At 32.8% G+C, this 144,179-nt stretch overlaps 1 protein-coding gene across 1 annotated transcript; it reads right to left on the bottom strand.

Moving 5' to 3' along the window:
• Positions 1-44,074: 44,074 nt before the first annotated feature.
• On the bottom strand, positions 44,075-91,384 carry LOC127700018 (neuronal acetylcholine receptor subunit alpha-7-like). Its single transcript, XM_052203456.1, has 7 exons — positions 91,252-91,384; positions 61,333-61,547; positions 56,171-56,280; positions 52,895-53,352; positions 51,056-51,142; positions 46,089-46,207; positions 44,075-45,024 (listed from the first exon to the last, which is right to left on the bottom strand). Exons 1-7 carry the CDS (start codon positions 91,301-91,303, stop codon positions 44,581-44,583), a joined length of 1,485 nt encoding a protein of 494 aa, XP_052059416.1. The 5' UTR covers positions 91,304-91,384; the 3' UTR covers positions 44,075-44,580.
• Between the last annotated feature and the right edge of the window lie 52,795 nt (positions 91,385-144,179).

Here is a 144,179-nt window from a genome sequence, read left to right as displayed (position 1 = left end):
GTAACGTCAACCTTAACCTTAACCTTAACCTTAACCCTAACCTTAACCGTAACTTTGAATTATAGCCAACATATCCTTCAATAAAACATAAGGTTAAACTAAAAATTAGAATTAAAATTGACCTCAACCATAAGCCTAACATCTAACTCCTACATGTACCTATCTCAATAACGATCAGTGATACCGTCACCTTAGACAACCTTGAGTAAACCCCACGGCTACCACTGTTATGATATAATCAACGTATCTTTAAATAATGCTTAAGGTTAAACGAAAAATTAACCTTAACCTTAACCTTAACCTTAACCTTATCCATAACCTTAACCGTAACCTTAAATAATAGCCAACATATGCTTGAATAAAGCTTAAGGTTAAACGAAACCTTAACCTTAACCTTTACCTTTACCTTAACCTTAACCTTAACCTTAACCCTAACCTTAACCGTAACCTTAAATAATAGCCAACATTTGCTTGAATAAACGTTAAGGTTACACGAAAAGTTAACCTCAACCTTAACTTTAATCTTAACCTTAAATAATAGCCAACATATGCTTGAATAAACCTTAAGGTTAAACGAATAAGTAACCTCAACCTTAGCCTTAACCTTAACCTTAATCTTAACCTCAACCTTAACCGTAACCTTAAATAATAGCCAATAAATGCTTAAATAAACCTTAAGGTTACACGAAAAGTTAACCTTAACTTTAACCTTAACCTTACATTATAGCCAACATATGCTTGAATAAAGCTTAAGGTAAAACGAAAAAGGTACCTTAACCTTAACCTTAACCTTAACCGTAACCTTAAATAATAACCAACATATGGTTAAATAAACCTTAAGGTTACACGAAAAGTTAACCTTAACTTTAACCGTAACCTTAGCCTTAAATAATAGCCAACATATGCTTGAATAAAGCTTAAGGTTAAACGAAAAAGTAACCTTAACCTTAACCCTAACCTTAATCCTAACCTTAACCGTAACTTTAAATAATAGCCAACATATCCTTCAATAAAACATAAGGTTAAACTAAAAATTAGAATGAAAATTGACCTCAACCATAAGCCTAACATCTAACTCCTACATGTACCTATCTCGATAACGATCAGTGATACCGTCATCTTAGACAACCTTGAGTATTCCCCACGGCTACAACTGTTATGATATAGCCGACGTATCTTTAAATAATGCTTAAGGTTAAACGAAAAATTAACCTTAACCTTAACCTTAACCTTAACCTTAACCATAACCTTAACCGTAACCTTGAATAATAGCCAACATTTGCTTGAATAAAGCTTAAGGTTAAACGAAACCTTAACCTTAACCTTTACCTTTACCTTAACCTTCACCTTAACCATAACCCTAACCTCAACCGTAACCTTAAATAATAGCCAACATTTGCTTGAATAAACGTTAAGGTTACACGAAAAGTTAACCTCAACCTTAACTTTAATCTTAACCTTAAATAATAGCCAACATATGCTTGAATAAACCTTAAGGTTAAACGAATAAGTAACCTCAACCTTAGCCTTAACCTTAACCTTAATCTTAACCTCAACCTTAACCGTAACCTTAAATAATAGCCAATAAATGCTTAAATAAACCTTAAGGTTACACGAAAAGTTAACCTTAACTTTAACCTTAACCTTACATTATAGCCAACATATGCTTGAATAAAGCTTAAGGTTAAACGAAAAAGGTACCTTAACCTTAACCTTAACCTTAACCGTTACCTTAAATAATAGCCAACATATGCTTGAATAAACCTTAAGGTTACACGAAAAGTTAACCTTAACTTTAACCGTAACCTTAGCCTTAAATAATAGCCAACATATGCTTGAATAAAGCTTAAGGTTAAACGAAAAAGTAACCTTAACCTTAACCTTAACCTTAATCCTAACCTTAACCGTAACTTTCAATAATAGCCAACATATCCTTCAATAAAACATAAGGTTAAACTAAAAATTAGAATGAAAATTGACCTCAACCATAAGCCTAACATCTAACTCCTACATGTACCTATCTCGATAACGATCAGTGATACCGTCATCTTAGACAACCTTGAGTATTCCCCACGGCTACCACTGTTATGATATAGCCAACGTATCTTTAAATAATGCTTAAGGATAAACGAAAAATTAACCTAAACCTTCACTTTCTTTAACCTTGAATTAACCTGAAGGCTACCTCAACCTTCAATCTGAATTTTCGACTACCGATTAACCATCCATGAACATTAGGGTTAAAACTACTTTCACTTTAAACTTAAGCTTAAGCTTAACATTAACATTAACGTTTACCTAAACTTTAAATCTTTTTAATCTTTAATTAACCTTAAAAAAGAGAGGCGAAAGATATCAGAGGGAAAGTCAAACTCATAGATCTAAAATAAACTGATAACGCCATGGCTAAATAAGAAAAATACAAATAGACAAATAATAGTTCACGTAAGGCTTCCTCAATCGTTAATTTGAATTTTCAACTATCAATGAACCATCCATAAATCTTTAGGTTAAAACATACCTTAACCTTAACTTAAACCATAACCTTAACTGAAACCTTGACTTTTTGAACCTTCAATTAACCTAAAGGCTACCTCAATCTTTAATCTGAATTTCAATCTTTAATCTAAATTTTCAACTTCCAATTACCCTTCCATGACCCTGAGGGTTACGACATACCTTCGCTTTAACCTTTAACTTATTTTAACTTCAACTTTAACCTTACCTTTTACATTAACTTTAACCCAAACCTACACCTTAACCTTATTTAACATTGAATTAACCTTGAGGCTATCGCAATCTTTAATCTGAATTTTCGACTACCAATTAACCATCCATGAACATTAAGGTTAAAAGATACCTTCAGTCAAACCTTAATCTTAACCTTAACCGAAACTTTAACTTTTTAACCTTGAATTTACCCGTATGCAACTTCAATCTTTAATTTGAATTGTCAACAAACTAACTAACCATCCATTAACCTTAAGGTTAAACAATAACTTCACCTTAACTTGAACAGTAAGCCTACCCTAACATTATCCCTTACCTTTACCCTTACCACAACTTAACCGAGCCTGCTGTAGGTCCATACGAGGTGCAAATGAAATTGCAAAAGCCATGATTAAGTATTCAAAGGCTTTCCTAAAGTACTTCGACCAATTCTAAGGCAGAATATACGATAAACCAACTCCAATAGCCAGAAAATCACCCTATGGCAAATTACCAAAAAGGGTTTGATATTCTCCGAGCATCACGCAGGGATGCCAAGAAGGTATGCTATCGCTTATTACAAAGCTAAGGTACCCTGTTACCTTCCTGCATTAGTTATCATTATTTGGACGATCGTAAGGCAAAACACTATAATTTTTTTACTGCTACTCTTAGATCAGGGAGCCAAACATTAATATTGACCATATTGACCCAGGATCTTTTTACCCTACAGACTAAGTTAATTCTGTTATAGGTTCATACAAGGTGTCAATATCATGGCAAATGCCTTTCTAGCTAGTAAAAGCAGTTTCCGAAGTCCTTCGTCTCGTGTTTAGACAGAAAAATACGATGAATCAATACCAAAGACCAGGAAAGTATTCTATAAACAACAACCAATAAGGGGTATGACATTCCTCGAGCATCCCGCGGACATGCCATATTAGTATATTATGTATTATTACAACGCCAACGGTCCCAACTACCTGCCTGATTCCTTACTAACCGTTAGTTTAACAATCGTAAAGCAAAACATTATTTTATTCTACACCAAAAACTAAATCAGGTAACCAGCCGCAAACAATCACCATACCGACCCCGAATCTATTCACTGTATAGACCACGTGAACCATTTCATATGGGTATATAATAGCTCATACGAACGCCGCTTAGGTTCCTGTTGCCTACATGCTTCCTTAGTTGTCAATATTTGTACGAACCTAAGACAATAAAGCTATTGATTCGACCCATTCCCGGATATCTGCTAGCCAACCGCAAATATTGTCATAACCGACCCAGGATCTATATTCTACAAAACAAGCTGAGCCTATTTTAGATCATACAAGGTGCAAATACAGCCCCACGGACATTGGCTTACTATATACAGTTTTTACAGAAGTTTCACTTCCCATCACAAGGCAGGAAAACACGATGAACTAACCCCAAAGTCCTCTAAACAGCAGCATATACTGGGAATAATATTCCCAGTGCACCACTTGTCCTGTATGTTCTACCATTTATTTGTATTGTAGTCCTGTCATGTAATCTTGTCATTTTAATGTTATATTTGACATTGCCATAAAAGCGAGAGGTTTGGCTAGCCACATACAAAGTTCAACCCACCATTTTTTTCTTAAAATGTCCTGTACCAAGTCAGGAAAATGGCCATTGTTATATTATTGTTTGTGTCTGTGTCTGTTGCATTTTAGTGTTGAGTTTCTAGTGTGTCGTTGTTCTCTTATATTTGAAGTTTTTCCCTCAGTTTTAGTTTGCAACCCGGATTTGTTTTTTTCTCGATCAATTTATGAATTTCGAATAGCGGTATACAATGTTGCCTTTATTTATGAACACATCAATAAAAAAGTAAAAATTTCGATCCCCTGTTAATACCTGGCTTAAATGTGTTTTACAGCATATATACACCTCATATTAACCAAATGATATGAGTGCACATAAGCTGCCTCTGCGTAACTCCACCCTTACACAATGGCCTCCAGACCTAAAGAGTATAAATATACAGTTTAAAAACGGTGCCTCTGTGCATCCCATTTCTTAATCACTGCATCTGTGTATGCGCAAGTTGCTTTGCACGTACCATCACCCCACCATATGTCCTCCAGACCTCAGAAATATATAGTGCACATACATCCTATAAACCATTTTAAAATGTAGCTCTGCATTTTGTTTACATATATATATACCATATATTATTCAAATAAAATGATTGCGCATTATTAGCGCCTCTGTATATGCGCTGGTCGCTCTGCGCATATCACTCTGCGCATATCGCTCTGTGCATATCCTCTCCATGTATGTATGTATAAAATTGAGAATCGAATGTCTGTATGTCTGAATGTATGTATGTATGTATGTACGTATGTATGTATGAAAGTTCCAACAATTATGTTACGTCCTATGACGTCATGCAGCTTACAAATCATGTCGCCGTTATTCCACTTAAATTTATGCACATGCACAAATACAACATAGTCACTTGAATTATATTTTCTGTATACATTTCATATCAGCTATGTCTGTACTCAAAACAAATTATCTCCCTTAGTGCAACTCAGTTGCAGTCTAGTAAAAACCCCCTATCCCTAACCCTAACCCTAACCCTAACCCTAAGACTGTACTGATTTTTCTTTCAAGGGTTGGGAATATATTGCTGTTTTTCTGTCCTAGATTTTTTCTCCCTTGTTCAATTTTGTGAGAACAAGGCTTATGCTTTTGTAAAATTTGTTTGTTTGTAAATTAGCGAGATTAGTAACTAATATTTTGTTTATTTTGTTAAATCTTTTTTTTTATTTTATACAGTTGGCAACAAATTCGCAGAAGTCGGAAATATTAAAGACTAGCTGAAGGTATGTCAATTAAATAAAATAAATCCGTTGTGTTTTCTGAGTGTATATGGTATACTGGGTAATGGTATACTAGGTATTGGTTAATTGGTAACGGTATAATGGATAATGGGTAACGATATAGTAGACAACAGGTAAGGGGTAATAGGTTACGGTATACTAGGTAATGGGTAATAAGTAACGGTGTACGGGGTAATTTGTAGTGGGTAACGCTATACTTTACAATAGGTAGTGGGTAACAGTATACTAGGTTATGGTTATAGAGTAACGGTATACTGGGTAACGGGTAATGAGTAACGATATACTTGATAATGGGTCATGGTAAACAAGGTAATGGGTAACGGTTTACTAGGTAATGGGTAATGGGTAATAATATAATACACAATGGGTAATGGGTAACGGTATACTAGGTAATGGGTATTTTAAAATGGTGTAATGGGTAATAGGTAACGACATAATAGACAATAGGTAATGGGTAATGGTACACTAGGTAATGGGAAATTGGTAACGGTATAATAGGGGATGGGTTATTGGTATAGAGATACAAGATAATTGGTAATGGATAATGGGTACCGATTTAATAGAAAATGGGTGATGGTATACTGGGTAATGGATAACGGAATACTGGATAATTGGTAACGATACACTAGGTTATGGGTAATTGGTTACGGTAACCTGGGTAATGGGTAATGGATAACGGTATACTAAGGTAATTGGTAACGATATTCTAGGTAATGGGTAATTGGTAACGGTATACTGGGTTATGGGAAATGGGTAATGGTAAACTATGTAATTGGTAATTAGTAACGATTTAATTGGGTTAGAGTAATGGGTAACGATATACTTGATAATGGGTAATGGTAAACTAGGTAATGGGTAATGGTTTACTAGGTTATGGGTAATGGGTAACAATATAATAGACAATGGGTTATGGGTAACGGTATACTGGGTAATGGGTATTTTGAAATGGAAAACTGGGTAATGAGTAATGGGTAACGATAAAATAGACAATAGTAATGGGTAATGGTATACTAGACACTGGGTAATCGGTAATGGTTTACTTGGTTATTGGTAACGATATACTATACTGAGTAATGGTAATGGGTAACGGTATACTGGGTTATGGGTAATGGGTAACGATATACTAGGTAATGAGTAATAAGTAACGGTATACTGGATAATGGTTTATGGGTAATGGGTACTATGGCCAATGCAAAGTTAATTATATGTTCTTTGGTAACAGAAAACAATGAGTGAATACGGAGCAGCCATAGAAGAGGCTGTGTCAGGCGTCGAGCATTTTGTGGCTGATCAGGTGGTTAAGATAAGGGTGGAAGCTGAAAAAAAGCATTTAACACAAAAGAGATGATTGGGAAATTTAAAGCTGCAATAAAAGACAAATTGAAGGATTTACAAAGTGGAACATTAACACTTGACCAAAAATACCAGATCATAAATGATATGAAAGTTTTGCAAAATGATATGGAATACGTAAAGTCTGTCCAAAATAACTTACATACAAATACAGTGTCCGAGGCAGAAAGAAAAGAAATCCATGATCACATACAAGAGTTGCAGGAGCGCCATCAAACCCTCGAAGTCAGGCAAGAAAAAATAGAGGCCAAAATTAATGATCTGTCACACAACTTCCACAAATTCAGGGAAGAAGTGATGGAAGAATTAAATCATCTAACCATGGCAGATCCTGCTGTCATTTTTCAAAGAGCATTAAAGGCAGCAATAGAAAGTTTATCAAACCGAAGAAATATAATGTCATCAACACCAAACGTGTCTACAGTCAACCCTAATCCGCCTCCTGAAATACCAGAAAGGGTATCCTTAAAACAACCAACCTCTCAAATGGCTACACCATAAACTTCATAAACACCTAGAATTTCATCCAAATCGATTACCATACAAAAATTCTACGGGTTAGTACTTATTATTTAATTCAGATCTGTAGTTAAGTTTACAATTTCAAAACAAAAGTCAGTGAGATATTTTTCAAAATGCAAAGAAAATATTATTATTCGTGGGACATTTAATTTCATTGATTTCGTGGGTAAAGGTAAATTGCGAGTTTAGGTACCAAATGAACGACAATTAACCATTGACTTGTCACTACGAAATTATGTATCCTCGAAACCACTTATTTTTCTGCAAACATAAAAATCGGCACCCACGAAAATAAATGCATCCTCATATTTTTCTATCATACTTTTTATGTCATTTATGGTCACGACTTTACTTTTTTTACCAGGAAAGTACTGTGTCTGAAGAACTTAGACAGAAACTCGAACCATTTGTAGGTCTTCCAACTACAAATGACAAATTAAATCCATTCCACAGAGCATTTATAAAATACTTTTTACATACGCATCCAAATGAACAACTAAATGAAGTCATAATTCAAAAATGTCTTCGAGATTGCATTGAAGGTAAAGTGTGGCCGACAGATTTCAGCCCAGCAGACTCCGACATATCAAACTACCTTAAAAACACTTTAAGGAACCAATGTAAGAATGACAGAAAAAATGAACTTAAAAAATCGCAAAAAAACAGACTAAGTAACTTCGTACTTGAAAGTATTGACAAGCTACATGAAACCCTGAGTCAATCAAGAGAGGAAGAAAATATGGATGAGCAAGAATTTACTTGAAGAAGTTATAAACGCAGACAAACGATTATGTTTTAAACTTTGATTGTTGTTTTCATAATTTTTTGTTTACTTATTGCTGATAGCTTGCAAGGTTTTTTTTTCTTTTATTTGATTGAGTTATTTAAAGGTAGGTGAAATCCTGCTTTTATTCTGTCATCTGATCAAAAAGACCATGCAATCTTTTACAATGATGTCATCATTCCGAATCCGTCGTCTGTTGGCTGTCCATCCATTCACATTTAAAAAATGATCTCCTTCTCTGAAACTGTTGTATATACCAAAATTTTGCGGAATGGTCCTTGGGTAGTCTCCTTTCAAGATCATTGTTTTCCATCATTGAAATAAGCTTTAAAAGGGTCATCTTAAAGAAAAACTAAAAATCAACGTAAACGCATGTACTACTAGTAAATAGTTTTGTTATATTACAAATTCTATAAGATTTTATGTCTTTTGTTCAATTCAACTTAATTACAAGCCAGGTGAACAATACGTTCTCAGGGGATGTTCTTGTTTAAGAATATATATATAGAGCGATATTGATTGATACTTTTTATTGATTACTTACTTATACAGAGAGAGAGAGAGAGAGATATTGATTTATAATTTTTATTGATTACTTACTTACATAGAAAGAGATATTGATTGATAATTTTTATTGATTTCTTACTTATAGAGAGAGAGAGATATTGATTTATAATTTTTATTGATTACTTACTTACATAGAGAGAGTTATTGATTTATAATTTTTATTGATGACTTACTTGAAAGATATGAATAAACAAGGATCTATTTTGGTTATTTGGAGCTTTGTATACAATTGTGAATGGAAATGAGGATGTGTCAGAGACAATAACCCGAGCAAAGAGCAGAAAACAGTCGAAGTCCACCAATGGGGCTTCAACACAGCGAGAAAAAACCCGCACCCGGAATGACTAAATTAGAAACAACCTGTATTGATTGTTTAATGATTTATTAAAGCCTGCTTAGCTTAGCTTTGAACGCCTTAAATGTCCTGTCAGGTATGCAAGAAGAAAAGCAAAGTTTTTGATAATGTTCATATTTCCCTCGTAGATTAGGGTTTTCGGCATCTTTCACGCAATGCATAATTTCTAATTCTCTTGCTGTCCATGTGGGCTTTGTGCAAGCAGATTGTCGTCGTGCAGAAACTCTACAGACAGAGTTTTCAGACTCGTCTTCGACTACCTGGGGTAAATTCTTGAGAGTGTAATCCTCGTGTTCGTCAGACTGAGCAATGTCTATTTCTACCTGTAATCCCACGTTGTTTGTTTCTGGTAAAACAAGTTTTATCGGCAGGCTTTCGTGTAGTCGCCATATTTTTGGTCTACTAATCACTCCCAAAAGCAATCGGGATTGAATCTCCATTCCTTGAAGATGCTACTGTGTTAGAGTAAGCTTCATCAAAAGACTTGATATTTTATTGTAGTTCACATACCAGTTATTTGCAAGAAGTCCTACACAAGTACAAAACAACAGTATGTTTTCTTTTCCTTGCTCAGTTAGTGTTGCATGTATGAGTTTCAAAAGGATATGTTTGATCCAGGGAAACTGAAAAACACCTTTCTGCAAAACAAGCAGTATGCTAGCGTGTACAAAACCATTGATACCCAAACTCTGAATAATAATTTGTGAATAGGCTTGGCATGATGCGTTATCAATATCAGAAATACCTGTTTCGGCAATAATTTTCCATTAATTAAAATTATTCCAGCTAAGGTTTAAATGACGTGATGAGTCATTTATTTTTACTACAATAAAAACAGCTTCAATCCCATACCTATCATACCTGCATTCAACACATCCATTATGTTTTGTTCATTGGCTTCAAGAAGGGTAAACATTCTTCTAGAAGCAAGTCAATTAGCAACTCTCTTTGCTCGCACTAACTGAGATAGCTTGATCATGCCACAACAGTGATAATAAGGTGGAATTTTTGTGGATTTTAGGTTGCAGAGAAAATTGTTGAATTGTCTATCATTAGAGTGAATATAATCATGATAACTAAACAGATTTGAAATTTCGGATATCAGTTTCGGAGAACTAACCCAGTTTTCCAATGCCGGTGGAGACTCATTAAAACATGCAGATGTATAATCATCTAATGCTAAAAAACCAAGCCAGTCTGTCTTGCTTCTACTTGGAGCTAGGCAACCGGGTCCTAAATTAATTGAAATCTGCGCGCTTCTAGGATTGAAAGGCTTTTCCCATAACATTTTTTCAATACTAAGTTCATATTGGAAGGCCATCCACGTTTCCTTAAAACAACCCAATCGTCTTCTCCTTTCAGGCATTTGTCAAGTTCATGAACGATGTGAAATCAAACTGCTTGCAATGCAGCACACAGTGTTCCATCCAAAAGATCAAAAGGAATAACTAACGGTTCTTGGATTAATAATTTACAAAGTTTCTCATGTAAGAACAAGGAACTTGCGTCGATTTCTGATCCAGTTTTGTTGGCGAAATGACAAATTCAATTCTACACCTTAGTTCATTGAAAAGACGTATATTGTCTTTGAGGACTGTAATATATTTGATAGCATCCTTTCCAATGCTATTTAAAGTGTTTCCGTTTGGAATACCGCAATTTACAATACTTCCAGACACAGGATGGAACCTTGTGTTTGGTAAAACATGGGCAAAGTCACCATAGAACTGCAAAAAAATTATTTCTAAAGGACAGTTTACTAATCTCCGTAATATTGGTGAAATATCAACTAAGTGTCCATCCAAATATGATTGAAATTTAGCAGCATCCATAAATGATAAGCACCTCGATAACGATCCACGTTCACCCACCAATTTCTGAAATCCATCACGTGACCATAAAAAACCCAAGTCCCCTTTTCCTGATATCGTTGCAGCCACATTGATACTGTGGTCAATTATTTCATGCATATGAAAGCCATTTTTAATATTGATTGGACCAGTTGCTCTTTCACCAAATCGAAAAACAAATACATATATTTTAACTATGTTTTGAAAATTCAGTTTGTTAAGTGCGATGTCTAAAGCGTTAAAAATTTCATATAAGTCATTGTGCAAAATATGCAGTTTGTTTGATGAAGAAAGCGTTTTTTTTTTTTGCAAGGTATTTTTGCATAGATTCTTTTCATCTAATTTCCATAGTTCTGCTTTGAACGCTCCAGTTATTGTATCAAACTGATAAAAATATTCTTTATCACTTATATTTAAGTGTTTTTTTTTCCATTTGGAATCAAACTAATATGACACTCCAAGCCATTTTCATAGAAAAGTTGGAAACCGCGTGCCTTTTGTAATGAGGAAATATGATAATTTTGCAGGCATAAATCCTTCTTCAAAATATAAAAAACAGGTTTCAAGGCATAACCATTTTTTTCAAAGAAGGAAATGTGTCGTACTTGGAATTTAATCGCATTGAATGTATTAAGTCCAAGAACTATACCATCAGTATCAAATTTAACGTTAAATTGAGTGTGCAGCTCAGCACGATTTAAGTTTGACGATCTTAAGACCAATGCACTATCACGATGTAAAAAATTGTCTATTGTTTCTTCCCTTGTCATACAATTAATTATTTCGTTTGTGTTTTCCCATCCTGTTTCCAATTAGTCTTGCCGTTCATAATCCATTTTTTATTATTGTAACAGGAATATATCTGAAATATAAAAAAAAAATGAGTTTAAAAATGCATAACTTCAAAACTTCTAGGGTTACTAGTCTTCAACCTCTGCCCTTCCACTAAATATTTAATAAGAAATTTTTGAAATGTTTTTTAATTTTCAAAAAATAATACCTGACAACCGACTATACAATAATTTTAATTTGACTGAATGCAGAAAAGTACATTAAATAATGCTCAATAGCTAGTAGATACATTTGGCTTTTAAAATACAACTGGTATTATTTTATGTCAAGAATCGTTTTGGTTCAAATTGAAAAAAATTAACGATTTTCAAGAGCTAAATATCCACATGAAATTAACACTAAGGAATGGGTAATGGGTAAAAGTTAAATGGATAATGGGTAATGGTATACCAGGTAATGGGTAATGGGTAATTGGTAACGATGTACTAGGTTATGTCTAATGGGTTACGGTACACTGGTTAATGTGTAAATGGATACGGTACACTGTGTAATAGGTAGGGTAAACTGAGTAATTGGTTACGGTATACTGGGTAATGGGTAATGGGTAACGGTATACTGGGTAAAGAGTAATGGGTAAAGGGTAACGGTATACTGGGTAATTGGTAATGGGTAAAAGTAAACTGGGTAATGGGTAAAGGGTAACGCTATACTGGGTAATGGGTAATGGGTAACGGTATACTGGCTAATGGGAAATGGATAAATGGTAACAGTATACTGGATGATAGGTAATGGGTAAAGGATAACGGTTTACTGGGTAATGGGTAACGGTTTACTGGGTTATAAGTAATGGGTAACGTTATACTTGGTAATGGGTAATGGGTAATAGGTAAAGGGTAATAGGTAATTGGTAACGGCATAGTAGTAGGTAACATGACACATAATGTCTTATTAAAAAGATGCTTGTCAGGAGCCTGTTATTCAGTGGTTGTTGTTTGTTGATGTGTTACATATTTGTTTTTCGCTCATGTTTTTGTTTGTACATAAATTAGGCCGTTAGTTTTCTCGTTTGAATAGTTTTACATTTGTCATTTCGGGGCCTTTTATAGCTGACTATGCGGTATGGGCTTTGCTAATTGTTGATGGCCGTACGGTGACCTATAGTTGTTAATTTCTGTGTCATTTGGTCTCTTGTGGAGAGTTGTCTCATTGGCAGTCATACCACATCTTCTTTTTTATATTGACCTTTAATGCAGATTACATATTCACATTAAAACAATGCATTACACGTTTTGATTGATCACATTACACTTGTTTATTGATTACAATACAATCCATAAACCGGTACAGTTCTAAAAACTCCAGGATCCTCCTAATAAGTTTTGAATCGGCAGAATGAATTTCTAACCTCGGAAAATTAATCACAAATGTCCCCATCCCTTCTATCTCTGTTTTAATCCAGTCTAGATGTAGCCTTTTTTGGAATTTAAAGCAGACATGCATATTTCCAATGGCAAAAAAATCTGAAAAATTTAATCTTCTTTCAATATTTCACTGAATAGTGATTAAAGAGTTTACTAAATAACAGTCACATTTTTTTCCCGACATCCATGACACGTGATTCCATTTTTCGAAATTTATGAAACAGCAAGTTAATATAATCTAAAAATAGATCATTAACAGTTGCTGATATCTCAATAAAAATAGTCAAATCAATATAATGATAGCAATTATAAAGCCGATTTAATAATCATTGCATTAAATGAAGTAGTTTAAAGTGAACATCTGCCAATTATTTTCTTGATCCTTTTTCAAAATATTTTTAAAGAATATCTTATTTCGTCATTTATTCTACATATACTATAAAACAAATGAGATAGATAAACCGAAATAAAACAACATTATATATACAGGCAATATAAGATGTACACAAATATACCTTCAAACAATTTTGTTAGTCAAAATTAATGAATTGTCTCCCTTTAACACCTGGCTCATCTCAAATCGGCTCATGTCGCAAAATGCTTATACCCTAACCCTAACCCTAACCCATAATCCATGTATACCCATAACCCGTAACCCATCACTTAGATATACCCATAACTCATAACCCAGGTTAACCCATAACCCATAACCTAGGTATACCCATAACCAATAATCGAGGTATACCCATAAACCCTAATCTAGGTATACACATAACCCACATTATTAAATGTTATCAAAGGTACAAGGTACCATCTGTTGTTATGTGGGCCGATTTATAAACTGTTTACCGTTTTTGAAAGGGGATTTAATTGCGCAAATAGTTGATGCCTTGATATTGAAAAGGAATGGGGGCATTATTACTCCTTGGTACAACATTTTCAAGTGCTCAGTGTGTAAATAGCAAGCTGTGTTCAGGAATGGGAGTTTATTTTTTTTGGTGATTTATGACAGGTGTTAAAAAGGAATGATTTCCACCTTAACATGATCATATTGAATCAGCAGTTATTGGGTATAAAACGACGGTACTGACTTCCGTGTCAGGAGTTGCTGGTACAACAATCCAATGTGCTCCACCGAAATATTTATGAAATGATAGCCTTCCATGAAGGATTTTATGTGTCAAGTTGCTATATTTGTTGTATTCATCAATGTATGGGTCAAATATTTACCTTCTTGGATATTCCCTACCAGCATAATCATTTTATTCTTTATGTACCTCAGTATGATTTGTTTTTTTCTTTCTAAAATCAAGAGCTTTGAAAATTTACTGTTACTAACACTTTTGACGGCAAGAATACAAATTGCCAATATTTATTCTTTTTAATATTCTGTTACTGACCTTATAAGTGAGTACTTTTAAATACATCCTGATGGGTTATTTGCCATTAAAGGGAATGAAAATAAGTTTTAAATAACCACATTTGTTGTCGGTATCAACAAAAGGTGCCAATATCTTCCCTTCAATCTGATTTCTCTGGTCCGGCATCATTATTTTATTCTAAGAATGAACAGTGTTACACAAATTGAGAGATTTATAAGTCTACGGTTACTAATATTCATGTCGAAAACAATTCAACGCGACACTATTCCTTCTTTTTTTATAATATTCTTGTACTGGTCTGATAATGGAGGACTGTTGATATCATAACTCATAACCTAGGTATACCCATAAACCAGATGTACACATGACCCATTATCAAATGTTATCAAAGGTACCGGGCTTCACATTTTTATTACTAACGATATGATATGAACAGGTGTAAAGTGGTTTATACATCAAACACGAAAGTAGACAGATCATGAATGTATAGTGCATTCATTAAAAAGGTACAGAAATACTACATATACTGTACTTAGAAATTATTCTGAAAAAAATAAAAACACAAAAAAACCGCTTCTTCACTGAGGTCGGAAAGTGCGGCCCTACACTTTAGTGATCCCGGAGAGGTAGCCGCCTCTGGACAATCCTCCAAGCATTTCAGAACAGTCAACTTGACGAACCTATCTCTATTCAAACCCATTCTACATCTGTTTCAATATTGGAGTTACTTTCTGCATACTTCAATATTTTTAAAGTCCACACGCATGCGCACAAGCAAAAGGCCCATCTTAAAAGGCTCATCTTCGTTTAACGCCTATACCCTAACCCTAACCCTATCCTAACCCTAACCCTAAACCCTAACCCTAACCCTAACCCTTGACCCAAACATTTTTCACTATTCAAAACTTCTCTGAGTATAATGGTTTCTGAGATTATCCCATAACAAGGTGTAACGTCAAGTGTCAAGGCCAACATACAAATTTGACCTTGAGGTATTTTCAAAGTCACATAAATTGATGATCATTTCTGAGTTTTAGTGGCCAATCGACATCAGTTAATTTTCATAGGGGCATAACCCTACCAATGAGTCGTTGAATCTTTTCGATCAAAATGTAACGAAGAACCAGGGTCTGGTCCTGAACAAATTTCACCCTTCGTTTTTTATTGTACCTATTACGGTTACGGTGTTTGCATGATAACAAGGTTTTTAGGTTTTGGAGAGGTAACTCCGGACCGACAAAATATTACGACTCACAGGGTGAGTTCCGGATAGGTATTAATGAAGCCGATACAAAGTGTTAACATGAAAGCGAAACGTCTTACGGTTAAGGCTGCTAACTTCGTCAAAGTTTGGCGGAAAAAAGAATAATAATAATAATTAAAATGTCAATTGTTCTTGAACAATTGAGAGGTCTTTCCTTTTCGTAATGTATAATACATGTTCTAATAGGCGTAGAATGCATTAAAAAGCTCTCAAACACACATAAAACCGTTAAAATATGACAAAAAACAACAAATTCGCTATTAAGGACATGACCTTGACTTTTGACCTTGTGACATTTGTGAAGGTCATTGGTCCACAATGTCATTATAAAAGACCCCATGGGTCTAGGACCTTTGGTTCAAGAGTTAAAGTTAATATTTTGTCTTTTCAGAAACCGTTAACGGGAGTTATGCCCCTTAAGGATACTGTGGATTCATTTATTTTCGTGGGTATCAATTTTCGTGGATTGAGGAAAACTTGCACTTTCGTGGATATTTGATTTCGTGGTTTGCCAATCACTGCTTACAAAGCCTATAGAAAAATTGACCTTGAGGAATTTTTCAAAGTCACATGAAATGATGTTGATTGGTGAAGTTCTTAGGTGTCTACGACTTACGGTTTCTGAGTTTTGGTGGCCAACCGACACTGGTTAATTTTCAAAGGGGTATAACCCTACCAATGAGTCGTTGAATCTTTTCGAACCAAATGTAACGAAGAACCAGGGTCTGGTCCTGAACAAATATCACCCTGCGCTTTTTTCTACCTCTAACGGTTACGGTGTTTGAATGATAACAAGGTTTTTAGGTTGCGGAGGGATTACTCCGAACCGACAAAATGTTTCTACTCACAGGGTGAGTTCCGGATAGGTATTTATGACACCGATACAAAGTGTAAACATGAAAGCGACACGTTCTCCGGTTAAGTCTGCTAACTTCGTCAAAGTTTGGCAGAAAAAGAATAAAAATCAGAAGAAATACAGTAAGGTCTTTCCCTTTTGAAAAAGGAAAGACCTTAATAATCAGAAGAAATACAGTAAGTTCTTTCCGTTTTGGAAAAGGAAAGACCTTAATAATAATTAAAAGGTCTTTCCTTTTCGTAATGTAAAATATATGTTTCAATAGGCGTAGAATGCATTGAAAAGCTATTTAACACACTTAAAACCCTTAAAATACGGAAAAAAAACAACATAATCCGCTATTTGGGACATGACCTTGACTTTGGTCCAGGATGTCATCACAAAAGACCCCGTGGGTCTAGGACCTTTGGTTCAAGAGTAAAAGCTAATTTTGTCTTTTCAGAAACAGTTAATTGGGGTTATGCCTCTTACAGATAGGTCAAATCTCAATCGTCGTAATGTAAAAAAGATTTGCAACTATGACTCAAACATTTTTTCACTATTTACGATTTCTGTAAGTAAAATCGTTTTTGAGATATCCAATAAAAAGTGGTTAGGTCAAAGGTCAAGGTCAACCTTAAAAAGCTTTAAAACACACTTTATCAACATACAAATTTGACCTTGAGGCATTTTCAAAGTCACATAAATTGATGATCATGGGTGAAGATCCTAGGTGGCTACGACTTACGGTTTCTGAGTTTTAGTGGCCAACCGACATCGGTTCATTTTCATAGGGGCATAACCCTACCAATGAGTCGTTGAATCCAAATGTAACGAAGAACCAGGGTATGATTCTAAACAAATTTCACCCTTCAGTTTTTTATACCTATTACGGTTACGGTGTTTGAACGATAACAAGGTTTCGGAGGGATAACTCCGGACCGACAAAATTTTACGACTCACCGGGTGAGTTCCGGATAGGTATTAATGACATCGATACAAAGTGTGAACATGAAAGCGACACGTCTTACGGTTAAGGCTGCTAAGTTCGTCAAAGTTTGGCGGAAAAAGAATAATAATAATAATAATAATAATAATAATAATAATAATAATAATAATAATAATCAGAAGAAGAAATACAGTAAGGACTTTCCCTCTCGGACCTTTCGTTCAAGAGCTAAAGCTAATTTTGACCTTTCAAAAACCGTTAACGGGGGTTATGCCTCTTACGGCAAGGTCAAATCTCTTTGGTCTAAATGTAAAAAAGTTGCGCCTTAATGACCCAAACATTTTTCACTGATCACGATTTCTGTAAGTATAATGGTTTTTTAAGATATCCCATAAAAGTTGTAATGTCATTTGTCAAGTTCAACCTTAAAAAACCTTTAAAACACACTAAAATCCTTCAAATAAGGTCAAAAACTCATAATTCGCTATCTGGGACATGTCCTTGACATTTGACCTTGTGACATTTATCAAGTTCATTGGTCCTCGGTGTCATTGCAAAAGACCCTATGGGTCTAGGACTTAAGGTTTAATAGTAAAAATTAATTTTGTCTTTTTAGAAACTGTTAACAGGGGTTATGTCCCTTACAGTAAGTTAAAATCTTGTTCAAACTCTAACAAAGTGGCGCCTTAATGAACCAAACATTTTCCACTATTCAAGACTTCTGTAAGTATAAGGGTTTCTGAGATTATCCGATAACAAAGTGTTAGGTCAAAGTTCAAGGCCAACTTAACCTGAAGAAATAATCAAGTTCACATGAATTGATGATCATTGGTGAAGATCCTAAGTGGCTACGACTTACAGTTTCTGAGTTTTGGTGGCCAACCGACATCGGTTAATTTTCAAAGGGGCATAACCCTACCAGTGAGTCGTTGAATCTTTTCGATCAAATGTAACGAAGAACCAGGTTCTGGTCCTGAACAAATCCCACTCTGGTTTTTCTACCTATTACGGTTACTATGTTTTTGAATGCTAACAAGATTTTTAAGTTTTGGGCAGATAACTACAGACCGATAAATTTTACGACTCACAGGGTGAGTAGGTATTTGTGACACCGACACAAAGGGTGAACCTGAAAGCGACATGTCTTACGGTAACAGAGGGAAATTTTGTCAAAATTTGGCGGAAAAAAGGGTTATAATAATAATTAAAATGTCAAAAACACATAATTCACAATTTGGGACATGACCTTGACTTTTGAACTTATGACCTTTGTTAAGGTCATTGGTTCACCTTGTCATTACAAAAGACTCCATGGGTCTAAGACCTTTTGGTCAGGAGTTAAAGTTAATTCAGGTTATGCCCCTTACGGATAGGTCAAATCTCTTCGGTCAAATGAAAAATAGTTGCGCCTCATCAACGCAAATATTTTTCACTATTTACTATTTCTGTACGTATAATTGTTTTTGAGATATCCCATAAAAAGCTGTAAAGTCAAAGGTCAAGGTCAACCTTAAAAAATCTTTCAAACACACTTAAAGTCATTGAAATAAGGTCAAAAACACACAACTCGCTATTTAAAACATAACCTTGACCTTTGACCTTGTGACATTTGTCAAAGTCATTGGTCCACGATGTCATTGCAAAAGACCCTATGGGTCTAGGACTTAAGGTTTAATAGTAAAAATTAATTTTGTCGTTTTAGAAACTGTTAACAGGGGTTATGTCCCTTACAGTAAGTTAAAATCTTGTTCAAACCCTAACAAAGTGGCGCCTTAATGACCCAAACATTTTCCAATATTCAAGACTTCTGTAAGTATAAGGGTTTCTGAGATTATCCTATAACAGAGTGTTAGGTCAAAGTTCAAGGCCAACTTAACCTGAAGAAATAATCAAGTTCACATGAATTGATGATCATTGGTGAAGATCCTAAGTGGCTACGACTTACAGTTTCTGAGTTTTGGTGGCCAACCGACATCGGTTAATTTTCAAAGGGGCATAACCCTACCAGTGAGTCGTTGAATCTTTTCGATCAAATGTAACGAAGAACCAGGTTCTTGTCCTGAACAAATCCCACTCTGGTTTTTTTCTACCTATTACGGTTACTATGTTTTTGAATGCTAACAAGATTTTTAAGTTTTGGGCAGATAACTACAGACCGACAAATTTTACGACTCACAGGGTGAGTAGGTATTTGTGACACCGACACAAAGGGTGAACCTGAAAGCGACATGTCTTACGGTAACAGAGGGAAATGTTGTAAAAATTCGGCGGAAAAAAGGGTTATAATAATAATTAAAATGTCAAAAACACATAATTCACAATTTGGGACATAACCTTGACTTTTGAACTTATGACCTTTGTTAAGGTCATTGGTTCTCCTTGTCATTACAAAATACCCCATGGGTCTAGAACCTTTTGGTCAGCAGTTAAAGTTAATTCAGGTTATGCCCCTTACGGATAGGTCAAATCTCTTCGGTCAAATGAAAAAAAGTTGCGCCTCAAAAACGCAAATATTTTTCACTATTTACTATTTCTGTACGTATAATTGTTTTTGAGATATCCCATAAAAAGCTGTAAAGTCAAAGGTCAAGGTCAACCTTAAAAAATCTTTCAAACACACTTAAAGTCATTGATATAAGGTCAAAAACACACAACTCGCTATTTAAAACATAACCTTGACCTTTGACCTTGTGACATTTGTCAAGGTCATTGGTCCACGATGTCATTGCAAAAGACCCCATGGGTCTAGGACCTTTTGTTTAATTATAAAAGCTAATTTTGTGATTTCAGAAACTGTTAACGAGGATTATGCCCCTTACGGGAAGGTCAAATCTCTTCGGTCAATATGCAACAAAGTTGCGCCTTAATGACACAAACATTTTCCACTATTCAAGACTTCTGTAATCATAATGGTTTGTGAGATTATTCCATAACAAGGTGTAAGATCAAAGATCAAGGACAACGTAAAAATTTGACCTTGAGGCATTTTCAAGGCATTTGTGACACAGACACAAAGTGTGAACATGAAAGCGACATGTCTTACGGTTACGGAGGGAAATTTTGTCAAAGTTTGGAGGAAAAAAAGAATAATAATAATAATGATAATAATAATAATAATCAGAAGAAATACAGTAAGGTCTTTCCCTTTTGAAAAAGGAAAGACCCTAATAATGATAATAATAATAATAAAAAGAAGAAATACAGTAATGTCTTTCCCTTTTGAAAAGGAAAGACCTTAATAATCAGAAGAAGAAATACAGTAAGGTCTTTCCCTTTTGAAAAAGGAAAGACCTTAATAATTAAAGAGAGCTCTGAACAATTGAAGGTCTTTCCACCTCAACTTTCGATGATAAAAGATTAGATTTAAAAACGTTGTTAGAATATGTCACTTTGGGTTCATATGATTGGTGACTTCAAACTGATTCTAAAAATATAAGGTCTCTAGGTATTTGTTCATTAAAAGAAGTGTGAAAATGGTAACTTCCGTTTAAATATTTTTTTTGAAGGTCATATGTCTACTAACCTAATGCAAAAGACCTAATGATTTCAAAATGAACTAGTATGAATTTTTAGCATGTTAATGTAATGTTAAAATCTGTAACAACAAGTTGACCTTTGACCTTGACCTTAATTTCAAGGTCATAGGTCAGTGATCTTAAATCGAAAGATCCCAGGTCATTCACTTGTATGGTTTGGGAGTAATACTGATTTCAAATACATAAGGAGAGAAAACTTCCATAAAGGGTGACCGAAACACTTCGACTTCAACGGTTTGAAATTGCGCCATGTCTTGAACAATATTTTGGCAAAATCATCTTATCATAAACTGTCACGGTTTCTTTGGAATAAAGATAACAAGCAAAGTACAAAAATAAGAACATGACCTTGACCTCAATTTTTTCCAAATGAAACGAGGTCTTCATATCAAAAGTTTTTAGGTCTCTATGACTTATGGTGTATGAAGTTATTCAACATATCACCTATGTTAAATTTGAAAAAGGAAATAACTCCCATAAGATGCCATTCGATCACCTCGGCAAAACTTAACCAAAACATTCTTAAGAGTAGTCGAACAATTTGGAAAAATATTTGTGTCGATATCATTTACGGATACAGAGAAATAAAGATAACAAGAAAAAAGGGTCGCGGGGAGATAACTCCTATAAGAAAAGTGTTCGGTCGCGCAAGGTGAATTTGGAAATCGTAATCACTGTACAATATCATGTGCCAAAAATCCCTTCGATATGTCAAACAACATACGGCATCAGACGGCAGAAAAAAAAATAATCAGAACAAAAGCAAAAGGTCTTTCCACCGAATCAGAAGACATACAGTAAGGTCTTTCTTTTTTGGAAAAGGAAATACAGTAAGTGTTTCCTTTTGGAAAAGGAAAGACATTAATCATAATCAGAAGAAATATAGTAAGGTCTTTCCCTTTTCGAAAAGGAAAGACCTTAATTAAATTACATTGTATATAAACTGTTCATCCTGAGGTACCAACAAATAAAATTTTAATGCTGTTACAAAATATTCTCACAAATGGGTGAATATTGCTACCTTATAATGATGCCGACAACAAGTTTTGCAATTTTAAATTGAAATTCCCTATCAAGCCAGTACAATAATATTAATAAATAAAAGAAATATTGTCAATTTTTTTTGTGATCGACAGAAATATGAGTAACCGTAGACTAATACAGGTCGCATTTGGTGTAAAATTTACCATCCTAAGAATAAAATGTATATGCCGGGACAGAGTAATCATAAAAAGGAAAAATGTTGGCACCATTTATAGATGCCGACAACAAATACAGCAACCTGAAACCTTAATTCCTTCACTTTCGCGTCTGACAATCCATCTCAATCTATAAAAAGTGCGGTATTATGAGGCCAGTACAAGAATATCATATAAAAAAAAATATTGGCACTTTTTATTGTTGTCGACAAAAGTTTTAGTAACCGTAGACTTAAAAAAAAATTGAGAATAGAAACGGGGAATATGTCAAAGAGACAACAACTCGGCCAAAGAGCAGACAACAGCCGAAGGCCACTAATGGTCTTCAACTCAGCGAGAAAATCCCGCACCCGGAGGTGGTCCTCAGCTGGCCCCTAAATAAAAATGTGTACTAGTTCAGTGAAAATACTAAACTCCAAAACATATAAATGAACTAAAATTAAAAAGAATACAAGACTAACAAAGGCCAGAGGCTCCTGACTTGTGCGCAAAAATGCGGCGGGGTTAAACATGTTTTGTGCTATCTCAACCCTCCCCCTATACCTCTAGCAAATGTAGAATAAAGAAACACACAGCATTTCACACAGTAAAACTCAGTTTAAAAGAAGTCCGAGTCCGATGTCAGAATAGGTAACATAAGAAACTAAGCAAAATGACAATGATACATAAATTAACATAAATTAACAAAGGACTCCTAGCAGTTACTGACATGCCACCTCCAGACCTCAATTAAACTGATGGAAAGATCATGTCTTCATCATATAAAAATCAAGTACAATCACTCCCGTTAGAGATTAAGTATCATACCATCATAAAATATATGAGAAGAATATAATCCGTATCATGTTTTGACTAGTTTGTGTAAGGCTGCGAGGTCGTTGATACAAATCAGAATTAAAAAACTGAATGGATCTATAAACACAAATGCTACATTAATCTTTAAAGACCCAAATGTTGCAAAACACGTGTCCTACCTCCATGATAAATATGTTGTTGTCCCCACAGATAAAACCCCAAACAACATCGTTTTTGTGTGTAAATCACATTACATAAACTGCTTGATAAAATGAATAAGGTATTGACAATTTACGTGGAAACTAAACATATATCCCCATAACACTTACCAAGGAGGAAATCCTGGATAATTATAGGTCTGTTCTCTGTTCCTTTTGGAATTTCAACCAAAGATGAAGATTTAGATCTTCCTTCACTGTATTGGATACCTAAACTACATAAGTGTCCATTCAAAAAAGTTATATTACTGATCTTCCACGTGCTCAACAAAACCTCTTTCTAAATTTTTTAACATCTATTTTATCAGCAATCAAAACTGGGCTTAAAAGTTATTGTTAGGACCAAAGTTGGTTATCTTATTTTATTAGAAATGAACACTTTCATGTAAGTTAGCATTTTTGAGATATTACTATCCCCACTAGGGAAGAACCCTTATTTTCGGTTTCATCGCATGTGGTTGAAGCTAATTTTGAAGTCATACATTTTTGAAGCTATATTAGAATACCATGGTCAACAAATACGGTATGTTTATTATATATGAGTCAAAGAATATGTATATTCAATGGAAGTTTCTGTGTAAACTATGATAAAGAGTATTTTTGACCGTTTATTAATGTCATTGGAGATACCATAAAATGTGAAAAAAACAAAACATAAACATGTTTGATATGGATACATATAAGCCTGGTATATGACAATTATGTTGTTGTCTGCGTTAAATAATTGATAAATAATTACTTAGAAACTATGAAAAAGTATTATTTAAAGACAGTTTAGAGATTATTTATATTCATATGTATTTGCTGAAAATGTGTGTATTTCGTTATGGTAAAGTGTTTGATTTTCTGTTTATTTTTGTATTTTCAGTCAATCCTTTCATGTGTATTAAAGAAAATAAAGAACATATGAACAAATATTCGTATCTGAAGGTATATTGGGGCCCACAACCCTACATTACATTGACGTATTAACTTTAAAATATGGATAAAGAAGCAAATGATGAAACCAGTGAAGAACATCTGATAGAAATGGAGGAAGCTATAGACACAGCATCTGTAGAAATGGAAAATGTTGTGAGAAAAAGAACTTTTACAGAAAAAGAAAGCGACACAAAAGCTTCTGAAGATGAAGAAAGTGCAAATATAATAGACACGAATGTGAAAGAGAAACAACCAGTACACCACGTTCGGAATCAGAACATACAGATGGTGCCAGAGCAAGAACATAATCGGAAAATGGACAACAATACGATTTTATGAGCTATACCAGAGTTACTGCGGCTTAAATCGTCTCTCTGAAAACATAATTGATCTAATATTGGACAAAGCACCATATGACACCATCAAAGGGAAGTATTCAATGTAGATGGACAAATATCAGATGTTCATTGAAGAACACCAAAACATTATGCCTAAGATAGGCCATTAGGCTGACAAAGAATCGTATATGATGGTTTTCCAAGAAAGAGATGAATCTTTACGCGAGATCAAGAGATCAATAGAAAATTATTTCAATGCTATTGGCGAAGAAAATAAACAAACACAGTGGTCAAAAAGCGTAATTAGTAAACGATCATTGTTACTATCAAGATCGAGTTTATCATCTGAAAGGTTAAAAGAAGAACAAAAACGAGTTGAATTAGAGACAAAATTGGTAGCACTAAAACGAAAGAAGGACATTGAGTTAACTAAGTTAAAAATGAAATAAGACGAAGAAGAACTGCAATTAGACACAGATATAGCAATAGAAGATGCGAAAACAAAGTTATTGGACAAATATGAAAACCTTGAATTAGAATCAAATAGTACCCACGTTTCCAAAGTAGAATCAAAACCGAAGAAATCTGACATTGTACAAAAACCAACAGTGAATTATAATGTAAAGGCAAAACCATTTGTACCTCAGAACGAGATGAAAGAAGTTCTCGATATTAGACCTGTTAAACCAGTTACGGTCAATAAAACTGTTACTACCGCAAACAACACACATTTGCAAGAACCTAAAAATAAGCTAATATGACTATGATATCCAGCATAAAACATGATGAAAATATGAACAATATACAGGCTAATACAGTGGAAAATAGTATGTCTGCAGTAATGAAACACTTACGAAACCATATACCTGATATTAAGAAATTTGGAGGAAATCCTTTAGAATACAGAAAGTTTTATGACAATTTCAGGCAAGAATAGTTGCAAATACAGATAATGAGGAAGAGAAAATTACTTATTTGGAACAATCTACATATGGCGAAGCAAGCAAATTAGTAAGTGGATTCAGTCATTTTATAGGCGAACATGCATAAAGTGCAGCAATCAAACAACTTGAAGAAAGGTATGGCAACAGTGAAGAAATAGCTAACGCCTTCATTAAGAAAGCCCTTGATTTGCCAATACTGAAAGCTGGTGATTCGAAAGGTTTAGATGAATTTTCACTTTTTCTAATACCGCACATAGTATTAACGCTTTGCGTATCCTAGAGTACTCAGAAAATATTAAACGACTCATCTGTAAGTTGCCATCTTGATGATAGATGGAGAAGTGTTGTTCTAGGAATAAAGACAAACAATCAGACAGTTCAATTTAGTAATTTTGTTAAGTTCATAAAAGACGAAGCTAAAAAAGTAAATGACTTAACATATGGTAGTACAGCAATAGGGGCAAAAGCCAAAACTGAACCTGCGAAGAAAGATAACTCTAGACGAAACTTTTAACAAAAAAACAATGCATTTGCAAACGATGTAAATAAAGACGTAAGAAAACAACAGTACACTAGTGAATGTTCATACTGCAAATCTAAGTCACATAAATTGGAACAGTGTACCTCATTTAAAAGGTTACACACTCAACACAAATACAAAAAAATTAGGCACTTTGTTTGGATGTCTAAAAAAGGGACACATGTCAAAAGAGTGTAAATACAGATTAACATGTTCCGTATATCGTAGAAGGTACCCAACAATATTACATGACGAATCGAAATGTGTCAATAGAGAGAATACAGAGACACAGTCTTTAGATCAGGAAAGTCCTACTAGTGCGTGTCATATCCCAGATATTGTTAATCAATTAGGGGCCGGTGACTCATATGCTTCCTGTGCGATGGCTATTGTTCCTGTTAAAGTGAAGCTAAAAAACAGACCGCATACTGCTGATACATATGCATTTTTTGACACCGAAAGTCGTATATCTTTTTGTACTGATGAGAGTATGCACCAGTTAGGTGGTAGTGGAAAAAAAGATGGAAATCTCATTGAATACTATGAGCACTCCGCATATTATGCATACATACGCATTGAATGGACTACAAGTATGTGATATAGACATGAACTCTATTATAGACTTACCTACTGTGTATACCTAGGATAAAATGCCTGTAGCCAAAACGCATATTCCTACAAATGAAGAACTTGTAAAGTGGTCTCACCTGAACAACATAGTACTTACCGATATTAGTGGTACTATCGTCCTGATGATTGGTAATAATGTACCTGATTGCATACACGCCATATGACATTGCAACCGGTCCAGCAGGCTCTCCTCTTGCAACAAGGAGCAGATTAGGTTGGATAATATGGAACTTAATTAGAAACGAAACAAATGTAGAAACGAATGCCGTGGTAAATTGGGCACAGCTGACAGCAATCCACCAAGCACAGGATCAAAATAACCTTGACTATCTTGTGGGAAAATATATCAATCTGAATTTTCCGGAACTACTGACTGACGACAAAAAAAAATCCATTAAAGACAATAACTTTTTGAAATAAATAAGTGAGTCTATTAAATTCGAGGATGGACGTTATCATGTTGAGTTACCATTTCGAAACAATGAGGTGAAGTTTCCGAACAATGTGTCTCTGGGATTAAATCGACTTAAAAGACTTAAAACTAAGATGACAAAAAATCAGAAGTTTAAGGATGACTACGTTTCTTTCATGAACAATCTTTTATCGAAAAGATATGCCGAAAAGGTTCCTATAAATGAGTTAAACGAAGATGATGGAAGAGTGTGGTACATTCCTCACCACGGAATTTATCACACCAAAAAACCTAACAAGATAAGAGTAGAATTCGATTGTTCTGCATCATACATGGGCGTCTCATTAAATTCACTGTTATTTCAAGGCCCAGACCTTGCTAACAACTTATTAGGAGTACTCTGAAGATTCCTTTCTGAAAAGGCAGCTTGACAAAGTGACATAGAAAGTATGTTTTACCAAGTGAATATTCCATTGCAAGATAGAAACTTATTGCGATTTTTGTGGTGGCCAAACAGAAACATGAACAGTGAGCCGGATGACGGTTCATATTTTTGGAACTACATTTTCTCCAAGTGTTTGTAACTTTGCACAAACTGCACAGGAATACGGAAACCAATTTGATCCACAAGTTGCAGAAACAATATTGAACAATATGTATGTAGACGATTGTTTAGTATCAACTGAAAAAGACGAAAAAGCAATATTGTTAGTTGATGGCGTTAGATCGCTTTGCAACAAAGGTGGCTTTAATTTGACAAAATGGGTAAGCACAAGTTCAACTGTAGTAGAATCAATACCAGATGAAAATCGTGCAAAAGACACAAATCAGCTTAATTTTGAGAATGAAACATCTTTGGAACGGGCGTTAGGAGTATCTTGGTACATCGATAGAGACGTTTTTGGATTTCAAATAAATACCAATGATCATCCTCATACTAAGCGAGGAATATTATCAGTCGTTAGTTCCGTGTATGATCCGTTAGGAATTGCATCACCTTTTGTACTTATAGGTAGATTAATTCTACAAAACTTATGTAAACAATAAGTAGATTAGGACGAAAACGATGAGAAAAAATGGAACAATTGGTTAAGTCAGTTAAACGAGTTAGACAATGTGAAGATTAACAAATGTTACAAGCCGCTAGATTTCGAAAATGTAATATCATCACAGATTCATTGTTTCTCGGATGCCACTGACATCGGTTATGGCATGGTTTTCTATCTTCGTTTAATCGACGAAACAGGAAGAATACACTGCTCATTTGTACTAGGGAAATCACGAGTTGCACCTCCGAAGACAATCATAGTGCCTAGAATGGAATTAACTGCCGGGCCAAGAGCAGTGCGATTGAGCAAAGATATTCTGCACGAATTGAATTACGAAATCGACAAAGTATTCTATTGGATCGATAGCATGACAGTGTTGCGATATATTTTTGATAAAAATGCACGCTATTATACGTTTGTAGCGAATCGCCTTGCTTTGATACATGAGGCTACCGACAATGCACAGTGGAATTATGTGAATACGAAGCAAAACCCAGCTGACGTTTCTTCTTGTGGAATGACAATTTCGAAATTCCAACTAAATCCTCAATGGATCAGGGGACCAGATTATTTGTGGTTACCAGAAGATGAACGGCCTCAAGTACCTATAGGCCTGAAAATTCCAGATGACTCAGAAATCAAACGAGTGGTAAATGTATCAATAATGATCAATGCTTCTCACAGCTTCGAAACCTTGATTTCTAAATGTTCTGACTTTGATAAGTTGAAAAGCATCGTAGCTTGGTTGTTGAAGGCCGCTAGCAATTTTAAGAACATTATCAAAAGAAATCACAACTTAATCAGTGAGAATGACGTTGACGATGAATTGAAGCAAGTAGTTAAAACCTCGTATCTTAAAGTACAGGATATACTAAATAGAGAAAAGACTGTCATACGTTTTGTTCAAAACCAACACTTTAATGATGAAGTACAGAAATTAAAAGCTAAGTTGAATGTTAAACGAACATCCAAATTGTTTAAGCTTGATCCGTTTATTGATGAAGAAGGGATCCTACGAGTTGGTGGGAGATTAGCGAGGTCAAATCTAACTGACACGATGAAACATCCAATATTACTGCCAAAACAATCCCGAATATTGTATCTTATTATTCAAGGAATTCATAAATCTATCGGACACATAGGAAAAATGCTATCTTGACTGAACTTAAGCAAAAGTACTGGATTATAGGTGCCAATGGTATTATAAAAATATTGTCTCTAAGTGTGTTATTTGTAGAAAATATCAAGCACCCATCATGCAACAGAAAAATGGCGAATTTGCCCAGCGAAAGGGAAACTCAAGATACTGCACCATTTACAATATTTGGTATGGATTACTTTGGACCTTTTGAAATTAAACAGAGAAGGTGTACTGTAAAACGCTATGGTGTGATATTTACATGTCTGAAAATTAGAGCGGTACATTTGGAAGTAGCAAATTCTCTAGACATCAATGCAATCGGACGATTTATTGCACGCAGAGAAGTACCCAAATTCATTCGTTCAGACAATGGAACTAATCTTGTAGGTGCTCAAAGATAACTTTAAGACGAAATTGTTAAATGGAAACTAAATCAGATTAACAATTTTATACTCCAAAAGAGCATCGACTGGAAATTGAATCCTCCAGCAGCGGCTAATTTTGGTGGAGTATAGGAGAGACTCATTCGGTCTGTGCGAAAGGTTTTGTATTTTATTTTGCAGGAACAAAAGTTGTGTTTGGATGAAGAAAACTTTCAAACATTCTTTTGTGAATTTGAAGCGATATTAAATGGTCGTCCTATCACCGAAGTTCCCAACAGTGTGAATGACTTGAAAGTTTTAACGCCGAATGATATTCTGCTTCATCGTTCAGGAGAATGTACTCCTCCATGAATATTCGTTAAATCTGACAATTATGTTCGAAGAAGGTGGCGTCAAGTACAATATTTATCAGACTTGTTCTGGAATCGATGGACTAAAGAATACTTACCTTTATTACAACAAAAAGCTAAATTGAAGAAGAAGGAAAGAAATCTTAAAATCAATGATCTTGTTCTTATTGTTAAAAACACTCCGAGAAATTCATGGACAATGGCACGAGTTTTGGGAGTCATTACGGACAAATTAGGAACAGTGCGAGTCGCGAAGGTTAAAACTGCGTCTACTGTATTGACCAGATCGATTGGAAAACTGTGTCAAATTCTGGAAGCTGATATGGACAATGACTAATAATTGATTCATAACATTGATGAGAGAGACTTTAAATTGTGTAGATATATATTTTTGACATTTAAGTAACAAATAGACTTTGATATGTGTCTTTATGTATGAAATATTTTTGAAATTTTGGAAATTTTGGAAATCACGTAGGTCTTCTGTGGTTATTTTATAAGATAATTGTTTTCTTGCATGACCACAATTAAGGGGCCGGTATGTTAGGACCAAAACTAGTTATCTTATTTTATTTGAAATGAACACTTTCATGTAAGTTAGCTTTTTTGAGATATTACTATCCCACTAGGGAAGAGCCCTTATTTTGTTTTCATCGCATGTGGTTGAAGCTAATTTTGAAGTCATACATTTTTGAAGCTATATTAGAATACTATGGTCAACCAATACGGTATGTTTATTGTATATGATTCAAAGAATATGTATATCTAATAGAAGTTTCTGCGTAAACTATGATAAAGAGAATTTTTTACCATTTATTTATGTCATTTGAGATACCGTAAAATGTAAAAAGAGAAAACATAGAAATGTTTAATATGGATACATATAGACCTGGTATAAGATAACTATGTTGTTGTCTGCGTTGAATAATTGATAAATAATTACTTAGAAACTACGAGAAAGTATTGTTTAAAGAAAGTTTAAAGATTATTTATATTCATATGTATTTGCTGAAAATGTGTGTATTTTGTTATGGCAAAGTGTTGATTTTCAGTTTATTTTTGTATTTTCAGTCAATCTTTTCATGTGTATTAAAGAAAATAAACTGATATTCGTATCTGATGGTATATTTGGGCCCACAACCCTACAGTTATTTGTGAAACTACCTATTTGTGGCGTGAATCAGATGAAGATACTTCCAAAGATCTTTTAGTGTGCATACAATCTTAGACTCTTTCATCGTGCAATAGTATTAACACATGTGACTTTTCTACACCTTACACAAGTATTCCCCATTTCAAACTAAAGACAAACTGAAAGAGTTGGTCATGCTTTCTTTCATTTAAAAGAATGGCTTACGTAGATACAAGTTTCTTGTCTTAAGGAGGGATATATCTTTTTTTGTTTTGTAAAACATCACTCTGATTCAATCAAAAAATTCTCTTAATCTGACTTTATCAAGATGCTTGATTTCTTGATTGACAACATATTTGTGACGTTTGAAGGACATGTTTTTCAACAAAAAAATCGGTATTCCCATTGGAACAACTGTGCTCTACTTCTTGCCGACGTGTTCCTTTATTCATATGAGGCTGACTACATACAGAAACTTCTTTGGACGTAAGAAATGAAGTTAGCAGTATCCTTTAATTTCACATTCCCGCTATATAGATTATGTTCTCTCACTAAATATTTCACAATTTGGTGACTACTTTGAACGCATCTATCCCATCGAACTTGAGATAAAAGATACAACAGATTCAGTTAAGTCTGTCTCCTATCTTGAATTACAACTGGAAATTGACAATGAGGGTTGGTTGAAAACAACAAAAAACATCGACCAGGCACTGAAATCATATGCCAGTTTAGAAACTCAAATAAAACATAAAATAAAAATGACAAGCGGCACCACTTCTAATGTGGGTTATATGTGTATGACTGGACAATATTTTATTGTTAATCCCTTCAACATGTTTTCAGTAATAATTCATAAAATAAGTGTGTCCTTATGACATTGTGTAATACAATGTTAAAGCAGAAGCAGTGATTTAGCTATTTTTATCAAGAAAATTTCATACTTCTTATTTTGATGCTGGGAGTAAATAATTATATGATGGATGAAATCAAATATACACTCTATTCATTTTCACCATCCCTTACCACTGATGATCTTACAACAAAGATCGATACCTTTTGTAGGTTGGAGAGGTAGATGACATAATTAAGGAGGCAACTGAGGATTGGGGTATGTATTTGTCTAAAAAAAAAAGTCATGTCAGATTGCACATGATTAGGCCATTACTCTGGGATCACTGTTTTAACATTTGTAGCCATTGTCTAATTGATTGATTATTTTCTCATTCTTGTCCAATGATTTTGCCCATCCGATTGCTTGATTTTTCTATTCAGGTACATTACATAAGCCTCATATTTTTATGAATAACGATTTTTGTGGTTTGTTTTCTACGCGAATTTTCATTTGCAATAGTAGCATGAGCCTCAGCTGTTCATACTTTATTTCAGGGTAAAATTTATAAAGTGGTCACATAATTTCTACAAGCTTTGATACAAGTTCATGCAATAATTTTATATGCAGCAATAAATGACTCTATTTATTTACGAAACACATAAGAAAATTTACTTGATACAAATCTACATGAATGAAGTCTAACAATTTTACATACGTTTTTCCTTTTATTATAGAACAATGGAAAGATTCGGTCGTTCAGATGATAGGAGACAAGGTTGGTGGTAATATATACTATCTAACACCATTTATAATATCAATTACATTTTGTAATAAGTTTTCATTAATACTGTTATGATATAGACAGGTCTCAGTGAGGAAGCGGTCTCAATACGTTGCAGATACTGTATGAGACTACAGGTCTTCTAACCAGAGAACACGAATTATGAATTTTTTGGCATTACATGTCCCTTTATAGTTAAAATTTCTGTTAAATTTAATTGACTTACGTGAACTGTTAATATGTTTGTAGTGTTATACGACTGCTGTGTTATCAGAAAAGTAAGGTCGGAACGACTCATAACTTTCTAAGTTGTTGTATGATGAAGCATTAAGTATTATATAAAGATTACTGTATACGATTTATGTCTACTTCATTATATACTGACCATCATAAGCTACGCACCGCTATTTCACAGTCAAAGATAAGACGTGTTTAGTTTAAACAGTATTTTTTATTCAAATAAATTGAATTGGATTGGGCAACAATCATAGCCAATGTAAGCCCTCTCCCTAAAACAAGGTACAATATATTACATCCAAACAAAGCAACACGTACACACACATAATGGCAACACAGAATTAATTTTCTAAAAATACCTCATAGCTGACTGGAATGATGCTTCAAATAGTTTACTCAGATAAACAGTATGAATATTCTAAGAATGCTTCAAATACATGTAGTTAACTCAGAAAAAAAATTATTAATGTTCTAGGTAATAAACTCCAACATTGATTTAGAGGCCTTACATTTAATAAAACAGTCTCCAGTCAGCTGTTCAATATTATAATTTTAAAGGAAAAATCCGCAAAAAAATGTAAAATTGATATTATGTTCATTGTGTATAAAAAAGCACAAATTCATAAAAATTAAAGCTTTATTCTCCTACATAAGATATCACCATCGATTTTAAATTGAGAATTTCAATTCTCTACATGTAGCCATCTTGCCGGCATCCCGGTTAATAAAACCATGTGATAACTTTAAACCACAAAGTACCCAAACAAGCAGGGAAAACGTAGTCGTAATTAAGTGTCAAAATCTCTTGTCAATCGTACGGTTGTTTTACCCGACAAGATAATGACAAACGCATACACAGTTTTATAGATCCTAAAAAAAAGAATTACTGTAAATTCAGAAATTATTGCGATGTTTTTATTATTGCGAAAAATGCGACAAGGTTATAATCGCAATAATTTAAACTCGCATTTTGAAATTTTTTATATAAATTAAACAGGATTTTTCTCAATATCGCAAAAATTTAAATCGCATTTTAGTCTAAAATGACAAAATCGCAATAATAAATGCACGTGATAATTTCTGAATTTACAGTATACCAGACATAGTTTCTACCTATCGGCAAACTATTTTTATAATTAACTTCATAAGTTTATGAAACAAATAAATGTAGGGGAATTATAGATAAGATTACTTTTATAAATTTTCTCATAATTCAAAGTCAAACTAGCAAAGTTCCGTGTAAAAAAGGTTTCAAATCTGATTTTTCTGAGTAATTTGATCATCAGCACGGTTAACGGAATTATTTACAATAGATATTTTCCAATGGTAAATAAAATATGGAAAATGTAAGTATGTACTCGTTGTCAACAATTATGGACATTTTGAAAAATATAAATATTTCTAGTATTTCACAAAAAATGCACACAAATATCGATCATTGCTTAATACAGATAGAACGTTACGGAACAATATATAGTCACACTTTAAAATATGTATATTAAAAAAAAGAAACCTCCATAACAAATCTGATCTAAATTCAGATCAATCTCTAACTTGCTTTACTTCTTCGAAGTTATGGACATAAGCATAGTATAATCACAGATTTATATTTCAATTCGATTGTTCTAGAACAGATTAAGAAATTCGTCATCACAATTGTTAGTTATAGTGAATGATAATGTGAACCTAGTGAAATAGCAATTGAAATTCCAACTATGCGTGACTACCTGTATATGTCTCTGCTTCGGCGGTTCATTTGTGAAATAGAAGAAAAGAAAACAGTTGGTATCTAAGCGGATCTACGTTTCGATCAAGCTTCATAAATTGATTAAAAAATATTCAAGATTTACGATTTATATTTAATAAAAAGATGTGGGATATTATTGCCAATGACAGATACCAAATTAGCCCAATTAATGTTTGTGCGTACTATAACAACTAAAGCCGTAATTCCGCTGTAGTGCACGGATCACATCTGTTTTAACATGTAGTTGCAAGAAAAATTCAACTTAAAAAAAAAATCTAAAAGTACACAACAACCATATTTTTTGTGCATTATACCTAAAACTACTATAACACAGTATAGTAGTCTCAGATTATACGCTCGGGAAGAATATACGTTTTACTATATTTGATTTTCAGCAAATGCCATTTTTCAACTCTAGTCCTCAGCAAAAGCGCTGCTTTTTTTATGTGACAAGCTTAATTTCGGAATAAATTAAGTTAGAAGGCTCTGATTTGTAATTCGGGTAAGTTTTGGCAGACTTGGTGTCATACCACCCGCCCCGTACTCGGTGTTTTTTTTACATAAATCATATCAATTTCAGATCCTTCAGTTTGCATAAAAATATCATTTTATTCAAATTTCGTTTACAACTTACATACCTAAGACGAATTGTAACGTGTGGCTTAGTACAGCATGCAGGCATTAACCTATCGTTGACAGAGATACGACCACGAGACATTGACATTAGTCTTCGGTCTGCATACAAAAGTATATCAATATTTGAAAACCATGTTGAATTTACAACACATAACTAAGTATACCATGCAGTCATTTAGATATATTGAGGGACCACTTACAACACCTCATATAAAAACAAACACGCTCTATTCATTAAAAAATTGTGTGACTAAAAGTTTATTTGATGAGAAAAATTAGTCTCCTTTGAACTCGATTTAACTTGTTCAACAGCTAATTAATTAGCCTAAATTTCTACTGAATGCTTATCCTTTTATGAAAGAAATGATAATCGGCATTTTCTTTAAAAAAATAATTCCCCCGAGAAATAATCTCCAGGTGATTGCTATTTGAATTCTATTACGTATTCATCGAAATACAAGTTAAAGAATTCTGGTAAACTAAATTAAACACATTAATTTTATTCCTTTATTCTTCATATTTGAATCTATATATGTTAATTGCAGAGAACGCAACTGAAATGTTTTTTCTTTTTTAGTTTATTCTCTGCTAGAATTAAAAATTTGAATTTTATTTACAAGGAAATCATTCAATTATTATTTTTTCTCATTGTCATCGTATATATAATCTCGGTGTAATAAACTCGCCATTCCGGATATTTCTGTTAATCTGTTGGTTCAAAATGACAACATATACACACCTGTAAAAGCGTACGTTTAAGGCTTAATTGCCCTCAGGTAAGATAAACGAATTGTTTTACAAAATGCTCATCTATTCGAGAAATAAACAATGCCTTTTCGAAATAACAGAGGCATTCTATCCACACAGACTTTGTGTTGAAATGAAATTATTATTATAAGGTAAATAAAAATGAAAAATATTTTCAGTTCAATATCAGTAAATCATTTGTCTTCAATAAATATTTCCGGAATGATTCACAACAGTTTATTTTAATAGATAAAATCAAATCGCAAATATGAACCATAATATTTTTTATTTAATCAATGCAAAACGTTACACGTGTGTTCATTTTCTTTCATTCTTCTTTTGTGGTTATAAGCTACTAGAAACGGTCATCTGCGCGCTTTTAATTACGGAAAAATTCGATACACGATTTAGACTTTAACTGATTTTATTATTTCCCAGCATTCACTAAATCGGGTTAAAACGTCACAACCCAATGACGTATGTCAACCAAAAAAGTTACAAATACTTGATTTTCTCCGTTATTAGAGGCAATATAAATCTACAACTTTGTGAATGTGTTTTTTATGTTATGAGGAACATATTTGGATAATAAGTAAATAATTGCGGATTTTCCCTTTAACCACTCATTTTTTAAAACAACATGTTTGATATCATGTACTTACCTTTACTTGTTTATCGCACTTGAAGAATAACGACGGTGAGTAAATAACCATATTGATACATTAAAGAATCATAATAACATAAAAAAGAATTTAGAATGTTAATAAGAAAAAAAAAATAAGAAAAAAATAGATTTAAGAAACTAAAGATATACAAAAGATGGTTTGAATGATATAGAAAAATAGAGGTGCATTTATTAGTTTTTTAATTAATAAGACGTGTTGAAGATAAAATCAAAAAAATCTCGGCGCATGTGCAGTAATACTTCCGGATATATTGGGGCATGTCAGTCATACTTCCGAGGAAGGGTTTTATTTAGGCAAAATGCAGCCACAAAGTGGAAATGAACTTTAAGATCTTTATTTTGAAGCTTTATTGAATGTTCCATGATATTTGTTACCGTTTTTTTTTCCTTTTCTCTTTTGTACTTTTTTTTTAAAAGTTGAATGTTTTGATTTCATACTAAGTTTGACCACGTTTAAAGCTATTGTTTTAATTTCATTTCTACTTAAAACAATAGCAATATTTTTGTGCAAACGTAGACTGGTAATAATTCTTCGTTGTAATTTGTTAGATACAGTTAGATAGTTTTTATTATGATTAAAATGGTCAGATGAACCTTGTATTTTCTATTCAGTCTGTCGTTTATCCACTTCCAGTCAGTTTTTGTTTGCCTTTTTTCTTTTTTTTTTTTTTTTTTTTTTTGTTCTCTAACTTTAATATGCTTTTTAACTTGTGTTATTTTGTTCAGTTTTTCTTTGCTTTGATATGTGAAAAAGTAGGAATAAGTTATTATCAAGTAGCCAACATCCAATCTATGATTCGACCTTTTTTTATTGATCATGCACAGACAAATAAACATAGGGTTTTATTGTCGGCCAGAAAGAAGAAGACCTAATGACTATATTTTGTTTTTAAATCGGAAATAGGAAAAATTAAGTGATTGTATAAATAATTCTTAGTTTGCGACTAGAACAACTGCCAAATTTATTTGAAAATATTCCCCTGATCGTCTTGAAAGTACGTTCAACGTGTAGAACATGAAATTTCCGTCAAAATGAGTCAAAAGTTTATTAAAATGCATAAGAAATAAGGACACTACGACATGTATGTCAACTGTGAAGTATCTCTGCGCACTACGACCCATTACTATTTGAAATTTCTAATACTCTAACCCTAACCCTAACCCTGAACACTAACCCTAACCCTAACCCTAATTTCACATGTTAGCATGCCGAAGCGTGAAATCAATAATGTTAGATTAAATGTTTAGCAATTTTTATTGTTGGTGGCATATACAATTTAACACTTATCATAAAAAAAATGTATATATGTTTAGCAAATAAAATCATTTTTAGAACAATAAGTTGTTCCACATATTTTTTTTGTTTTTTTTTTTTTTTTGTTGAATAAAACGTTTGACTTTAAACGGATGTAAAGCGTTTTTTTTTACTGTATACTGCATACATTATGTGTTTGTCAGAGCTACAATTTTTTTATTTATACATATTTATACATGATGCATATTGTTAACTAGAAAGGAATGTAATGACACTTAGGGGCCTCGGTGGCCGAATGGTCTAAGTAGTCGAACTACTGTATCACTAGCCAGTCAACCATGAGGTTGTGAATTCGAATCCCGCACGTAGCAGGTGCACTCGACTACAATGTTAATTGACTAGGATTGTTAGTTTTCCTACCGAAGGTCGGTGGTTCTCTCCGGGCACTCGGGTTCCTCCACCAATAAAACTGACCCCCACCAAATAGCACAATAGTGCTGAAAGTGGCGTTAAACACCAATCAATCAAATCAAATCAATAACATTTAGTTCATTACTAAAATGCCGCCCATTAGGTTTTTTTTCAAAAGCTGCATTTCTTCTGAAATTGTTACAGAAGATTTATATTGAAAATGAAGATGTTTGACTGCAAATGAATATAAAACATTTTGTTTGTTTTGACATACTGACAATTGATTTAGGTTGAAAATGTGAATAGTTGACAGGAGATACATTTGAATCATATATCCATGTAAAATATATTTTGTTGTATATTGCAAATATGTTTTAGTGTACTGAATTGTAACTATTTCATCATAAATCATTTTACTGCTGGAAAGACGCTTTAACCTATTTTGTCTATTTCAACTTAAGATACTACCATTCAAAATTCTAGCAACTTGATGCAATAACATAAACTGTACAAATTTCTTTGGAAATTAAAACCTGTGTCAATTGTCACATGAAACACAGTTATACGTGTAAATGTAACAACTGTTCACCATCAATGCTGGTTATAATCATAGTCTTATGGCATGACAAACCGCATATTGTTTCATTAAAATTTGCTGTTATAAAATTTTGAAAATTGTTTAAGATTAAAGAAATATCTCTCTCATGCAAAGCTCTGATTCCATGTTCGGATTTGGCTATACGTAATGTCCTTTTTAATTGTATTTGATCTTCAACGTGTGTTAGTGTATTGGTTTTCAAATAGTTTTGACCTCGTGCATCATTGAAAACACATCAATTATCGGAACGCGCATATGATGCAATAAAATTTGTACTTCTTATGTTATTGCTTCCGCTACTTTGATGTCTCTACTTGGGGGACTGAGGGTATCACCAGCCCATTAGCCAGTACCATATCGAAATACGGATATTATTGGATTGACATTTGGACATAGCTTTGGAATGTATTTATGATAAAGAAATATATATCCCTCATGCAAAGCTCTGATTCTTTGTTCGGATTTGACTGTAACCTAAGTCTTTTTCATTATTTGATTTGCTCTTCAAGGTTTGTAGTAGTTAATTAGTTTTTAAAAAAAATATTTTGGCTTCCATCATTACTGAAGAGACATTGTTCGTTGTAATGCACATCTGGTGCAATAAAATTGGTACTGTTTATTTTATTCTTATTACACAAACAAAATAAACAAAACCAAATGTGGTATGATTGTCTATGAGACAACTCTCGATCGATATCTACTTACATCTTAAATTTGACAACGAGGGTCAGTTGAGAACAAAACTTTATGAAAAAGTAATGATTGCAGCTTCCCAATTGTAAACAAATTTCTATGTAGCAATATTCCAGCAGCGCCTGCATATGGAGTATATATCTCTCCCCGTATATACGCTATTCTAGTGCTTGCTTTTACTTTCATGATTTCCTTGATAGAGGGTTGCCTTTAACAAGGAAGCTATTAACTAAGAGTTCCAAGTGGTGAAGTTGAAATTATCCCGTCGAATATTTTACAGACGCCATCAGGAGTTGGCTGACCGTAACGGAATATCTGTTTCACAGATGACGACGGATATGTTCCAATCGTCGTAACAACAATCTCGTCCTCAGATGGTTTGTATGTATATGAGCAACACGACGGGTGCCACGTGTGTAATAGGATCTACTAACCGTTACGCAGAACCTGAGATCAACCCCGGTTCGGGTGGGGGATCGTGTTGTTCATTCTTTAGTTTTCTATGTTGTGTTTTGAATACTGTTGTTTGTCTTCTGGTCGTTTTTTCTTTTTTCCACAGGGCATTTTTAGTTTATTTTCGACTTATGAGTTTGAATGTCCCTTTTGTATCTTTCTCCTTTCTTTTACACAGACCTTTTTGGTAGAATAGGGTTCGGGTTAGTATTTTCGTGTAGACAGCTCCTCTTCAATTACTGTGCATGTTGGTTTCTTTATTTGTGATAAACATTATATCCTTTATTAATAGTATGAAGCAATTATTGAATCATTTCTTTTAATTCTCTGTAGTTATTGTTCTGAGCATGCCATTAGTGTGTTGTTATGCACTGTGTTATGACGAAGCTGAATGAAAGTCCTCTATGAAGTACAATGGCCGTTATTAGCTCTATATATTGTATAGACACTCGTTTATAGTTGAAAATTATATGTTGCCCTCTTAATGTCTGTTGCTTATTTTTGCCGTTTGGTGGCTGTTTGGTTGACGTCTATCCATCCCTGCATATTTTTTTTTAATCATAACAAATATCAAATTTGACTAAATTTGTAGTTTTAATTTTTAGTGCGCAACTCAATTATTTTAGGATGTATCTGTGTACTGAAAAGTTTATAAATTATCTGTATGTAACCTTGAATTGTTCGAAAAAGAAATGAGTTTCTTCCCTAGGAACAGATTACTTTACATGTGTTTGGGAAAACCTTTCTAAGTTTTGGGTCCTCAGTACTCTACAATTTTGTACTTTATGCGTCTGGCGTTCAAAATTATCAGCCTGGTTTTTTTATGAGGTTTTTTATACATCTGTATTGAATTATATTGAAAAGTATTTGCACCAAAGTATTTAAAGTTATCTTATCTTTATTCAAAAATTTAATAACAATTAAACACTCAAAATAATAAAAAAGGAAACAGTAAAGATGAATCCACATAAATTTTTATGTGAATAATATGATACTATAATTTAAAAGGAAAAATTCTATAATTTATATGCAAAGTGTTGAGGCTTAAATATGGCACCACATATTCCTTTTACTTACTTAATAGGTTTTGTGCTAGATACTTTCATATATCTTGTATAATTATTAGGTCTTTCCACTTTTCTGTGGAAAGACCTATTGTATTTGTTCTGATTATTATTTTTTTCTTCCGCTAAATTTTGTTATCGCGTAAAATTTTTGTTTCGCAATATGTCGCTAAGATATTTCTTATATAGTCTCATACAGTTTGTGCGCTTTTTATCTTCACCAATTCTAAGCAGAACAATTTTCTTTGTAAGATTTATCTCCCTATTCACTGTTTATCAAGTGTGTGCATCTCCTTCGTAACAAAAAAAGATATCGACAAAATTCTTTTCTAAATTGTTCGTTACATCCTCGGAAATTTTTGGCTAATTTGGATCAAAGCGATTCGATGATATTTTAAAGGAGTTATCTACCTTTGCAAAATAAATTTGTCGGTATGTTTTTTTAACTCATAAACCGTTAACCGTATAACCCTGGAATCTTTTCATTTGAGGTCCCGAGGTCCTAACTTACAAAATTAGGTCAAGGTCAAAGGTCAAGGTCAAGTTCTCAATATTGACTTTTCCTTGTTTTTGCATTTTCTCAAACACTTTTAAAGATACATATATAACAACAAGTGCAAAATGTTTGCTTTATTGAAATGAAGATATGTTACATTTGGTCTGAAACAATCTAATGGCATCTTATAGGAGTAAGTGCCACTGAAATGTCCAATTATAAGGTTAATTCATTATAACTTCAACTTGGTTCATTATATAGCCATATGACCTTTATCAAAAGGTTGGATGACATATGACCTTGAAAAATGACAACCGGAAGTGACATTGAGAAAACCGGAAGTAGCCATTTTTGCACAGTCTTCATGGAAAAGTAATCGGAATCCATATATTTTGTAATTTTAATACATTAACCTATCACTGAAGACAAAAACTGACTTTCGATAAACCGGAAGTGGCCAATTATCTCCTGGTTTACAAGCAAAAGTATATAGAAACTATATATTTTTGGAATCAGTGTGAAAGAAACTATTATATAGACCGAAAGTGACTTTTACCTCACCAGAAGTAGCTAATTATCTCCCTTATTTCACTCATATAGTATATAGAAACCACATATTTATCGCATCAGTATGAAGAAACTGATGATAAGATGCCAATTTTAACTTTGAGTAAACACGAACTAGCATCTTTTCAATTTAAAAATTGCTGTGGAAAGACCTTCAATTGTTCCCTGAACAATTGGTTTTTTATTAATTTTTTTTTCTTCTTCCGCCAATCCCTTTTCTTGCGACATAAAGTTGTTTCGCAAGATGTCGCTTAAATATTTCGGATATTGTATCGAACAGTTATTGCGCTTTTCAAACTTATCTTGTTAAGCTGAAGACTTTTTTATTGTAAGAGTTATCTCCCCAAACACTGTTTTTCTTGTGAGTGTATCTCCTCCGTAACCAAAAAAGGTAACGACAAAATTCTTTTTCTTATTTGCTCGTTACATCCTCAGAAATTTTTGGCTGAAGCTGAAGACTTTTTTATTGTAAGAGTTATCTCCCCAAACACTGTTTTTCTTGTGAGTGTATCTCCTCCGTAACCAAAAAAGGTAACGACAAAATTCTTTTTCTTATTGCTCGTTACATCCTCAGAAATTTTTGGCTGAATTGGATCGAAGCGATCCGGTGAAATTTTATAAGAGTTATCTACCTTTACCAAATTAACTTGTCGCTATGTTTTTGTAACTCATGAACTGTAAGCCGTATAAACTTAGAGTCTTTTTATTTGAGGTCCTTAGGTCCTAACTTAGAAAATGAGGTCAAGGTCAAAAGTCAAGGTCATGTTCTCAATTTTGAATTTTGCTTGTTTTTGCATTTTCTCTGACACTTTTAAAGTTAAATGTAAAAGAACTAGTGCAAAAAGTTTGCTTTATTGTGATGAAGATATGATATATTTGGTATGAAACAATCCAATGACATCTTATACGAGTTATTGCCCCTGAAATGTTTTTTTTTTAAGGTAAGTTGATTATTTCTTCAGATTGGTACGCGATAAAGCCATAAGGTCTTTTGCAAAATGTTGGATGACATATGACCTTGAAAAATGTCAACCGGAAGTGACCTTGTGTAAACCGGAAGTAGTCATTTTTGCACTTATTTCATGAAAAAGTACCTAGAAACCATATATGTTTTGAATGGACATACATAAACCAATCAATTGAGACCGGAAGTGACATTCCATAAACCGGAAGTAGCAAATTATCTCCTTTTTACAGGCAAAAGTATATATAAACCATATATTTTTAGAATCAGTGTAAATACAGCTATCATATGAGACCAGAAGTGACATTTTCTGAACCGGAAGTTGGAAATTATCTCCCTTATTTCAGGCAAAAGTATGCAGAAATCATACATTTATTGAATCAGTATAAAGAAACCTATGATTGAACGCCAAAAGTAACTTAATGTAAACCGGAAATAGCTTATTATCACTTATTTAGAAAATTGATGTGGAAAGACCTTTAATTGTTCTCTGAACGATTGGTTTTTAATTTTCCATATAATCTTTCACTTAAATCATACAAATTATTATGCTCAAAATACCTTTTACGGCATGTCTACCTCATTTTTGTTGCCTCATTATATTTGCTAGAATGTATAAAGAAATATCTGTTCAAATACTGAATTTATTTAAGAGACCAAGAATTAATAAATAAAAAAACACACTTAAAATAGATTGAAAGATACATGTATATCGATTAAAACAGAAAGAAGAAAATCAAGGTGACAGAAATACAGAAATGGTAATCAAAACAGAAAATCAACGAATGGAAGTTTTAGACATCCAAAATAGAGAAAATATAGCAAAAAGAAAAATACTCGTGGTTGTGATTTTTGTCTAATTTATATCGAAGACTTGGTTTAGGTTAAGGGTAAAAGATATCTTATTTCAAATCTTTTAAAGATAAACAACTGAAAAAATGAATATGCTCCCAAATTGCCATTTCTTATTTCTGTCCTCTACTCATATCTGGTTTTGCAATATGAAAGATAATAATTTATTGGGATATATTGCCGATAACATAAAAAATTCAATAAAATTTAGACATATACTTGAAAGTCTACAAAAAATTGACTGGTACATTATCATTATTTGTGTTATATATAATAGAATCTCGTTGTTGTCATCGTTGTATCATCCTGCATAGATTGTAGTTAATGATTCATTCTAGGAAAAAAATTATAATAACACCTACAATATTGATTATTAAATACAACAGAAAAAACAAACGGTCAGTTATACAGCAGATCACTTTCCATTCCCGGATGTGTTTTTCTTTTATTTCATTTCTTTTCTTCTGATCTTGATACTTCTCTACAATTTCTCGTATGACCCGTATGTCCTCTGCCAATCCTGAACGAATTGGAATTGAAAAATCAATGTCTCCATTTGATTGACCATTTTCATATAAATCAGCGCGATAAAACTCTTCTTTTTTCTCGGCAAGTAATCGTACTCTTACACCTTTATCTTCAGCAGCATTACAGTTTTTGTCTGATGCCATTTTCATGCTCCATAGATTCCGAACGGTTTCATCGTTACGTTCCTCATTCTCGATCAATTTGTCGCGAATAAAGAAAAGTCTTGCTACGACATCGATCATCAACTGAAATGGAAAAATATTAGAATTATGTGAGGTTTACTTGAGGGTAAGCATATTCAAAAACCTCTCTTTAACCAAAAACAATGTGAATTCCATAATAACAATGAATATTGACTAGATATATTGGTTAATCAGTTTTCTATTAACAATGTGACAATTCGTAAGTCATTAGATATTTCAATTCTTTTACAAAACGATGGAAACGGAAAACTGAATACCGCCAATTTCATTTGTTTTTTTTTTTTATTTCAGAAGAAAATATTTTTACAACATCATTCAAATAGCATAACAATAATATTCACTTTAATGCAGGAATAAGGAGATGTGATATAAGTGCCAAGGAGACAATTTTCCTGTTGATTCATCTACTATTTTCGTTCAGTAGCATTTCTATTGTGTTTTTACATCCATTAGTTCACCCATGTTTGCAAGAATTAAAACAAATTCAGCCTTTAAAGTTTGTTTTTTTCTACCTTAGTTTTCTTCGATTTTTATTTAATTTTTTTTTCTCTTATTCTGTTTGTATGTCTTAATATTATTTTTAATATTATAATTAATAGTACTATTATTATTATAAGATATTCCGATCGGCAGTGAAACCTTTGCAAAAGTGTGGCGTCCGTTTGGCTGAGCTGGATGTACAAGTACGCATCCACGTTACATCTGATTCCTCGTGTAAAGAGAGTGCCATACTCTTTACATGTTACGAACCCTATCAACAACTCTCTGAGAGTCCATAGGTGGCCTGTAGCAAGATAAAATCCCTGTCTCTATCCATTTTTTCATAAAATGTCGTGTGCCAAGTCAGGAATATGACAGTTGTTATCACATAGTCCGTTTCTATGTATGTTGGCGTTTGTTTTTGTAGCAGTTCAGTGTTTCTGTTGTTCCGTTTTGTTTCCTCTTATAGTTGATGTGTTTCCCTCAGTTTTGGCTTGTGACCCGGATTTGTTTCAGTTAAATCGATTTATGACTTTTGAACAGCGGTATACTACTATTGCCTTTATATATACCCTTATGTTCCAAGTACTTCTAGTAAAGCTTTTTTTAAATGCAATCATATATACCTTTCGTAGCCATGATGGTGCTCGATTAATCCTAACTCCTCGGAAAAACATATTAGCAACTATAGTTGATAACACTGTAGAAACAGTAATTAGTATCATACTCAAGCAGAAGTAAGTGCCTAAAAAGTAGAAAAAATGTAAAATGTAAAATAAAAAATCTACCGTACTCCAAGGAAAATTCAAAACGGAAAGTATTTAATAAAATGGCAAAATCAAAAGCTCAAACACATTTAACAAATGGAAAACAACTGTCGTATTCCTAACTAAGTACAGGCATTTCCTTATGTAGAAAAATTAACTCATCATAGATACCAGGATTGAAATTTTGTATTTACGCCAGACGCGTGTTTCGTCTATAAAAGTCTATAAAATGGTAGATTAAACCTGGTTTTATAGATATATTACAATAGTATATAGAAAAAAGTAAAATCACAAAAATACTGAACTCCGAGGAAAATTCAAAAAGGAAAGTCCCTAATCAAAAGGTCAAACACATCAAACGAATGGATCACAACTGTCATATTCCTGACTAATAAAGGAATGAATGAACTTACGACTTATAAATCAGATGTATCAAAGGAGTTTTTTAATTTGACGTTGAATCTTTTTAAAAATTCAATTGTAAATGAAAAGAAAGCAGTGTATATATTTCGTTCGTCTGAAACGCTATTCTGTGCGAACCTTCGAAAAAGCAAAGAGTGTATAATAAAATGTGAAGAGCAATATGACCAAATGGAACATTACAGGAATAGTTTAATTTCTGTAAGGTCACATTGCTGAGGGGTTTGAAGCTTCTTGATAATTACGCAATTTAACAATGGTGAAAAGTTATGTTTATGTAATACGATTAAACCAAATCGATTCATTAAGGTAAATCATCAATATACTTTTTTTATATGCTGAACGAAGAAATATTTTTACTTTTTTGTGCTGTTATCAGGTAATATATATTTTTATAAGGTGCTAGACATCAGTCACAATATTATTTTTTCTGTATTATTTCATTTTGATCTCTATAAGGCACTTTGACTAAGTGTGTCTTATCTACAGAACAGGAGAAGGCCAGTCAACAGAAACTATATACAAAATAACAGCGAAAACACTTTTATATTCATCCGATTTTTTCGAGTACATGTAAGCTAATAATACTGGATTGTGTCCTCAACCTTCATTACATGGAATTCCTTTCACTCTATTCCATCTATCGGATTGCTTTATTTGATCAGCCAAATTTCACATCAGCGATATTAAAAAGCAAACGGTGGAAATAATAGTTTAATATCTTGCCGGAATAGACTTGGGAGATAATATCTTAATCAAATGTGTTAGAGTAAAACAAAGAATTGTCGTCTAGGGATATAGACGGGCACTTTTAATAATATTTAGCTCTGCTTTGATAGACAAAGATTAAAGTTATATCATTTAATACACAAAATCTGTCACTGATAAATCAAAGAATCTAGTTTCTTTAGAGATATTAATCACAATGGAAATAGCTCTTCTACGATCACTAGTACAATAGACAATTTAAAAAATCTCATTAGCAGTGAAAGCAAAAACAAGGATGAAATATTGTAAGCACTGTTGAAATTCATTGAAGTTCAATTAATTTGAAAAAGGATACTACTGTTCATGGTTTATCCTAAATGTTAAAGTAGAAATTGATATTAAAAACAGGAAATCTAAAAAATTCTCAAAAAATTCTGGAATAAATTGAAGTACTTATTTGTTTTATTTTAGTTCGTTAAGGATTCATATAGCATATTTGATCTCATATTACAAATATTTTATATGTGTTGGCTCTCTTACATATTGTAGATTAGATCTCATATAACAAATAATTTGTATTTATTTGTTTTCTAACATATTATAAATTAGTTCACGTATTAGCTATTTCTTGAATTTTTCGGCTTTTTATTATATCATAAATTAGATCTCTTTTAACATTTTTTTGTATTTTGTGGCCAGCTAACACATTGTTAATAAAACTGCGTCACGTCAGATCTCAATGATATTTTTTTTTGTATTTACTGATTTTTTTACGGTTTTCCACCTATTATATTATTGAATAATCACTTTACATTCAAACAATTTGCTTTAACATATAAAAATATGTTACCTTTCACACGGTAGCGATAGTGCATACACTTTACTGATAAAGCTTGTTCATCTTCCATAGAATCATGCTTATCTGCATTTTTGAGTTCGCCATCTTTACGTTTAATTTTTTTCTTAATGCAAGTTTTGTCCGTTATTTGATTCAAAATCATTTTTCGTAAAGACTATCAGTTTTCCCAAAATGTGTATTTGTCTTAATTGAATTTGTATTTTTTTTTTATCAATTCTCATTATAGTCTTTATATTCAAGTTAACTCTGAGAAGGAATTGTTCACTTGAAACTTCTATTTCTAAATTTTAGTTTTTAGTGAACTGTATAAACAACCTCAGGAAAAATGTGTTTACTACTGTTCTTCTTCTCGATTGTTTCCTTGATTTATTTTTATGAGAAATGAGAACAGACGGTAAAACCGATATTGCAAGCACTAATTTCGCTAGAACAGATCCTGGTTATTACAGAATTTTCTTACATTTGTATGTTTTACGACATATGATAGGCAAAATTGTGAGCATGTAAAACTTGTTTAACCCACCAAAATACTTTGTGTACATTTTTTCCTAAATTCAAATTCTCAACTATTTGTATTGAAATATCAATTTTCCTCTTCAATTTATATCTTTTTAATTTTTTCATACAATGATCATTTCAAATTTCATGAATGTGCTGATAGTTTGCGTGTTTGAAAGTTTGAATTATCAACAAAAAAATTAGTATATATACGTCTTCTTTTAGAGAGCAACTCATCTTCAGAAGTTCAGAAGAACAGGACGATTATATTTCTGTACATGGTAGCCAATAAAATGTGCTATTCTCAAAGGTATATTAGGGGACGACCATTTAGTTTTCTTAGTGAGAGGGTACAGGAGGAAATTTTGCGGACCGAATGTTCATTTTCAACTATTGCTAGTCCGGTTTATTTCCATTTATATACACAATTATCTTGCATTTTTTGTGGTAAGAATTTTTATTTTCATCCTTTCTTGGGCAAGGTATTTTTTTTTTTCATTTGACATTAAATTTTGAAGTAAATTCTATTTTACTGAATATCAGAGGAACAAAAGACAATTGACTTAATTTTACTGAATATAAGAGGAACAATATACAATAGACGTAAGTTCTATCTTACTGAATATCAGAGGAACAAAAAACAATTAACGTAAATTTTATTTTACTGAATATCAGTTGAACTATAGACATTTGATGCAAATCATATTTTACTGAATATCAAAGGAACAATAGACATTTGACGTAAACTATATTTTAATGAATATCACAGGAACAATAGACATTTGACGTAAATTATATCTTAATGAAAATCAGACGAACAATTGACATTTGATGTAGAATATCTTAAATGGAAATCAATGAGCAATTTTTGATTGTCGTAGAATATCTTTAATGTAACGCGGAGAAACCATTGCTGATTGACGTAGAATATCTTTAATGGAAATCAGTAAAACATTTGCCGTTTGACGTAGGATATATTAAATGGAAATAAGTTAAACAATTTCCGACTGACATAGAATATCTTAAATGGAAATCAGTGAGCAATTGCTGATTGTCATAGAATATCGTTAGCAGAACTCGGAGAAACAATTGCTGATTGTCGTAAAATATCTTTAATGGAGCTCGGAGAAACAATTGCTGATTGTCGTAAAATATCTTTAATGGAACTCGGAGAAACAATTGTTAATTGACGTAGAATAGCTTTAATGGAAATCAGTAAAATATTTGACGATTGACGTAGAATTAACTTTAATGGAAATGTGTGAAACAATTGCCAATTGACGTAGGATATATTTAAGTGAGATAAGTTAAACAATTGCCGATTGACATAGAATATCTTAAATGGAAATAAGTTAAACAATTGCCAATTGACGTAGAATTAACTTAAATGAAAATCAGTGAAACAGTTGCCAATTGACGTAGAATATTTTTAATGGAAATCAGTGAACTATTGCTGATTGACGTTGTATGTCTTAAATGGAAGTCAGTTAAATGGTTGCCGATTGACATAGAATATATTTAATGTAAATCAGTGAAAAATTAACGATTGACGTAGAATATGTTTAATGGAAATCAGTGAAACAATTGCTGATTGACGTAATATCTATGCACACATTCTGTTGTCCAATTGCCAATTGACGTAGGATATCTTTACAAAAAATCAGTGAAACTTTTTTCAATTGACGTAGAATATGTTAAATGGAAATCAGTGAAAATTGACGATTGATGTTAAATTCATTTTAAAAGATATCTATAGAATATTTGATGATGGACATAAACTATCTTTTGGTGGATATTTGTTTAACAATTGACGATTGACTCTTATAAAACCGACATGGTTTGCAAACTAAATCTGCTCATTTCTATCACGCATTAAAACGTGCTAAATGCTGGCACACGAACAACTCTTAACATAAATTTATCGATTTAATTAATAACAAATAATATAGGAGACCGATTTGTAAAACCAAATTTGTTTGTTTCTGAATCCTAATATTTATTTCAATGGTATTATATCGTTATTTGTTTGTTTCTGAATCCTAATATTTATTTCAATGGTATTATATCGTTATGTGATGATTTATCTTAATAAATATTGTTTAAACTAAAAAATAATGTTATTTTTGTATATCTGTTTTACCTGAAGGAGAATTTATTGGAAATGTGACATCGCAAATTACTTAATGTTTACAAAGCATAACTTATTATCATATAGCTGATCCGTTTCCTACCAAAGAATTTATGCTTTAGGTTTTAATTCAGCCCATTTTTTTTAATTATTTATTAAATATCAACTAAGTTATAAAATATAATTTTTCAACTTTTCATTTGATATACATACCTATTAATGGCACCGAATCTGCTGCTTTCGGTGTAGACTCTGCTAATAACAATAGTAAAACAAAAAAAGCAACAAATATATTCATTCCTGAAAAACAAAAATATTAGGTCAATTTTGTATAATGTCGAGTTGATATCGCACATTCTATTGAAGAGCATGAATGCTGCAAGGTGCTTTATTAGTCTACTGTTAACTAATGTAAATCTAATTTGAATCATATAGTAATATCATTTTTGTATAAGCTTATATCATATATAGCACTGTATAGTAAGGATTACAAATATGTTGAGTATGGTGATTGGATAATATAAGACGGATTTTTCCCAAAATGAGCCTAATAACGTCAATCATTACGAATGTTACTATGTGGCGCAGTCTATATCTACATAACAGTAAAAGAATGTAAGAAAAAAAGAGAGGCGAAAGATACCAAAGGGACATTCAAACTCATAAGTAGAAGATAAACTGACAATGCCATGACTAAAAAAAGAAAAAGACCAACAGAAAAACAGACAAACAACAGTACACAAAACACAGAGATTAAAAATGGGTACAAAATAATGCGTATCCTTCAATGTACATTTTCAATTTAAAATCACGCTAGTTACACATTAAATACTAAATTGGTCGATAAAAGTATTAATAATAAGTATTTTGTAAACGAGATAATTATTTTCACAACAAATTAAAAAATCTTTCACGTATGCAGAAAAATGTCAGGTTAGGTTTATTGAAATTTCTAATAGTAAAATATATAAAGTCACTTACAAACAAAAGTGCAAAAGAAAGCTTGATACTTTATTACAAAAATATTTCTAACGTAAAAAAAATATTTTTGTCAACATAAAAAAAAATGCTTATAAGTAAAGCACACAAAAAATACATTAACTTGTCTATATTGCAGGATGAATATCCAACAAATACTTGGTACTCCAAAATACATTAAGGCAGAGGTAATCGATAATATATGTGTTATTCATATTTAAGACAGGGATATAATGAGTCCTGAATAATATATAATATATTTTGTTCACAATTGTCTATATAACGAGTTTGTTTGTTTATTTTTATTTTCTAAAAAATGTCTTTTTATATAGTTTACCTTTTGACATTTCGGAGATAATTATCGGATAAACAAATTCATTAGAATAGCGTGTTGGGTACATTGTAGGATTTGGTTAGAATAATTCAATCCGTTTTGATGAGGATAACAGTTTGGTTATTTTCTAACAGTCCTTAAGGTTTTTATGTAAGCTTGTCTACATGAAGTGCTTTAAATCAAATCTGGTTCAATCTAAATCATGGTGGAAGAAATTTGTAATTGTGATGAAACAAATTCAGTAAATGCATAACAAATTGCATATTTGATCAACTTTATACAAGCATATATGCACAAATAGCACTGATATTGTGTACGACTTACTCAAAATTATACTTATGTTTACAAAAACAATCCAAGCACTTTCCGCTAACACTAACAGCATTTAAGATTTCTTAATAAGTACTGAAGTAAAGGCAAAACGGGTACAAAAGGTTGTCCAGGAATATTGGGTTTTTTTGGTCATTAGAGAGATTGTATAGATGTCAAATTGACATCCGAATCAAACAAAACACATTAACACAAACTTCGAAATGCTGTTAGGATATTTAGTTTACTTGTTCTATTAATAAACAGTTTATTGATTTTTGTGGTTAGTTTCGAATAAATGATATTAAAAATTTGTTTTTGTTTTTCAAAATACCGTCAAGTATAATCCATAATATTACCTATTTGTCGTGTTTAATTGTAGAGTAAAACCAATTAAGAGTTGGTTTTATTACAGTCTGGTAGATACATACCCAGTACAAGTTTTGCTGGAGATTCTGGTGGTACCCAGAATATTACTAATGTCAGAAGAGACAGCAATGAACAAGGAAGTATCAGTATAAAGCTGTAAAAAGCTACTTTGCGCTTGATTCGTAAGTAGAATTTTAAATCTGGATATGGAGTGTTAGGACAGCAGTCGTAAAATTTCTCTGACTTCTTAGCAACGTTTTCTATTATATCCCATTCAGTGGCAGCTATATAATCTGACAAGGAAAACATAGTCAGATTCTGATAGAAAAATATATCTAGTTTTGTGCCATCGTAAGTCCAGGATCCAAATTTCAAATGACAATACTGTTCATCAAATGGAAAATATGTTGTATCGAAACTACAAGAACTCCTTAGAATAGCTTGTGGCATCCAAAATATATGTCCGTTTGGTTCTACAAGTACCAACGCATCTCTTTTTTCTTCTAGCCTAGGGTCCGCACTGAAAACATAAACAGGACAACAAAGCTTGATCAATAGCAATGTTGTTTGTAAAGATCACACTATCGTGTTAGTTTGAACAAACATTTGCCATGGTCGTATTATTTAATTTTGTTTATAAAGTATGAAATATTCTCTGGAATAACTTTCATCAGGTACGCATGGGACAATTAAAAAAGACATCAACAGAATAGCGAATCCGTGTTATATGAATTTTGCCAAAGGGGGTGCCACCCTTTGGTTTTATAAATTATTAAACGTTCATGAGTTTGAAATATACGGACAAAATGTATTATTTCTATCATTGCTTAAACAAAAATACAAAATATTGGGAGAATATATCTAAATTTCACATACAGTTTACCTATCAGTGAAACAAACCACGTACATTTATCACAAATAAGTCGTTGGTTAACTGTATGCACCCTAGACGGCTATTTACATCAATTTGCATGTCGTAAAATTTTCTTAATTTCAGGTTTAAACAAGCTACATATTCATATTGTGCTAAACTCGGCTTATTTCATTTTATCAACCGAAGTGTTTACCTTTCCGTGGCTTTTCATATATTTTCTAACTCTACTCTCTTGTTTGGGTCAAACTGACTTTTAAACAAAAGAATAACTTAAAAATCCACATGTTTTACAAGAACAAATTTCTTTTGTAAAAGAGGGACGAAAGATACTGGAGGGACAGTCAAACTCACAGATCGAAAACAAACTGACAACGCCATGGCCAAAAATAAAAGGACAAACAGACAAATAATAGTACAGATGACACAACATAGAAAACTAAAAACTAAGCAACACGAACCCCACCAAAAACTGTTGGTGATCTCAGGTGCTCCGGAAGGGTAAGCAGATCCTGCTCCACATGTGGCACCCGTCGTGTTGCTTATGTTATTACAAATCCGGTAAAAAGTCTAATTCGGTATGTCACTTTCGTGAAAAGGGAAGGGTATTGTAGTTACGATATAAGGAACATATCCGATATCATCTGTGAAACGGTTATTTTATAACGGTCAACCAACTCGTGATGGCGTCCGTAAAATTTACGAAGGGATGATTTCAACTTTACCATTTGGAACTCTTGGTTTAATAGCTTCCTTGTGAGCAGCAATCCTCTATCAAGGAAATCATGATAGGAAATACAAGCCCGGGAATATCGTATCAATTGGGAGATATATACTCCGTATGCAGGCGCTGCTGGAATATTGCTACATAGAAATGGAAAGTTCACAATTGGGAAGCTGAAATCATCTCTTTTGTCGTAAAGTTTTGTATTCAACCGACCCTCATTGTCAATTTCTAGATTTAAGTCAAGATATGAGGCTGACTTAATTGTATCTGTAGTATCCTTTATCTCTAGTTCGATGGGATAGATTCGTTCAACATAGTCACCAAATTTTGTATTATTCAGTGACAGAACATCATCTATATAGCGGAACGTAAAGTTAAAAGATATTGCTAACTTCTTATCTTTCTTCCTAAGAAGTTCCTGTATGAAGTCATGATAATAAAGAAACAAGTCGGCAAGAAGAGGGTCACAATTGGTTCCCATTGGAATTCCGACAGTCTGTTGAAAAACACGTCCTCCAAACGTAACAAATATGTTGTCAATCAAGAAATCAAGCATCTTAATAATGTCAATTTCAGAGAATTTTTTGTTTGAATCAGAGTGATTCTTTACAAAGTAGGATTTATCCCTCCCCAAGACAAGATACTTGTATATACGTTCGCCATTCTTTTTAATGAAACAAAATTATACCAACTCGTTCATTTTGTCTTCTAAAAATTAGATATTTGATACCTTGAAAGTGTTTATCTTATTTATTTTTTTTTTGTTTTCCGATACTGTAGGTTATTGTTTCCATCAATAATGACCTTTTTCTAATGTTATACAAGACAGTTCAAATGTGTAATTAGTAAAGATAATACGTTTCTATACATTACATATGATAAATGGCAATTTGTGGAATTAGTTCAATGGCCTCCAGGGTTGTGGGATAATTATTTGAAAGTGAAATCTGAACTTAAGCGATCATCAAAACTAAAGAAATTATCTATAACTCTTTCTTGAAACAAGATGATAAGTTGGGTTTTCGGGGCTGTTGGACTAAAAGGCTAACGGACAAATCGATTGTCAAATTTTCTTTTAATAGACTAGTTCAGACTGTAGCTGTAGATTGTAGTCAAGAAGCCAAAACTTTAAGGATATATATTTATTCATATCTTTTTCCCTTATTTTTCATAAAAGATAAGACATTTTATAGGCAGTAAAATAATTTGAATTTTGAGTGACGGTGGTGAAACTTGCATGTGTGTCGAATTCTGATGGATACTTCAGCCAGAAGAAAACTCGTAAAACTAAAAGTGTAGCAAAGCTTAGAACTCCAAATTGTCAGTTTTAGCTGAAGTAATGTTTAACTCATATTGTCTATATACATCTATGACAAATATTTTACAATGAATTATCGATGAAAATTATCTTTTTATATATATTTATTTAAATTTCATATAGTATTGCAAAAAGAATGTCTTCATCTAATTTTTTTTAATGTAATACAATTATAGCCTTATACATGATTTGGTATATATTTTTATTGTCAGTATGCCTGAAATGAAGCAGAAATTAAATTGATTGGTTGGTATGATAATGTGTCGTAAAGTATCGAGGTTTTTAGATTTCTATTTTTAGATCTTTTAGAAAAGTACTGCCGTTTTCAGTCTACCGTTGAAAATACAGTTGAACATGTGACTCGTTCTAAACGAATCCAATCAGTTAGATTATACAAATAATGATATCTAACAATAACTTACAAATTATACAAAACTATATCTGGAATCCAAATCAAATCTGAAGGAACCCGAACAATACTAATGTCATCATGCTCTGAAGCATTCCATACAAGAAGTACGTCTGTCCAACTCTGAAATTAAAACCATCACTGTTTCGTAAAACTTAAGTTGGTAATAAAATAGTAGTGTTAGTTATCTTTGTATGTTTAATAATCTAGATTAAAAGTGATATTAAAATTTTAAATATTTATGATAGTTGGTTTAAGGGCTCAGTAGGGTTAATGCTGTGGTTGTAAGTGTACATATTTGCATATTCACTAGCATTTAACTGACTAATTCGGTGAAGATTCTGATGTATGCTCATCCAATTCTGATAAGAGATTAAGAGATTAAGAGGTTTAGGAGAAGATGCGAATACAAATGTTTCCTGCAGTGTTCGGATATTACAAAGTTCATGTCGTGCGGAAATAAATTCACAAAATTATTAGGATGACGACAATTAAGATTAAGAGTTGCTAATCTTCTTAAAAGTAAGATATTGTAAATTTTTACAACATTTTGTCATGCGGATACGAAAGCATTACGACATGACAAACAGGCATATTGTTTCAAATGGTGGTGTATTATGATAATCATATAAAATGTTGGTCTATTATGATAATCATATAAAATAGTGGTGTATTATGATAATATTATGGTGGTGTATTATGATAATCATATAAAATGGTGGTGTATTATGATAATATTATGGTGGTGTATTATGATAATCATATAAATTGGTGGTGTATTATGATAATCATATAAATTGGTGGTATATTATGATAATCATTTAAAATGGTGTTGTATTATGATAATTATATAAAATGGTGGTGTATTATGACAATCATATAAAATGGTGGTGTATTATGATAATTATATAAAATGGTGGTGTATTATGATAATTATATAAAATGGTGGTGTATTATGACAATCATATAAAATGGTGGTGTATTATGATAATCATTTAAAATGGTGGTGTATTATGATAATAATATAAAATGGTGTTGTATTATGATAATCATATAAAATGGTGGTGTATTATGATAATTATATAAAATGGTGGTGTATTATGATAATTATATAAAATGGTGTTGTATTATGATAATCATATAAAATGGTGGTGTATTATGATAATATTATGGTGGTGTATTATGATAATTATATAAAATGGTGTTGTATTATGATAATTATATAAAATGGTGTTGTATTATGATAATCATATAAAATGGTGGTGTATTATGATAATATTATGGTGGTGTATTATGATAATTATATAAAATGGTGTTGTATTATGATAATCATATAAAATGGTGGTGTATTATGATAATAATATAAAATGGTGTTGTATTATGATAATCATATAAAATGGTGGTGTATTATGATAATAATATAAAATGGTGTTGTATTATGATAATCATATAAAATGGTGGTGTATTATGATAATTATATAAAATGGTGGTGTATTATGATAATTATATAAAATGGTGGTGTATTATGATAATCATATAAAATGGTGGTGTATTATGATAATTATATAAAATGTTGGTCTATTATGATAATTATATAAAATGTTGGTCTATTATGATAATTATATAAAATGGTGGTGTATTATGATAATCATATAAAATGTTGGTCTATTATGATAATCATATATAATGGTGGTGTATTATGATAATTATATAAAATGTTGGTCTATTATGATAATTATATAAAATGGTGGTGTATAATGACAATCATATAAAATGGTGGTGTATTATGATAATTATATAAAATGGTGTTGTATTATAATAATTATATAAAATGGTGGTGTATTATGATAATCATATAGTGGTGTATTATGATAATCATATAAAATGGTGGTGTATTATGATAATCATATAAAATGGTGTTGTATTATGATAATTATATAAAATGGTGGTGTATTATGATAATCATATAGTGGTGTATTATGATAATCATATAAAATGGTGGTGTATTATGATAATCATATAAAATGGTGGTGTATTATGATAATCATATAAAATGGTGGTGTATTATGATAATCATATAAAATGGTGGTGTATTATGATAATCATATATGTTTCTAGTTATAAAAAGCAAGTTCAGTATTTTATCAACCGATATAGATATCATTTTTTAAACATGTGTCTCAAAATTGCATCAGGTTGAACGCGATTCAGAAATTTGATTTAATATTTGCCTTTTCGCTGAACTAGTATACATTTTTGTTTAGGGTCCAGCTGAAGCCCGCCTCCGGGTGCGGGATTTTCTCGCTGTGTTTTAGACCAATTTTAGGCCTTGGGCTGTTTTCTACTCTTTGGTAGGATTGTTGGCTTTTTGACACATTCCCCGTTTCCATTATCAATTCTATTAGAATACCTTATAAAAAATGAGTTTGTAAGTCGACTGCCTTGTAACATGCTTGATGGTATCTTTTATTCATGAATATATAATTCAAGCTAAAATGTTTAGCTAAGATTGTATGTCTGGTTAATTTCGCACTGTGCAAACTAGGAATTTGTGTTCGAATATGATTGGAACTGATTCTGTCTCTTATTAGACACGCGCATGATTTACGATGACTCTTTTTCGTATAAAATGCATTTAACCTTACGACATGTACTCAAAAGCTTCACACAGAATCCGATCATCAGTGTCATTTGTTTAATGTTATACGCTCGTTGATAAGATTTATAACGTTGTAATTGATATTTACACAATTTTAGTAATGGTGTGATGCGTTTTCTTGCTTCAACGGCTTGAAACATTTGATTCTATCTATAAAAAGGCTTAAAACTGACAAAATGTTGTTTTCAATCGATGAAAATCCATGAAGTACATTTGAGAAATTTATTTATTACTGCTGTCTTTCACTAACACAAAATGAAGTCATTATACATTTATGGCGTCCGGTTACCGTGAATCTGTTTAATGGACAAGCTATGTAAAACAATTCCATCTTCATCCAAATATATATGGTTACGATAGCGCAATTACTAGCACTGCATATCCATACTTAGCTGTGGTGTTTAAAATTGTATTGAAGAATAAAGAAACTAGAAAATTTGGAAGTGTTTCTTTGACTTCAAATGTCAGCAACTTATTCAAGCAAAAGCAAAGTATATGTCAAATTATTAAATCTGATTTAAATCGCAGATATTAGGAGACTCTAAATTCTTAACTTACTTAAAAATATTAAGTTGGAATAGTTCCTTAATTTATCAAATAAATAGCTATCTTTAGGCATCTTTAAGTCGATGATCTGATTAAAAATAAGCTATTATATTGTTAGAACCTCACAACACATACATGGAATTATTATATTGTTGATTGAAGTAATAAATATATAGTTGTTGAAAACTAATCTAGTGTAGTATTTTTTGCCTTACAACAGACCACATACAGATCCTTCAAACAGTTGGTTCTTTCATAAACAAAGGGCGTGGCCTTTTCAACTGAACTTTGCTAATTTTTATACAATCCTCTTACAAAAATGTACGGGACTAATTTTTATAAGTAAAAACGTTAGTACAAGCTTTAGGTTTAATATGAATAATTAATAAACTTGGAATCTATAATTGTCTAAAGGTAGACGATCGATGTATCTAATTAGAAAGCTCAAGCTTCATGTTCACATGTTGTAATGTTTTATCCTTAATTCAAATTTAATAATATTAAAGCAGCGGTTGAAACATATTTCTAATATTTCAAAACTTAATTCATTCAAACATCATAGACTTCTTGGAAAGACAATGATACAGTAAAAAGATCATTTTGGGTTTTTTATAACAGTGAAATTTTTTGGAAAACACAAAGACCATATCTTTTCCTTGTAAGTTTTTTCATACATAAGTTTTCATGATTTAACAATAATAGATAAAAGCAATCTAATTTCATGATACATTTGTGTTTTAGTATTATTAATTAAATTTGGTAAATGGTAGAAAAAAAACGTTCATCAAGATACTCAAAATATAAATATTACTATTTAAAACATAAACAATATAAATTCATCACAAATAGTAACACATGAAATTGGATCATCGGTTCACTATTGTTGCTTAAATGTGTGCTTTATTTTCATCAAACATGAGTTATCAGTGTAAAAGTATGTAGATTGTTTAATGTATGCTTTGTTTGTTTTCATCATACATGAGTTATCAGTGTAAAAGTATGTAGATTGTTTGTTCTTAACGTTTTTATGCAAAATTTGAGTTCTATCCCTTGACATTTAATTTTGTATGCCGCATTTTTTTCTGATTACCTGTTTTAGTTTTCATCTGCGCAAATCATTAACTTTTTGCTGCAGAGAGAATCTATGCAAAACACCTATGAAGTCTCTGAATCTGTAGATACATTCTACGTTTGTAAGGGGTGAAATGAAGATCTAGGACATTCAAAAGTTGAAAAGAAACTGACAACGCAATGGCAAAAATCGAAAACGATGACCAGACAAGCTAGTTCACAAAACAATACATAAAGGCTGATCATTATGAACCTACTCTGTTCACAAGGTGAAGGTCACAAGAAAAATGATTTTCATTTAATATGTCAGTTTTTTAATATTAATTTCTGTAGTTGTGTGTATATCTAGGTTTTAAGCATAAACATCATTTTTTCAAATGATATTCAATGTTTCTAAATACCAATTAACTGCAATTACAATTTGCGTTTCTAAGAAACACTTTAATGTTGCATGTTTATTTCTAGCTGTGCAACCTTTTAACTCATTTGAAAAAATCCGATTGGTATATTCAAAAATCAATGAAAAATAAATGAAACAGATCGTTTTTTAAGGATTCACTGTTTTATCTCTATAATTTTCCCAATTTTTATTTCTTTTTAGAGTTTACTGACAACATAGTATGAAACTTTTTTCCTTGTATTATCCGACGAGATATGCAGTGTTAAATCCTTATCAATGAATCTCTATCAAACTGCTAATTTGTCAGAAAATGAAAATATTTTTGGGTTTGAGTTACTAAATCATTTATTTTCTTGTGGTTTTATAGACTATTTTGTGTTTTCATATTGTCTGTCTTTTTACAACGGTATTGTCTCTTTTCCTAGACATGTGATTTTTGTCGCCTTCATGTATCTTCTCCTCTTCTTTAATTAAACTCTATTATTTACTATATACTTACGTATGTCAACCAAACATTAGTTTCTAATACTTGATTTTTTTCATCCACATCGAGTATTTGTATAAGAGACATACCAAACTCTACATCTATACTCTCGTCTGTCTTCATTACCGGTCGTCCTATTCTACCAAACTTTGCATACCGATCCAGGAGTGCTTTAATCAACTGCTTTTCTGTAGATGCGAATGTATTGTTATCTAATGAAGTAGTCAAATCTACAAAATTCAACAACATTTTTACCATTGCATGTCATGTTTTTTTTTGTATGTATTGTTAATTTATAAGCTATGAAATCTACAAATATAATAATATCATCCTTACATTCAGTGGTTTATGTAAAGTGTCATCTGATGCAGCTGTCATATCTACACTACGGAACGCCACAGCTGCCTTAAGGTGACGATAATCATATCATTAAGGGTAGAGACATAACATCTTTTTTTTTAGAAACATTTGAAACTTAAGATTTTAACAAGAGTGTTAAAGGAAATCTTCAAACGTGTAGCATTTTTTTATATGCCATCATTAATAATTGGCTTAATAATTTTCTAAAGAGGCATTAAAATGCACTTTCCCAACAACAACAAAAATAAAAATAAATAACTTTTTCTTATCCAAATTGGTGTTCATTCTTCATTAAGGAAAAATACATTCCCTGTATTCAAATATACATGTACAAAACCTAATACTGAGTTAAATCCAATTACTGTCAAATAGCAGCATAATAGGGAATATATAAATAAATGTATTGCAGAAAATGTTCATGGTAGAGTTATGCAATAGTGTTTAATGTTTCAACCAAATTACTGATAATTGTAACTTAAATAGACTTTAATCATTAACGTATGTCAGATGATTATGACACTGATTTCACAATTGAAATAAAATCGGGTTGTATTCTTTATACATATTTTATTTTAGTCTTTTCTAAAAACCCAAATCATATCAATCAGTCACCTTTCACACAAAAAATTAACAGAATGATTTAATGTAGTGTTGATCAAAATAAATAATAGGTGCATTATTGAGGTAAAGATTTTGTATATCCAGTCAGATGTGTAATAAATTGAATACACACAATCTTGACCTCAATACCAGTATGATTGATAATTGTCATGATATATTCTATAGTATACTACATTCAATAGTATAATTATAATATTCCTTACATATCGCCTATAAAATATGTAGTGTTATCCAACGTAGCTGTAAAGCCTACACAATCTAACGATCATAACATGATTTTCCTTACATGTTATATATTGATGTCGTATGAAGAGAATAAAACCTTTTCTGAATTTCTTTTATTTTGTTTGAAAAAACATAAACACATTTACAATTTGGATATACATTTCGCTTTTCAAACATGTAGATCTTGACAGAAGTGTTGTAATTTTAATAACCAAAATCAGTGAAAAATGACATATATTAACTACACGTTTAAGACTTTTAAGTATTGGCTTAAATTCCAAAGTAGAAAATGCTAAGCTAGGTAAGATATTTTGAATTTAAGGTAAAAGGACAGTGAACGGGTTATGTCACAGATTTGAGTAAACTTTAGCATACAACTTTGCTCGTTGAACTTTGACTGAAAATCGAAAAAAATTAATGCAATTTTATCTTTTATTTGCCGATATATTACTGAAAGATTTTTTCGAAATAGGTGTATAGAATGCAAATAAATTCTGCAATAAGCGTCCTTAATTTTGTCTTAAAATCATTAAATCTGTAATTACAAATCGATACATTTTTTGTAACGAATGATATATTAATGATACATAAATTTTTCGTTTTAATAATGAAAAAAATATTAGATTCACGGACTTCTTTTTTACGGTATACATCCATTCAAATTTGTGTTATATGTGAAAAGTACCACAAAAGGTGGACGATATACGTCGAATAAAATGTAAAGTCTTCAAATTGTTAGCCGTAAAACGTCTTTTTTCTACTAACTTTGTAAAAGATTGATTAATACACTAAAATAAAACGAAGCCGTTGACCACATAAATATTTTATATCAATCAAACAGAAATTTCAAGCAAACGAACATTTATGTATCAGCAAAATATATATATTACAGAAAAATCTGTTTTCTAAATGGAAATTTGGTTATTTGAAGACAAATTTAAGAACGTTTTACACCAGTTTTGTGCGTTTTCTATACAAGTCTTCAACTATCTTGAAAGAATTCATTCAGTTATATTTCAGAATATAAAAAGATTAACCATAATCTGTGACATAGCCCATTTACTGTAGCTTTACCTTAAAAAAAGACGGTGTTAAATGCTAAAATACAAATATTTCTACGTTTCTAATATTTTGAAATGATATAGTTTGTTTCATGCGTTTTGAAGTAGTGTTCCAAATTTCATCGGAGCATTAACATTTTGGATCGGTTTTGTAGAAATGTAATCATTGTCTTTTATCTTTAAAAAATCATGGAAGTGAGTAGACAGGATATTCTGTTCCTAATGATCAGTACAACAAAAATGTCTAGAAATAGGGGGAGGGGGGGGATATTCTATTTTTAGATTGGGTTTCATAAATTTTGAGTGTAATGAGAGAACATTCAAATGTTGGTACATTAGTGCCATATATGCTTGTACCTTTATTGCACCATGAAGTGCTTGATTTTAGAAAATATCAAATACCCAAATATGCTACAATGATCAATTAGGTAACATGGAAGTAGTCATTGAAGAGTATATGATATTCATAATTGATATTATGGCTTATCATGATTGGTTGTAGTGTGCATTCGATATTTATTATTACTAGACACCTCATGAACTCTTTCAATAATTAAAAGACAAAATGATAACAGTTCTTTTTTTCTAAAGAAAATAAGCAGTTTTTTTCTAGATTGTCTTTCCCTGTTGGTTGCTCTACATGGTTTAGATCGTAAACGATTTCTTTTGTTGTTGTTTCTATATATTAGGACAACACGGGATTTGCATTTTCTTGGTGATGTCTTTATATAGTTCAGATTTATTCTGTATTTCCCTGGTAGTGTCTCTAAATGATACAAATGGGTTCTGTTTTTTTCCCTTTAGTTGTCTTTATATGGTACAGATATGCTATGTATTCCTTGTAAGTGTCGTCTCTATTAGGTAATGAAGGACTCCTTATTTCCTTGGTGGCGTTTTTATTGCAAAGATTGTGTTTCTCTTATACTTATTTTATATGGTACAAATTGGTTCTGAATTTTCCTGTTGGTGTCTCTATGTGGTAAAGTTCGGTTCTTGAAAAAAATATGGTGTATTTCTATGGTGCAGAATACTTTTGAACTTTCCTGTAAGTGTCTCTATGTGGGTTCTGTATTTCCCTGATAGTCTGTGTGTATGATAAAAAAAAAGGTTTTATAATTCTCTGTATTTCTGTATTTCCGTGATGATGTCCTTATATGGTACGGATTGCTTTTGAATTTGCTTGTTATTATGTCTATCTTGTACAGACGGGTTCTGTATTTCCCTGTTTGTGTCTCTAAATGGGAAGGAAGGGTTGATAACTCACGATTATTGTCCTTAAAAGGTGAAGATGGGTTATGCTTTCCCCTTATGTCTTTATATAGTACAGATTAGTTATGAATTGTCTTGTTTGTGTCTCTCTGTGGTATAGATGGGTTAAGTATTTATTTTTTGGAGTCTGTTTATGGGAAAGGTAGGTTTTGTTTTCCTGGTGGTGCATTTGTATGTCACAGATGGGTAATGTGTTTTAATGTTGGTGTCTCTATTTATTGTAAATATAAGTTCTGTATTTCCTGATAGAATCTTTGTGTTGTTATGATAGATTTTAAATTTCCTTATTGGCGTTTTATATTGTACAGAAGGATTCTTTATTTTCTTTTTGGTGCTCTGTTTATTTGAAAAACTATCTCCCCTTGGATATTTCTGTGTGCTAAAACATACATTCTGTAAATAGCTGATGGTGTCTATGTGTGGTAAATGGTGCGTTCTGCATTTTCCTGGTGGTGTTTCTTTATGATACATATCTGATGGTGGTTTTTGTATCTTAGACATAAATATTTGGAACAGTTTTTATAAATTTAGTACAATGATACTAAATAGAATATTAAGTTGTTTGGAACAATGTTTGGGAAAAAAATATGGAACGCTGAAATAACCTTCATATATCTATGCTTTGGACAATCGGGGGTCGAATCGTTAATTTTTAAGTGAAATGTATATAAACATCAAATACGCATATGGTTAATTTGATTTGAAGTATATTTTGTAATTGTCTTTTATTTAGAACTGTAGGACTTAGTGTTTGTATTTTTGTAGGATGAAACGATAGAAATAAATAGTTGCAACCTGACAATTAGTTATATGCTCAAGTTATACAGTTTTTATGGTAAAGACTGGTTATGAATTTATCTGATATTGTCTGTAGGTGATACAGATTGGATCTGGATAGTCTCAGGTATTGTCTCTGTGTTACTTTGGTATTTATCTCTATGAGATACAGATTGGTTCTGTATTTCTCTGTTGGTGGTTGTTTTGTTGCGTGTAAGTTTAAATGTTATAGTGTTGTCTGTATTTGGCAAAGATGGGTTCCGTATTTCCCTGATGAGTTTCTTGATATTGATACGATTGGTCCTGTATTTTTTGGTGAATATATAGTTAAAGGTAAACTATTTTATTGGTGTCCCTTAATAGTTCTAATTGGTTCCATATTTCCCTGGTCATGACTCTACGGTACAAATTGGTTCAATATTTCCCTTTTTTATGTATCTGCAATGTAATGAAAGGGTCTGTATTTTCCTGATGGGTGTTTCTTGGTGGTAAAGATTAGTTTTGTATTTCCCTGGTAGTGTCTTTATGTGATAAAAGTGCGTTTTGTTTTTTCCTGGTAGTATCTCAATTTAAAACAGAAAGTTTATATATTTCCATATTGCTGTTTCTCTGTTGTTAAGATGGGTTCTGTGTTTCCTGTTGGGGGTTTCTATGGTTCAGATTCTTTGTCTCTACTTTTAGTTGAGTTTATATGGTACAAAAGGTTAATACATATCAGTATAAACTCTACTAAATTATTCTTGGGGCATTTCGAAAAAATACTACAATCTATATATAGCCGATAGCCCAACAAAAATAAGTCAGCTTCGTCATTATTTTGACTTTAAGTCTGTATTGGTTTTTGTTTCCTTTCTGCTGGAATGTACAGTTGTCTGAATACGTTTCTTTAATATTCGACATCTTGGATTGACTCATATCACGTTGAGACTGCTGGATATTTCCTTGAAATGTTGATATTCTGTTATACATTTAAACTCTGATTTGAATAAGCGTATCTTGCTGCGAAGCAGATACTGCGTTCTGTACTTCTTGGACGATATCCTGTTTAACGAAATTATATAATACCGTGTCCGCCATATCTCACTAATGTCTAATCTGAAGTTTGGCTAGAGGTGACCAACAAGGGAAAATATCCCGTCTAATCATAATATCACGTGATATTAGATACATGTACATGTTTAAAGTATTCGTGTTAATAGTTTTCACTCATACAGTTAGTTAAGTAAATTCCCACTATACTATCGAATCGTGATAGCTCTAGTCATTGCTGTTTGGTAAAGATTGGTGATGTATTTTTTCTGACGGTATCTTTATATTGTTAAGAAGTGCGTTGGGCATTTACAAAGTAAAGATAACAAAAATACCGAACTCCAAGGAAAATTCAAAACGGAAAGTCCCTTATACAATGGCAAAAGCCAAAACACATCAAATGAGGTGAACAAAACTGTCATATTCCTGACTTAGTACAGGATTCCATTTTACTAACTACAATGAGTGAGCAAAATATATAATAGGTAGAAATTTTAAAATTTCAGTACAGCAGTCAACATTGTGTTCTAATCTTAATCAATATAAGAACAAACAACTATGTCAACAAAGAAAACCAAATGGCATATAGACCACTCTATAGACAAAAAATGAAACACAAGAATACAAAAAATTACTATAGTACAATAACACAATGGAGGGATGTATAAATACCGGGCCACGCCAAAAGCATATTACCAAAAATGGACTAAACAGTAAAGGTTTAAAATATACACAACAACAAAAAAACACTATAACACGTAATTATGATAATAATTGTTTAGATCTCTAAATGGTACACATTGTTAATTCATTCACCTGTTAGTGTACCAGTGTTGTAAATATTTGTTCTGTATTTCCCTGATGGTGGGATTTATGTTGCAGATGGATTTTGTATTTCCCTGATGGTGTCTTTATCTTGTAAAAATTGGTTCCGTGTTTCAAAGGTGGTATTTTTGAAATTGTTAAGATTGGTAGATTGGTTCTGTACTTATTTGGTGTCATTTTAAGGTAATTAAGGGTAGCGTATTTCCATGAGTGTGTCTCAAAATAATACAGATAGGTTATGCATTTACTTGGTTGTGTCTCTATATATTATAAATATTCGTTCCATTTTTTTCCATGTTGGATTCTTTATGTGATCGGATAGGTTCTAAATTTCCTGATGTTACAGAAAAAAGTAAAATAACAAAAATACCGAACTCCAAGGAAAATTCAAAACGGAAAGTTCCTTATCACAGATGTGTTCTTTATATCTTTTTTGCTTTCACTGCGTATATAGTACAGATGGTTTATATATTTACCCTTTGGTGTTTCTGTGCTGTAAATCGTGAATCTGTATTTACCTGGTGGTGTCTCTAAGTGGTCAATAGGTGTATCTTGCATTTTCATGGGTGTGTATCTATACGATATACATTGTTGATATATTCATGTTGTTTTATTTATGTGGTAAAGATGGGTTCTGTATTTTATGTAATGATGGTTTTAATTATGCAATTGTGTTTTGCATTTTCCTGGTATTGCGTCTTTGTCGTTTAAATGGGTTCTGTATTTACCTGGTGGTGTCTCTATATGCTGCAGATGGTTCAGTATTTCAATTTTGATGTCTCTATATTTTACAGATCGATTCTGTATTACCCTAATGATGGTTTAATATAGTGCAAATGAGTTTATTATTTCCCTTGTGGTATTTCTTTATGGTGCAGATGGGTTTCGTATGTCCTTGATGATAGTTTTGTATGGTAGAATGAGTTTATTATTTTCGTTGGGTTTTTTATTTCCCTTGTGGAGTCTCTATATGCTGCATATGGGTTTAGTATTTCCATGTTGGTTTCTCTGTATTGTACAAATGGGTTTCCCTGATTATGGTTTTCTATGGTGCAAATGAGTTTATTAATGAAAGGGAAACAACTGTCATATTCCTAACTTGGTAGAGGCGTTTCCTTGTGTAGAAAATGGTGGATTAAACCTGGTTTTATAGATAGCTAAACCTCTCACTTGTTTCTTAAGATTGCGTCTGTTTTCTTTTTGTGAATCTTTCAGATAATGAAATGTATCATATTTCCATCTCTAAATTGTATACATGGGTCCTTTAATTCAATGGTGGAGTGTTTAGTAAGTGATTAAGGGTACTGTATTCCGTTGAAGGTGGTTTATATGATGCAGAGTGGTTATGTTTTTCCCTGATAACATCCCTATATGGTAATAGAATTGAGAATGGAAATGGGGAATGTGTCAAAGAGACAACAACCCGACCATAGAGCAGACAACAGCCGAAGGCCTCCAATGGGTCTTCAATGCAGCGAGAAACTCCCGCACCCGGAGGTGTCCTTCAGTTGGCCCCTAAACAAATATGTATACTAGTTCAGTGATAATGGACGTCATACTAAACTCCAAATTATATGATTACTTTTGTTTTTTCCTGTTTTTGTCTGTATATAGTGCAGATTGGTTTAAAATTTTCCTGTTGGCCTTTCTTTGTGGTACAGATGGGTTTTGTATTTTAACTTTTGGGTTTATATATTGTACAGATTGGTTCTGTATATTCCTTGTGTCTATATTTTTGTATCCAATTGCTCATTATTTGTCATTTAATTTTATTCAATCTATTGGATTAGATAGTGCAGTAAGGTGTAAATCAGAGTTACTGTGTTGATAAAAGATTACAATGATCATTAGAAGCTGGAATAATGAATAAGATATACATGTTTTTCTAGTTATAGGTCTGAATCAAACATTCCAAGATGATGTGTATTCAGACGGAAAGCAAAATGTATGTAGACCTTGTGAAATATTCGCCAGATTACAAAGTTTATAACTTTCGACGTAATAAAATGTATTTTCCTGGTACAGCGAACATGTGATAGCCATTCGTTTACCGGTTCGGACAGAATGCAATAAAACTTCGCAGGATCGATTCCTAGTTTGGTAAATGGTGTTTTATTGTCCCATGTTAATCTGATCCGATCTGTATCCACGTTCTTATAATCTATTTATTTCTTTACAATCTGCCAATTACCTTTACCATACCACTTCAAATTGCTTTTTAGGGAAGCTCGATTATGACGCCGATATGGCTTTCGTATACCATTAGCGATTTATTACTTCTAAATTGTCTTGTTTTCTCTGTATCTTTTCGACTCATTTACTTCTGTAATTGGACAATATCATTTTTCATAAGATTTTGATGTTACAAAATAATGAAGGAGGCTCATTGAGATGCGAGGAACGAAAATGCACAATTCATCTGATTAATCTGCGTCAATTACGTTCGCTTAAATAGTGAATAAGTTTCTCGACTTGTAATTGATCATACTTGACAGATTCTTTAAACGGTTTTCATCTTGAAGTTAAATGTCTGCTCTTATAAAGAATTAAATTTTCATTATCAAGTAGTGTTTGTTTTGTAAGACATATCAAGGTAAATATAAACTTTAAAAAGTACGTATCAGTGTAACTCAACGGTAAGAATTGAATTCCAATTAATGTTACGGTATAACATTGTACGTTTCCAATAAACTGTGATAAATATATCTTTCATTATTCCAACTTGTAATCAAAACACTAAAAGGTTTTCAACATTTGTTGGAGAATACACCAATGACAATGAACCTTGAATTTCCAATAACAGGAGGATTGACAGGGTTAATTTTGTCTCACTGTGTATAAGTTTATCAAATGATGAAAATGCAATTACAACCATTACAAAATAGGTTAAAAAGGTTAAATACAGGAAGACAGTAAATACATCTGTAGAAATAATATAATAGGTTTATAGAAACAGTAATACGTCTGTAGAAATAATATAATACGTTTTTAGACAGTAATACATCTGTAGAAATAATTAACAAGTTTAATGACCTTTGCAGAAAGTAAAATATGTTTTTAGAATTCTTACATGAGTAGACAGTTAAACATATGACAATATAAATATATGTGAAAATGTGTGGAAAGTAAAATATACTTGTATTTAAGAAGTAGTACATTTGTACACAGTATTGTAAAAAAAATGTGTAAAATGTAATTTAAGTTGGATGTTGGTCTATGGCGAAATTTGTGAATACTTTGCCAAAATGCAGTCTTTATAATGCTATTTTTAAAACTATGATTAAAAGTATAGGGCACCTAGCATTTTTTATGCACAGGTTGTGAAGAATTGACAGATTTTGTAAAGATTAAACATATAAAATGCATTAAAGGAAACAGAATATTAAGATTTCAAAATGAAATAGCACATACAATGTGAGTTCAGGAAATAAAAAGAAAAGTTGGATCACCTTACACGGTTTCTTGCTATATGACAAATAAGGTAAATTTACCTTACATCTCTTAATAAAAATAAGTTATATCCTCTTGATATGATAAAGATCAAAATTTTGAATTGGTGCATATTAAGAAAATGTTACCATCATGAATTTTGTTTTATCTCAATAAAAAGTCTCCCAAATAAATTCCATTTCTTCATCAAATATGATTATTTTCGAGAAAAAAATTTGACCGATGAAAAAAAAAATTAAAACCCCCGATTTACCTTAAGGATGTACTTCAGTGAAATTTAAAGAAATCTAGAATCTAAAACTGAAACTATAAGTCAGAAGAGCATAAGTTAAGGAACAGAATAAGCTAAACATATTGATAGGTTATGGAGCTCCTTTTCGAGATATTTAATTTTTTTTTAATTGGCAGGAAAGGCTGATTCGGGCTTTTACCTTATATTTGCATTGGTATTATTTGGGTCTCAAATCGAAAGAAAAGAAATCAAGAATCTGCTTAAATTTAAGCAAATGACCTTTTATGAGCTATCGAAGTCTTATATGAAAAGAAAAATGGGTGTTATGGGGCAAAATATTTTACCCTGTATCGTAGGAAAAACCCAAGGAGTCCGAACATCTGACAAAAATTAACCTGACCTAAGTACATCCTTAAGCGTAGAAATTCGTTTTTTACATATGCATATAAGTGGTGTTGAAAGTAAAACATGTGTATGTAAAAGTCGTTGATAGTATTACATGCGTTTGAATAAATGATTACATGTGTATTTAAGTGGTGTAGAAAGTAATACGTATGCATTTAATGTGTCCTCTCGGTTAAAATGACCAGAATTAAATATACATTTCAGTAGAATGTGACCTACTGAATTAGACTCATCACCGGATTTGTACTACATGTGCAACACGACGGATGTGTCATGTGGAGTAGGATCTGCTTATCCTTCCGGAGCACCTGAGATCTCACCCAGATTTTAGTGGGGTTCGTGTTGCTCAGTCTTTAGTTTTCTATGTTGTGTTTTGTATACTGTTGTTCGTTTTTTGGTCTTTTTTTTTGCCATTGTGTTCTCAATTCATTTTCGATTTATGAATATGAATGTACCTTTGGTATCTTTCACTTATCCTTTATGAAATAAATGTCCGTATACATGACAAATATTTCAAATAAAGATATAAAAGGACGATGGCTTGAGTTTTCGATATCGCTCTGTACTTTCAAGTATCCCTAAAAAAATTCTATAGAATAGATAACTTTTCATTACTAGACGTTAATGTGAATGTTAGAATAATGTGTGCACGTATATTTAATTCAATACTTTCGCAGATGTGAAACTAGATCATTTATAGATAGCAATTAAGACGTATACCGTGTATGATTCAATTATATTCATTGTATGAGAGAACGTTTGATAGTTACAAGTTTGGTTGTACAATTGCTTTTATGTTAATATGAAAAAGAATAGCCTAGTATATGACAATTGCTAGAACTCTTTCGACAGTTATCATCAATGCCCATACATATAATTACTTTCCATATTTATATACTTATGATTTAATTAATGGTTCCCAAAACAGCTTTTGCGAAAATGAAGTCCTGCCGTTAGCACGTTTCTGTATAATATATAAAGGGTAACGCGACAGGAAATCAATTTGTACAAAAATCAATTTCAATGAAAATTAAACATTAATAATGAGTTACACTTTCCAAGATTTTCCAAATTTGTCTTTAAAATACAATAATCGGATAGGGCCTTCAACATCGCTAGTAGTACTCTATCAACAGAATTTAATAACGTTTCAATCACTGAGTCCAATCATTGTCACTGATTCTTTTATTCCCTATTGAGTTGTGTGTAACAAATTCTCTCTTTTAATACAAGGACGAAAGAATAAAACAAACAGAACTGTGGAAAAGCTTGCTACATCACCATATCTGTCATTATAAGATTATCTGGAGAAAAGAAATGAATCCTCCCTTTTCCTCGGAGTTCAGTATTTTTATGATTTTATTTTTTTCTTATTCTTTTAGCACAATCGCATCGAAATGATCAAAGTGAACAGAACTGGAACTAGCATTATTGCAACAAAACTTGTTCTTTCAAAATGTAAAGATTATCTGTGTTCATATAATAACCATGTTCAATGCCAACAGTTGTGATTGAACAATTGCAATATATATATTCCCAGTATTTAAATATTTCTGATCATTTTTAAGAAACATAACGTGAAATTATATCATTCGGTGTGCATTCAGACAATAGACATAGTAGGGAAAATCATGTATTAAAACATACATCAATACAATGAGAAAGTCAGTGAAATTTTGAACTAGTTTAATGCTTACAGAATGGACAGAACAGGACCAGTCAAGCATTGAGACAATTTAATACTTGAACAACAGATAGAGCTGGTCTAGTCAATTAATAAGACAATAAATACTTAAATAACGAACAGCATATGATAAGTCAAGTATTGAAACAATGTTAAACTAAACAACAATTTAACCTTTTTTTGAACCAAACTATTGACATTGACATGGTTTTTCTCTTGATGATGATACGATATTCTTGGGCTTGCGTTTTCTATCATGATTTCCTTCATAGAGGGTTGCTACCCACAAAGGAACTATTAAACCAAGTGTGTACATTCAAACTCATATCTTCTAAGTTGTGTGTGCCGTTGTTTGGCTGTCTCATTGACGTATATCCCACATCTCTTTTTATTTTAACGTTACATTTTTCATTTTATCACATACATTGTTAATGTCATTTGTGTGTGTGTCTCATTGACGTACATCTCACATCCCTATTTATTTAAACGTTACATTTTTTTTATATTTTATCACATACATTGTAAGTGTCATTTGGTTGTGTGTCTCATTGACGTATATCCCACATCTCTATTTATTAAAGCTTTACATTTTTACATTTTATCACAAACATTGTTAATTTATTTGGTTGTGTGTGTCGTTCGTTGGCTGTCTCATTGGCGTATACCTCAAATCTTTATTTGTTTAAACATAACTGAATTTTACATTTGATCACATACATTTATTAAGTAGTTCATTATACTCCACATCTACTTTTATCAGTACAGAACATTTGCATTTTACATTTGATCACATACATTTATTTAGTAATTCAGTATACACCACATGTCTTTTTATCAGTACAGAACGGTTGCATTTTACATTTTATAACATATATTTATTAAGTAGTTCAGTATACACCACTTGTCTTTTTATCAGTTCAGAATGGTTGCATTTTACATATTATAATATACATTTATTAAGTAGTTTAATATATTCCACATGTCTTTTTATCAGTACAGAAAGGTTTCATTTTACTTTTTATCACATACATTTTTTAAGTAGTTCGGTATACTCCACATGTCTTTTTATCAGTTTAGAATGGTTGCGTTTTACATTTTATAACAAACATTTACTAAGTAGTTCGGTATACTCCACATGTCTTTTCTTCAGTTCAGAATTGTCATTTTGTAAGCATTTACTCCACATATTTAAAAATAAGAAGATGTGGTACGATTGCCAATGAGACAACTTTCAAATAAAGTCCAAATGTAGTGGATTTAAGCAATTATAGGCAACCGTACGGCCTTCAACAATGAGAAATTGTATATTCGGCTATAAAATGCCCCGATAAGAATGTATTTTACATTTTAACACATACATTTATTAAGTAGTTCTGTATAGTCTACATGTCTTTTTATCAGTATATCAGTACAATGTGGTCATATTTTACATTTTATCATATACATTTATTAAGTAGTTCAGTATATTCAACATGACTTTGTATCAGTACAGAGAAGTTCATATTCACAAACAAGAATAAATCCTACAGTTAAAACAAATAGCAGATAAAAAGAATAATGCCATTTTTTCATACTGACTTGATATACCTACTGGGGGTGTGATGAGATGATTGAAGCTGTTAATTTTCTCCTTGATAATATTTATGTACTTTTCGGAAATAAAGTTGATCGACAAGTTGTAGGTATTCCTATGGGCACCAATTGTCCCCCTTTAATAACAGACTTGTTCTTGTACTGTTATGAATCACAGTTTATGGCCGAAAATTATCCAAAGGAACTTACTTTAAAGAAAGCAAACATAAACGGTAATAAATGTCCTCTCCTGGATTCATATATTACAGTTTTACATGGGAAACTCTACACTGGAATTTTAGATACGATCCGGGTAAACTTATCGATCCTTTCAATAAACTTATTCTAAAGGTTACCAATTCAACACTATAATTAGATCTTTGAATAATGTTTTTTATTGGTATTAATATTGATTTTGTTATCAGTAAATCAAAATCAAACTAAATATCATGTTTATATACATATGCACATTCATGGCTCTACAATCTGTCGATACTTCTATCTTGGCATTGCACAAGGTCATGTTGTTTCTGACTGTTAATGACGTCTTAACACTTAATCCATTGGACGTTGGATGTGTGCTGATTGATATTTTAGTCTTAGATTCATGATTTTTTTATAAGTTGTTATTGGCTTTGAACTAGCTGTCAGTAACTGCGAGTACTCTCAGATCTGTACTTAGTGTCTTTTTGTTGTGGGGATGTGTAAGTACCCTTCCACGTCAACTCTGTGTTTTTGTTAGATGTATTTCTGCTTTGTATCCATCTGATGAGTTAAGCCCTTTTCAACTGATTTTCATAGTGTGTTATTATGTTGTACTGCTATATCACTGTCAAGGTTAGGGGAGGGTTGGTGCTTTCAAACTAGTTGAACCACGCCACATTCTATATGTGTCTGTCCCAAGTCAGGAGCCTATAATTCAGTGGTTGTCGTTTGTTGCTGTCTATCATATTTGATTTTCGTTCATTATTTTGTACATTTATCAGGCCGTTAGTTTTCTCGTTTGAATTGTTTAACCTTTGTCTTTTTGGGCCTTTTATAGCTGACTAGGCGGTTTGGGTTTTACTCATTGTTGAAGGCCGTATGGTGACCTATTGTTGTTAATGTCTATGTCATTTGGTCTCTGGTGGAGAGTTGTCTCATTTGCAATCATACCACATCTTCATATTTTCATATTGATCAGCTCTAATATCAGCTAACTTAATATCAGCTCGCCTTAGCGGGCTCGCTTAATATTCTTGCTGATAAAGACAGTATCAAATATAAAAATGCCATTAGTCTTTATACAGTCCACATATCTTTTTTATCAGTTCAGAAAGGTTGCATTTTACATTTTATTATAACATTTATCAAATTGTTCAATTTACTCCACATTTTTTTTTAATCTGTACAGAAAGTTCGCATTTTACTTTTCATTGCATACATTTATTAAGTAGTACGGTATAGTCCACATATCTTTTTATCAGTACAGAATGGTTGCATTTTCGTTTTATCACATACATTTATTAAGAAGTTCGGTATAGTCCAAATATCTTTGTATCAATACTGAACGGTTTTATTTCACGTTTTATCACATACATTAATTAAGTAGATCAGTATACTCAACATTTCTTTTTATCAGTACAGAATAGTCGCATTTTACATGTTATCACATGAATTTATAAAGTAGTTCGGTATGTACATTGTGTCTTATTATCGGTGCGGAATGGTTGCATTTTCCATTTTATCACATACATTAATTAAGTAGTTTTGTATACTCCACATGTCTTTTTATCAGGACAGGAATGGTTGCATATTACATTTAATAACATACATTTATTACGAAGTTCGACATATTTAACATGTCTTTTTATCGGTACAGAATGATGGCATTTTACATTTTATAACATACATTTAGTAAGTAGTTCGGTATAATCAACATGTCTTTTTATCAGTACAGAATGGTCGCATTTTACATTTTATTACATACGTTTATTACGTCTTTTGGTATACTCCACATGTCCTTTTAACGGTATATTATGGTTGCATTTTACATTTTATTACGTACATAAGTCTTTTATTGCGTTCATGAATCTGTTTAATGTTTCATATATTGTATGGTGTTTCATATATTTACGAACAAAGTAACGACATTACTTAAAACATTCATATTTTTAATATTAGTTGTGTTTAAGACTATATTATTAGTTACATGGTGTGTAAGTGACCTAATACGATATATATGGGGTCAGTAAATTCCATATATATCGTATTAGGTCACTAGCACACCGTGTAACGAATTTATCTTACCGACTATCTTCCCATGTGGTACTAAGACTAGCGGCCTATCAATGTGATTTAAAAGACTTCAATACTTAAGTTTAACATGTTTAAGAACCTACTTCCATTTGTCTATACAAAAAACAAATGCCAACACTAACAACGTGTTAGCTTCAAATTTGTTTTATGAATGTATTTCAATCGTTTATTACCAGTTTCTTCGTCTGTTTAAACCTTTCAGATGTCATTTTTGTTTTAAAAGGGAAGTAACCCCTTACTAACCCCATATGGTTGCTAACCGTATATGGTAACTAACCATGTATTTTTTAGGACACCCTATATGAAATATATATGGTCACCACGTGTAGTCGATTAACCAATCATATCCCCATAAATCTATAGAAGGTAAGATAAAATTATATATACTAGTTGCTTGTTTCGAGTCCATATTGGGAATCTTTTGTATCAGATAATATTGCAAACATTGTTTAATTTTATTTGAAAAATATTGAAATAATTACGAACTGAAGATATTTATTTATATACATTCTTTTCCGTTTTTTATAAAGCTTATAGTATAGAAAATTAGTTATATTGATTTAGTTTTGATATTTGTTTGATTTACATTTTATTCGTATTCACAACAAAAACAAATTTATCAATATCCGGAATATCTTACCTTGTTATGTTAATAATGTGTTAAAAACGTCATTAATTTCTGATAGAATTTAGTAGGATTACTTTTATATCGACCGCTGTACCTCAAAGAATAGTTTATACAGCAAAATCATTACCAGTGTACCAAAATACGCGATAGGCTTGCGTTCTTAGTTACTCTATATATTAAATTTCTACACAGAACGGAAAATGAAAGAAATTAGATTTCAAAAACGCTAAAAAGGAGAATTAATATCTATAAAAAACACAAAAGAACAGTATATTCTGTAGACCTATAATCCTTATAGAATAGTGTATCAAGACAGAAAGATTTGAAGGACAATTTCTATATCACTATATTGTTATTGATTACTCTGATAGCATAACATCGAAAGTTTAACGGTTGTCTAATATGAAAATAAAAGATAACAATGTTGTGTCATAAAGCCGCCTTATTTCTCTCGTTGATGACTATCATCCAATTCGATTTATCAGATTTTTAATTGTCGAAAGGTACCCACAAGAGTACATGAGTTTACCCCTGTCTTAATGAGGTTGATATTGCTCAGCCGTTAGTTTTATTTGAAGAGTTTTGAGTAGTGATGTTCAATTGTTCTCTCCGTCAATAGCAATAGAATTGTCACAACGTCAAATTATTATCTTCAACAAGATCATCTAATGCATAGGTATATTTTTATTTTGGCTATAGCTTTCTAGTGAGGACAATCAGATATTTATCAGTGGTTAGAGAAATGCCTTAAGCTTTTAAGCAGTATTCGGTGATGGCATTTAAATTGTTTAATAATGATTAAATCAAAATCTTCTAAATTTCATTTAAGCGTTATTGAAGGAGTTAGATGATTTAGTATATGTAAGAGAAGGGTAATCCCTTTCGGCATGATAAAGTTCGAACGTTAGCGAGTACTTATCATGAAGGAAGGGCTTATTATTCTCTTACAAACCTATAATATTGTAAAGTGCTCAAGGCTCAAATTATCTCTTGATTGGTTTTTAATTTAAAAAAATCGTTTCATTGTCAGTGCAATGTTCATAATTAATGCATGAATTTGATGCATTTCATTTATGGATTAGTGTTAGTGATGTAAGGACTTTCTTACAATTTTGGAGATTTTCATCAATCTAGTTTTAGACATTAGATGACACAACGGTACGATGAAATGGTAGAAATTTGTGTAAGTTTCTTTATTGTGCGTATGAAAGTAATGTAATATGTTAGATAGGAATTATCTTTTTGGTTTTTTTTTACTGTTCAAATCAATGGATGCAACTAAATTCTTTTCAACAGCCAATATTTTCCAAGATCTTTACCTGTTTACATCAAATACTACGTGATTAACTAAAATGTTAATGTTCAAATAAAATGCATTTGATATGAAATTTAAAATTTCATTTTATTTTTGTTATAATCGTATTGCAATATTGTAAATGACTATTCTTACTTCCTGCGGATACAGTAATCTGAGTTTTGGAAAGCCTATTAGTCAAGATTTAGGTAATATTTAATTCTTAAAATATTTTGTTTTTCTTTTTTTCATTGCTTCGATACTGCTTATATATTATTGTAATTTTGAAGTTATAAATAATCGGATAATAACATTAAAGGTACCAATTTTACGCCACAGGTAAACTTCCTTTTTTTTCAAAATTCAACTTTTAGTCAGTTTCAACCATAAATCGTTTCGATCAAGTAATTGTGCTTTGGGAAATTGAAACTCATTTGTAGAAATTCTTTGTTTTGAACTGTGAGTAGGCATAAACAATAGCATAATCCTTACTCAGAATATGATTAACATTCATTATTTTCAATAAAGGAACACCAAATTAACTTAATAATATAAAGAGGGTTTTCTTTTAAAGAAAGCTATATCCCATTATCCTTGGCACCTTTACCGAAGCTTAAAGTATCGCATCCGTATATTTTTTTTCGTTTTCAAAATTGCTCAAATCTTTAATATGCTTTGACAAACTATTTATTCGTTTGGACAAATTATTGATATTGTTATGGAACTATTGATCTGTTGTAGCATTAGACATTTGCAATAACAGAATCACAATTCACAACAACATTTTTTTTTATGTATCAAAACAGAATAGTGAATTGTTATGATTATTCGTTATATTGATATACTTTGTAAAAACAATGCATTCAACCTATCCCAACATTTTGAAGTTTAGGCATAAAATTGTAGCACATACTTAGAACTTCTCGTCCATTCTAAGTTTCATAGTACATACTTTTCCGGTGTACTAAATATTTATGCATGATTGACCATAAGGGTTTCATTGTATGGTAATTACGATATTAAAAACAAAAAGTGCCACTGGCTATTTAAAAATAAGATTTGTGTCCCAAATTAAAACAAAAAAGTGTTTGGAATTAGTTTTCAGATTTTTTTTGTTTATATCGTGCTATCAAAAACTTTGGTATTTTGGAAAAGACAATTTTCTATCAGTTGCATAATGAATAAACAATATGGTTCTTAATACCTTGAGAGTACAGCGTAATCTTATAATTGTGGTAATTCATCATTCATGCCGCAGCATTGTACACAGAAAATGTACACAGAAATGTATGTACTATGAAACCTTGTGAAGGGAAATTCAAGCAACTCGATAATGATGAAAGCGATCAGTTTTAAATATTCTACGGAACTTCTTGGAATGTCCCACCATTTTGATAAAGCTTATAGTTTTTCCTTTGAAATACAATAAAACAAATCTGTATGTTTAAAAGCTCCCCGCTAGACTATATATTGGCTAGCCCTCGCTCTAAATTTCAGAATTAAAATTATAAAACAAAACATTACGGATTTTTTGTGAATTTGCTTAAGGAATAGTCATCTAATATTAGGCGTATATTTATTGATATTTAAGTAGAATTACATCAGATACATGATAGTACTGAATATAGCATTGTTTAGAAATTTGAATCACATCGCAAAGTGTATTTATTTCACATGTCAGTATTTATGAAATATGTGTTTTTGTATTTTCAAGGGTTCGGGGGTTTGGTAAAAATACTGTGTATACATATTGCGATTTGGTATTTTACTTAGAACAAACTTCTGTATATATATTTGCTAACGCAAATTTGCAAAGATATCTTTGTTGGGCTAAATGTGAGACGAAGTATATATAAATTAAGGTGTTAGTCCTATATAACCACAGGTTATCCGATGGAGAACGTCTGTCGTAAAATTGCCACATATTTAGACTTTATAATGAAATTAAAATTCTATGTGACGGCATGGTTAGTAAAATTATCATCCTTTACGACAGACAAAAACAGCTGATCTGCAAGATTTACGATCTACTTGCCACTATACATCATGTACTCTGTTACAACCCTTGATAAAGCCGCCGAGAAAAGGCATCACTCGACAAAAGAAAGCCATATTCATATATAGCCTAGTTGGTCGAGTGGTCTATGGCGCAATGCAGACGGCCATTATATTCAGATGAAGGGGGTTGAATCCCGCTGAGGAAAGAAAAAAAATTTGCTGAAGCAAATTTGCAAGACATAGTTGGGCTAAATGTGAGACGATGTATATATAAATCATGGTGTTAGCCCTGTATAACAACAGGTTGTCCACTGGAGAACGTCTGTAGAAAAGTTGTCATATATTTAGACAAACATATCTATATACAAAAATTTTTTTAAATAAAATTGAGAATGGAAACGGGGAATGTGTCAAAAAGACAACAACCCGACCAAAGAGCAGAAAACAGCCCAAAGCAACCAATGGGTTTTCAAAACAGCGAAAATATCTCGCACCCGGAGGCGAGCTTCGGCTGGCCCTTAAACAATAATGTATATTAGTTCAGCATAATGGACGCCACAATAAGAAACATATGAATAAACCAAAATAAAAAATATACGAGACTAACAAAGGCTAGAGGTTCCTAATTTGGAACAGGCGCATAAAATCGGCAGGATAAATCATGTTTTGTATGTTTTGTGAGATCTCAATCCTCCCCTTTACCTCTAGCCAATGTGGGATAAACAAACACACAGCAATACGCACAGTAAAACTCAGTTTAAACATATACATATGTATAAACCAAATTTAAACCGAAAGTGAAGTAGACCACTGCTTTATTACTATGACGTTCAAAACGTCTCAAAGAACAATAGATACTACATTGCTGCAAAACAACGTTCAGTTACTGTCTAAAGAGCCGAATTTACGACCGAAAACGCTAACAGTGAAACTTACAATATGATTTGTTTTTTGTAATTCCGTTTGATTTTCAAATATTTATAACTGTGCCGAGTACTTCAATTCTATTTCTAATATATATATGTATAATTCGTCTCAAAATTACTCTAACAATGTTATATCTGCATATTTGCGTTTTCAAATTTTTATTCTTTTTCAACAGTATTCGAACCCTTGCTTCTGTGACATCTTGGCAACACCGCCTGCATTGTGTCCAGCGCTCTCAACCACTCAACCAACTAGGGTTTTAGTCTTAGATGCCTGATTTTTTTGTTTGTAGTTATTTGCTTTGAACTAGCTGTCAGTAACTGCGAGTACTCTCCGATCTGTACTTAGTGTCTTTTTGGTGTGGGGATGTATAAGAGTGTAGTGTAGTGTAGTGTAGTGTAGTGTAGTGTAGTGTAGTGTAGCGTAGCGGAGTGGAGTGGAGTGGAGTGTTTGTATTTTATTATATGGTATGGTATGGCGTGGCGTGTTGTATTATATTGTTTTATTTGACATGGTTAGCTTGGATTGGACTGGAGTGCATAAGAGTGTAGTGTAGTGTAGTGTAGTGTAGTGTAGTGTAGTGTAGTGTAGTGTAGTGTAGTGTAGTGTAGTGTAGTGTAGTGTAGTGTAGTGTAGTGTAGTGTAGTGTAGTGTAGTGTAGTGTAGTGTAGTGTAGCGTAGCGTAGCGGAGTGGAGTGGAGTGGAGTGGAGTGGAGTGTTTGTATTTTATTATATGGTATGGTATGGCGTGGCGTGGCATGGCTTGGCATGTAGTATAGTGTAGTGTAGTGTAATGTAGTGTTGTGTTGTGTTGTGTTGTGTAGTGATGAGTAGTGTAGTGTAGTGTATAAGAAAACAGCAGAGAGCAAAAGATCGTATATGATCTTATATGATCAGGAAACAAGAATAAACGCAGGGCTCTTCGAGCGTTTCACCTGCTTTGTATCTAGTACAAAGGTATTTTATGTTTTCGAAAATTGAACGTATATAGTTGGCAAATTGCAGAATAGGAATAAAGTACCACACCAAGTAAACTTCTTTAGTGTCCATATTGGGTACATTTTTAATGGTAAAGTATTTGCTAATGCTACAAACAGTTACCTCATAACATTAGTAGCATATAATAGAGGAAACATTTCATAATCAGTACTTTGTAAGGCTTTACTACGAATACAGGTAGCAGCAACTCTTTCTCATCTCACTAATCACGGATTCTCTATATTTGTGATAATACAACAGAAAGCTTTATCCGTGTGATTCAAGAGAATAGACATTGGCTTTGATTACAGTATCGTCAATATTACCAGCATGTCAAATGTTATGCTACACAATATGATACCGTTAAAAAGTTCCTACTATTTTCTTTTCAGAAGTGAAAAGGTAACAGATATAACGTTTAGTCTAATGACGGTCAAATAATAGCATTCCAACCACAATCGACCACCGAAAATAATGATTGAAAAGCCGATGGCAATAAATGGACTAATGCCAGTTCAAAGGGCCGATTTATTCCCAATGCATACTTGTTTCGGTGATGACGAAGATGGTAAGGCAATAAACGAATTTAGGAAGGATGTGGACTTCTCGATAAACAATCCAGAAACATGAACAACTAGAACATACAGAGCCAGAACAAACACTCACAAAACAAAAAACACGGACTATCGGGAACTGGATCATTCGGAACATTCGGAACAATAATACATGAAATATGAATACACAGAACATATTATGGTCGAGTCGAAAATTTAAATGTAAGTATGGCCAAGCTTGGAAATTACAGTCTTGAAGAAAGAATTCCTGCAGAGAGACAAAAGGATAAAAAAATCTTCATAACAGATTCTTGTGGTTGGTTAAACAACAATTTACTGTCCTTATTGTACCAAATTAAAAACGAGCAAATTATCGTATATTATATCATTTATCATTTGAATATTTATGCAACGGAAAAATGTAACTATCTCTAATGTAGGTAAGTTTAGTCATTCCTTAATTCTTATTTATTTTGTTTTGTTTTTGTTTTTGTTTTTGTTTTTTTTTTTTTTTTTTGCCTTTTATGTTTTTGCTATTCCGTAGTAACGCTGTTCTGTATTCTAATAAATATAAGACTTTATGAAATACAAACGATACTAAATATCTCTGAAATACAGTGGCAACGAGATTTGTAAATGCACGTTGGATCGATTGCTTATTTAATTGAACCCATGTATTCATTACAAATCTTTGTGGGTAATAATGAAATATTGTTTATATTCAACCTTAAAAGATGACACAAAATAGTTTAAATTCTTCCTTAAAAGAAACTACAAAACAGTTTAACACAAACATTTGTACCACGAAGGTGTATTCATTTCATAGATGATGACATAAGTTATTTGTAGGTACAATGGTTCTATATAAGTTAATACTGTACTATTGTTTTTCTGTTTATCTTTTTATTTTTGGCCATGGCGTTGTCTCTTCGATCTGTGAGTTTGACTGTCCCTCTGGTATCTTTCGTCCCTCTTTTAATATATAGATTGAAATTATATGTTCTATGGTTCTATATGAAATGCACTAGGAATATACTTATGACCAATTTATTTGTATATTTATTTTGCAATAATTTTTATGTTTTGATATATATGACATTTGATGGGAAATTTAAAGTTAGTATAAAACAGTTGGTTTTAATTAAACTTTTAGCTGGGAACCTTCTTCTACTAATAAATGGTTGTTTGCTAACAATGACAGTTTGGATCTTTGGGTTATAATTTTCTACTCTATACAAAGCAGATTCATTTGATTTAGTATTTTGTATGCATTGATTGTAAGATTGAATGGATTTATTCTGCTTGTATATATACAATATACGCTTCCATTGTTATATTTTATGTCTGTATCCAACGATAAGAAGCCATTATGTTGTTTCATTCATCATCTCCCAAATGGTATATGGTTTCTTTAAGTGTTGACTTCATACAAAAATATGTCAGTCTAAGGTTTTCCGGGGCAAGAGTTACACTAGAAATATCTTTAAATTTATAAATAAAATTGAGAATGGAAACGGGGAATGTGTCAAAGAGACAACAACCCAACCAAAGAAGAGAAAATAGCCCAAGGCCACAAATGGGTCTTCAACACAGCAAGAAAATCCCTCACCCCGAGGCGGTCTTCTGCTGGCCCCTATACAAAAATGTATACTAGTTCAGCGTAAATTGATGTCACACTAAACTCCGAAACATATAAATAAACCAAAATTTAAAAAAACATACAAGACTAGCAAAGGCTAGAGGTTCCTTACTTGGGACAGGCACAAAAATGCGGCGGGGTTAAACATGTGTTGTGAGATCGCAACCCTCCCCCTATACCTATAGCCAATGTAGAATAAACAAACACATAACAATACGTACAGTAAAACTCGGTTTAAAAGAAGTCCGAGTCCGATGTTAGAATAGGTAACAGAAGAAACTAAGGAAAATGACAATGATCAATATGAATTAACAATTAGTAAAGTACTAGCAGTTACTGACATGCCAGCTCCAGACCTCAATTAAACTGATTGAAAGATTATGTCATCATCATATGAAAATCAAGCACAATCCCTCTCGTTAGGGGTTTAGTATCATACCATCATAAAATATACGAGAAGAACATAACCGTAGCATAAAGTATTACTGCGATTTTTTTCTGTCTGAATTTAAAAATTCAAATATTTCTCAGCAATTTTCTTTTGATAAAAAGGTTATACAGAATCATTATGAGGTTTTCATTTTCAAACTATTTCTTTTAAAATGTTCTTTCCTAGGTAATTACAACTCAATAGTTTTTGGTGGACATTTTTAAACCTTATTACTTGTATATAGCTTTTCAGTGAAATGTTTTCTTTACGTGGAATTCGTTTAAACATGAAAGTATGTAACCTTTTGAATAAAAAAGGTGTTACTGGTTCCCTCTCGTTTTAAGGTATTAACTGTATGTAAGTAGATAGAGTAATCCTGAATTCATAATCAGAAATAGTAGAAAAGGCGCCCAGTCACATTTCATTTGTGGAATGTGTTGTGTGATGTCTCTTAAGGGAATATTCTTCCGAACATTTTGATTTAATACCTCTCGCTTTAGTCACGACGTGGAACGCTTAAAACTACGTTCTTGACCTTCTTAGTTAATATTATGTTAAAACAAAATTATGAGGCCTTATCACTAGAGTAAATATATTTCTTGTAATAAGTTAGGATATGATTAGGATTCAGGAAAAAAACAACTATACACACATGAAAAAAAAACAAAGGATAAGCATTTGTATCGGTGTTCTTTTTATCAAAGTGACAGTTAGGCCTTAAACACGGGGAAAACTCACCGAACTGCCAGTTTAGAACGACCACTTGCACCAGTTTAAGTTAATGTTTTCGCTAAATATCGATCACGATACATCGGTGCATTAAAAAACACATTTATAGGATAAAATCAACGAATCATAAATAAAATTAACAAAGAAATCTTGTAGATACTGTCATAAATAGCTTGATAAGTTTTGGTAACTTTACAGGAAATTATATAATGCAGATACAATGGATACGCGTTTGTTCGTTAGAAAGATAACTCGAACTCAGGGGGTGAGTGGTATCTATTTAACAATGCAACGCTTACCCATTGTGTCTATTATTTAAACTTTTGTTGAGACGTTGACCCTAAACAATAATGTATATTAGTTCAGCGAAATTGACGCCACACTTAACACCGAAGCATATTTATGAACCAAATTTAAAAAACACACAAGACTATCAAAGGCTAGAGGTTTATGACATGGGACAGGCGCAAAAATACGGCCGGGTTAATAGATATAAGAAGATGTGGTATGAGTGCCAATGAGACAAGTCTCCATCCAAGTCACAATTTGTAAAAGTAAATCATTAAAGGTCAAAGTACGACCTTCAACACGGAGCCTTGGCTCGCACCGAACAGCTATAAAGGGCCCCAAAAATGACTAGTGTAAAACCAGTCAAACAGGAAAACCAAACGTCTAATCTATATAAAAAACGAGAAACACTTTTAAACCACATCAACAAACGACAACCACTGAACATTAGGTTCCTGACTTAGGAAAGGTGCAAACAAATGCAGTGGGTTTAAACGTTTTAATAGGCGCCAACCTTCATCCTACCTGAAACATGTGTAGCATCACAACATAGAAAGACACACTATAAACATGTTTTGTGAGATCTCAATACTCCCCTTTGTATAAATGTGCACGCCCTGTTTGTCCATTGTATTAAATTTTAAAATCAGTTTATGTCCATTGATATATATAAGATAGACATCTTGATTACAACCCATTGGTAGCCGAGAGGTTTCGTTGATGTGTTTGAAATCGGTCATACATAATACATTTCAGGGAGGAGGTTAGATTCCCAGTGAAGGCAAATAAAATTTCACAAAAGTTAATGGTAAGTCTTTGAAATAATTCCATTACTGAACAAAAATCAGAAATAAGACAATTCAAACTTATTAAGCTCATTGTTGAAGGCCATACGGTGACCTATAGTTGTTAACTTCTATGTCATTTGGTTTCTGATGGAGAGTTGTCTCATTGGCAATTATACCACATATTCTTATTTCTATAAATAAAATTAATAAAGGAAACAATTGAATATAATTTGGTGAGTTCATTTCAGCAACAGATTTAGGGCGCGTTGATTCTAGAAAAAGTAACCACGGTAAATGAATACTGACGTCACGGCAATGGTTTAAGAGTGAATAGAGAGAAAAAAATCAGTTGGACTGCCGAAAGTGAGTAAATAAGTTTATCTCTATAGATCACGACAAATGTTTTTTCTTGTTCTTCGGACTTCAACTGTCGAGAAAGTTAAGCGAGCGAGCGAAAATATTATTTTTGATATTTGTTCAAAATACTTATTTTCAGAGGCGAAAGAATTTTTTTCTAGATAGAAACAATATGTTCTTACTAATTTGTTAAACGAAATGAATAGCACAAGTTATATTCAAGCGAGCAACATTGTGTTTTGATATTTTATTTTTAATCAAGGGAAGCATTTTTTTTTGGAGCGAGCAATATAATAGTTTTGCACATTTAAATATGTGTGCTTTATATCTATACATCTCTATATATATCTTAGTTTCCTAAGTCCATCATCCATATTATGCTCGTACAAACGCGCTTGTGAAGTGTACCTCTTGGAAATTTATCAATTGATTCATACTCATACCAAAGCGCTAGTGAATTGTACCCTCTAGGAAATCTATTATTCAAATCATTATCATATCGAAACACTAGTGAATTGTACCCTCTTAGTAATCTGTCATTCAAATTATGCTCATATCAAAACTCTAGTGAATTGTATCCTCCTTAAAATCTATCATTCAAATCAGGCTCATACCAAAGCACTGGCAAATTCTACCCTGTTGGTAATCTAAAATTCAAATCATACTCGTACCAAAACACTAGCGAATTGTATCATCTTGGAAATCTATCATTAAAATTATGCTCATATGAATACAATAGTAAATTGTACCCTCTTCCAAATCTATCATATCAAAGCACCAGTGAATTGTATCCTCTTTGTAATCTATCATTCAAATCATGTTTACATCAAAGCACCAGCAAATCATACCCTCTTGGATAGCTATCATTTAAATCATTCGCAGAACCAAAGCACTTGTGACTTATTACCGGGTTTGTACTAACATGGCAACACGACGGGTGCCACATGTGGAGCAGGATCTGCTTACCCTTCCGGAGCACCTGAGATCACCCACAGGGGTTCGTGTAACTCAGTCTTTAGTTTTCTATGTTTTGTTTTGTGTACTACTGTTTGTAGGTTTGTCTTTTTCTTTTTTAGCCGCCATGGCGTTGTCAGTTTATTTTCGACTTATGAGTTTGAATGTCCCTCTGGTATCTTTCGTCTCTCTTTTATGAAAGGTTTCCTCTTGGAAATCAATTATTTAAATCATGTTCATACCAAAGCACTAGTTAATCGTATCCTGTTGGAATTCTATCCTTCGAATCATGCTAGTATCAAAGCACTATTAAATTGTACCCTCTAGGAAATATATCATGTAAATGAGGCTCATACCAAAATACTAGTAAAAGGTAAGTTCTTCGTAAATTTTCATTCAAATTATGCTCATATCAAAACACTAGAGAAATGTACCCTCTTGGATATCAATCATTCAAATCAGGCTCATACCAAAGCACTCGCGAATTCTACCCTGTTGGTAATTTATCATTTAAATCATGTTTGTGCCAAGGCAATATGGAATTGTATCCTTTTGAAAATCTATCATTCAAATCATGCCCATATCAAACCATCAGTGACTTGTACCAAAATGTGATAGACTTAAAACATGTTCTTCTTACCTGGCACAATGGCGCAACAGTACAACATTATAACGCACTGTACAAAGCAAATTTGATATACAGTAACAAGGGAAAACCACGGAACTACATGTTGCTGACTTAGGACAGGCACATACAGAATGTGTATTACAATAATATCAAAAGGACGTCATAAACAGTCGGAGAAAAAAACATGATTTTGCGCAATGTCAAGATATAGGTATCGACAGAATGTCGGACCGTGAATGTTCATAGCGGAATTGCAATAATATTGAGTTGTGTTTTATTTATAAAACAATATTCAATTGCAGAGTAATGAATTGGTTACTTTTAAAAATAAGTTGATTTAAAGGATCGATAAAAGAGAGGCGATTGATACAAAAGGGACATTCAAACTCATAAGTCGAAAATAAACTGACAACGCCACGGCTAAAAAAGAAAAAGACAAACAGACAAACAACAGAACACAAAACACAACATAGAAAACTAAAGACTGAACAACATAAGAAGTTTATACAGGTCGTGTCTAAATTTACGTCTACGGGCTCAATAAATAACATCACCGTAAAAATTAAGGTGTGATATTCCGTTCGTAATAAGTCTTCTACAGGTACAACCAAACTTCCTTATCAATAAAATTGAGAATGGAAATGGGGAATGTGTCAAAGAGACAACAACCCGACCAAAGAGCAGACAACAGCCGAAGACCACCAATGGGTACCAAATCTTTTCATCTCAAGTTTAAATGTTTTTTTAATATGTGACAACGAAATCCTTGACTTACTAATATACCAATAATACATAGATTCTGCTCATTTAAATCCGAAACATCACTACAGACATGAGCATAGTGAACGAGTTGGGATATACAGACACCGTAAGATAGGGCAAAATGAACATCAATGACCAAAAAAGGAAAATTACCGATAGGGAAAAAAAAAGGAAAATTAACAATGCGGAAAGAAAACTTATTTGGATTTTTCTGAGAGTTTCTCATGTAACACTGAAATATCTAAACCTATGAAAGGACATATATTTCTATTTATATTTGATTTATTTAAAGTAAGTTTCTTTCCGGCAGTATATCTAGAGACTTCTTGATTATTTAACAAAAGTAAATCATCAAGATAATGGTTAGTGTTATTGAACTTCTCATTTAAATGGAACTTAGACGGGTCTTCACAGTGTTTTGCCATTAAAACTGGTTCACAATAATACAGGAGTATTCTGTAATTAAAAGGAACAACTACGATCTGTCGATAAAATTGCTGAAACGTGCATGTGGGGTGTCAAGGAGACTTCCAGTAAGTATACCTAGCATAATTACATTCTTCATTACAGTAGAAGGCATGAGTTGCAGCAAATATATTTGAAATCATATTTTAAAACAACCGTTTAAAATAGGAAATTGTGTTTGATAAGTTTGTGTAAAAGTGTAGTGAATAGAATGGAAAAGTCAAACTGTCAATTAAATAAAAAGGACCATCAAACGCACTTAATTAACCTAAATCACAATTAAATTGCATATTGAATATTGCATATTCTTTTAGAGTCATACATAGATATTGTATATTCTATATAAAGTTATTTATAGCTATTGTTTTCTCTGATGACAGCTTTTCAAATATAACATGTTTTAATGCCAACCACGACAAATACTCTTTATATTGATATATAGCAACTGATCCTTGATCCGAATCGAACTCTCCCACAATTGTCAACAATGACTACATATTTTAAAAAAATATTTATTTTAGGTAGATATCTTGCATGCGGTAAAGTCTATGATTAAACGTTTTTGAATTTAGCAAGAAGGTTAACACACAAGTCCTATATCAATAAAGTACACGCTAGTTTTGATGAAAAACATACGATAATGATGTTTATAACTTTATATTAGAATTAATATATTCATAAAAAATATAATTTTTAAAAGTTCTTACCTGTTAATGAAAGAAAAAAGAAAATTCCGATGACAAACTTAACAGAATACATCCTTCATTCTCTTAGACTTCCATAACTTGTAAAATATTCAACACCATCTTTACGATGTCTCAAAAAATCAATTGTGTTTAATTGTAGTGCATGCTGCATTTGAATCTAATCACGGATTGGCGCATTTGTCAACGTTCACTGAACTGTTATCCTTTCATGGCATATTATTATTCCTGATTCTGATTGGGTAAATATCATTTGAAAGGTGTACTTAACTGGAAATGAAAACAATTCCCCGGCTCTAGTATGTTTATTGTCAAACATTCCACTGTGGCTCCCACTTGATGAAACAAAAGATGATAAAGTTACATATCTATATTGATCTTTGTTGTAAGGTTTATTTACCATTCCGTTACTGTATTAAAAACCAGGTAGACGATCAACTTATTGATGTCTTTTATTCAGCTGTATTTTCTATTTCATTGTAATTATATTGATGATTTTCTGGAACTCTGATTAAGAAATCGGAAAATTAGTAACAAGCTTTAAACTATTGGCGTAGTGATCTAATGAAATAAAAGATATACAGCTGTTAAAACAAGCTACAGAAAAGATATATAGCTATTAGGGACAAGCCACATAATTTACATATACCTTAATATATGTATAGATATTAAGGACAAGCCACATAATTCACATATACCATAATATATATAGCTATTAAGGACAAGCCACATAATTCACATATACATAAATATATGTATAGCTATTAAGGACAAGCCACATAATTCACATATACATAAATATATATGTATAGCTATTAAGGACAAGCCACATAATTCACATATACCTTAATATATGTATAGCTATTAAGGACAAGCCACATAATTCACATATACATAAATATATGTATAGCTATTAAGGACAAGCCACATAATTCACATATACATAAATATGAAACCTTAGAAGTATACACGTTTGATATCAGAACAAATTAAAGCAACGAGACATTCTGAGAAACCATGCTCGATATCAGATGACGTTCTAACAGCGAGACATTTTGAGAAAACTGTTAATCATATAAGGTCGCATAAAATCAAAAAAGGAAGTCATTATGATAAACCTGTGAATTGTATGAGCTTGGCATTTTTAGATTTTATATTTTACTTACATTAAGAAAGTATTCTGAACAAAGATAATCGTTACAAGTTAACCGCAGCGAGTATTTAAAATTAAAATTTAATGGTAAGGGTTTAAAATCCTTTTTCAAATGACGTTCAACCAAATCATTTGGGAAACATATAAAATATCAATACAAAATGTTCGTTTCAACAAACTGTAATGTCATTCCTTAGAGTATCTTATCTCAAATATCCTTTTGAATAATGTAGAATGAAGGTTTCCATACCACTGAATCGGATCTGTTTTGGTCTATAACTGCATTTTCTTTCTTTGAAAAATGTTTCAATTTATTTAAAAGAACAATTATATGTATGTTAATTACGACGGTATGTTTAGCTGATGACTGATAAATATCAAGTAACAGAAATCAATAGATACAATCAGCCTCTTTTATTCAATTATTCAAGCATTTTTAAGCAGTAAAAAAACACAAACTGAATTTTTCCTTATTGAGCAAAATTTCAAAATTTAGCACTGGAAAACCAAGACATGAGCCGCTTTCTCCTTTTTTTTTTTTTTTTTTTATTTTATTATTCTAACAGTCAACACTAGATTTGATCTTTTGATATTGACACTGGTATTCATTTGTTCAGATCTGTTTATCCTTGGTTCACATTATCGGAAAAAATCACATGATGTAAAATTGACGATTGAATTTATCTGGAGAAAACTCTTTCAAAGACATAAGTTTACCATCAATAGCAATTATGATTGCCTTATGCATTTTTTTTTAAATAAAAATTCCAAATAGCAGTTTGATATAAAAATAAGGGAATTATGCTTTTTATATCTACTTTTTAGATAGCTTGCTATGATTTAAGGATTAAATATGGCGTTGGAACAACGATGTGTTTTTATCTTTTGTAATAACATGTATCAATATGTAAATAGAGAGGTTAAGATTTCAAATAATAGTTTACCCCTTCGTATGATCATGTGTCGGACCTAAAGACAGGAACTTATCTTTGTAATATTGTTTTGATTTGTTTTTGTTTGTTTGTTTGTTTGTTTTGTTTTGTTTTGTTTTGTTTTTTGTCTTGTTTTTGTTTTGTTTTGTTTTGTTTTGTGCAGAAAAAAAAGATTTTTCTAGAATATCAAGAAGATGTGTTGTGAATGCTAGTGTTGAAACAGCAAAACACTGAACAAACTGTAAAAATTAGTTGCAAAAGGCTTGACTCGTCAGATCGAATAAGAATAAAATAACAACTGAGGGAATCGCATGAACTCCATTGAGACCTGGTGCGTCGATAGAGTTTACTTGTAGGAAACATCGAGACCTGGTGCGTCGATAGAGTTAACTTGTAGGAAACATCGAGACCTGGTGCGTCGATAGAGTTTACTTGTAGGAAACATCGAGACCTGGTGGGTCGATAGAGTTTACTTGTAGGAAACATCGAGACCTTGTGCGTCGATAGGGTTTACTTGTAGGAAACATCGAGACCTGGTGCGTCGATAGAGTTTACTTGTAGGAAACATCGAGACCTGGTGCGTCGATAGAGTTTACTTGTAGGAAACATCGAGACCTGGTGCGTCGATAGGGTTTACTTTTAGGAAACATCGAGACGTGGTGCGTCGATAGAGTTTACTTGTAGGAAACATCGAGACCTGGTGCATCGATAGAGTTTACTTGTAGGAAACATCGAGACCTGGTGCAGCGATAGAGTTTACTTGTAGGAAACATCGAGACCTGGTGCGTCGATAGGGTTTACTTGTAGGAAACATCAACCGCCATGGAGAGGGAATCGCATGAACTCCATTGAGACCTGGTGCGTCGATAGAGTTTACTTGTAGGAAACATCAAGACCTGGTGCGTCGATAGAGTTTACTTGAAGGAAACATCGAGACCTGGTGCGTCGATAGGGTTTACTTGTAGGAAACATCAAGACCTTCGTGCGTCGATAGAGTTTACTTGTAGGAAACATCAAGACCTGGTGCGTCGATAAAGTTTACTTGTAGGAAACATCGAGACCTGGTGCGTCGATAGAGTTTACTTGTAGGAAACATCGAGACCTGGTGCGTCGATAGGGTTTACTTGTAGGAAACATCGAGACCTGGTGCGTCGATAAGGTTTACTTGAAGGAAACATCGAGACCTGGTGCGTCGATAGGGTTTACTTGTAGGAAACATCGAGACCTGGTGCGTCGATAGGGTTTACTTGTAGGAAACATCGACACTTGGTGTGTCGATATGGTTTACTTGTAGGAAACATCGAGACCTGGTGCGTCGATAGAGTTTACTTGTAGGAAACATCGAGACCTGGTGCGTCGATATAGTTTACTTGTAGGAAACATCGAGACCTGGTGCGTCGATAGAGTTTACTTGTAGGAAACATCATGACCTGGTGCGTTGATAAAGTTTACTTGTAGGAAACATCGAGACCAGGTGCGTCGATAGGGTTTACTTGTAGGAAACATCGAGACCTGGTGCGTCGATAAGGTTTACTTGAAGGAAACATCGAGACCTGGTGCGTCGATAGGGTTTACTTGTAGGAAACATCGAGACCTGGTGCGTCGATAGGGTTTACTTGTAGGAAACATCGAGACCTGGTGCGTCGATATGGTTTACTTGTAGGAAACATCGAGACCTGGTGCGTTGATAGAGTTTACTTGTAGGAAACATCGAGACCTGGTGCGTCGATATAGTTTACTTGTAGGAAACATCGAGACCTGGTGCGTCGATAGAGTTTACTTGTAGGAAACATCGAGACCTGGTGCGTCGATAGAGTTTACTTGTAGGAAACATCGAGACCTGGTGCGTCGATAGAGTTTACTTGAAGGAAACATCGAGACCTGGTGCGTCGATAGAGTTGACTTGTAGGAAACATCGAGACCTGGTGCGTCGATAGGGTTTACTTGTAGGAAACATCAACCGCCATGGAGAGGGAATCGCATGAACTCCATCGAGACCTGGTGCGTCGATAGAGTTTACTTGTAAGAAACATCAACCGCCATGGAGAGGGAATCGCATGAACTCCATCGAGACCTGGTGCGTCGATAGAGTTTACTTATAGGAAACATCAACCGCCATGGAGAGGGAATCGTATGAACTCCATCGAGACCTGGTGCGTCGATAGAGTTTACTTTTAGGAAACATCAACCGCCATGGAGAGGGAATCGTATGAACTCCATCGAGACCTGGTGCGTCGATAGAGTTTACCTGTAGGAAACATCAACTGCCATGGAGAGGGAATCGCATGAACTCCATCGAGACCTGGTGCGTCGATAGAGTTTACTTGTAGGAAACATCAACCGCCATGGAGAGGGAATCGCATGAACTCCATCGAGACCTGGTGCGTCGATAGAGTTTACTTGTAGGAAACATCAACCGCCATGGAGAGGGAATCGCATGAACTCCATCGAGACCTGGTGCGTCGATAGGGTTTACTTGTAGGAAACATCAACCGCCATGGAGAGGGAATCGCATGAACTCCATGAAGACCTGGTGCGGCGATAGAGTTTACTTGTAGGAAACATCAACCGCCATCCACTGGTATCCATAGATCTAACACCGCTTAAACATGTCTCAATAGAGTTGAGACACCGACACATCGTAAGGGTCAGATAATTCGTAATAGTGACCGTAAAACGTATGTATAGTGTAGATTTCATTCCTTCTTCCGCATAGCTCTGTTACAGCAGTCTTTGTGTAAGGATTATACCTCGGTCGGTTAATGAAGTCCGTATAGTGTGAACATGCGCGAGAGTAACATATTACCTGATATGTGTAAACACCATACGATGGAGCAGAGGGTATGATTCTGTTGCGAAATTGAAAACTGACTATTTGAAATCATCACGTTTGTCGTAGTATCAAATTTGAAGTCTTCTAAATGTGTCAATATCGATGAAACGATCAAACTGTGCAGCAGTCTTTCCACTTTCGGTAGTATCCTTTATCTCAATTTCCCTGTGATATAAAAAGAAGATGTGGTATGATTGCCAATGAGACAACTCTCCACAATAGACCAAATGACACAGAAATTAACAACTATAGGTCACCGTACGGCCTTCAACAATGAGCAAAGCCCATACCGCATAGTCAGCTATAAAAGGCCCCGAAATGACAAATGTAAAACAATTCAAACGAGAAAACTAACGGCCTAATTTATGTACAAAATAATGAACGAAAAACAAGTATGTAACACAGCAACAAACGACAACCACTAAATTACAGGTTCCTGACTTGCGACAGGCACATACATAATGTGGCGGGGTTAAACTAGTTTGAAGGCGCCAACCCTCCCCCTAACCTGGGACAGTGGTGTAACAGTTCAACATAAGAACAAACTATAAAAATCAGTTTAAAAAGGCTTAACTCATCAGATGGATACAAATAGAAATACATCTAGCAAAAACACAAAGTGGACGTAGACGGGTACTTGTACATGAGGGGCCTGATGGGGGGGGGGGGGGGGTCTCATCATGATTCACGAGTTGATTTTTTTGTCAATCACGATTCACAACGGATCACGAAAATAAAAAAAAATAAAAAAATCTGTAGCAAACGGATCACGATAGCGAAAATGCGCTGATCACGAAGAACGAAAATAACCCATCAGGCCCCTCGTACATCCAAACAACAAAAAGACACTTAGCACAGATCTGAGAGTACTCGCTGTTACTGACAGCTAGTTCAAAGCCAATGACAACTAATAAAAAAAAATCATGCATTTAAGACTAAATTATCAGTCAGTACACACCCAACATCCAATCGATTTAGTGTAAAGACGTCATAAACAGTCAGAGAAAATCATGACCTTTAATTTCAATTTACTGATAACAAAATCAATATTAATACCAATAAAAACAATATTCAAAGATCTAATTACAGTGTTGAATTGGTAACCTTTTCAAATAAGTTTATTTAAAGGATCGATAAGTTAACCGAGATCTTTTCTAAATTTCCGGGCTCGGAAAACAACATCTCCGTAAAAATGAGGATGTACTATCGAGTTTGAAATAAGTTTTCTACAGGTACAACCAAACTTCAAAACCAAATCTTTATATCTATGGAAGAAATGAGTAAAGGTTTTAACGAAATCCCTGACTGAATAATTTACCAGTAATACATAGATTACGTTCATTAAAATCCAAAACGTCACAACAGACACGGGCATAGCGAACGAGTTGTGATATATAAATACCGTAAGATGTTGCCAAGGGAACATCACCATCCAAAAAAGGAAGATTAACAATAGTGAACGAAAAATCGTCCCTTTTGTCGTAAATTTTAGTGTCAATATATATATAAAATGTTGTTTGTGCTGTATTTAGATCACTCTAACAAGAAACTTGTTTTGCATGCACACGTATAAAAATTGCGGTTTTTATCCAACGAAATCATAGGTTTGAACGTTGTTTTCAATTTAGACTTGTATATATATATATATATATATATATATATATATATATATATATATATATATGCGATGTACGAACTCATTGAAAAGTGTAATTTGTGAGTGATTTGTGAATGGTTTTTAAACGTCAAGTGGCAAATTAAACGCACATTCAGGACAAGAACATGTTAGTGCGATATGAATAAAAAGTGAAATGACAAAAAAAAACGAACTCCAAGGCAAATTCAAAACGGATAGTCCCTTATCAAATGGCAAAACTAAAAGCTCAAATACATCAAACAAATATGTCAACAAAGAAAAAAATGACATATAGATACTCTATAGACAAAGCACATACGCAAAATGAAAGATAAGAATACAAAAATGACCATAGCACAATAACACAATAACACAGTGGCGGGTTGTATAAATATCTAGCCACGCCAAAAGGATATTACCAAAAATGGACTAAACAGTAAAGGTTAGAAATATCAAAAGACAAATAAAAGAATACTATAACACGTATTTAAGATGATAAACAACGTCAGTACCTAGAATCGATACTTCAAGACCATCATGTATTATTCGTGAAGTTGATACGCAATATTCATCAACAAGGTCTTAGTATCTTCCGATGAATTTTTTAAGAAAAAAGGCGAGTATGAACCCTGCTTTGTACTAGACCGACACGCTGAGCCGGATTTTTCACAATCTAACGATCCACAGGAAGACATGTCACTCTACCCGGACACATTTTTCAGACTCCGACCCGACAAGTCTTTCCTCTTATTTTAAAACCCGTGTGCTTAGCGGAGAAGCAATAAATATCAATTTTACAGTCTTTGGTTTGACCCGGCCGAATCCACGATCTCCCGCACTCGAGGCGAACATGCATCATCAAGATGTCTGAAAGTGAACTTAAAGAAGCTTGTAAAATGTCTTTCTTTTTGGTTTTTTTAAGGTTTTGTGTAAGTTCTGCTTTATATGAGTACAAAAATGAGTCAGTCATTAGTAGTGCACAATTACTACCATTTGGAATACTGTCTGCTGACAAAATTGTAAAAATTACAATTACGGAGTTTAGAGTATATCTTAAAAATGATAAAGCTGGGTTTCCTCTGGGTCAATTTTCTTTTTCGCCACCTCTTTTACCAAAACAAAATTTTTCGCCACTTTCAATTTATTTTTGCCAACTTATATTCACATAGTTTCCGTTAAAAAATGTCCTTCTTTCTAACAAAAAAAAAACAGTTTTCCGCATTGTTGTCTATAATAATTCTACATATTTATTTTTTAATCTACATTGTAATAAATAAACACTTCAAAATAATAATAAACATTTACATTTTAATAGAAACTGTAAAATTGCAATAAAGATTATGAAAACATTAGTTTTTACTTCTGGGAACATGGGCTTCACCTTCATTAAGTTTATCGGATACTTCCTGTCCTTTTAAAGGATCAACACTAAAGTCAGAGATTTTTTTCTTACTTTTGAATATATTTCTTCATAACAACAGTTTTCTTTTCCGGACCATCGTTAAAAAGAAAAGTCGAGACGCAATCGCCACAATTTTTATTTATTTTTTTATTACAGCGGAAAACCTGTATAAAGCATCTACGAACTTCTTGAAAACGGCTTCTTTAAAGGGCCAGCAACCCGTATGTTCATTATACATCGTAGATTTTTATCGCGCTTCTGATTGCATGATTGAACAGCTTTGATCCATTCAGATAAAAATTCCAGGGGTTATTTGCAACCAGCCTTCATACAAAATTCCAGAGGTTATTTGCCACCAGCCTTCATACAAAATTCCAGAGGTTATTTGCCACCAGCCTTCATACAAAATTCCAGAGGTTATTTGCCACCAGCCTTCATACAAAATTCCAGAGTTTATTTGCCACCAGCCTTCATACAAAATTCCAGAGTTTATTTGCCACCAGCCTTCATACAAAATTCCAGAGGTTATTTGCCACCAGCCTTCATACAAAATTCCAGAGTTTATTTGCCACCAGCCTTCATACAAAATTCCAGAGGTTATTTGCCACCAGCCTTCATACAAAATTCCAGAGTTTATTTGCCACCAGCCTTCATACAAAATTCCAGAGGTTATTTGCCACCAGCCTTCATACAAAATTCCAGAGTTTATTTGCCACCAGCCTTCATACAAAATTCCAGAGGTTATTTGCCACCAGCCTTCATACAAAATTCCAGAGTTTATTTGCCACCAGCCTTCATACAAAATTCCAGAGGTTATTTGCCACCAGCCTTCATACAAAATTCCAGAGGTTATTTGCCACCAGCCTTCATACAAAATTCCAGAGGTTATTTGCCACCAGCCTTCATACAAAATTCCAGAGGTTATTTGCCACCAGCCTTCATACAAAATTCCAGAGGTTATTTGCCACCAGACTTCATACAAAAAGAGACAGAATGGGAACCACTTTTTCGATCGAGACAGAGAGAGATAGAGAGGAGTAAAGTTATACAAAATAAAGGAAAGAAAAAAACAATAAAAAAACAGAAATATGATATTAATAAAAACTAAAAGATGGAAATAGATACATAATAAAATGTCCATTAACCAGGGGTACTTCCTTTTTCTGTTATTACTATAATACATATACTTTTTAACGTTGAAATCTTTTTTGTATTAAACAGAGACTGAAATTGAGCGGTAGTTGGTCTCGTGTAGTTATATGATGGAAGGAGATTGATCCTCTTGATTTATAAAGCAGGGCTTTAAATATGCTTTTCGATTAAATACGCGAGGACGGGTCTCTAAGTTAAAACGAAAAAGAAAATACGAGAGAATTTTCAGATTCACATTGAAATGAAATACAATAAAAAAAACAAAAGTTAAGTTCAAAGTCCGATTTTGATTACAAAGAAAACAAAATGCACATGCAACAAATGAATTAAAAAATAAATTCCAAGGACCCCCTATGAAGGAAGATTCAATAATAATTTTGAGAGGTTGTTAATCCTTGCATGTTCCCATTGAAATTTGTGAAGAAATATTGTTTTGGAAGGGGAAAAGGAGAAAGGGGTTAAATCCTGCATGCTGCTAGAATACAATGATTTAGATACAAATGAACATGTTACACTGACCCGAAACTATGTAACTTAAGGGGATCTAGACCCTACCTTTTTGTTCCGCTTGTTCCTGGAAACGTAACATAGTGTATTTTTTCATCGAGTAACTGGTTCCCGATCTGCCTCTATATTAGAAGGAAGTGCATTTATCATGAGTAAAATGTGTGCGATAAAAAATTGTTACTGGATGTCACAGTAGCATTCAGTCAAAATGAATTATTCAATATGAAATATGCGATTCTTTACGTTCAGATTGTGTCGTCTGTTTGGCTCGGCTGAAATCGGTAACGAGTATCATAACATTTTGTCTTTAGACAATGAAAGAAAAAATATTTACCAGAATTTTGTTGGAAGAATGCAAACGCCATAACATTATTTAAACTGTTTTCCTCAAATAATATTATAGTTTTAGAAAAAATATGTCAATACATTAAAGCTGTTGTGAAAGTATCTCCTCCTGGTTAATATGTATTTCATTCTTTCACACATGCACTGTACATTCTATTGTTGTATATACCTATTGTCTCTATTACTATGTCATTAGTTTATGAAAATAAAATCATTCATACATTCACGTTATGAAACTGTTAATCAATGAATAATTCCATTCAACCAAGCAAATCAAATAAATCCAATCAATTAATTAATCAATGTGAAATTCGTCAAATTTGACAGTATACAAAATTTCAATCAATCAATAAACCTATCTACCCACCAATCTATATAGAGAAATTGTCATGTGATGTTATTGAACCAATATAACAACCAAAAAGCCAATAATTGTGTTAGAAGAGGTGGGAAGACAAACTCAAAAGGATCTTTTTTTATTTGTTGAAAGCAATATTATAAAAGCCATTGGTGTGCCGCGTAAATCAAAAATTAATTTATTCCTTTTGAAATGATCCCTTATTTGAATGTCTCAACTCTATAAATAAATAAATAAGATTTATTTAGAGTCGGCAGAGTATACGAACAGAGACAACATAAGCTCTAATGAGCTTGTAACCGACTCTAGATTCTCAAATCAAATCATACCAAATACATTTTATTTATTAAGTCGAAAAGCTAAATAATATTACAACATAAGCTATGCGAGCATATGAACCGACAAACATAATTAATTAAAGCCATGCCTATGATTTACAGTGCGTGCAGACACAATAGAACAACACAAGACTTACACTAGTTTAGAGACATAAACAATTGTCGCAAAAAGGAGTAGTTTAGCATAAAAGTTCATAAAAAACATAATGTAACAACTAAAACTATTAGCACAAAAAATAAGCAAAACTCTTGAAGAAGAATAAGATAAAACAGTAACAAACAAACAAAGGAGATCTGTTTTTTTAAGGTATGGTGCAGCAGTATACATGTATGGATTAAAGTGTGGCCAATTTATACAGACAACATAGGAACATGATTTAACACTCCAGCACGAGATCATGGACTTAAGGATAACCCATCTGAGAAGCCAACAATTTCTAGAATTAAACTTTTTTTCTTAACCTGATTTTTGGGTTTATATGACTGTAAGAAAGTTCTTTTATGGTGGGGCACTTTTTTTTCCTACGGCTATTTGAAAGTACCCCATTTTTAATGATTTTACCATTTTCATCAATTTTTACCCATTTTGGGGCTATTATCATGAAAAAAAAATAACAGTTTCACAGTCAAATTTTTTGTCATACTTTCATTAAAGATGAAGTGGACTAATCAGAATAAATTTAACTTGATAAAATTATAGGTTGGTGTTAATATTAGAAGGTTTTATACAAATTTGTTGCGTTTTCGGCATGGTCAATTTGGGATTTTTCTCTTTTTACTAGAACAAAAACCATATTATTTCAACTTCTTTGTTATAAATGATTGAAAAAATACATATCTAAGAATTTTTAAAAGAAAAAATCCATATGGGATGTACATACTTTTGGTAAAATCCTTTCTATGTACCCCTCACCCATTTTCTCAACATTTTCGCTGATGAAACTGACTGGATTGGTTATAAAATTTGAAAAATTTTATTACTCAAAAATTACTTATTGTAAGTACCCATTTTTTTAACAGAGTTTAGTTCAATTATAATAATATTTTTAAATTCATAAATATTTTCCACTTGAATCACATGTTTTAGAAATAATTCCCGAACGAGATTTCAACGAGACTGAAACATCAGAAGAATACATCCTTAAATTGATTAAAATTTAAGCATCATTTGAATCTTCTGGGAGGGAGTTCCAGAAAGTGGAGCAGCATACCTTAAAGATTCACCATACCTTGTGGTTCTTACTTATGGTATCTGTAAAAGATTAGAATATCTGAAGTTATATGCATGGCCTTATTTATTAACTAAGTCTCATAAAACAGGTGGGGCAAAATCATGTAAAATTGTATAAGTCTTTTATATATGGTTTTAATACGGTTATCAAAATTTAAAATAAAAAAATATCTACACATACAAGTTTGACTGTTTCTTCATGAGATATATCAGTATTATCAATTTTAAATCAAGGAGATCTATTCGCTGACATTTTACCAAAAGCAATAGCCTAAAACATGTTAAAATTAGCTTGCATAAAAATTAAAATGAAACCAGTCAATCAAAATATTACTCTCATATTCTCAAACTGTAGTAAGTTCCTCATAATTTGGAGAATTCAAAGAAAAAGTATTGCCGTCAGCATAGTTGTACAAGTGACCTTGTTTAATGAAATGAAATATTTCGTTAATGAAAACATTTTAAAAAAGTAACGGGCCATATTCTGATCCTTGGAGCACACGTTTCTGTACATTTGCCAAGCTACTAACAATACCTCCTATCTTAATCTGTTGGTTTCTACTAAAAAGACATGGTGATATTGATATAGTAGCATTCTCCGATAGGCAATAGGAGGACAGTTTAAATATAAGAAGTCATAGGGTAGTCAGTCAAGCGCTTTGGACAGATCCATGAGAATAGCAGCCATTGTCGTTCTAAAACAAGTTTCTTATCGTCCAGGAGTTTTCGTAGGATTGTTTGACACCATGTCCTTTTTGAATGCGCAAACAAATTATCAAATAAACTCATCATAGATACCAGGATCGAAATATTGTACGCCAGACGTGTTTTCCGTAAAAAAAATAGACTCATCAGTGACACTCGAATCAAAAAAAGTTAAAAATGCCAAACAAATTTCAAAGTTGAAGAGCATTGAGGATCCACAAAAAAAGATGTTTTAGAAGAATTCTGATAACTGCTTTGATAGTACTTTTCAAAAATTTTATAACAGGTCTACAATTATATTTCAAAAAAAAATCACTCTTCTTAAAATGTGCCTCCTTTGGTTTATCTGGGCAAAAATATGTTTTAATAGATTAACTAATTATGTACTCGTATCTTATGTGTAAAGCAATTACTGGTTTACAACATTTTATTAGTTTCACAGATATTTTGTCCACACCTGTAGCCTTTTTTTTACACCAAATTTTGGCTACTTTCTCTTAACAGGTTGGTTAAAACAAAAAGGTTAATCTCGAAAAAATTCTCTTCTATTTTTAGTAAACTTGGATAATTGTTTATGTCAAAAATATATTCTTTACCAACACTGTGGCTTCATTGACAAAAAATTTATTAAAAACCTCTGCTACATCTTCATTTTTATATGTGATATGCTCACTTCCTTGCAAATTAATTTTGACTTGGAATTTGTAGTCTTTGAAAAAAAAGCTTTTTTTAGGAGAATAAGTGTTGATGACAGATATATGTTTTAGGGGAATAAGTGTTGATCACAGACATATGTCTTTTAGGGGAATAGGTGTTAAGGACAGATATATGTTTTAGGGGAGTAGGTGTTGATGACAGATATATGTTTTAGGGGAATAGGTGATGATGACAGATATATGTTTTAGGGGAGTGGGTGTTGATGACAGATATATGTTTTAGGGGAATAGGTGTTGATGGCAGATATATGTATTAGGGGAGTAGGTGTTGATGACAGATATTTGTTTTAGGGGAGTAGGTGTTGATGACAGATATAATGGTTTAGGGGAGTAAGTGTTGATGGCAGATATATGTCTTTTAGGAGAATAAGTGTTGATGACAGATATATGTTTTAGGGGAATAGGTGTTGATGACAGATATATGTCTTTTAGGGGAATGGGTGTTGATGACAGATATATGTTTTAGGGGAGTAGGTGTTGATGACAGATATATGTTTTAGGGGAGTAGGTGTTGATGACAGATATATATTTTAGCGGAATAGGTGTTGATGACAGATATATGTTTTAGGGGAATAGGCGTTGATGAAAGATATATGTTTTAGGGGAATAGGTGTTGATGATAGATATATGTTTTAGGGGAGTAAGTGTTGATGACAGATATATGTTTTAGGGGAATAAATGTTGATGGCAGATATATGCCTTTTAGGAGAATAAGTGTTGATGACAGATATATGTTTTAGGGGAATAAGTGTTGATGACAGATATATGTTTTAGGGGGATAAATATTGATGGCAGATATATGTCTTTTAGGGGAATAGGTGTTGATGACAGATATATGTCTTTTAGGGGAGTAATTGTTGATGACAGACATATGTCTTTTAGGGGAATATGTGTTGATGACAGATATATGTCTTTTAGGGGAGTAAGTGTTGATGACAGATATAGGTCTTTTAAGGGAATAGGTGTTGATGACAGATATATGTTTTAGGAGAATAGATGTTGATGACAAATATATGTTTTAGGGGAATAAGTGTTGATGACAGATATATGTATTTAAGGGGAGTAAGTGTTGATGACAGATATATGTCTTTTAGGGGAATAGGTGTTGATGACAGATATATGTTTTAGGGGAATAGGTGTTGATGACAGATATATGTATTTTAGGGGAGTAAGTGTTGATGACAGATATATGTATTTTAGGGGAGTAAGTGTTGATGACAGATATATGTCTTTTAGGGGAATAGGTGTTGATGACAGATATATGTTTCAGGGGAATAGGTGTTGATGACAGATATATGTTTTAGGGGAGTAGGTGTTGATGACAGATATATGTCTTTTAGGGGAAAAGGTGTTGATGACAGATATATGTTTTATGGGAGTAGGTGTTGATGACAGATATATGGTTTAGGAGAGTGAGTGTTGATGGCAGATATATGTCTTTTAGGAGAATAAGTGTTGATGACAGATATATGTTTTAGGGGAATAGGTGTTGATGACAGATATATGTCTTTTAGGGGAATAGGTGTTGATGACAGATATATGTTTTAGGGGAGTAGGTGTTGATGACAGATATATATTTTAGGGGAATAGGTGTTGATGACAGATATATGTCTTAGGGGAATAGGTGTTGATGAAAGATATATGTTTTAGGGGAATAGGTGTTGATGATAGATATATGTTTTAGGGGAGTAAGTGTTGATGACAGATATATGTTTTAGGGGAATAAGTGTTGATGGCAGATATATGTCTTTTAAGAGAATAAGTGTTGATGACATATATATATATGTTTTAGGGGAATAAGTGTTGATGACAGATATATGTTTTAGGGGAATAAATGTTGATGGCAGATATATGTCTTTTAGGAGAATAAGTGTTGATGACATATATATATATGTTTTAAGGGAATAAGTGTTGATGGCAGATATATGTCTTTTAGCAGAATAGGTGTTGATGACAGACATATGTCTTTTAGGGGAATAGGTGTTGATGACAGATATATGTCTTTTAGGGGAGTAATTGTTGATGACAGACATATGTCTATTAGGGGAATATGTGTTGATGACAGATATATGTCTTTTAAGGGAGTAGGTGTTGATGACAGATATATGTTTTAGGGGAATAGGTGTTGATGACAGATATACGTTTTAGAAGAATAGGTGTTGATGACAGATATATGTTTTAGGGGAATAAGTGTTGATGACAAATATATGTTTTAGGGGAATAAATGTTGATGGCAAATATATGTTTTAGGGGAATAGGTGTTAATGACAGATATATGTTTTAGGAGAATAGGTGTTGATGACAGATATATGTTCTTAGGAGAATAAATGTTGATGGCAGATATATGTTTTAGAGAATAGGTGTTGATGACAGATATATGTTCTTAGGAGAATAAATGTTGATGGTAGATATATATTTTAAGGGGAAAAGGTGTTGATGACAGATATATGTCTTTTAGGGGAGTAAGTGTTGATGACAGATATATGTCTTTTAGGGGAATAGGTGTTGATGACAGATATATGTTTTAGGACAATAGGTGTTGATACCAAATATATGTTTTAGGGGAATAAGTGTTGATGACAGATATATGTATTTTAGGGGAGTAAGTATTGATGACAGATATATGTCTTTTAGGGAAATAGGTGTTGATGACAGATATATGTTTTAGGGGAATAGGTGTTGATGGCAGATATATGTTTTAGGGGAGTAGGTGTTGATGACAGATATATGTCCTTTAGGGGAATAGGTGTTGATGACAGATATATGTTTTAGGGGAATAGGTGTTGATGACAGATATATGTTTTAGGGGAGTAAGTGTTGATGACAGATATATGTTTTAGGGGAATAAATGTTGATGGCAGATATATATCTTTTAGAAGAATAAGTGTTGATGACAGATATATGTTTTAGGGGAATAAGTGTTGATGACAGATATATGTTTTAGGGGGATAAATGTTGATGGCAGATATATGTCTTTTAGGGGAACAGGTGTTGATGACAGACATATGTCTTTTAGGGGAATAGGTGTTGATGACAGATATATGTCTTTTAGGGGAGTAAGTGTTGATGACAGACATATGTCTTTTAAGGGAATAGGTGTTGATGACAGATATATGTCTTTTAAGGGAGTAGGTGTTGATGACAGATATATGTTTTAGGGGAATAGGTGTTGATGACAGATATATGTCTTTTAAAGGAGTAGGTGTTGATGACAGATATATGTTTTATGGGAATAGGTGTTGATGACAGATATACGTTTTAGGGGAATAGGTGTTGATGACAGATATATGTCTTTTAAGGGAGTAGGTGTTGATGACAGATATATGTTTTAGGGGAATAGGTATTGATGACAGATATATGTCTTTTAAGGGAGTAGGTGTTGATGACAGATATATGTTTTATGGGAATAGGTGTTGATGACAGATATACGTTTTAGGGGAATAGGTGTTGATGACAGATATATGTTCTTAGGAGAACAAATGTTAATGGCAGATATATGTTTTAGTAGAATACTTGTTGATGACAGATATATGTTCTTAGGAGAATAAATGTTGATGGTAGATATATGTTTTTAGGGGAAAAGGTGCTGATGACAGATATATGTCTTTTAGGGGAGTAAGTGTTGATGACAGATATAGGTCTTTTAGGGGAATAGGTGTTGATGACAGATATATGTTTGATGAGAATAGGTGTTGATGACAAATATATGTTTTAGGGGAATAAGTGTTGATGACAGATATATGTATTTTAGGGGAGTAAGTGTTGATGACAGACATATGTCTTTTAAGGGAATAGGTGTTGATGACAGATATATGTTTTAGGGGAATAGGTGTTGATGACAGATATATGTATCTTAGGGGAGTAAGTGTTGATGACAGATATATGTATTTTAGGGGAGTAAGTGTTGATGACAGATATATCTCTTTTAGGGGAATAGGTGTTGATGACAGATATATGTTTAAGGGGAATAGGTGTTGATGCCAAATATATAATTTAGGGGAGTAAGTGTTGATGACAGATATATGTCTTTTAGGGGAATAGGTGTTGATGACAGATATATGATTTAGGGGAATAGGTGTTGATGACAGATATACGTTTTAGGAGAATAGGTGTTGATGACAGATATATGCTTGAGGAGAATAGGTGTTGATGACAGATATATGTTTTAGGGGAGTAGGTGTTGATGACAGATATATGTTTTAGGGGAGTAAGTGTTGATGACAGATATACGTTTTTGGAGGAATAAGTGTTAATGACAGATATATGTTTTTTAGGGGAAAAGGTGTTGATGACAGATATATGTCTTTTAGGGGAGTAAGTGTTGATGACAGATATATGTCTTTTAGGGGAATAGGTGTTGATGACAGATATATGTTTAGGAGAATATGTGTTGATGACAAATATATGTTTTAGGGGAATAAGTGTTGATGACAGATATATGTTTTAGGGGAATAGGTGTTGATGACAGATATATGTATTTTAGGGGAGTAAGTGTTGATGACAGATATATGTATTTTAGGGGAGTAAGTGTTGATGACAGACATATGTCTTTTAAGGGAATAGGTGTTGATGACAGATATATGTCTTTTAAGGGAGTAGGTGTTGATGACAGATCTATGTTTTAGGGGAATAGGTGTTGATGACAGATATACGTTTTAGGGGAATAGGTGCTGATGACAGATATATGTTTTAGGGGAATAAGTGTTGATGACAAATACATGTTTTAGGGGAATAAATGTTGATGGCAGATATATGTTTTAGGGGAATAGGTGTTAATGACAGATATATGTTTTAGGAGAATAGGTGTTGATGACAGATATATGTTCCTAAGAGAACAAATGTTAATGGCAGATATATGTTTTAGTAGAATAGGTGTTGATGACAGATATATGTTCTTAAGAGAATAAATGGTTATGGTAGATATATGTTTTAGGGGAAAAGGTGTTGATGACAGATATATGTCTTTTAGGGGAGTAAGTGTTGATGACAGATACATGTTTTAGGGGAATAGGTGTTGATGACAGATATACGTTTTAGGAGAATAGGTGTTGATGACAGATATATGTTTTAGGGGAATAGGTGTTGATGACAGATATATGTTTTAGGGGAGTAGGTGTTGATGACAGATATATGTTTTAGGGGAGTAAGTGTTGATGACAGATATACGTTTTTGGGGGAATAAGTGTTAATGACAGATATATGTTTTTAGGGGAAAAGGTGTTGATGACAGATATATGTCTTTTAGGGGAGTAAGTGTTGATGACAGCTATATGTCTTTTAGGGGAATAGGTGTTGAAGACAAATATATGTTTTAGGGGAATAAGTGTTGATGACAGATATATGTTTTAGGGGAATAGGTGTTGATGACAGATATATGTATTTTAGGGGAGTAAGTGTTGATGACAGATATATGTATTTTAGGGGAGTAAGTGTTGATGACAGATATATGTCTTTTAGGGGAATAGGTGTTGATGACAGATATATGTTTTAGGGGAATAGGTGTTGATGACAGATATATGTTTGAGGAGAATAGGTGTTGATGACAAATATATGTTTTAGAGGAATAAGTGTTGGTGACAGATATATGTATTTTAGGGGAGTAAGTGTTGATGACAGATATATGTCTTTTAAGGGAATAGGTGTTGATGACAGATACATGTTTTAGGGGAATAGGTGTTGATGACAGATATATGTATTTTAGGGGAGTAAGTGTTGATGACAGATATATGTATCTTAGGGGAGTAAGTGTTGATGACAGATATATGTCTTTTAGGGGAATAGGTGTTGATGACAGATATATGTTTTAGGGGAATAGGTGTTGATGACAGATATATAATTAAGGGAGTAGGTTTTGATGACAGATATATGTCTCTTAGGGGAATAGGTGTTGATGACAGATATATGTTTTAGGGGAATAGGTGTTGATGACAGATATACGTTTTAGGAGAATAGATGTTGATGACAGATATATGTTTTAGGGGAATAGGTGTTGATGACAGATATATGTTTTAGGGGAGTAAGTGTTGATGACAGATATACGTTTTTGGGGGAATAAGTGTTAATGACAGATATATGTTTTTAGGGGAAAAGGTGTTGACAGATATATGTCTTTTAGGGGAGTTAGTGTTGATGACAGATATATGTCTTTTAGGGGAATAGGTGTTGATGACAGATATATGTTTTAGGAGAATAGGTGTTGATGACAAATATATGTTTTAGGGGAATAAGTGTTGATGACAGATATATGTTTTAGGGGAATAGGTGTTGATGACAGATATATGTTTTTTTGGGGAGTAGGTGTTGATGACATATATATGTCTTTTAGGGGAATAGGTGTTGATGACAGATATATGTTTTAGGGGAGTAAGTGTTGATGACAGATATATGTCTTTTAGGGGAATAGGTGTTGATGACAGATATACGTTTTAGGAGAATAGGTGTTGATGACAGATATATGTTTTAGGGGAGTAAGTGTTGATGACAGATATATATGTCTTTTAGTGGAATAGGTGTTGATGACAGATATATGATAGCTTCTGTTAAATGAATTCTCATTTTTTGAGACACGAGACTATTTAATGGTATTCCTTATTAATTTCACCTTGCATATTGGTTGAAACAGTACTTAGAATATAGTTTATATATCAAATATATCATATAACGAAAGCGGAAAGTATTTACGTAATTTTAGTATAAGTATTTCTGCATTTAAGTTAGACTAAACTGTTACTCGAAATTTACCATATTTTCATCGAAAGCAAAATTATCTAGTTTTACTCTGATTAACAAGTTCTGTGCCATAGGGCCAATATTTTGGCCTTTGTAACTTCTCAAAAATGCCATGGGGCCAATATTTTGGCCCATTATAAGTAAAACATGAAGATTACTTTGAAGCACAGATTCATCGTTTGTGTTGTATGAAATATATCCAAATTAGTTGTGGTGACAAAAACAATATTTAGTTTTAAAAAAATAACGGTTTAAATTTCGATTGACGTCAGTAGTAGTGTGACGTTTACGTCTGTTACGTCACTTTTAAATTCACGACAGGTTCCTGTTCTAGAACAAACGCTACGTGTAATGTCATGCTTTATGAACGTCAAATGTTGGGATTTGTGTACACGATTCCATTGTCAAACTTTAGAAAAACAATTTATAAGCAATGAAATAATAAAGCTCATTGTATTTTTTATTTAAGTTACTGGTTGTCTAAGTGGTGAGCGAAAAAAACTTTGGTTTTGGTACGGTTTGTTAAAGAAGTCGTAGAAGAAGAAAATACCACTTTTAAAGTCTTTTGTCACAGTTTAACCCGGTAGGGGTTCGAACCCATGACCTCCTGCATTCGAGGTGAATACGCTACCACGAGACCACCGAAGCGTTTTTTTAATTGAGAATATATATTTCATTAAGTTTAGATGTATTTATTCTAATTCTTTTTTTTTCTTTAGTACAATTTTAAAATACTAATATAACGTGGAAAAAAAAGGAAAATTAAGTGAAAACAGGACCAGTCCTCTGAGCAATTATAGAAGTCTGTTATACTGCGCATACCTTCTTTTATTTATGCTTATAACAAAAATATAAATTATTATGAATTAACATTTTAAAGTAACGGGAGAAATGCTCAACCTTTATCAATTTAAAATTTGAAAAATCAAATTGAAATGTGTTCGGAGGAATATGTTTTGTGTCGGTTTTTTAAATTTTAAACTTTATACATTACGGTAAAATTTAAAAAACAGCCATTATTTATCAGCTGAGGGGGTCGGTGCATTTAAGGGGGGTCGGGGAATTTTCCAATTTATGATTAAATTGTTGACCATATTGAAGTGAGTGTGCAATCACTATAATAACTTCTGCCTTTATTTAATCTTTAATAGTGTACAGCACCAACAGGATGCCTAATCTCGCAAGTGGTAGTTAATCTGACCACTCCTTATCCTTACCACAGTCATCTATTATGGTTCATTATCCATATGATGTGCAAATTTACAATCACTTATCTTAAAATTAACAACTGTATGTAACATTTCTCCCTAGTTTTGGCCACAGGAAACCATGATTTGGAAAAAAATTCTGAACATGTGAATTTCATTAAATCATTATTTTGATGATGTGATTTATTGGGGATAGGTGAAGGACTGTAAAAGGTGTGTATACAATAAAATCTGGGTTTTTTTATTTAATAGATCTGAATATTTTATGAAATTGTTAAAAAGGTACAGAATAAGAATATTTATTGTCCCAATTACCGGTACCTTTCGGTATAAACAAATGCGTTTGATGGTCAGCATAACATTCACATACAAATGTACCCAACACAATACAGTAGGACTTCGTAAAACATTTTTACAATGAAATTGTGTATATTTCTTTATCTCATATCAAACCTATACCGTGTGTTCCAAGCAGGACCAGAACCATTTAAATATCTAAATGAAAATATCTATAAGATGAGAAAATTAAAATCCATTCATCATATAAAAATTCAAATTAAGGCAAAATAAACAATCTTTATCAAATCAATTATTTCAAGCCACTTAAGGGCATACGAGACAGTAGCAGGGGCAGATGATAACGTTTTCAAAACGTTTCGTGTTGTTTTCACGGCGTTGTTTAAAATAAGAACGTTGTAATTTCGAAATGTTTCTTATAAGAACGTTAACATTTCGCGACGTTGATTTAGATGTAGTCACATTTGCGGAAAATACACTGACGTCATAAATCCGGTTGCGTAGGGAAAAAAAATACCTGCTAGGAAAAGCGATTATATCATGAGAACTGTGATTTATTTATTAATAATGAAGTCAACAGTATTATCTTGAAATGTAAAAAAATCAAATCATGACTTTTTTTTTTTTATTTCATATAGGAAATGAATAAAAAGATATGTAGATAATAATATGTCAATTTCACGGAAACCCAACTACACAAAAAGCCAAAAAAGTAATTTAGATATCAACGTACTGCCTTTATCAATATATAGTATACGTATCTATTTCATTTGGCAAAATCTAAATCGTATGTAGAATTGTCATTGTACGGATATTTAACAGAGACTATCTAGAAAATAACAAAATAACATAATAGATATAGAAAACGCCTAATACAGTTCCTGACTATTGAAAACTTGCTGAGTTAAACGGTTTTTTTTTTTAATTTAACACGGTGACAGTGGAATATATATGTGTATGAAGAAGAACTGTCAGTTAAAAAGACACAGTTATAATAAACCAGGTATGATAGATAAAAATCAAGAACGCACCCGTTGACGTGCTAAGCTTATCCCCTCTTGTATATATTGAGAGAGAAAAAATCGAAGAATCGGTTAATAGGAATTAGGTATCTGACAGACCAGAAAAGTGTTCACACGTTAAAACTCATTGATACCAAGCTGCTGACCCAATATACCCAATATGAAGTCATTCTGAGAAAAGTAACAAAAATATTTGACGACCGGACGGACGGACAAACAAGGTGGTTGCAATATTGATCAACTCCTAGAGTGGAGGTATAATACAGAAAAGAAAGTAAATAATCATGTGTATCGTAATGACGAATATCACCCTGAAGACAAGCTAATGTAACTTATCTATTTATATAGAAATCATGCATTTTCATACTCTAATACCGGCTGCTGCACTTCCTATGAAATGTTATACTACATCGTAATGGACTTATTAATGAGACAATTATGACATGAATTTGCATGAAACAGCTCTAAATATTCATTGTTTAAACATGCATGTTTAGAGTAGTTTCTAAGCTAACCCGAGATAATGTGGGTATGGTTGCGCGTACATATAATGCCTATAGACACAAATGTAACACCCATGCTCTCATGTTCCGATTTTTTTATTTAAAGTTTATCAACGAAATAATTATATGTATGGTTATTGTATAATGACATGCATATCTTTTATTTTGGCCATTCTGTACAATGTAGCGTGACTTTAAATTAACCGAAGGCTAGGAATTCAAAATTATCAATAGGTTATCAATTTTGTTTTCACGTTTGAATTGTTTCATATTTTTCATATCGGGGCCTCTTATAGCTGACTATACGGTGTGGGTTTTTCATAGTTGAAGGCCGTATGGGAACCTTTTGTTGCCTTTATCTTCGTTATTTGAACTATGGTGGACAGTTGTCTCATTGGCAATGATATCAAATGTCCTTATTTTTATGTTATCCCACTTGCTTTATATTTTGTTCACATTTTGTCATGTCGGGCGTGGCCTTTTGAATAATTAAAACTATGCTCAAGCTGTGTTGTCTACATGAAACAATTCAGAACTAATGTCGGACAGAGATTAAAATTATTTCTTATATCAGATTTATCTTTTTTGTTTCAGTACATTTCTCTAAGTAATTTTCTTTTAACGTTTTCTGTGCCACGGGCCGATTTTAGGCCGATTTGTAAATACTACGTTGACTGCCACGGGCCGATTTTCGGCCGATGTTTTTTTCCTTACGTCGAACAATAGGCTTCAGTGACGTTGCCTCTTTTGTGTACTATGGGAGTGGCTACACAGACGAAGAATTGTGCCGTAACAACACGTAACGTTATGCATGCAAAGTGCTTTCAAATTTTCATTTTAGTTGCGTCGGCCATACTTTTATAGAGTATATATATAAATTATTTCAATTTGTTTTCATTTTGTGGACTTTCTGCTGATTTTTGTTTTGTTTTATATAAAAAAAATCATATCAAAGAAATGAGGGTGGTAAACTTTAAGGGTTATTTTCGTGCAACGTGTTTTGCCATTTTTATTTCACGTGCAGCCGTGAAAAAGGTTCGTTATTCACCGTATTTCGTGAAATCGGTAAAAAGATCAACGTGCAATAAATTTTCAATTGTTCGTTCATCGTGAAATGGCAATTTTATTTAGCGTTCTTCCGTGCAGATACCCCCTTTACGCCCCTCATTAATGATAGCAGTCGAAATGTTTAATTACTGAAACCAATTTTGTTGCACTGTATGTGCACGTTTCATCAAATAATGAATCTTCAGTAGTGGTCCAGATCCGAATTATGGAATTATCAAACAAACCAAGAAGCCTAAAAACGTTCGAAGAGCGATTTCAAATACCAGAATGACCGAAAAATCAATTAAAAATACCATCTAGGGAAAAGTAAAGTTGAGTAATAAAAGTGCTTGTCGTGATCCTACAGAGCCATATTTATGGGAGGGGATGGGGATTTGATGCATTATCAATCATTTATTCATGTAAGTGTGGTGGATTGTCTTATGTTCTCACTTCTCCATTTTAAAACGATAACTGGTATTACAATACAAACGTTTTTTTTAATCAGAAACAAATAATATATTTTTAATCAAGATTCAACACACTAATGATTATCTTAACAACCCCGGCGCACCCCCTTACTGCATACTCGACACACTGTCCTAACTCCTCCTTCGACCCCCGTAACCATTCCTGTCTGAACATACATCACAGTCTTTCTCTCGATGACCGAACATCTTCCTTATTCCATTTTTATTCTTATTTTGTCTAAATTGTCTCGATTTTCGTTTCTTTGCATCATGTGGTCTTTGACGAGATCCTCAATAAGCTGCTGCGTGAAAGCTAATCTTGACAGTTTAAGGTTATCCTATGTATTTTATTGGTATAATGTGTATGCAGTGATAACCATACGGTGCATAAGATTAAAAAACTACCTTTTTCCATACTTTAAAGTTTTTCGTCCATCATTATAACTCTCTGTCATCATATCCATAGGTACTTGGGGACAGGACAATTCTTTTTTTGGCCCTCTCCCTTTTTTCAAAAATCCATTATTCTATCGTTTTCTATTAATTTCAATTATTTTCGCGTTTTTTCCTGTATTATAAGAACATAAAATGATAAATATACTATAAATAACTTGCTATTTACTATCAATTCCATGTTTACTATCCACAGCTGTTACTGGTGTATATATTTTTTGGAAAATAGGGGAAGGTAAAAAAAATCGTCCTGTCCCCAAGTACATGTACCTATGATCATATCAGCCAAATCTATGATTGCTTTATAAGTGCTTGAAATGAGTCCAAAAATTTACACAATGTTACTGGGGTCATCAACATCAACAAAAACTTCTCAAAAAAAATCAATTTGTCAACACAAAAATGAAAAAGAATGTGTCCACACTACACGGATGCCCCACTCGCACTATCATTTTCTATGTTCAGTGGACCGTGAAATTGGGATCAAAACTCTAATTTGACATTAGAATTAAAAATATCATATTATTGGAAACATGTGTACTAAGTTCCAAGTTGATTGCACTTCAACTTCATCAAAAACTACATTGACCAAAAATTTAACCTGAAGCGGGACAGACGGACGAACGAACGGACGCACAGACCGGAAAACACAATGTCCCTATAGGTGGGGCATAAAAATGTTGTAAAAACGAAAGTCGCGTGAATCTTTTCACCTAAAAACAATGAAAAATTAGTAAGATGTTAAAATTTTTATCTTATTTTTCTGTAATGACCAATTTGAAAATAACTTACTTTTGATTTTGGACTATTGTTTGGTTGAAATCCACATTGTCGCCACAAAAACGAAAATTTCCCTTAAACCCGGGGATTCATTTTAAGATTATATTTTATAAAAAATTGCTATGTATGGAAAGAAGTGGTGCTTCGTTTCTGTTGTTCAGTGTATATAGAAAAAATCTGTTTTCCTCCAATAGCGAGAAAAGAAGGACAGTGAATGCAAGTTTTCTTTTAGAATATCAATTGAAAGTAAATATGATATCAAATTGTCCTTTTTATGCAGTCATAAAAAAACTATATTTATTGGTTTTTTAATCGCAGGAAAATGTCGAATTTTCTCTGTTTAATTAATGTAAAGTTTACCAGAATTTAACCCCAATCACTGCCAATTATATATAACATACGAACGAAAGGATACATGTGCATTTTAAATCGAATTTCTAAATTGCATCCATCTATACATTCTCTCTTTCAAAAAATTAAAAAAAATATATCTGCTGTAAAAAAAAATAATAAAGACCGCAGAGTGAACAAATACGGTGTTTAGTTCTCTTGATTTTGCCGCTTTTATTTTTCACAATCAAAATTTTATTGAAACTTTTGTTGCAGCACGATTCGAAGATAATAGTTTTCAATTTGGTAAATTTCTTTATAATACAACCCCATAACTCGGAAACGTAAAATCTAAAATTTATAAAAAAAAAAGAAAGGGAGCTCACGTCAATAGATATTAACCATTCACCAAAGTTTTATGCAAATTGGTTAAAGCGTTTTTGAGGTAATATCCGATTTGTTGACGACAGACGGACGGACGGACAACGGTATACCATAATACGTCCCGTAAACGGGCGTATACAAAATACACTCCTAGATTATCAAATAATCAAATAATCATGAAATATTTGGTCTGGTAATCAAATAATCATTAAAAAACGTCCAAGTAATCACATAATCAAAAACCCCGTGAGGAAGCTCAATTATCAACTGTTTGTTTAAGCGCTGTGGAACCATCTCTTCGAATTTAACAAGAAATAAAAAAGTTAAAACCTACCTATGCCCTGAGATTTTTAATAGAATTATTACCGAAAAAGTACAATTTACTTCTACGTATACAGAAGCAAAACTTCTCAAAATTGCCGTTCAAATGCAATCACTGAAAGACGTCGTATATATGTACCCTTTTACGCAAAATCTTATGACGCGACGTTATTGTTATCGTCACTGACGGCAAATATTTTTGTGTACCTTAGAAAAAAACAAGCTTGGCAGTAAAAGGAAAACTGCGAAATATTCCCTGGCACTGAAAGAGTTAAGATGCTATTTTTTTTTGGATTATGAATAAGTTTCTGTCCAAGTTTCTCAACATTTCATAAAGGTTTGGCAAATATTATATGCTATTTTACGAGTTACCAGCTTTATAAATTTTGATGATTAATATCGTTGCTTTGGGGGGAAAAAACCTTGGCTATACCACTGAACTTTGACAGCGTAGTCGTGTACGGCGGGATTGATTGCACGATGTTGTTGTGATTAAAACTTATTTCAAAGGAATCTAGCGCCATATTGGTAAACGGGACGTTTCCATTAAAAAGCCAAGGTTTATGGCTTTTATTGAAAAAACAAGCACATGGACCCCTATTTTTTTTCTTTTGCAATCAATCAAATACTGTTTCAAGAACGCTCCGCCAAAATTTTAGGAAAAAATCAACGATAGATTTTTTTTCTGCACTTCGTTGTAGACTCAAAAATGTTGTCAGCTTTTTTATTTCACTTATAGTTATATGAATTCAGGATATAATAATTGAGTATAACCTTAAATTTGTTACAGCATGTTAATACCATTGACCAAGGGAGCATTTTTACAAAAAACGTGGTTAAAATATAACTGTTCGTTCAAAAGTATTGTAACTTTCCGTAAAAGTCCTTAATTATGAAATTTCAGGGTTTATCCTTCAAATATGCAAATTACGAACCAAAATATTTCAAAAAGTAAGTCATGAAGGTATATTTGTCTTTGCATATTTCAAAAGTACACACTGAAATTGACCTTCTCTCAAAATTTCAAGAAAAAATCAACGAGGGATCTCTACTGTATCGTATGCCCTTAAATAAAATAGCAAAACTATAGTGTAGATTTTATTATAAAAATCAGTACAAAATCAGAGAAAATCAGTACTGTAATCGTGGAATATTATCTTCTGTCGTACTTGGTATTTGTCAAGCTAAATGCCTGTAATTATGTAGCTCACAGTCATCACCCTTTAACAACATTACTGTTAATCGATAGGATTAGGGCGGTCAATCTTTTGAAACTATATTTTAAAGGGGGTCATTATGTGGTTCATAAGAATGGTGGAGGAGGGGGAGGGGTGACAACAAAAAATGTGTGTGTGAAAAATTTGAACCAATTATATCCTCAACTATCCTGCATTTCATGTTGCAGAATATCGATATTAAACATCATTACAGTAAAAACTATAAACATCATTACAGTCAAAACTATAAACATCATTACAGTAAAAACTATAAACATCATTACAGTAAAAACTAGGATGTGAAATCAAGTTTCTTTATCTGAGAAACGGACTTGACCACGGAAACTTAACCTTGTTTACTGAACCATCAAATGAGGTCGAGATCAATTAAACATGCCTGACGGACATGTAGACCGTGCAAGAATACCATATACTAGTAACCAAATATAGTCATCCTAGAACTCATGAAAAGTGAGACATTCACATGACGAAAAAAAAACTATACGGTTTTTTAGCAGTCACTGAACCATAAAAACGAGGTCAAGGACAATGATCATATGACAGACGCAACATATCAATATACAAAGTATGAATCATCCAATTCATCTACCTGAAATATAAAGCTATACAAATAGTTTACATCGTTGCTGCGGCAACCACCTTCAGATTGTGTTCTCTATGGCTCGCATTCTGCGTCGAATGCGAGTTAAATAAGAACAACTGAAAATAGCTCTCTGACCTAGACCTGGTCAGTGAACTTTTAAACTTACAGCAGACAATGAAACGTAATAGCTACAACTAGCTTCGACAATTTTTCTATGTTGTTAACAAATGTGTGTTGAATACATCGATGCTGCACATAACCCTTTTTTTGTATATAATCTTTAACTTCCTGTCAATTGTATAGCTATTGTATGCTCAATAAGTCATACAAGTGTGTAAGATGGTGTAAATAACCTTTTTCTAATTGACATTTTGTTTTCATAACTTTGACAGACACCTTCCCCTTTTTCACCGTTTGCAGTGTTTCTAATTTCTATAGAGCAAAGATATACTCAGTCCTGCTAACTCAACTCATTCTGCGTTAATATTACACCAGTTTTGGAACAAGGTACAATTGTATGTGCTTTCGCACTCACCAAAAGAAAATTGGATATTTACTCAGAAAATCATTACGACGGAAAAAATAACATTTTGGGAGGGCAACTTATGTATGTTAATATATAAAAAAAACATCTATAGAGATCACTTCTATTGAAATTATGTAAAAGTTCCAAATTTGAAAATTTTAATGGGCCAAGGTCACTGTAATTCAACATCTGAATGAAAACTGTAAATGTGCACCCTATAAGTACAAACGTCAATCTCGAATCATGTTTTGCAACAGAAATATCAAATTAGTCCTAAATATAGAACCTATAGTTATAATCCTTTAAATTATTCGACTTTATTTCGCTCTAAACGCATATATGTAGACGCGGCAAGCTGTCTAAATGTGACTCTTCGTTTTCTCTGAAATTCTAACTTTGACCATTGACCCAATTTTAAGAAAATCGTGACCACTGTAGACAACGACGACATCAATATTTAAATGAGGCTTGTTTTTCTCTTTCCAATGATACAGCCGTGTGTTATTCCGTTAACCCAAATCGATCAAATTCGTTGACTGGGCACACTACCATGCATTGTCCACGCAAATATCTGGATCTGTATTTCAATTAGATAGATGTTCAAAACTTATTCAGTAATTCAAAAAGTGTATGTTAAGGTTAAGAAAGTTTCTTTTATTTCACAAATTTTACATAATTGAAGACGGTTGAAGTAATTGAATTGTTAGCTACACATCTGCACGCTATCAAATTGTGAAAAGTTGCACGGTCTGTAATAAAGATTAAAATCATTGATAAAACATCTATTAACTTGTTTGTTATAAACATTATTTATTAATAAACCACGTGGGGAAAGTACTAATAACAATAGCTGATGCATGCTTACATCATCAAACAACCACGTGGGGAAAGTACTGATAATAATAGCTGATGCATGCTTTCATCATCAAACTCAAAAGGCTATATGATCAAGTCGTTAAACAGCTATAAATTATTGATCTATCTATTAATTATCTATTTTCTCTTGACCTGGAACATCACCAATCTTTATCTCAGTCGTTTCTAACTTTACAAGTTCATGTTAATCAATAACAATTTGTTTTACTTTTAGTACTCCTGTGATTAGGTAAATTATTGTTGTTTACATTCAAAACAACTGTGATTAGGTAAATTTTTCGGCGTTTGCATTTGCGCCAATCTGCATTTATTTTGCGCCGATTTTTTCTTTCATTTGCGCCGATTTTTTTTCTTCATTTGCGCCGATATTTTTACAGATAAATTACAGGTGAATGTTTTTCTTCATTTATCATTATTGACCTCTTCCGTTAGCCAGTCGTACAAATGATATGAATCGTCAATCATAACATATATATGACTGTTGTCCTCTGCTCACCACGAGGAGGTGGAAGTAGGATGTCAATCAGGATAATTAAGTCAATTCACATACTTTAAAATCAAGAAGTAAAAACCTAATATAAAAGCACTCTGTTTATTATCTGTTTATACTAAAATGACGAATTAAAAATCTATTTACAACATTAAAATCCGTAAAAACAGAATACATTAAAATCATAAATCTGTTCTTGTCGAGTATACGTAACGGCCTGGATTTTCTTAATTTAAACATAAGTGAACAACGTTTATAACCAAATGTTACCAATGTATACCTTCAAGGTATAGTACATGTACAAGTATTTACTCACCTGTGTTCAACTGTAAATGCAATTAGGAGCAAATATAAAATCGGCGCAAATGAAAGAATGCCAATTTTAAAAATCGGCGCAAATGTCATACGCCCAAATTATTAGTGTATGCTCTTTGAACTACTGCAAATTATTATTATTATTTACTTTCAAAACTACTGTCATTACTGATTAGACAAAATTAAATCCCATTATTTACTTGAACTTCATCATTTTGATACTCAAATTTTTAAAAACAAATACAAAAAATAACCATGATATTTTTTCGTGGATTACTCAAATTTTTCAAAAGACAAAAACATGACATGTTCTAGATCACCAACAATCAATAGACAAACTATTACATGTGTTCTCGGTGTTTAGTAGCTCAAAGATTATTCATCAATGTTTATTTAGTCTGCCCTTTTTGACGTTTGTTTGAACTATAAAATACAAGGTGTGGCAAAACCGGTAATAATATTGTACTAGCGTTCAGCCCGTTTTTCTGACAGACTGAAACACAAGCTACATGTATCGTGTGTAGTAGATCGTCATACCAAAGATTTGGAAGCCAAATTTTAATGTGTTGATAAGTTTGTATCGGATTATTGCCTAGTCATTGTATAAAATATTTTTTATAATCTGAACGAATCTGCCTTATTGAGAAAGTTTGACCTTTTCCAATTCTTTCATTAAACATCACCTCACAAACCATAGCTGTATCCATGTTTCCGTAATAGTTATACACTGAGGGATAGGTGTGTCTGGATAAAAAACACGACGGCCGGAGGCCGGATGTGTTTCTTATCCAGACACGCCGTATCCCGAGGTGTATAACTAACTTACACCCAATGCTAAACCCTATATTTGTTAACATTGATTATTAAATGAAAAAGAAATGATAGCATATTCATTGACAAAATCGAACCATGAATTATAAGAAAAACATTTTTGTTTACATGAAACCCCACTAGTAACCTTACTTTGGCTATGTTCTTTCAAACTTTGACAAGTGAGTAGATTTTACAAATGTAAAAGTTGCTGTTTTGCATATTCCCGTTAAATCCTGGTGCTTATATGGATCAGAAGTTCAAGGTTTCGTGCATTCTTATCACAAAAACAAAATACATCATGCTCCTTGTATGCAGTTGTCAATATGGACGGGTATAAGACGGACGACATTTTGAGTCAAGCGTTGGATTTGGTAGAAGAGACTAAAGATAAAGGCAATATTATAACCCAAAGTACTTACCTGTATCAGTTTAATGAAGGTAATTATAAATATATTTTTTATGTCACGATTTTATAAAAAAAAAGCCCCCCCCCCCCCCCCCCCCTTTTCGAGAATAAACAAGAGAGAAATTTATGTATTACTGAAAAATTATTACACCAGGGTTTTCGATATCACAAACTAGTCAAAACATTTACTAAATTTTATCATCGGTATAAGGACATCAGTCGTAAATATAGCTCAACATGCAGACTTCTTATACGTTCAGGTATTTCACATCCAATTTTTTATGGAAATATTCTTTATAAAGCACAAAAATGTCAGTATTCACCTCTGAAACTAACAAAACCTTTAAATAGACTTATCAAGAAGGGATATAGTTACGATACTGTTGTCAGGTCATTAAAGATTGCATATTTTGGCGTTAATATTGATTCACTTATAGGGTCTTTGCATCGGCACTAAACACATTTATTTAAAAACCAGTTGTTGGCATGACACGGGTTATGTTCTTCTCATATATGTTATGATGGTATGATACTAAACCCCTAACGGGAAGGATTGTGCCTGATATTCATATGATGAAGACATAATCTTTCAATCAGTTTAATTGAAGTCTGGAGCTGGCATGTCAGTTAACTGCTAGTAGTCTGTTGTTATTTATGTATTATTGTCATTTTGTTTATTTTCTTTGGTTACATCTTCTGACATCAGACTCGGACTTCTCTTGAACTGAATTTTAATGTGCGTATTGTTATGCGTTTACTTTTCTACATTGGCTAGAGGTATAGGGGGAGGGTTGAGATCTCATAAACATGTTTAACCCCGCCGCATTTTTGCGCCTGTCCCAAGTCAGGAGCCTCTAGCCTTTGTTAGTCTTGTATTATTTTTAATTTTAGTTTCTTGTGTACAATTTGGAGTTTAGTATGGCGTTCATTATCACTGAACTAGTATATATATTTGTTTAGGGGCCAGCTGAAGGACGCCTCCGGGTGCAGGAATTTCTCGCTGCATTGAAGACCTGTTGGTGACCTTCTGCTGTTGTCTGTTCTATGGTCGGGTTGTTGTCTCTTTGACACATTCCCCATTTCCATTCTCAATTTTAAACATTCATATTCGGACACACTGAGGGATAGGCGTGTCTTGATTAGAAACCCGACGACCAGGATCCAGGGGTGGGGGGGGGGGGGGGGGGTCCGGGAGTTAGAATCCCTGTTTTTTTTTAAGACCAATGCTTTAGAATAGAGACATATTACTGGGATCAAAAATTTTACCTTCAAGCAAAGGAGTATTTAGGAAGCAACCGTTTAAACTTCAAAGGTTTTTTTTTTTTTTTTTTTTTTTTGAGGGGGGGGGGTTGTCGGAGTCAACCCTATCACTCAAATTATTTTTCCCCTTGAAGGATTTTTTTTTTATTCAAAATAGATGCTTAATATTTTTTTTCGCTATTGGAATTTCCTAAAATGTGTTTTTTAATATCTTGAAACAACTTGACGTGAACACTATTAGTAATTTCTTATGTTCATGCTATTTAGAAAATAATCAATTTCTATTGTAATGAATAACAATGGACTTTGTTTTCGGGATGTTGAAGCAGGGGTTTCCAGAAACCCCGCTCGTCACACCCTGTGGTCAAAATCCATTGTTATTCGTAACAATAGATCTATTCAATTTACACTTGTTTCAGAAATAGAAAGTATAACAATAGAACTGGGGTGTAACGCTAAATATAGTATTTTGGGGGTTTCAAACTACTGGGTCGATACCACTGCTGCTCTGGACGTCCCGAGAATATCACCAGTCAAGAAGTCAGCACTTCTGTCCTAACATAATCATTGATACGGTTATTTTTTGTAGGTTAACTCTCATGAAATGTTTAAATGGTGTCGTCGTTAGAAACACTGAGGTTTAGCTACCCCAAGTATATATGACCTTAGGCAGATTGAGTAAAACGTGTTAGAATTGTTGGTTTTTAATTATGTTCAACTTTGTAATCAATTTGACCTCTTAAAAGTTTAATCGTGCGCCAGTGATAGTCGTGCGTAGACAACGTACATAATTATAAACTTGTTATATTTGGTGAGTTTTGCCAATACTTTCCATATACTAGTATACGGCAATATGCAAAAAAGAAATTTTACAATTTGGTTATATATGTTGAGCTGTTATACTAAATAGAATTGAGAATTGAAACGGGGAATGTGACAAAGAGACAACAACCGGACAAAAGAGCAGAAAACAGCCAAAGGCCACCAATGGGGGTCTTCAAAACAGCAAGATAATCCCGCACCCGGAGGTGGGCTTCAACTGGCCCCTAAACAATAATTTATACTAGTTCAGCGAAATAGACGCCACGCTAAACTCCGAAACATATAAATGAACCAAAATATAAAACAAAACATAAGACTAACAAATGCTAGAGGTTCCTGACTTGGGACAGGTGCATAAATGCGGCGGGGTTAAACATGTTTTATGAGATCTAAATTCTTCCCCTATACCTTTAGTTAATGTGGAATAAACAAACGCACAACAATAAAGTGTGTATGTCATTAGTTTTGTCAATGTATTTATAGTTTGATCATTGCTTTGAATCATTTGAAGAAAACGTACTGATAAAATACAATTAAGATTGTCATCACCTATAATAGGAACATACCGGAAAGTTGTACAAAACAAAATAGTTCTTTTGTGTACATATCAAACTATGTAGAATATATATATTGGTAATTAAGGCATCAAATGAACGGTGAATGACTGATGATCCTTGTAGAACGCCTTATGACTGATAATTTTGAATAATACAAAACAGTATGATGGTAATCTAAAAAGAACGTTATATATTTTATTGCCTGTTTCTCAGATATGAAGTTCCAGTTTTGGTATATTTAAAGTTCCGGTAGTCAATACGTTCTGATATGTAAAATAACGGTTTATTGACCAAAATATATGCATGTTCTATAACAGTTATTAATCTAACATCTTAACCATTCTTATCACTTACACATCAATAGAAAGTAGGATGTTTGATGCAAACCACAAGCACAATTTATAAAAAATACGGGTGCCACATGTGGAGCAGGATCTGCTTACCCTTCCGGAGCATCTGAGATCACCCCCAATTTTTGGTGGGGTTCGTGTTGCTCAGTCTTTAGTTTTCTATGTTGTGTTTTGTGTACTATTGTTTTTTTTTTGTTTTTGTTTTTTTAGCCATGGCGTTGTCAGTTTATTTTCGACTTATGAGTTTGAATGTCCATTTGGTATCTTTCGCCTCTCTTTCACAACCACTAGGTCGGTGTCGTCTGATATGGCAGGTGTCCCCTCATCATCAGACATGACAAATATCCCTAACATGACACATTCAGATCATCATACTAATGACAACGGCAATAATCTACGTACGCAGCCGTGTTCAGCTCTTCTACAAGACATTTTGGATTTTGATGACTCTAAACAACACTGTTTCATTTCGAAATGTGAAGCCACAGGCTGCAAAACCTGTGGAATTTTAATAGCAGATGCTCAATTCACTAGCTATTTAACTAAGAAGTCTTATTTGACCAGAAGCTACGATGATCTGAATTGTAAATCAGCAAATGTCGTCTACGGAGTGTAACCTTTGCGGATTGGTATACGTCGGTGAAACGAAAGGAAGCCTAATAAAAGTATGTACGTCCATAGAGCAGACATCAATAGCAGTGTTAGTTTCTATGCAAGTTCGCATCATCGAAAAAATATACCACAGGACTAACAATCCTCATCTTGCGACACCTCTCCGTAGACAGAAAGAAGACAACTGGATTCGACACCATATGGTTGCAATAACAAAATTGATGGTATAGGTATTCTATCTAGTCCTTCCTGTAGCTCGGTGAATGTGATGAACATTTTCAACTCTACTCCTCCACGTAGACGCAGTCATGGTCATCGTCATTATACATCACCTATTCTCCATGGTGTCTCTATTAATGAACTGCTGCCATTTATACTAAAGCCGTTAGGTACTCATCACATTCGCACGAAGCTTTATTCATTACCCCTTTCAAAACTTCATTCTCTGTACAACTTATGTTTGGAAACTACTGTTACAAACCCTCATTCAAACCAATACAAACTTAAAGCTATCATTTCGGATATTGCAAGTCACAGATTTTTCAAACCAGTTCGCATTGGAAAAGATGAAAAAGAGAAAAGATCCTTTCTTAAACTTTCCTTTGCCAACAAAGGTCTCAATGCCATCATCTTGGACAATATCAATCATCATAAATTACTTCACTCGAAAATACCTTCCTATTTTAAAGATCAGCCTGTACCTATCGTTTCTTATACCTATTCCAAACCAATTGCAACTACAACTTTCAATTACAAACACGTGTTGCAGGATCTCAATATTGACGACTTCAAGTCTAAACCTCCTGATTGCACCTATGCTAGTTCTCCATTCATATATAATCTGGCTGGCCCCGTTATTACTGGTGACCTAAACATTGTCAATAACACTTCTCTGCGAAATGTGTTATCCAAAGGCCCGAAATATCGTGAGCCTAAATCCATTAATTGGAAACACAGCTTCAAAATACTGATGGATTCATTCGAGGATTATGCAAGACAATGGGTTAAACGCGAGAAAGAAGTTGTAGATACTCTTTCCGCATGGATTAAGGCTGTGAGATCGTTAATACAAATTAGAATTAAGAAATTGAATGTGTCTATTAATATCCATGCTACATCAATCTTTAAAGACCCAAATGTTGCTAAACACTTGTCGTACCTCCATGACAAATATGTTGTTGTCCCCGCAGATAAAGCCCCAAACAATATCGTTTTTGTGTGTAAATCACATTACATAAACTGCTTGATAAATGAATTAGGCATTGACAATTCACTTGGAAACTCAACATATACCCCCACGACACTTACTAAAGAGGAAATCCTGGATAATCATAAGTATCGATTGGATACGATATGCATATCGTGGGTGCCACATGTGGAGCAGGATCTGCTTACCCTTCCGGAGCACCCCCAGTTTTTGGAGGGGTTCGTGTTGCTCAGTCTTTAGTTTTCTATTTTGTGTTTTGTGTACTATTGTTTGTCTGTTGGTCTTTTTCTTTTTTAGCCATGGCGTTGTTTATTTTCGACTTATGAGTTTGAATGTCCCTTTGGTATCTTTCGCCTCTCTTTTATAAACATCGAGATTTCGATTTTAATCCGCATTGATGAATTGCAAAAAAAATTACGATAACGAATTTAATTCGTAATTACGAATGTCAAAAACTGTTATAACTAGTTCCGGAAACTAGTTATCACGAATTCAATCCGTTTTAACGAATTGATTAATTCGTGATTTCGAATTCAAATATATATTTTTGGGAGGTCAATGGGCTTCCGTAACTACGTAAAACACATTTTTGAAGGCGCCTTTGTTAGATTCATTTGTATTTTCGTTCGAAATATGTAGTCAGCTGTGATATTTGTCTGTAATGTATGTTTTGCAGTTTTGGCTGCTTGATCCCAATCATTGTCACATTAACCTATGATGTCTGAGTTGCTCAACCAATTTTTCTAATAAAACTATAAACAACTGTCATACAAATTGGAGATTTAGCTAGTAATAAAACTAGGTTTAACCCACCATTTTCTTCGGGAAATGCCTGTACCAAGTCAAGAATATATGACAGTTGTTTTTCATTCATTCCATTTGTCGATAACGTTTGATTTTGTCAGTTTTTATGGACTATCCCTTTTTGAATTTACCTTGGAGTTCGGTATTTTTGTTATACTTTTTTATCCTAAAAGAGGTCTTTTATGGAGCAGTTTATATATTAGTCGTACCATTGTTAATAAATTCCTGTAATAAATGTGATTTAGACCGAAGAAATCTTTTAAACATGTTAAATATCTGGTAAGATCAGACCTGGACTTTAAGATACAGACTATCACATTGAGGAGGATACTAATGAACCTTCAGGAGCACCATTCCACTAACCAGATTTTACAGGATATGTGTTTTAATGAACCTTCATGAGCACATTTGTCTTATCAGATTTAAGTGAAGAAACACGATGATCGAGTGTTCTCTGAACCTTCCCGAGCACCATTCCACTAACTAGATGTAACAGTGGGAAAGTTATATGTGTTCTGCTGAACCTTCTGAAGCACCATTGTCTGATCAGATTTTACCGGTTTAACACCTTCTGCTGAACCTTCCGGAGCACCATTGTCTGATCAAATTTTACCAGAGACACACCTTCTGCAGAACAATCCGGAGCACCATTGTCCGGTCAGATTTTACCGGAGTAACACATTCTGCTGAACCTTCCGGAGCACCATTGTCTGATCAGATTTTACCGGTTTAACACCTTCTGCTGAACCTTCCGGAGCACTATTGTCTGATCAAATTTTACCAGAGAAACACCTTCTGCAGAACAATCCGGAGCACCATTGACTGGTCAGATTTTACCGGAGTAACACATTCTGCTGAACCTTCCGGAGCACATTGTCTGATCAGATTGTACCAGAGTAACACCTTCTGCTGCACCGTTCGGAGCACCATTGTTTAGTCAGATTTTACTCTAGTAACACCTTCTGCTGAAAGATCCGGAGCGCCATTGTCTGGCCATGTTTAAACAGAGTAACACCTTTTGCTGAACCTTTCAGAACACCATTGTCTAATCAGATTTTAAAGGAGTAATACGATGATTGTTCTGCTAAACCTTCAGGGGCACTGTTGTCTGTTCTAATTTAACCTCTCATTGTTATGACACTATTGGTATTTTCTATTTTTCTATTTTTAACAACGAACATAAATTGACATAAATTGTTTGCAATCAGAAGAAATCTCTCTCTCTCTCTCTCTCTCTCTCTCTCTCTCTCTCTCTCTCTCTCTCTCGCATTCCTTTTATAATCGGGAGACAACAAAAGCCTCGTAAATCCTAATAAAAAATCATTATACGGACAGTTAAATACTATCGATACAGTGCGTTTTAATTATATCCTGTCAAATACTATCTTTATATTAAAATCGACGTGTAATCAATATCAAGATGCCTATGTAGTATTCGCTTATTAAAATAAACTAAGTGTCACTACCGATTATGAATTAATTATCTCCTGTCAAAACAGAGAATGTAAGACTAAGTGAAATGACTCAATATCAATTACAAGTTCCTTCACAATGGTCAGTGGTATCAAAGAAGGCCAATTACATGAAAATGTTATGGATCATTGTTTTTTTCGGTTGAGGAAAAAGAAATATAACAAAACTACCGAACTCCAAGGAAAATTCAAATCGGAAAGTCCCTTATGAAATGGCAAAATCAAAAGCTCAAACAAATCAAACGAATGGAAAACAACTGTCATATTCCTGACTTGGTTCAGGCATTTCCTTATGTAGAAAATGGTGGATTAAACCTGGTTTTATAGCTAGCTAAACATCTCACTTGTATGACAGTCGCATAAAATTCCATTATATTGACAACAATGTGTGAACAAAACAAACAGACATAATAGGTAAAAATGTCAAAAATAGGGGTACAGCAAACATTGTGTTATAATCTTAATTACAATAAAAACAAACAAATATGTCAACAAAGAAAAACAAAATGGCATATATACATGGCACATTAGCAAAAATGAAAGACAAGAATACAAAAATGACAACAGCACAACAACACATTAGCGGGATGCATAAATACCTAGCCACGCCAAAAGGATATTACCAAAAATGGACTAAATAGTAAAGTTAATAATTTACAAAGACAAATAAAAGAATACTTTAACACGTTATTAAGATGATAACAACGCCAGTACCTAGAATCTATAATTCAAGACCATCATGTACTATTTGTGAAGTTGATACGGAATATTTATCAACAAGGCATATACAGTGGAGCGAGTAGATGTGTCGAATCCCTAGGCTGTCTCTCTGCCCCTTACAACTTACGGGTATCTAGGACATTCTTTTTTGCTAGGAACCGGTAACAAGTAAAATTTGTTTTTGCAGTGCAATACACAGTGGTGGATGATGGTATTTTAAATGTGTATAGCGGGGAGCTATAAAATTAAAATTCTACATTTCTCAAAAACAGATTAGGATTTGTTTCAGAAAGGAAGTAAACAAAGATAACTGAAAATAAGAGAGAATAAATAATGACAACCATGAATTTGAAAATTAGAGAGCGAGAAAAGTCTTGCTTCTGTACATTATTAACAAAAAATAGTTTTTCGTGAAAGTCGGAAAAAAATAAATTGTTTGTCCCGAGTAAAAAAACTCTCGATATGATCTGTATCTTAACCTAGTCTTAGGTATAGCCTAATTTTACTGACATGGAAAGACCAGGGGGGTTTCACGGTCATTTAATCCGTGTTGTTTGTCTTTTGCTATATATTTTGAATATCAAACTGGTACTTTAAACCCTCCGGAAATATCGAGGACAAGAATTTTCTCCAAATGCCTCTTGGTGTCATTTGTATCTATATGTTAGTTAACTATATGCATAACATTATGAAGGTTGAAGGAGCAGGAAGGTCTAGTCAACGCCCTCTGCCCTTTTATCTAATATCAAGTCAACCGAAAATGTCTTATTTTGGCTTTCCATAGTTTTATTTATTTATATTTGTAAATTACTTATCAAGTTTTAAAAATCCATCTTTGGTTGCATGTTATTGACAAAAATCTATTCATCACAAAGAGAAAATTGTGATTTATGTAAGGCTGTAGAATTTACGATAAATTTTAGAAGTCACAAGACGATTTCCTACATGTTTTTTTAACTCCTTTGAACTATGAGTACCATAATTTTTTATGTAACCTAATATTCAAACTTTCATTACTTATGACTTCAAAAATTTGAATATTGAACCGACTGCTAGCAGCCGGTTGGATATTGAATATCGAATAATGAATAACTTCACATTCATAAAAAAGAAATTTGATCAAAATTATATTGTGTTGGTTGCGTCTTTTGTTTAGAAATTTTGGATTGTAGTAAAGAAAGTATAAAATTTCAAAGAATGTCTTGCAAAAAGGCAGTTTATGGACCTTTCAGCCATGAATTTAAGTCTATATTAAATATATATTCGTTTCGGTCAACGGAGATAAGGGGATATGATTTGAGGATATGGCCGTCCTTCTCTTAAATTACCAAATGGTCATAAGTGCCATTATCTATTGGTTCATTTGAGTTTAAATTAAAAATAAAATAAATTAAAAATATCAACAAACAAACAAAAAACAAATAAAAATAAAAATACATAAGGTATACATATTCGTGAATTACATTGATTTATTGATTGATTGGTGTTTAACGTCACTTTCAGCACTATTGGCTATTTCGTGGCGGTCAGGTGTTTTTGGTGAAGGAAACCAGTGAACCACCGACCTTCGCAGAAAAACTTACTATCATAGTCAACTAGGATTGGAGTCGAATGCACCGTGCCACGTTCCAACTCACAAACTCAGTGTTGACACCTAGCGATTGCTGATGAATAACTACTTAGACCACCCAGCACCCGAACCCCCCCCCCCCCCCCCCCCCCCCCTTTTCCCCTAAAACTATTCAGTTGTTGTCGTTTGTTGCTGTGTATCATATTTGTTTTTCGTTAATTGTTTTGTACATAAATCAGGCCGTTAGTTTTTTTTGTTTTTTTGTATGAAATGTTTTATATTTGTCATTCCGGAGCTTTTATAGCTTGATATGCGGTCTAGGTTTTGTTCATTGTTGAAGACCGTAAGGTGGCCTATAGTCACTAACTTCTACGTCATTTTGTCTCGGGTGGAGAGTTGCTTTATTTGGCATTCATACCACATCTTCTTATTTGTACATCTGCCCATGACAAGTAATTAAATTTTCTATATATATTTTGACACTCTTTATTTTAAGTATTATATTTCGTACCCATAGATATTCATATGTTGATTTTTAATTATGTCTATGAAATTTTGACTGCATTTGCATGTACACAAAATTACATGAATGTGGAAACTGAAATTTCCCTTGAAAAGTTTCAGTTGTAGATATTTTCATAGCATTCGAGCTAACAAAGCTTCAATTGTAGATTTACTGAACTTGATGAAAAACATAAAATACCTATACAAACGATATCAAAAGACATGATTGATTAATCAAAGCGCGCAATGGCCGCGAACTTTTAAAACCTTCTTGTAACAATTTCGCATTGGATAATGACCATTTTAATACCTTCATTATATAAATGTGAAAGTGTGCATCTCAGATATGTGAGATTTTCCGTCTGGAAATAAGTTTTTTTTATGTACCGTGCGCAAATCTTTTAAGATTAAGATTATAACACAATGTTGACTGCTTTACCCATATTTTAGATTTTTTTACCTATTTTGTCTGTTTGTTATGTTCACACTTTGTTTTCAATATAATAGAATTTTATGCGATTGTCATACATGTGAGAGGTTTAGCTAGCTATAAAACCAGGTTTAATCCACCATTTTCTACAAAAGGAAATGCCTGTACCAGTTCAGGAATGTAACAGTTGTTTTCCATTCGTTTTATGTGTTTGAGCTTTTGATTTTGCCATTTAATAAGGAACTTTCCGTTTTAAATTTTTCTTGGAGTTCGGTATTTTTGTTATTTTACTTTTTAGTGGTCTGAATGTTTACGTTCTTTAAAAACTCGCGTAAAATACAGCATGGATGGATGCGTTCTGGTATTGTTTGGTATTGAAAATCGAAATGTTCTACTAAAAAATGTTTTCTATTGTAGTAAAAAGATTTTTATCAAAAATACATAAATTGTTCCATTATTATAAGATAGTTTTTATCTCAGATATCTATATTTATAACTATTACCTGCTCTACATCGCAAAATTTTCGTCCAATCGGCACAGATCAACGACAACGCCGAAATCATTACCGTAATTTATTATCATTTGGATCAATGGCGGACAATTCAAAACTATTAACGACTGCATCGGACAAGGAGGGAGAAAATAACCAAGGAAAATAAAAATTTTTAAGTCGAATGAAAACAGACGGCTATTAAAACGACGAAAAGACAAACATTTCAACTAAACACTACACAGAAAACCAAAGATTGAGAAACACAAACCCCACCGATATACGTCTTCAACTCTAGTGCCCCAAAGACTAAGCAGTTCCTGTTCCACTTTGTGTTAGGGTTACATCCGTCGTGTTACTCATTACAATTAAAATTCGGTGATATCACGATCTAGGAAAGGAGGATGCTACAAATTCGACATTTCAGTGGTCAACCGTGACAAGGTGGTGGATAATGTGTAAACATCTACATATCACAAATTGATTGAAAAGAGAAATCACTGGAATGGTACCCTATGGGATGATTGTTCGGGATTCGGGAAATCACTGGATAGGTGCCCAGTAGGATTGATCGTTCAGGATTCGGGAAATAAGTGGAATGGTGCCCAGTAGGATTGATCGTTCAGGATTCGGGAAATCACTGGAATGGTGTACAGAGGGATGATCGTTTGGGATTCTGGAAATCACTGGAAAGGTGCCCAGTAAGATTGATCGTTCGGGATTCGGGAAATCATGTGAATGGTTCCCAGTATGATTGATCATTCGGGAAATCACTGGAATGGTGCCCAGTAGGATTGATCGTTCGGGATTCGGGAAATCACTGGAATGGTGCCCAGTAGGATGATTGTTCGGTATTGGGATAATGAAACTTATATACAGGACTTTTTTTCATTCACAAGGCTTTAACAGAAAAATATTTGTGTAGATGTGTTTACTAGTGATATTTTTTTTATGTTAATATAATATTTGCATGTATGATTACATTTTTACATTTTGGAATGCATAAGTTCTGATACACGTTTAGTATTGAATATTGTTGAAATTAAAGATCAGGAAATAAGATTACCTTATATCGTTATACAATGGAAAACAAAATTTTCAGATTGAATAATATCATTTATACAGAAGATGAACACTGAAGAGGGCCATTTGATATGCCTAATTGTTTGGTTTTTAAGATATCATTTGATCTTATTCATATACATCTTTTACTTGTGTAAAATTTTACTGTTTAGTAAATGTTTGTGCAGATGGTCATTTTGGAGTAGTTTTATCTATTTATTCCAATGATTGATGGACTGTGAATTTAAGTGAGAAGAGGTGATACTTGTTAACTACAGTGTTAATTTGTCTGTACAAAGTGACGGTTAATATACCATTTCATTATTTATTCATATATATTACAATGGTTGATTAACTACAGTTCTCATATATCCCTATAATACAATTTGGGATGAATTTCGGTTTCTATTGCGATAATTGTTCTCGACAAATTTTGACAGTGTTATAACTGCAATAAAGTGAAATTGGTTTTGCCAGTCTACGTTAAAACAAACAAATAAAAAGTTTGCTTTCTTAATTGCATTTTGACATATGATATAACCTTATGTTATTTATTGTAAAACGATCACTAAAAAAGGGGAGAGTTGGTTATTCATTGTTAAGAGAAAAAATCAAATTCGGTCAGCAGAAAAATGAAGCTCTGTTAACATGCAATCATGCAATTATGAGAACAATATTGTTGAAGGCCGTATGGTTGCCTATAACTGCTTACATCCACTCCAATTGAACTTCGGTAAATAGTTGTCTCGTTGGCAGTCATACCACATCTCCTTATTTTATTAACTATATTAAACATAATGAAATGTAACATGTTTCTATGTATTGTGTGCGATTTTGTCCCATGTACATTTACTCCATATCCTTTCACTTTCTATTGTTATAATTCTTTCATGCAGAATACATGAGAAGTGAAATTACATTAGGGGTTTTTACATTAAATTACATTAGGGGTTTTTACAGAATAGTTTTGTTTTTGTATTCTTGAAGTTATACAGTTTTGGAGTTTGAATTGTTGAGTTTGAGAGTTTCTGATGAAGGTAAATTAAGAAAATGTTTCGGACGTTTGAAAGTTATAGTGTTATTTTTATTTCATATTTACTAAATTCATTCACTCCAATTGTTCTTCCTGTTGTAAGCTTGTCAGATTCGTGTTTTGAAAAGAAAGTAATTCTACATATAACAATCCTTAAAGGATTCTTCAAGACAAAGACAATATTCTCAGTCGCACCGTAAATATTTCATGACAAAGACGTAGGAATTGTACTTCTTCATGATGTAAGATGTCTTTAGGATTGAACTTAGTCTCACCCTTAAAGCATATGGTTAATTTATTAATTGTGATCGATACGTTGTGTCTTTTAGTTGTAACGTTTGGTGTTTTATATCGATCTTGTAGGTAAAGCCCTTTCAAACTTATTTTTACAGGTTTTCTAATGTCGTTTTGTTACACCAACATGTTTATAATGCTAACCCTTTTTTAAATAATATTTACATAATATTTGCATTAAAAAAAAAGTTTATGACCCTTGCTATATTTACCACGACATTGATCTGTTCATAAGTAAGTTTTATGTTTACCTATTTGAATAAATCAATACATTTTAGACAAAAGTAAAATCACAAAAATACTGAACTCCGAGGAAAATTCAAAAAGGAAAGTCCCCAATCAAATGGCAAAATAAAACAAAAACCCAAACACATCAAATGAATGGATAACAACTGTCATATTCCTGACTTGGTACAGACATTTTCTTATGTAGAAAATGGTGGATTGAACCTGGTTTTATAGCTAGCTAAACCTCTCACTTGTATGTGTCATATTCCTGACTTGGTACAGGCATTTTCTTATGTAGAAAATGGTGGATTGAACCTGGTTTTATAGCTAGCTAAATCTCTCACAAATGTGTGTGCTGAAAAAAAGGTTTGCAAAAATCAGCGTTCAAAATAGTTGACGACATAATCGTATACTGATAAGTATTGCGATGACAGACAACAAACGATATAAGTGTTCATTTACTATTGCGTTTAAAATACGGGGAATAACTATAGAAAAAATTAGAGGCATTAATAGGAAAATACTCCTGGAAATATTCAGGTTAAAAATGATAATGACTGATGTAATGTGTTACTGCAGAATAAAAGGAATTACTACGTTAACGTCAATATTAAAATTTGAAATATATCTAACATGGCAGACGCGCGTATCGTCTACATATGACTCATAAGTGACGCTCAAATCAAAACAAATTGAAGCCAAATAAAATACATAAAGAAACTAAAACTAACAAAAAGTTGTGCCAAATGCGACTGAGGCCATCTCAGACTGGGGGTCGGAAATGGGAGTTGTTTCAGTTATAACAACATTTTATATACAGCAGAAATACAGAGAATGAGCGCATCAATGATGTGTCATGCCAAAACAAAAACTACTGGGTAAGTGATACTGTCGAGGACAAAACGTCCACTAGGAGAGGTGTCGATAGGGTGGTTATAGAAAACTCATCAAATTTACTATGCCTATAATTTGATAAGATAGATTCGCATAACGTCTTCATAAGAATCATCAGTCGATTAGTTTCAAGTTTACTAGTCTTTAGTTTTTCTACGTGGTGTTTTGAATACTGTTGTTTATCTATTAGTCTTTTTCCTTCATTGTTTTTTGCCATGGCGTTGCAGTTTATTTTCGACTCAATGTTCCTTTGGTATCTTTCGCTCCTCTTTTACTAGTATCCAGACTTTATGTTGCTAAAATTCCACAACGATTCAATTTTAAGGCAATTTGGCATTTACTGTCACAAATTTTGAAGAGACTTAACCGTGTGACGAATAATACCGCAATAGATTTTAATGTGATAATGTGTTGACGTGTATAAAAAGAAGAAGATGTGGTATTTTTGACATTGGGACTACTTTCTACTTAAGACCGAATCACCGTACGGGTTTAAACAATTAGCAATATTCAAACCGTACGATAACCTATGAAAAGGCCCGAAATTTCAAAATGTTAAAAAAATTCAAAAAAAAAAACCAACGGCTTGATTTATGTACATACAATAAACAAAAACTAAACATGAAAGACAGCAACCAACGACAACCCCAGAATTGCAGGCTCCTGACTTTGAACAGGCAGATACATAGTGTGGCAGGGTTAAACATGTTAGCGAGTGGTCAACCCTCCCCTATCCTGGGACAGTTGAGTAAAAATACACAATAAGAACAAACTAAAAATTACACATTTAAAACTGACTTTAGAATTAGAAGATAATCTTGCGTTCAGATTATTGCTTTCAGTTAATTTCAGTCTGATAAATTATTAATACCAGTAGTCAACTAAACATATCATTCATGGCGTAACAGGTAGAATAACTGATTACCAATCTTATGTATTATTTATGTATTTTTTAATTGATTTTCTTCATGGCTAGGTATAAAATCCAATATTTACTGTATTCATCTCTTAAAACATTTTACCATATACGAAAGGATGTGAGGGTTATATATGTCAATACCTGAAGAAACTATGTAATTTTTATGTGATTAAAATATTACCCCTCCTTTAAATTGTTTCACTTTTCCTATTTGTACCTTGCTGTAAATTTTCCTTGTACCAAGAATTATATCTGTTCTTCTCATTCCTTTTGATCAACAGAATATGAAACTTAAATACTACTTTAACTTTATAAAACTGTCTTTCTATCAACATTACTGCAACTGGTTCCAGTTATCCTCATTGTAGAAAAGCACCGAACTCCAAGTCAAATTCAAAAAGGGGAAATTATAAAAACTCACAAAATCAAACGCTAGTAAACAACGAAGAAATTCAAACAATTTGTGATGGTAACCGTATTATTGTCGATTTCAATCTTCTTTCTCATACGTGGCGCTCGAATCAAAATAGTAGGAAAGCCAAATCAAATACGAAGTTGAAGAGCATTTAACAATGAATTCCGTAAAAAAGTGTCTAATAGGACTCATGCAACATACATAGGGGTAGAAAACCCTTAGTGTGTCGAATACTAGTAATTCAATGGTTTACAAACAATCACTTTACATGAAAATACGGATTTTATGTTATAAAAATTTGCTGTTACATAATTCCTTGCCTGGCTTTGGCTATTCTTTTTTGTCCTTTTTGATTTATAGCTCTTCATCTTTTTAATACTCTTTGGATTTTCAAATATTTTGGCCTCGAGCATCACTGAAGAGACATTGATTGTCGAAATGCTCATCGGGTGCAGACGAATTGGTACCGTTTATGTTATTAGAGAAAATGAACAAATTGATTATATTTCATGTTTGAGAAGCAAAACCCTGTTAATAAAGTCCGTATAGTGTGAACATGCACGCGAGTAAAGTATCAATAAACTCATCATAGATTGAAATGTTATACCCTAGACTGGCGTTTCCTCTACAAACGACTTATTAGTGACGCTCGAATCAAAGAAGTGAAAAAGGCCAAATAAAGTACGAAGTTTGAGATTCAAAACGTCCGAAAGGTTTTGCCAAATATATCTAAGGTAATCTTTTCCTTAGTATTTTGAAAAATTCAAATTTTTGTTAACAGCTAAATTAAAATTTTGACCATATCAATGATAGTTCATGTCAGCACAAAACTACTGAATACTGGACTGTTGATCACATCGCGGACGAAACTCCACCAGCAGTTGCATCGATCTGGGGGTTGTAAACTCATCATAGATACCAGGATTTAAATGTTATACGACATACGCGCATTTCGTCAATAAAAAGACTTCATTAAGAAAATTGTTTTCATAGTAATTAAAGTGTCATGTCATACGTGTCCCACACCTTTTGACAATACAGCATTCAATGACATGTTAAACAATGTTAATTAGCGAAAATCTATTGATTGATGTCATAACCCCCAGCAATTTGCATACAATGTAAAAATAAAATAAAGATACTTTAACACTGATATCTGTATATCCGTAATGGTTTGAACCTTCAATTTTTCTGAATTATGTGTAATTTGGTTTGTAGTTATCATATCTATTTGTAATCGATTGCCTGTAAGCCAATCAAGTTTATGTTGTTTACATCTTTTACGATTCAGCTTTTTTCGTGTATTGTCCCATTCAGTGAATATTATATTATATTATATTATATTATATTATATTATATTATAGAGTTTTTTTTACATGATTTAAAAATGTACTTTAAAAGAAATAAAGAGGCAAAACCTACCTTTTGGACAAACAGTCTACAAAAATTACTACACAGAAAACTAAAGAACGAGCAGCACAAATTTAACCAAAAATAAAAGAATTCATCTCCGTCAGCTTGAAAACGTGCACATGTAATTTTTAAATGAACTAGTTTTCAGTGTTAATTGAACTTTTGTACATAGGCGTCACTCGATAGATATTTTAACAAAATGATGTCTGCTTGCTAATATTGTAATGACTGTAATATAAATAATGTATATCATATGACCGATAACATGGTACCTGGTTAGGGGGAGGGTAGATGCCTTCAAACTAGTTAACCCCGCCACATTCTGTATAGGTGTTTCCTGAGTCAGGAGCCTGTAATTCACTGTTTGTTGTTTGTTGCTGTATATCGTTTTTGTTTTTCGTTCATTATTTTGTACATAAATCCGGCCGTTAGTTTTCTCGTTTGAATTGTTTACATTTGTCATTTCGGGGCCTTTTATGGCTGACTTTGCGGGTTTTGCTCATTGTTGAAGGCCGTACGGTGACCCATAGTTGTTAACTTCTATGTCATTTGGTCTCATTTAGAGAGTTGTCTCATTGGCAATCATACCACATCTTCTTATTTTTATTTTGGTCTGTTTAATATGCTGTTATGTCTCCCTCCTTCTTATGGCAGACTCTCGACAGAAGAACTTCTTTTAAAGATTACTTAGTGTAGAAACCTAACTGCTAACAATGGGATATAGTGTGTTTTGCATTGCTGTGGATGGTAAAGGCATGCCAGGATTGGACTGACGTATGAATTGAGAAGTTTTTTTATGAAAATAAGAATAAGAACAATATTAAATGAATTTCCAAATTGAAATCAAATTGAAAATATGAGAAAACTTTTGAGTAAATATTTATTATCATTGTAGAAGTAAACATTTCTTCGAAAATTTGTCACACATAAAAACATTTATATATATATATATATAATTCGAGAGTCTATCCTAAATTGAGGTAAATTACATGGCCTTCCAAATACTGTTTCGATTCCTAACATCACTGAAGAGACATTAATTGTCGAAATCCGGATATGGTGTACAAAAATCTTTGCACCTTTGTTTGCGGTATACTATCTTTGCCGCAAGTGTATTGTTTTCTGTTTGGTATTAAATTTATAATTAAGATCCATTTATTACACCTTGTGATCCGTTTATTTGGCAATTGCAAATGGCAGGCAGCAGGGTTTAAGAACATTTGTTGTTCGACCTGTTAGTCAAATGCGTTTTGTTAAAAAATACTTTTTTACTTTTTTGGTCTTTTGGAAAATGTTGTTTGTGCTGTATTTAGACCCCTCTAACAAGAAATTTGTTTTGCATGCATACGTGTAAAAATTGCGAGTTTTATCCAACGCAATCATAGGTTTGAACGTTGTTTTCAATTTAGACTTGTTTTTATTTTTTTCGTTAGGGCTTGTATTATATTTCCTCTCGGGTTTATATGATCCGTTTATCCTACTTTGACTCCTCAAAATTCGAGAGTCTATCTTAAATTGAGGTAAATTACATGGCCTTCCAAATACTGTTTCGATTCCTAACATCACTGAAGAGACATTAATTGTCGAAATCCGGATATGGTGTACAAAAATCTTTGCACCTTTGTTTGCGGTATACCATCTTTGCCGCAAGTGTATTGTTTTCTGTTTGGTATTAAATTTATAATTAAGATCCATTTATTCCACTTTGTGATCCGTTTATTTGGCAATCACCAATGGCAGTCAGCAGGGTTTAAACATTTGTTGTTCGACCTGTTAGTCGAATGCGTTTTGTTAAAATATACTTTTTCACTTTTTTGGTCTTTTGGAAAATGTTGTTTGTGCTGTATTTAGACCCCCTACAAGAAATTTGTTTTGCATGCACACGTTTAAAAATTGCGGTTTTTATCCAACGCAATCATAGGTTTGAACGTTGTTTTCAATAAGCATTCTTAACCCGGGATTAAATGATAAATAATATTCTAATTTTTACTCCAATTTTAAAATGACATTAGTAGTCTCCCTTGTATTTGTTAACTTCATACTATTGTTAACGTCAATCAATTGTTTTATAACACTTATGTATACAAGTCACATTACCTGAAGATCTGTGAAAGCAGTGGAAGCGCTAGTAAAAGTGATGAATTGAAACCGTTATTATCTTTTATTAAGTCTAAATTGAAAACAACGTTCAAACCTATGATTGCGTTGGATAAAAACCGCAATTTTTATACGTGTGCATGCAAAACAAATTTCGTGGTAGAGGGGTCTAAATACAGCACAAACAACATTTTCCAAAAGACCAAAAAAGTGAAAAAGCATATTTAAACAAAACGGATTTAACTAACAGGTCGAACAACGGATGTTCTTACACCCTGCTGACTGCCATTGGCGAGATATATATATATATGTAGAACTCGGAGATGTGATGGGGACGCTAAAGTACTATTGTAACGCTGAAGTGGATGGTCTGTTCTCTGAAGTGTGCTAGTCTTTGTGTCCTTAGTTACAGTTTCACACTAAATGAGAGATTTAATTTTGCTGTATGTGAACATAATTCTGCGTCAACAGTTTGGCTTTACTTACTTCCATTCGTGAGTTCCATGTTTACCGCAGTATTATCATACGAAGAGTGTGTCTGCGGACCAATATGTATTAAGTGAATACCACGCTCCATCATACATAAGAAAACAAATCTTCTGTAGATTTTTTAGATCATAGGATCCGCTAGGATGGCTAAATTTCTCCTTTCTATTAATCACTTTCCCTTTCCTGTAGTTTCAAAAGTTGATAAACCCCTTATCTATTCATGTTGAATATGCATTATATATTTGCGACTGGTATTTGAACATCAGATATCCATCAATATTAATATTTCTCTTTCACAAATAAGGGAGTTGTGCTTTTAATGTCGTTTTGTCTTGTAACATGAACTTAGTGTTTGAGATTGCATTCTGTGATGGGGCCATAATAGAGCTGCTATTAAAGCCCTTTATTACATTGTATTTCAAACAACAACCGCGTTTTTCAGTCTTTCAAATAAGTACTGGTTTTAATGAAAAACAAGCTTTGCATGTAGTGTCTTGAACGATTGTATAAACGTTGGTATATTTTTGTCCAAACCTGCTTACAAAGTAAACTACAACGTTTCAGTTATGACTGAAAATGGAATGACTATTCATACTGACTGCTTTAATCTAAACGGGTTATGCTCTCCATGTTTTACTTTAAAAGCTGAAAAGCGGCTTCTAACAACACATTTTGTTCTACATCGTCATGAGAATATGATAAACATTGAAGTTTGAGTTTATGTAATCCATCGAAATTTAGCGTTACCACCAACACACTTCGACGTAGCTATTAACAAAATAGCGTCTCACAATGCCTCCAGCGCATTTCAGGTTGGTTTAAAACGCATTTTATCGTCAAACCATCGCAGTTCAGAGTCCTACATTTCAGGAAAACACACACTCTAAGTACACATTTAATGTTCCGACATGCATGCATGAGGAATTTGTCCCATGCTATTATGATAATAGTATCATGATAAACGTACTGCCCCTTGCTATCATGAAAACAGTATTGTAACATTTCAAGTTTACGTTTTTTAAACAAGATTTATGTCGTCTGTCTGCTGAGTACCAAACGTGAACTATTCCCAATATAACTGTAATACCGAGAGTAAATTTACATTGCTATACGACGTGTCTCGGTACTTTGTACATCCAACATTCATGTATTTATTTTTGATGTTTTTGTTATGGTTTCGGTTGAATAA

Source organism: Mytilus californianus, unplaced genomic scaffold, assembly GCF_021869535.1.
Source record: "Mytilus californianus isolate M0D057914Y unplaced genomic scaffold, xbMytCali1.0.p SCAF_46, whole genome shotgun sequence".
Lineage (NCBI taxonomy): Eukaryota > Metazoa > Mollusca > Bivalvia > Mytilida > Mytilidae > Mytilus > Mytilus californianus.
The sequence above is the reverse complement of the archived record's forward strand: the minus strand, read 5'-3'. Positions and strand labels throughout refer to the sequence as shown.

Excerpts from the sequence above, each read along its gene's own strand:
- LOC127700018 (XM_052203456.1), bottom strand. The coding sequence starts at position 91,303 with ATGTATTCTGTTAAGTTTGTCATCGGAATTTTCTTTTTTCTTTCATTA. Across the intron at positions 56,281-61,332 it reads CTAATGTTTGGTTGACATAC|AGTTGGACAGACGTACTTCT; the intron begins GTAAGTATATAG and ends TTTTAATTTCAG. Across the intron at positions 51,143-52,894 it reads TCCAGCAAAACTTGTACTGG|GAATGAATATATTTGTTGCT; the intron begins GTATGTATCTAC and ends TTTGTTTTTCAG.